The following is a 138,513-nucleotide window of genomic DNA, read 5'->3' as shown; positions in this document are numbered from 1 at the left end:
TTCATCGGTCTTACCCACCCACTCTGCCTCTGGTCCCTCGGTTCCTTCCCCTGGACACCAATCTTACAACCTGCTCACAATCCCTCAAATATGTGTGGCTGGTCCTGAGATCCTGACCTTGTCCACAAGACAGTCTGCATTGGTAGACGTCTGAAAACCAGAGGGTAATCAACCCTGGAATTCCTCCCTGTGTGGCGGTTCAGTCAACATGACTGAGGGTGTCCCCATGAGGGATTCTGGGGGCACCATCATGGACATGCCCAAACCCTGAATATTGGACATCCCTGGCCTGTGCTGGCCTCTCCGTTTCCTTGAATTTCCTCATTTTCACAGGAAAGCTATGAACCTGGGCACTGGCCTTTCTCTCAGGTTTGTGCCCTGGCCTCCCTCACTCAAGTCCCCATTGCTTCAATCTTACTGACCTCACATGCAATCCCAATGTGTGACCCATCCCTACGGACAATGTCCTACGTCCCGCCCTTCCTTGGAACTCCAATGTGCAGGCACAGAACACTTACACCTCTGGACAGCCGCATGTATACATGGACACGCCCCAGAGCGAACCTGAGAGGAAGACACACACAAACACTTCATGCTGTTTATCTCCCATTCTATATTTCTTCAAATGTATTGGACCCCCGCCCTGCGCCACGTGTCACCACCACCCTTGTCCTTATTTCATGGCCAGGAGAATCTTGTGGACCATCGGTGAGCATCGGAAGGGTTTCCACTGGGGTCGATGAAGTGCGACGCTCCTTCATACTCTTCTCAAGATCGTGCATATCCCTGGGGTATATGGGTACACACAGACAGACACACACACACACACACACACACACACACACACACACACACACACAGGACAGGTGAGAGTCTTATCTTGGCCCTGAGTAAGGTTGCGTGAATGTTTCCAAACGGAAAGTAGGATGGGAGGGTGTGATAAGCTGTGCCAAAGCTGACAAGGGGATCCAGAAGCCAGACAACATGTGGGATGGTGGTAGGAGGCCTGAGGGTGGGGTTCATGGTCCGGGAATGACAGTTGTCACCGTGCTATGTGATGAGCCAGCTTTGGTTGTCCCGCTTTGCTCATTCTTTTTGTCTAGCCCCCTTCCCACCTTCAGGCTCCCCAAAGGGGCAAAGCCTCTTTGACACGTTACTTCTTAAGACTCCCTGTCTCAGGCTGATGCCCTTTTGACCTGGGGTCACCTCCTGTGCCGCTGTGAGTCTCGGTGCCTCCATGCAGAAGAGAATTGTGCCCTGGACCCCACGGCACACATTTCCGTGCCCACACCCTTGGCTGCTCACCTCTTTCCCTCTCAGTTCTCTCTCCTGGGGCCTCCTTCATCTTGAAATACGGCAGGGGGTTGGGCCAAAGATCCTCTATGATTATCTGGTAGGGGAGACAGGCCAGGCCTCAGGTAGCTATCCCACGCAGTGGGGGAACCCATGAAAATCACCTCCCTTCCTTGTTACAGGGCCCCACCTCAGCAATCCTGCTAGAGCCGGCAAAGCTGTGGTCAGAGAACCAGTTGAAGAAGTTGAGGCTGCTGTTGTCATGCCTGCGTCTGTAGGCCTCCTGTCTGTACCTTGGGTACCACTGGATGGGACTGGAATGAGACGCCCTATACCCTGCAGGAAGACGAGTATGTGAGAAGGCGCCAGAGAACTTATCGCATTCAACCCTCCACCCACTGCCGCCCATGCAGTCAGTGGACACTTACCATCAAGGCCTAGGACATACTCCTTCGTAACGACTTCATTCTGGAAGTAGGAGTTCTTGCCAAAAAACAGCAGGATCTTCCGGCATTCCCTGGGAAACTTGTGTTCCTCCACCTGCCGTGGTACAGTGGGGCAGAAATGTGAAATCTTGTTCCAGGAGACCCGCCCTCCCCTGAGGAAGGAACACATCACTTCTCCCCACCACCTCCCCTCCCCACACAGCCAGCCACCCACACCACCTCCCACTCCCAGGCCGACCTTCAAATTGGTCATGTGGCGAAGCATGCTTTCATCGGGCTTACTAATCAGGGCTGACATCTGAGGGTGGTTCACAAACTGCCGCAGGTCAAAGAGCCTTCAGGTGCTGGGCGTGAGAGAGCTCGAACCAGAGAACCAGTGTGGACAGCATCCAGGCGTCCTCCCCCCGGGACTGGCGTCCTCCCCCAGGGTCTCAAGCCCTCCCCACAGGCTGCGTCCAGGCCCACGGGGTCTCAGGATCGCGCAGGGCTCTGCTAGACACGCACAGGAGGCTGTGCATGCCCAGACGCCCGCAACCACGCCTAGCTTTGTGTGCTCGTGAGGACACTGAGGACGCTTACTTCCACACAGCCAGACAGCACACATCCGGTCTCGCGCCGACCAGTGGGCATTCACATCGCCTTCCCCGCAGCAAGATGCTTAGCGGGACCCAGAAACGTGCCCCCACGCGGCTTTGTGTGGGAAGAAGCCCTCGGTCATTTCCCCGACCTGGCCTGGACCTCCACCGCCACTCCCCACTCTCCCAGCGCTGTTTCCGTGCCAGGTGCGACGTAAAGCACACATGCCTCCTCCACCCCGGCACTGCCCTCCTCCCACACTCATTGCAGAGCCAGGACCACCGGATGGGATCACGTTTGCACGTTCCCGGCCACTGGAGCGTGGCTTAGCTCCAGTCCCTGTCCTGGGTTCCTCTAAATGGCACCGCCCTTTCCTTCCTCTTGCGCAAGCCCAGCCCCCTCTGGACCCTCCACCAGCAGCAGGAAGGATACAGCCTTGGCCCAGAAACCACGGATGCCCTGGATAAGGGCACCTCTCTGCTGCAGATGTCGCTGCCGCCTCTGCCACATCCTGAGTTTGAGTCGAGCGTGCTCCCGGCTGGCTTGTTTATTCACCGGCTGTAGCTCTATCTGAAGGGCCGCCAGAGCCTCCAGAGCCTCCAGTGGGGAAGGGCAAGGACGGAGGCCTGCACTCTACCTGCGTCCTTCTTATCCTGCTTCACCTGCAGCTGCTGGGCGTTCTTCCACCCATCGGCCTTCCTGCTCACTCGGCTTCTGTTCCTCCTCCTCCCGCTCCTCAGCTTGTCCTCCTCGTGCCCTCCACCTCCTCCTCGCCCTGCTGCTGCTCCTCCAGCTTTGCTTCCTTCTCCTGCAGCTCTTCTTGTAAATCCTGTTGCCCCTGCTCTCCCTTTAATGGCTCGCACGCAACTTCCCTTCCTCCTCCCCATCCTCCTCCTAATCTCTCTGCTCCTGATCCTCCCCCTTCTCTTTCTGCTCCTTTTGTAAGGCCTCCACCGCCACCTGCCGCTGGTCCGGCGCCCTGGCCGCCGCCGCGCCTGCTTGTATACCCTGCTGCTCCTGCTCCTCCCCTTACTCCTAATCCTTCCGCCAACTCCTCCTCCTTCTGCTCTTCCTCCTTCTGCTTGGGCTTCTGCTGCTCCTCCTCCTCCTCCTCTTTTACTCCTCCTCCTCCTCCTCCCATTCCTCCTCCTCCTCCTCCCGCTCCTCCTCCTTCTGCTCTTCTTGGTCCTGCTGCTCCCCCTCGCCCTTCAGGTCCTCCTGTCCCTCGTGAACTTGGACCTTCTCCTGCTCCCCGGCTCCTGCTCCTCGTCCTCCTCATTCTTCCTCTGCTCATGCCCCTCTTCTGCAGGCGCGTCCTCTTCCGCGGCCGCCACCTCAACCTCCTCCTCCGCCAGGCCCCACAGCGCCTCCACCGCCACTATGTCATGCACCAGCGGCACCGATATCCTCGCTGGGGCCGCCCACCTGCCTCTCGGGTCGGGCCTGGCCTTCCTGCACAGGCTGTTCGGGGCATTGTGGCCTGCAAGCCTTCGGCCTGCGGCACCTCCGGCCCTGCCAGGAGACCCAGTGTCCCCACGGGCCCTCGTCTCTCGACCGCCGCGTTCCCGGTCGAAGGCGACCGCATGGGGCCTCCGGGCATCCCACAGTGTTTCGGAAACTACGAGTCCTTCGCAACATGCGGCCCCGGCCCGAGACACCAACTGTGGCTCCTACCGACCACGAAGCGGCAGGAGGTGAAAGCACGGCCCTCCCTCCCCAGACCCAGTGAGTGGAGCCCTGAGGGCAATGGCTGGCAACTCGCTCCCCCTTCCTCCCAGAGCCCAAAGGTCGAGGGGGCGCATGCGCATGCGCATGCGCATGGTGCTGTACCCAGGATGCCTCGGCGGTGGCTATCGCTATGCCGATGCTGCCTCGGAGGCCTTTGTGGTGAGAGGTGTGCGCCTGCGGCTTTGAGGCTGAGGGAGCTCCAAGCCACGCCCAGGCCGCTTCACTGCCTTCAGGACCAATGATAGGGACGGTGGCGTGCGTGGCTTCGGCGGTCCCGCCCCTCAGGTCACCGGGAAACTGGGGCGCGTCTGTTGCATAGGCAGTGAAGGCTCTGGGCCCCGTGCAGTGCAACTCCTCCGGGGGGCTTGCAGCCGGCCCTCTGTGCGCTCTGGGTGCCCTGTTTGGCTTCTGGCCATGCGAAAGCGACCTTTGCATTCCCCCCCCCCCGCCCCCCCCCCCCCCCCCCGGCGTCCCGTACGGCCTGGGCACGCGGCTATCTACACACACGGGTAAAGGGGGACCTCCCCGCTTTGCCCATTTACACCGCCACCTTTGTTCATTGTGCCCCTAGTCCGACAAATCCACTCAGCGGATCACCTTGGCTGTCCGGGAGACGCATGTCAGCTGTGCGCCTGCTGTCTGTGCACCCCGGTTTTCCATCTGCTCAGCCTCCTTTGCATACTCTCTACGTCCATCCTTGCTCCCAGAAGACACGTATGTCATGACAGCAGTCTAGCAGTGCACCGGCTAGGGAAGGTCGGTGACCAGAGGTGTGTGACGTGGAGAGGACGCCACACTAGGGGAGGCTGCGTATCATGCGCGCCGCTCTTGCCGTTTGTCCCCGTTGCCTGGAAAGTGACACACTGGCAAGCACACACCCCCCTCTCATGATGGGCTGCCCATTGCTCCCGTGTGTGGCAGTGCACAGGAAAGACCCGTGACCGTGGGCCCTGGGATTCCTGGAGCTTGTGTCTGTCCCACAGACAGCGGTCCCCTTCCTCCCACAATGCTTGGCCATCTTCTCACAGGGACCCTCCCCAGGCCTTCGTTGGCCGTATGTCTGTTCATCCTGGTCCCATTTCCTTTACCACTCACTTAGGCGGCAGGCTGCCATGAGCGTGGGCGCTGGCTCAAAACACTGTCCCCCTGTGCCACAGGCAGCGTGCTTTCAAGGGTCTCCGAGAGGTATCGGGGGGTTGGGGGATGCAGTGTTGGGACCCAAGTGAGGGACACGCCCCAGGGTCTACATGAAGCCACATGACCACTTTGGGAAAGCAATAAGCTGCAGACGGTGTGCAGTGAGGGCGATGATGTGGTCTCCCTCCCTGTCAGGGCAGTGGTGATGTGGACTCCCTGCCGGTCTATGTCAGACAGCATAAGCTACACACACACACACCACACAGAGCCACTGCAGGATTGGAGGCTCGAGATGCATTGCCTGGCCAGGCACCACACTCATGCATTGCCTTTTCCCTTTGGTGGAATGCAGTGTTCCCCTACCTCTTTATGGGACCAGGAGGCTGCCAGGCAGGCGGGGGATTCTAGGATTTCCAAATTCGTGTGCCGGGCCCTCTGGCCAACATGTTGCTTCCGTGACACAGAAGAGGTTCCTCCAGACTCGCTGGGCTATGTCAGGATACGAACGGGGTACAGAAATGCTCCAGGGTGGCTGTGATATATGAGGCAGCACACCACCGCTTCAGGTGACAGCAATGCATAGAAACGCAGGTGGATGGGGGGAGGCTGAACAGGTGGTAGGGGGCTGAGAGGGGGTGGCCAGTGTGACCGACAGAGAGGCAAACTCTTACCCAGAAAGGGAGAGGAACAGGTCCAGTGGTGAGCCCTCAAGCTGCCCTCAGCAGAGGACGTAGCGGGTGGGCAAGACAGGAAAGCAGGCCCAGACCCTGGTGCACCTGACCTATGCAACTCACTCCCTCCAGAGAAATGGGGCCTGTCAAACTCCCACGCATCGCCGGGAGACCCCGCGGCAGGAACGTGGGAACAAATCTGGGTCCCAGGTGCAGGGACCGTCTGGGACAAGCAGGCAATGCCTTTCAGTTTGAACAACACCTACCACAGTATTGGGGTCCAGGGGCCGGGCCCCAACTTCGCAAGGGACTCTAGACCAGCCAGGCCTGTCTCTGCAGGGTCATCCAGGAGGATGTTCACCGAGACACATACCCTGGCTGGGACCACAAGGCCTTGCGATGATCCCCTAGGCCGCTCCAGGAGCAGGGCCAGACTTACTCATGCTCTCTGCTGCCTCCCTCCACTAACGCCCACTTCCTTGCAGGGAACTTTGGTCCTCCTCCACTGCGCCATGGGTGGCCCAACCCCAACTTGCCCCTGGCCAAGGCAACACAGGACGAGCGGACCCAGGCAAAGTCCGGGCTTTCCTCCCGTCATGAAAGGTGATCAGCTAGCTCCGTGTCGATCCCAGGCGCGAAGGGATTGCACTCGCTGCACTTTGGCACTGGAGCCCCCCCTTACTCACCAAGTCAGGAAAGCCCCCAGTCTCTTTCCTTCGCTTGCCAACGGCCTACACACACTCACTCAGGCACAAAGATGCACGGCCACGCGGCACGTGGACACAGACACGTGCACGCTGCCAGCACAAACGCTAGGTCTCAGGCAAAAGTACTCACAGGCGCCAGCCACAATACATTCACAGACACACTCTAGTGGACCTGTGCACTCACTCATGCCCTCTGCCACATCCCACTCACGAGGCTAGCTCCTCCTCACGACTCACACTTGCTTTCCCCCCTCACGCAGCACGTGCATTTGTCCTGGGGCCCAACCTGGCTGAAAACTAGGGCAGATTCAGGACCTCCATTGGGTCACGGAAGCTTGCATTGAGATGCCAAGGAAAGAGAGCCACAACTGATACCAACCTTCCAGTACCAATGGCACCGGAACATGGCATGTGGAGAAACACCAGCTACGACTAGGTTCCCTGCCTCCTCGGCTCCTGCCCTTTCTTCAGACCCTCTCAACACTGGGCAGTCCCTTGGGTTTCAGTACCTCCCAGCTGGCTGCAACCTACAGGGCAAGGGCCAAGGGACTGACCTTTCTCAGTTCACATGTATACCCAGCTTGTGTGGGCTGCCTGGAGGCAGTCACGGCTTAGGAGGTCTGGATGTGCTCTGACCCCTGGTACTTGTGCGTTCCTTTGTGTGTTCCCCTGCAGCCCTGTGCCATCAGCAGCCTACTCCGTCCATATGGACACGCACAGCTCACGGAAACCCAGATGCACTGATACTGTGCAAGGACAGCACAGAGACAGAGAAAGAGAGATGGAGGTGCGGGAGGGAGGAAGCGTTCCCTCAAGAAAATGATCACAGGGACTCAGAGACAGACAGAGGCCAGAGGGACATGGAAGGAGGCCGAAGAAGGAGAGTAAGTCACCACTAGAGACAGCCACAGAGGGGGAGTGTGTGTGTGTGTGTGTGCCCGTGCCCGTGCGTGTGCGTGTGAGTGCGTATGAATGAGTGAAATTGTCTGGGACTGAGACAGGGGTGTTGCCACGATTCCTGGACTCTCGAACGCCCTCTTCCAGCAGAATGGAGGCCCGGTATTGTCAGGAATCTCAGCGTTTTCCGGAACAGGACTCCCTTGCTTTGGGGCCCTAGCCCATCCTCAGGCTAGGGCCATAGAGCAGAAGGAGTGGGAACTTGAGGCATGAGGCTCCAGACTAGGCCCAGCAGGTGGAGTGTCAAGGCCCAAGGTTTTTAAATGCCTGCTGCCTCCTTCTGGAGCCCACCAGCATTTGGGAAGCACGCCCACGGCCCCGTGGCCCTTCAGACACTGAAGTGGCTGTGGCTGCGGTGGAGGTGGGGGAGAGGCAGAGGCAGAGGCAGTGAACTTTTTGACCATGGGTCCTTGGGGTGAAGGCGCTCCAGGCCAGACCCAGACAGTTGGCTGCTGTTCAGGAACAATCAGCTGGAGGGCAGTGGGCGTGGCTCCAGCATTTGAGCCCCTGCCTCCCCTCCCAGGTCTGGAGCAGGTTCTCTGCCTCCCCCTCCAGGGTGACCTCCCTGTTTGGTACATGCCCTTTTCCGCTTTGTCACCGACCACAACTTTCCTGTGGGATGTCTCATATCGGAGAACTGGTGCTACAGATCTCACCTCTTTGGGGAGGAGCCCGGATGGCAGACAGCATGGAAGCTTCTTAAGTGTCTCGCGTGCATGAGATACAGCCAGACCAACACTAAACCATCCTACCCACCCAGGAAACTGACTGGAGGATTAGCACAGCAATCTGCATATCCTGAACCACCGAATTCAGCAGGTACGTGGCATGCAGAAGTGAACTTGGAGAGCGAGGAGGCATGGGAAGGGAGGTGCTTTTGTGCGCGGAGAGGCGAAGGAGACTGGGCAGGTGGAAATTTTACTAACTTTCTTTAATACTCTTCTACATTATTCTTTCCTTTTGTGTCTATATTCACAGATTCTATTTTACTCCCATCTTCTCCTTTTAGTCTACTTCAGTGTATTGATTTTTCAAATTCTCACAACATTTCCCTTTTTAATATTTTTTATTAGTATTTTCTAAATTTTTCTCCACTCCCACGTTTTTTTCTCTCCTGTGTCAAAACCACTTTCAACACCCAGGTGAAACATGCCTAGAATCTAGCATCATTCATTCCATTATTCACATGTGTGTTTTTAAGTTTTTACTTTTAACATTTTATAATTTGAATATTTCATTGAATTTTCTACCTCATGAGTTCCTTTTCTCCATTCAAAATGACAAAGGGAAGGAATTCACCCAGAAAGAAAGAGCCTGAAGAAACGAGAGCCAGGGATTCAACCAACACAGACACAAGCAAGATGTCTGAAGCAGCATTTAGAAGCACGATTATGAGAATACTAGCTGCAGTCCAATGTAGATTAGAGTCCCTTTGTGCAGAGAAAAAATGCAGTAAAAACTGGCCAGAATGAAATTAAAAATGATATAACTGAGCTGCAATGACGGATGGATGCAGCGGTGTCAAGGATGGATGAGACAGAACAGAGAATCAGCGATTCAGAGGACCAACTTATGGAGACTATGGAAGCAGCAAAATCGAGGGAGATTAAGGAAAAGAGCACGATTGAAGAATTGGAGAAATCAGTGACTCATGCAGAACGAAAAACAACATCAGAATCATAGGGGTCCCGAAGAGGAAGAGAGAGAAAAAGGGGTAGAAAGGTTATGTGAGCAAATCATAGTGGGAAGTTTTGCTAACCTGGGGAAAGACACACCATCAAAATCCAGGAAGCACCGAGGACCCCATCAGATTCAACAAAAACTGACCCTCAGCAAGGCATATCATATCCAAACTCACAAAGTACTCAGGCAAAGAGAATCATGAAGGCAGCAAGGGAAACAAGTCCCTAAACTACAAGAGAAGACAGATCAGGTTTGCAGCAGACCTATCCAGAGAAACTTGGCAGGCCTGAAAGGAGTGGTAGGATACGTTCAAAGTGCTGAATTAGAAACATCCACAGTGAAGAATTCTTTATCCAGCAAGGCCGTCATTCAAAATAGAAACAGAGGAAAAAGGTTCCCAGATACACAAAATTTAAAGGAGTTTGTGACCGCTAAATCACACCTGCATGCAATTTTAAGGGGGGACACTCAGAGGGAAATGGATATCTATCTATCTATCTATCTATCTATCTATCTATCTATCTATCTATCTTTATAATTATATTTATATATACAAATAGATATAGAATTATATATATAGATGTATATAGACATATACATATCGATATAGATATAGATATATAGATACAGTTAATACAATACATATACATAGACATACATATACATATACATATACATATACATATACATATACATATACATATACATATACATACACATACACATATACATATAGATGGAGATGGAGACGTAGATACAGATATAAAGATATATAGATATGTTTTCCTCCAACTCTTCAAACAAGATAATGGCCATAAAATCGTGTCTTTCAGTACTACTTTAAACGTCAGTGGACTGAATGCTCCAATCAAAAAACATAGGGGAACAGAATGGATGAGAAAACAAGTTCCATCGATATGCTGTTTACCAGAGACCCACTTTAGATGTGAAAACAACTTCAGAGTGAAAAGAAGGGGATGGAGAATCATCTGTCATGCTACCCGTCAACAAAACAAAGCCAAAGTAGCCATACTTCTATCAGACAATCTAGACTTTAATTTAAGACTGTGTCAAGTGATACACAAGGGCATGATGTCATAATTCAGGGGTCTATCCACCAAGAAGACCTAGCAAATGGATACATTTATGTGGTGTATTTGAGAGCAACCAAATATACAAACCAATTAAACGCAAACATAAGGAACCTCATTCTTAGTAATGCCATCATAGGAGGAGACTTCTATGCACTCACTCACTGCAATAGACAGATCATGTAAACGAAAAATCAACAAGCAAACAGGGGCTTTGAATGACACACTGGACAAGATGGGCTTCACAGATATGTTCAGAACATTTCATAATAAAGCAGCAGAATATACATTCTTCTCCGGTGCTCATGGAATATTCTCCTCTATAGATCATATGCTGGGGAAAACAGTCATCCCTAAGGAAGTTCAAAGAGATCGAGGTCACACCGTGCATATTTTCAGACCACAACACTAAGAGACTCGAAATCAACTACAAGAAACAATTTGGAAAGGTAACAAATACTGGGAGACTGAAGAACATCCTACTAAAGATTGAATGGGCTAAGCAAGGGTTGAAAGAGAATATAAAAAGTATACGGAAGTCAATGAAAATGTATATGGAAGTCAGTGATAACACCACAACCCAAAACCTCTGGGACGCACCAGGGTCGGTTATAAGAGGACCTATCTAGCAAGTCAGGTCTTCCTAAAGAAGAAAGAAAGATCTCAGAGACACAACCTCACCTTACGCCTTAAGAGGCTGTAAAAAGAACACCATACGAAACCCAAAACATTCAGGAGACAGAAAATAACAATGATTAACGGAAATTAATGCTATTGAAACCAAAAATCAAACAAAACAAAAACAAAAACAACCTCAAACAAACAAACAAAGAAACAAACCAAAATAGGAGAACAGATCAATGAGCCCAGAAGCTGCTTCTTTGAAGGAATTAACAAAATTGATAAGCCAGTCATCAGTTTGATGAAAAAGAAAAAGGAAAGGGCCCAAATAAAGAAACGCAAGAATGAAAGAGGAGACATCACAACCAACACAGCAGAAAGGCAAACAATAAGAAGAGAATATTAGGAGCAATTATTTGCCAATACAATGGGCAATCTGGAAGAAATGGACAAATTCCTAGAAATATATACACTACCAAAGCTGAGAGAGGAAGAAAAGGAAAATTTGAACAGACCCATCACCAGTAAAGAAATCAAATTAGTAATCAAAAACCTGCCGAAGGAAGAAGACTGCAGGGCCAGATGGCTTTCCAGGGGAGTGCCAGCAAACATTTAAGGAAGAGTTAACACTTATTCTCTTGAAGCTGTTCTCACAATAGAAATGGAAGGAAAACTTGCAAACTCTTTCTATGAAGCCAGCGTTACCTTGATTCCAAAACCGGAAAGAGACCCCACTGAAAAGGAGAACTATAGGCCAATTTCCCTGATGCACATGGATGCAAAACTCCTCAACAAGATATTAGACACTCGGATCCAACAATACATGAAAATGTCATTCACCACGACCCAGTGGGATTTGTACCTGGGACGCAGGGCTGGTTCAACATCTGCAAAACAATTAACGTGATTCCTCACATCAATAAAAGAAAGGACGAGAACCACAGGATCCTCTCAATCGATGCAGACAGAGTGATGGACAAAATACAGCATCCTTTCCTGGTAAAACCCCTCAAGAAAGTAGGGATAGAAGGAGCACACATCGAGATCATAAAGCCATGTATGAACGACCCAACGTGAATATCATCTCAAGGAGCAAAAGCTCTCAGCTCAAGTCACGAACGAGACAGGAATGTCCACCGCCTCCACTGTTATTCAACACAGTATTGGAAGTCTTAGCCTCGGGCCTCTTCATCCTTCTGCTCCCCCTCTGCAGCTACTGCTCTTCCAGCCCTGGCTCTACCTTTCCTCCTCCTCCTCTTCTTCCCTCTGCTCACGTCCTCCTCAATTTCCTCCCCAGCTACTACTGCTCTTCGACTCGTGCTCCTCCTCTTGCTCGTCCTGGACTTCCTCCTCCTCCACTTCTTCCCTCGCCTGCACCCGATCATTCACTCGTCTTCCTCCTCCTGTAACTCCTCCCAGTCCTCTTCCTCCATCTGATCCTCCTCGTCCTTCACCTCTTCCTCCTCCTCCAACTCTTCCTCCTTCTCCACGTCCTCTCCTGCTACTGCCCTTCCTGCCCTACCTCTGACCTTTCACCTCTTCTTCCCTCTGCTCTCGTCCTAGTCGACTCCGTCCTCCAGCTGCTCCTGCTCCTCTGGCCCGTAATCCTCCTCTTCCTGGTGCTGGACATCATCCTCTTCCATTTGTCCTTCTCCTGCACCCAGTCATTCACTGCTCCTTCTCCTCCTCCTCTTCTTCTAACCCCACCCAATCCTCTTCCTCCAACTCCTCCTGCTCCTCCTCTCCCTCCACCTCTTCCTCCTCGGGCTCTTCCTCCTTCTGCTCCTACACTTCTACTCATGCTCTGGAACCCTGGCTCTATCTTTTCTCCCCACCCTCTTCCCTCTGCTCTCGTCCTCCTCAACATCCTCCCCCAGCTGCTCCTGCTCCTTTGGCTCGCGCTCCTCCTCATCCTGGACATCCTCCTCCTCCACTTGTTCCCTCTCCTGCACCCAATCATTCACCCTTCTCTTCCAGCTCTAACTCCTCCCAATCCTCTTCCTCCAACTCCTCCTCATCCTCCTACTCCTCCTCGTCCTCTTCCTCCTCCAATGCTTCCTCTGGACATCCTTCTATTCTCCAGGCACATCTTTGTCCCTTAAGACTACCACAATCTCCTCTAAGGACGGGAGCAATAGATCTCGCACTGCCCCCAAGTCATCCGCAATGAGCACCGGACCCTGCGGATGGGCTCTCACAAGCCTTTGTGTCCCTGCAAAAGGAGCCTGGCAACCTCCCAGGCCTCCCGGGGAGACTCGGTAGTGGGAACCTGGGAGCAGCGACGGGATCCCCGGTGCAGCGACACCCAAGGGATGGTCATATCGTGCTCTGTCTTTTCAACAACACCTACAGCAGTATCGGACCTAGAGGCCGGGACCCAACGGGCCTCACACGCGACCCCTGACCAGCCAGCCTTGTGTCGGCAGCGCCATCCAGGAGGAAGCTCACCGACACATATGCCAGGCCTGGGACCCCAAGGCGCTTCGATCACCCCCTAGGCGGATAAGGTCAGGCCTAGGTTACTGCATGGGACCTGATGCATCCGTACAGTCGTCCCCAGTTCCTTGTAGGACAGGTCGGACATCCTCCACTGGGCCATGGGGTCTCCATGCTGTCAGCTGGCAGCAGCCAACACATGACCAGCGGTACTGGGACACCGTCAAGCCTTTCCTCTCATGCTGGACGGTGGCCGTGTGTTTACCGAAAGCCCTGTATGGGGGCAACGGGCTGCGGGGAAGGCAGGTAGGTGGGTGGCCAGGCACAGACGAGACCACCCGCTGTGCTCCCGCAGGGTCACTGGGACTTCACTTCCATCTGGCCCACACGCAAATTCTAGGGATGGGGCTTTGGGGGCAGTGCGGAAGCCTTGCAGCTTCAGCGTCAAGGAGCTGGGCACACACACCTGTGGGCACAGCCGGCAGCAGACTGGGACCAGTGTTCCTCCCTAGGCCCCTTTGACCGTCCACCACCTGAGAAGAATACTGGAGGGGCTGTACGGCTTTAGCCTCCCCAAAGCGCACACACAGTGGGCCATGTGCTGCCCACTGTGGTTTGGGGCAGGGCGGGGGGAGCCCGGTCAGAATCCTGACCACAATGTCCACAGCATCCTCTGTCGACATGCAACCGCTGAGACACTGAGAAAGGAACCCAGTTCCCCATTTACATGAGGCCAGGAGTCGACAAAGCCTGAGGCTAATCAGGGTCACCCGCACAGGGACTGAGAGGCGCATTCTGGCACCACTTACATGCAAGGGGAACACAGTTCTGGGACACACCTTGACATGTCCCCAGCCCAGCTGCAGCGACAGTGGTGATCTTGTGCTGCGGGGAGAGGTGTTGCTGGCAAGGAACTGTCCCCTCAGAGAGCAGCTGGCAGGCTGCTCACCTGCCCATCCACACATGGAACACCCACACCACCCTGCTATGGCACCCCTGGGGGACTCAAGTCACCTGAGGTCTAGGGTCCCAGCTCCTCCCTTTCCCTGGGCCTGGTGCACAGGAAGCAGAGAGGAGAGCCCCGAGGAAGAGCTGACTGGTGACAAAACATGGCTCGTCTGCCAAGAGCAGAGATTTTTGCTAGACGGCTCCCTCCAGGGAAATACCTACGCCCTCTGCACACCACGTAGCCTGACAGGTTGGGTTCCCTAGCTACCCTGTGCACAAAGCCTGGGCACACCATGTAGCCCCTACGTATTTGCTACTGTCGGCCCACCAGAGCCACTCACACACACACACACACACACACACACACACTCACTCCCACATAGACACACACTAACACACACACAAGCACACTTACTCACAAGTGGTCCACTGGCCACTGGACACAGGCTTTCCTCCCCTCGGCCCCCCTCTTGACCTTGCACCAATCTCCCTTTTGCATCCTGACTTGAGCCCCCTGGCACAGCAACGACTGCACCCATCCCAGCGATTACCATCAGGACTCAGGAGGGAAGGGACTGCACTCTTGTATTCTGGCACCTGACCGTCCCACATAAGCACCTCATTCACACAGACCGCTGTGTCTCTCCTTGTCTCTCCAGTGGCCTAACCACCCACTCCTGCACACACAGAGACACACGGCTACGCAATCGCACGAACATATGCACGCTCACACTGCCGGCACCACCACGGATCTCAGGCCCAGTTTGCCACAGACGCCCACACACACTCGCACGAACTCACGCTGGATCTCTGCCCTCGTGCGTACTCTCTCCATGAATTCCCACTCATAAGCCTCGCTGCTGCCCACAACCCACACCTGCCCCTCCCCCTCACACATCTCCCATCCTGAGCCACTGTCTGAGGACAGGGCTCGGGGTCAAAGGAGCCCCGGGTGTGGGAGGCAGCAGCAAGGTATACTGGCATCGACTATGAGAAGGCTGCCTGCTCCTGAGTTGTCCGGGGACATGTGGTCTTAGCTCTGATCCTGACTGGAGGCTTTGCTGACTGGATTCTATCTCACCAAGGACACAACACCCCTCTGGGAGCAAGGGTCCTGGATGAAACCCCCCGAGTCCTGGCCACACTGTACCACGACCCAATGGACCAATTTGGTCCCACTGTGCAATCCCCTTCCCTGCCTTTCGGCTCTGGCCTATACAATAAATCTCCAAATAACAGGTCTGTCTCTTCCTCCTCCTCCTTCCAGGCTCTTCCTGCCCAAGAAGGCAGGCCTCTGTGCACATGGCAACACCGGCCCCACCCCAGTACTGCACCTCTCCTGCACACACAGAATCACCCGGGCAGCGGCAGGACAGTCACACTCAGGTCCCTTCCTCATCGTCCCTCCTCAGGTCCCCATACACACACACACACACACACACACACACACACACACCAAAACCAGAAGGGTTTTTAGCTTCCTGTATGTGTCCACATAAACATCGTGGAAACTCTTCAAGGCTGCCACACGTTATCTCTTCCTCAATTCTCTCCGGGGCACGTAGAAGACAGGAGACTCATCCACCCATCTCTTCCAGCACTGGTGGCGTCCTCCATTGTTTCTGCATGGGCAAAGATAGAAGCTCTGCGCCATTCACGCCCACACAGATGCAGAGCCCCTGACGCATGTGGGCACACGCAGACACATTTGCGTACACGCACACACACGCACCCCCACGCAACAGACACCAAGAATGATACGGGATATTTGCAAATACATCCCAGATGGTGTCACTCTTGTGCCTCGCCCTTTTGCGATCCCCCTTGCTTTCTCACCCAGGGATTCATTTCCAGCCCCCAATGGCCTTGGACCAGTTCTAAGAATGGCTGTCGGGTTGTGGGAGGACATGGCGTGGTGGGGCACATGGAAGGAAGTGCGAGATTCTCACCACAGTGGCGCCTGGGGACACGGCAGCTCCTGACCCAAAGACTGGCAGGCAAATCCAGACTGAAGGAGCAGGGGGAAGCCCGGGACAGGGCGGACATCCACGGGGAGCATTTGTGGTGAAGCACTGCTCCTCCCGAGTTGCTCTCCAAAGCCCCAGCCCACAGCACAACTGCATTTGGTTTGCAGGCTTCGACCCTCTGTGTGTTTGCAGCTGAGTCTCTGCAGGTTCCCTGTCATCCTCCCACCCTCTCCCCATGCTACCTGTGTCCCTGTCTTGGCGGACCTTCCATTTCCAAGCCAATGTGTGGCCCACGTTCCCTTGCCCATACAACACGCAGGTCAACACACCGTATACTGGGGTTCTCACCGACACATGCGCATGTCAGGTCACTGTCTTCTGGTCCCTTCCTCCATCAGGAAGTACTGCAGGGGATTGGGCCACAGGTCCTCGATGATGATCTGGTAGGGGACACAGGCCGGTGCCATATTGGGCATAGACCACTCACCTCTCTGGCCCAGGGCCACCCACATCCCCACTGCTGACGAAGGCCTCAAGGGCCCCACCTCGGCAATCCTGTTTGTCCCTGGGCAGCTGTGCTCACACAGCCAGTTCAACAAGTTAAGCCTGGTGGGGTCATGCCTGCGACTGGGAGCTCCACGTTCATAATCCCAGAACCACTGGACTGGAGTGGAACGCGATGCCTTGTAGCCTGCAGGAAGAGAGGATTTGAGGAGCAAGCTGATGGCCTCCTCCCCACCCACCTGCCCCTCCCCCTCCCCCTCCCTCCTGCCCCTGATTCATGCTCCTCATCCCCCTGCCCCGCACCATCATGGGACCCACACCCTACCAGCAAAGCTCAGCTGATACTCCTTAATGATCACTGGGTTCCAGAAGTACGGGTTGTCCCCAAAGAAAAACATCACTCTGCAGCGGTACTTGGGATGGCTCACTTCTTCCACCTGCCGTGAGCAATGGGACAGGAGGGGGCAAGTGTCCTCCCTCGGGGTCCTGAGCTACTTGCCTGGCTGTGAGGGTGAGCACCTTTGCCCCACCCTCTCCTGCCCAAATCCCACACCCGACGGGACGGCCCCCAGCCACAGCCTCCCCGGTCTCACCTCCAAGTCGACCACGTAGCTGAGCACGTCTTTGTCCTGGGCACCGATCATGGCCGACAACTGGGGGTGATTCAGAATCTGTGCTGTGTCAAGGAGCTGTGCCTTCAGATGCTGTGGAAACAGACACAGCCCCCCTCCAACCCTCCCAGGCTAAGAGCAAGGGACTAGATCACGGCATGTGCAGAAAGACCAGGAAACACTAGTCCCCACACTCCTCAGCCTCTGCAGATGCATCAGACCCCATCGACACTGGGCAGTCCGTTGGCTTCCTGTACCTCCCACGCTGTCTGCACACAGCAGGGGGAGACTCCACTGCCTGCACGCCTCACAGTTCCTTCCTATATCTGACCTGTGTGGGCTGCCAGCAGCCCATCATAGCTTGTGATGTCGGCATGTGCTCTGACCCCTCCTCACGGCTGGGTTTCTTGGCATATTCCCGTGAAGACCTATGTTGTCACCAGCCTCCTGAGTCCAGATGGAATAACATGGCTTACAGGAACCCGACTGCACACTTACGCTGCAAGCAGAGGGTGTGGGAGGGAGAAAGAGATCGAGAAGCACGGCCGAGGAGGGCCGAGGAGGGAAAAGGATTAGACACAGTGACACAGCCAGTCCGGAGAGAAAGACATGGGTGGGACCGAGCCGGAGCCTGAGGACAGAGAGGGAAGCAGGGGTGGAGATACCAGGAGAGAATCCTCTGTGTGTGTGTGTGTGTGTGTGTGTGTGTGTGTGTGTGTGTGTGTGTGTCAGGGTCTGAGGAGGCAGCTTGTACCCCATTCGGAGTGGGTCTCAGTCGTCCTACTGTCTGGCAAAGGGGCGTGGCGTGGTTCCACTAAAGGTCATGAGTGTGTGTCTGAAATGCTCTCTTTTGAAGGAACTGCTAGGAAACGTGCACAGCCTGTGAATGTGAAGGTGGGTGTGCGGCCTGCGTAACTCTCCCATTTTGCAGCGAAATGTTTCCTTGCCTTATCTGCTCTGAGTGAAGGCTGCTTTGTGCTACCCTAGCTCTGGTAGCATGGGGACACATGGCTCGTGTCTGCAAGTAATATTTGAGACCAGCCTGCAGGCCAACGTTGGCGGAGACCTAGAGGAAACAGACCCAGTCACCAAGTCCCCCCATCCCCAACAACCGCCCCTGTCCAAGGCCTTACACTGGATCCCAGACCACACCAACCCAGGGCCAGGGACCATTCCCCAGCTCTCCTCTCTGGGGGCCATCGCCCTGAGGCACCCTGCTCTCAGTGCCCAGCCCTCCTGCACAACAGCCCCCGCCATCACCCACCAGCACAAGGAAGGATACCGCCTGGGCCCAGAAGCCAGGGATGTGCTTGATGATGGCCCTTCTGTGATCCAGGTAAGAAATCTGCCTCCGAAGAATCCTGCGCTTCAGCCGCCATAAGGCCCTGGAATCCTGGGCATTCCCAGCGCTGATCTCCAGCTGAAGACGCTCCAGTGCTGCCAGCGGGTCCTGGGCTGAGGCAGGACGCAGCGCTGGCTCTTGCTGCTGCAGCGGCTGTGAGAGCTGGGGCCCCTCCTCCGCCTCTGCATCTGCCTCGCGCTTCTCCTCTTGCTCCTGAAACTCCTCCTGCTGCTGTCTCTCAACTTCCACCTCCTCCTCCTCCTCGTGCATGTCCTCTGCTTCTGGCTTGGCTTCCTCAGAATTCTCCTCTCCAGCCACCTCATCCTTGGTCGCCTCGCCGTCCTCTTCCTCCTCCCCGATCACCACCTCAGCCGCCACCATTCCGTCATCCAATATCAGCACCAATTCCTCCGCTGGGCTTGCCACCTGTATCTCACACCCGGCCTGGGCTTCCTGCACAGGATGGGCGCTTGCCGCCCCTGAACCTGGGGACTGCGGCCAGCCCACGCCCTCCAGCGCCACTGCATTCCCGCGGGGTCGGGACTCTCCACCTTTCGCATCCGGGACGATCAGGGCCCAGGGTCGGCGGGAATCTCCGCTTTGTCCGGACCGCGACACGCTGGCCATGACGCTCGGCCCCGGCCCCAGTGTAGCTAGGGCAGCCTCAGGACAAGGACAAGGAAGTGGAAGCAGGTGGAGGGAGCCTGGGCCTCAAGGCTGTTAGCTCCCTGCTGCCTCTCGCTGCAGCCCGCCCAAGTTGGGCGCAGGCGCACAGCCTCTGGGATTTGAGGACTCCGCATTGGCTGTGGCTGCTGTGGAGGAGGGGCCGAGACAGAGGCAGTGAAGAGTGTGCGCATGCGGCCTGGGAGAGAAGTGGTTCCAGGGCAGGTCAGGCCCGCTAGCCAGGTTCACAGAGCAATCAGTTGCAAGACAGCAAGACAGGGTGCTGGTCGCCAGCAAGCGCGCGCCAGCGGCCGGTCCGGGCTCTGGAGCAAGTGCCCAGCCGCCAGCGTGACCCCCGTTTTGCTGCATGTCCTCTTCAGCGCTGTCACCTTCCAGGCCTGACTTGCGAGGTCCCGGGTATCACACAGTCTGTGGTCGCTTGTACACCCTTTCCCCAGAGGCCTCACTGCGGGCACCAGAGCATTCAGCACAGGAATGTCCACGCCGTGAGCCACTCCCTGCTCCGTCCTTGCCCCTTCTTCATGAAGCTGGGGCAAGGCCTGGAGAAGTCCTTGGTGTCACGCCTACTGGGGCCACATGGCCGTCCGCACGGTATCTCCTCCTTGGCCGTCAGGCTGAGGGCGGCGGTAAGGTGGGTGCCCACCCAGAACCAGTGACACCCACCCTAGACCCACCCCACCGCCATGTCCTTGCAAGAACACAGCTCAGTAGACCTCACTGCACTGCAATGCAGAGCAAAGAACAACCCCCAGAGCACCATCTGCCACTGGTGCCCTACTGATCTCCGTACAGAGCGCCAGGGAGATGGGGTAGTAGGATTTAGCAGCTTGCTCCGGTCCTGAAATCTAACCTTCCACTAAAAGGAGGACGGCTCCAACCACGCAGGGCACGTAGGGGCCCTTCACCGAGAATTGCAGACTTGTCTGTGTCTGTCTCTGAGAAAGCCCTGTGCCTGCTTTCACTAGTACACACGAAAGCAGACGAGTTCCCTTCCCATTTCCCAGGCACCAACAAGAATTCTGAAGAAGCATGCACCCAGACACAGAAGGTCCACTGAGAGAGACAGCGAAAAAGAGACACACAGAGAGACAGAGCTATAGAGGGAGAGAGAGAGACACGTGCAAGCAGAGCAGATGAAGGAAGGACGAGTGGAGGGGAAGACCGGCCTGGAGAGGGAGAGTCCGGGGAGATTGGCGGGAGAGACAGGGAGGAGGAGCAAGACAAGAAGAGACAGAGGGGCACCTATTACAAGGAAGACAGGCGGAGACAGGGGGAGGCATTAGTGATGGAGAGGAGGGAGACGAAGACAAAGAGAGCTGGAAGGAAAGTGGGAGGGAGGGACAGGAAGAAGACAAGGGAGGGGGAGGTAAGGAGAGGGTAGGAGGAAGGAGAGCAGGGGCAGCCGAGGCGGAGACAGGTGGGCTGACTCTGAAGACAGGGCAACTGCAGTGTGCACTTTCACCTGGTGAAATTCACCTGTGCAATTTGCACAGAGACGAATGCTGTACAGTGGTCAGCCCTCAGCACAAAAGGCACCGCTCCCACCTGGACCTTAAGGGCAGTCTGAAACGATCGCTGAACTAGAAGGAAGCTGCAATGAGGTCATTCGGGGTGAGGAAGAGGGCACCGCAGGGAAGAAAACAAGGACCCGTTCCCCACAGGGCTGCTGGAAGCCCTGCACTTACCAGCAGGAGACAGGAAACGGGACTGCCGGAAAGACACAGCAGAGGTTTAGGCACAGCACGTGCGGGAAGAAATCACGTCCCAAAGCTCGGCAAATTCAAGCAAAAGCAGAGGCTGCACATCCATGAATGTCAATGCTTTCCGAGTGGAACCAACGAAGTTCTCACAGATGCCCAGGAAATGTGCTCAACTCTGAGGCCCCCTCGCCTCTGGCAAGCTTCTCATCCAAAGCGACTCATCACAGAGAAAGGGTGGACCGTGAGCAAAAGAGCCAAGGTCTCCTTCGGATCCCCGGACGCAGACAGGTGATCCGCCCAGTAATTTCAAGCCAACGTATGGTGATAAAGGTTACCTTCCACCACAGTGATGGAGGAAACTCGCACCCGAGGGGAGGACAATGAGTGAGAACCGCATCCCAGGCTGTAAGCTAAGGACAGACCATCAAGCTGTATTGGAAGGTCACGAGACCGTGACTCAAATGTCTGTACAGACACAGAGCGTCTGCAGAGGCACGAGGGCTGGATAGTTGTAAGCAGGTAGCAGGATTTCTAAGTCTGGGCTGCCTGTATGATACGAAAGGCTAACACGTGCAAGCAGAGCTATGCCCATGTGATGCGGATCAGCCTCCTGAGGCGGTACTTTGTACCCTGTGGAGGACCTGGGAGACGCATGCAGGCGGGCTCCTTGTGCACCTCTGCCACCAGGCACACATGTGGGAAATGTAGGGCCAAAGGGTTTGCCGCCGGGCTTAGTGTGGCTCACCCTTCTGCGGGTGCATTGAGCATCAGTGCAGAAAGCACTGGGCTCACTGAAAGAAGCCAGCCCCTGACAGAAGCACAGTGGTGGTGAGCCCTGCCTGATGGCTTCCTGAGGAGACTAAAGGAGTTAAAGGCATGCAGTCCACCAGAGAGTAGAGTGGTGCTAATCAGGGGAGGGTGCGATGAGGAGGTGTCGGGGCTCGGGTGTGAAGATGCAGTCATGCCATGTGCATGAGTTCTGGAGATCTAACTTGCACAGGGCAGCCGTAAGCAATGCTTCACCGCCTCGTCAGATTTCTCAGAGGCAAGTGCTCTCACCACAAACAAAGAGGGGTCGCTGAGAAATGTCCCGGTGAAGGTGGCTGGACGGAGCGCTTGCACGTGAAGGATACGGGCACATCCGTCACTGCCCGTTGTGTCCCTCAGGCACGCACTAGTCCTGGTGGACTAAGCTGAGCTCAGAACCCAGCAGTCAAAGGTGTCAGCCTCGTTCCTGCAAACATGAATCAGACTCCCAGGTAGGACGTAATGGACAAATTAGGGACCAGAACACACAGGAGGCACACGGAAACGAGACACACACTGGCAGGGGGAAGTCTCTCCCAGCCAGGAACATGCCACGTGGCAAAAGAGTAAGTGGGAAAACGTTGCCGGTCCGCTTTTCACAATTTACGCCTGCATCTGCAATGTGCAGGCCAGTGACGTTTGAGCCCCTCGGGCGCAAAGGGTTTGAAAACAGAAGGACAGAAAATAGAGGTGTGACGGAATGCTCACAGCAAGCCAGCTGCATTTGGGGACATTGACTGGCTGGCAGTGAGTGCATGGCCAATCCTCTGACGAAGGTCCTACAGGCACGGAAGGATTTCTGGCTCCTGGAACATAGAACAGAACACGCAGAAGCCCCTCCACCTGACAGCAGGACAGCAACTGGATCTGTCAGTGGAAGAAAGGGGTTGAATGCAGAGGGAAGCACACTCAAGCGCAGAAGCATACACCAAAGACAAGACAGGCCACCAGAGCCACAGCTGACCCAACACACAGGTGTGCAGAGACGAAGGCGGTTACACGGGTACAGCTGTGCCCACTTAGGCCAGGCAAGGAGGCATCACCAGAGAGGTGTCGGCACAGGCAAAGCCAGGAAAAGACACAAACACGCCAGGGCTCACTCAGGGAGACAGAGGAGCACAGGCAATGCGAGACATTTCCTGTGAACAGAGAACAACGTGACGATCCCGACAGGCCAATGAGACACGTGTGGTTCAGAGACATGGAAGTCAGAAGGCTCCTGAATTGCTGAGGGTGTCCTCTCTCGAGGGACAGCACTCTGGAGCCCACACACGCTGATGTTGGGGTGGAAGAGGCCGCTGGGCAGCAGATACAGTTGTGCAGGGGGTTTAGCAGCTCCTGGACCCTAGGGCTCCCCGGGGAGAGCTGCGGATACGGGAGGACACCCGGGGATGCCGGGTGTGCAGCATGAGGGCTGTAATCCCTCGGACACAGAGCACCGAGGCCTCTGCCCACGGACCTCAAGTGTCCACACTCGAGGGTTTGGCTCTGGGTGCCATGAGTGCATTCCACACCCACACCTTGTCCGTACCTTGTGTTTGGGACAGGCCGGGCGGAAACGTCACCCTGGCCCCGAAGGAGGTATTGGCTGGAGATATTAACATGTGGGGGACCCTGTGTTCACCTGTCCCGTAAAGTGTTCCTGCTCGGCAAGACCTATCAAGTAACGGCCTGCTTGTGCAGGAAGATGCCCCAAAGGGCCCAGCCTCATGACCACTGAGGCCGTATTCCCACTGCACAATCACTGGCCATACTTTCTTTGGATGTTCACACCCAAAGACTCGGGTCAGCACTGGGAGCTTTTCCAGGGTACCCTGACATTTACCCATCAAGCAGCTGAGAAGACGTGCCTCTCCAGCCAGTGTGCAGACAGCAGCGAGAGAAAGGCCTGCCTTCCCTTCTAGAGAGTGCGACAGCCTCTGCCCTGGAAGAGGTAAGGCTTGGTCGCACAGATCCTCAACTCCACAGCGTGCTGACACCCCGCTGACCATGTTGTCTGCATATGATAGGGGCAAGAGGCCTCCATGCACTGGGACTGCCCACGCCTTCTCTGGAATAGAGCCACTGCAGAGAAGGCTCTTGTACTGCAGAGCTGTGCAGTGGGGATCCTGGGGGGCTTGGGCAGCTTGGGAGACAGGAATATTAGTGTCGGGAGGTCAGTGTCAGGCACGCTGTGCTGGGGGCCGTGTTACTTGGGGATACAGAAGAGCCTGCGATGGACAAGGCTGAACTCTGTCTACTGCACTGCTCGCACGGTGGAGCTTTTGCCCCATCCCTAGCACAGACATCTCTGGCAAGCAGCCATCTGCTGTGTAAGGAGTATCCCAGCACTCACGTCTTCGCAGGTGAGGCTCGTCCCAGTCCTTTCTAAGCTCCAGGCCTGCCGGGGACCTCTGCACAGAATGCTAAGGCCTCACAAGTCCATCGTTCCCTATGTGGCTGAGGCAGCCTTTGTCCTGGCACTCAGGCAAAGGAACACAGGCTGCCTGGGACGAGGCGACCTCCCTGAGCGCCTGCTGGTGTTTGCACTTGGGAGTCTTCTCACAAGTCTCACATGGCGTGTTGGACACACGGCTTAAGCCTGTGGACACAGAGGAAGAGCATCACCCGACTCATCACGGCTGATGATGAGAGGGCAGAGGGCACACGGGAGAGGTTGGCGTGTTCGTGCCCTTGAAGAGCCCCACCTCCCCGCGACCCTCCCCTCTGTTGGCTTGCAATCTGGGCCACCCATTCGTAACCAGAGGTCTTTTCAGAAACAGCAAAGTTCACACAAGGGCATCAGCACTAGGACTCCTTCAGGAGTCGTGTGTGTGTGTGTGTGTGTGTGTGTGTGTGTGTGTGTGTGTGTGTGTGTGAGAGAGAGAGAATAAGTGAAGCGGTGTTTGGGAGGCTCAGCTTCAGGAAGTGGAACCAGAAAAGTTGGCTGTGATTTTGGAGTTGCGTGAGACTGTAGTGGGCTGTTTTCTCTGCAGTGTGTATGTTGTCCCTGTCAACTCTGCCTGAAGCAGAACTTCATCGGTCTTACCCACCCACTCTGCCTCTGGTCCCTCGGTTCCTTCCCCTGGACACCAATCTTACAACCTGCTCACAATCCCTCAAATATGTGTGGCTGGTCCTGAGATCCTGACCTTGTCCACAAGACAGTCTGCATTGGTAGACGTCTGAAAACCAGAGGGTAATCAACCCTGGGAATTCCTCCCTGTGTGGCGGTTCAGTCAACATGACTGAGGGTGTCCCCATGCGGGATTCTGGGGGCACCATCATGGACATGCCCAAACCCTGAATATTGGACATCCCTGGCCTGTGCTGGCCTCTCCGTTTCCTTGAATTTCCTCATTTTCACAGGAAAGCTATGAACCTGGGCACTGGCCTTTCTCTCAGGTTTGTGCCCTGGCCTCCCTCACTCAAGTCCCCATTGCTTCAATCTTACTGACCTCACATGCAATCCCAATGTGTGACCCATCCCTACGGACAATGTCCTACGTCCCGCCCTTCCTTGGAACTCCAATGTGCAGGCACAGAACACTTACACCTCTGGACAGCCGCATGTATACATGGACACGCCCCAGAGCGAACCTGAGAGGAAGACACACACAAACACTTCATGCTGTTTATCTCCCATTCTATATTTCTTCAAATGTATTGGACCCCCGCCCTGCGCCACGTGTCACCACCACCCTTGTCCTTATTTCATGGCCAGGAGAATCTTGTGGACCATCGGTGAGCATCGGAAGGGTTTCCACTGGGGTCGATGAAGTGCGACGCTCCTTCATACTCTTCTCAAGATCGTGCATATCCCTGGGATATATGGGTACACACAGACAGACACACACACACACACACACACACACACACACACACACACACACACACACAGGACAGGTGAGAGTCTTATCTTGGCCCTGAGTAAGGTTGCTTGAATGTTTCCAAACGGAAAGTAGGATGGGAGGGTGTGATAAGCTGTGCCAAAGCTGACAAGGGGATCCAGAAGCCAGACAACATGTGGGATGGTGGTAGGAGGCCTGAGGGTGGGGTTCATGGTCCGGGAATGACAGTTGTCACCGTGCTATGTGATGAGCCAGCTTTGGTTGTCCCGCTTTGCTCATTCTTTTTGTCTAGCCCCCTTCCCACCTTCAGGCTCCCCAAAGGGGCAAAGCCTCTTTGACACGTTACTTCTTAAGACTCCCTGTCTCAGGCTGATGCCCTTTTGACCTGGGGTCACCTCCTGTGCCGCTGTGAGTCTCGGTGCCTCCATGCAGAAGAGAATTGTGCCCTGGACCCCACGGCACACATTTCCGTGCCCACACCCTTGGCTGCTCACCTCTTTCCCTCTCAGTTCTCTCTCCTGGGGCCTCCTTCATCTTGAAATACGGCAGGGGGTTGGGCCAAAGATCCTCTATGATTATCTGGTAGGGGAGACAGGCCAGGCCTCAGGTAGCTATCCCACGCAGTGGGGGAACCCATGAAAATCACCTCCCTTCCTTGTTACAGGGCCCCACCTCAGCAATCCTGCTAGAGCCGGCAAAGCTGTGGTCAGAGAACCAGTTGAAGAAGTTGAGGCTGCTGTTGTCATGCCTGCGTCTGTAGGCCTCCTGTCTGTACCTTGGGTACCACTGGATGGGACTGGAATGAGACGCCCTATACCCTGCAGGAAGACGAGTATGTGAGAAGGCGCCAGAGAACTTATCGCATTCAACCCTCCACCCACTGCCGCCCATGCAGTCAGTGGACACTTACCATCAAGGCCTAGGACATACTCCTTCGTAACGACTTCATTCTGGAAGTAGGAGTTCTTGCCAAAAAACAGCAGGATCTTCCGGCATTCCCTGGGAAACTTGTGTTCCTCCACCTGCCGTGGTACAGTGGGGCAGAAATGTGAAATCTTGTTCCAGGAGACCCGCCCTCCCCTGAGGAAGGAACACATCACTTCTCCCCACCACCTCCCCTCCCCACACAGCCAGCCACCCACACCACCTCCCACTCCCAGGCTGACCTTCAAATTGGTCATGTGGCGAAGCATGCTTTCATCGGGCTTACTAATCAGGGCTGACATCTGAGGGTGGTTCACAAACTGCCGCAGGTCAAAGAGCCTTCAGGTGCTGGGCGTGAGAGAGCTCGAACCAGAGAACCAGTGTGGACAGCCTCCAGGCGTCCTCCCCCAGGGTCTCAAGCCCTCCCCACAGGCTGCGTCCAGGCCCACGGGGTCTCCGGATCGCGCAGGGCTCTGCTAGACACGCACAGGAGGCTGTGCATGCCCAGACGCCCGCAACCACGCCTAGCTTTGTGTGCTCGTGAGGACACTGAGGACGCTTACTTCCACACAGCCAGACAGCACACATCCGGTCTCGCGCCGACCAGTGGGCATTCACATCGCCTTCCCCGCAGCAAGATGCTTAGCGGGACCCAGAAACGTGCCCCCACGCGGCTTTGTGTGGGAAGAAGCCCTCGGTCATTTCCCCGACCTGGCCTGGACCTCCACCGCCACTCCCCACTCTCCCAGCGCTGTTTCCGTGCCAGGTGCGACGTAAAGCACACATGCCTCCCCCACCCCGGCACTGCCCTCCTGCCACACTCATTGCAGAGCCAGGACCACCGGATGGGATCACGTTTGCACGTTCCCGGCCACTGGAGCGCGGCTTAGCTCCAGTCCCTGTCCTGGGTTCCTCTAAATGGCACCGCCCTTTCCTTCCTCTTGCGCAAGCCCAGCCCCCTCTGGACCCTCCACCAGCAGCAGGAAGGATACAGCCTTGGCCCAGAAACCACGGATGCCCTGGATAAGGGCACTTCTCTGCTGCAGATGACGCTGCCGCCTCTGCCATATGCTGGGTTTGAGTTGAGAGTCCTCCCGGCTGGCATGTGTATTCAAGGGCTGCACCTCCGTCTGAAGAGCCTCGAGCAAGGACAGGAAAGGATGTAGGCTTGCACTCATCTGCGTCTCTTCCTCCTGCTTCACGTGCAGCTCCTGTGCGTTCCCCAGGCACCAGCCACCTTGCTCCTTCCACTTTGGTTCCTCCTTCTCCTGCTCCTCAGCTCCTGCTCTTCGTGCCCCAGCTCCATCTCTTCCTTCTCCTCCTTTCCCAGCTTTGCCTCTTCCTCCTGCAGCTCTTCTTGTAAATCCTGTTGCCCCTGCTCCCCCGCTTCCTGCTCCGCAACTTCCCTTAACTCTTCCCCATCCTCCTCCTAATCTCTCTGCTCCTGATCCTCCCCCTTCTCTTTCTGCTCCTTTTGTAAGGCCTCCTGCTCCTCCTGCTGCTGGTCCTGCCCCTGCTCCTCCTCCCCCTGATCGTCGGCTTTTGACCTTCTTCCCCCTCCTTCTCCTCTTACTCCTAATCCTTCTGTTCCTGTTCCTCCTCCTACTTCTCCTCCTCCTACTTCTCTTATGATCCTGCTCCTCCTCGTCCTCCTCCTCCTCATGAAAATCATCTTCCACATCCTCATCCTCATCCTCATCGTCATCCTCCTCCCACTCCTCCTCCTCTTGAAAATCATCTTCCTCATCCTCATCCTCATCCTCGTCGTCGTCCTCCTCCCATTCCTCCTCCTCCTCCTCCTCCCATTCCTCCTCGTCCTCCTCCCGCTCCTCCTCCTCCCCCTCTTCTTGGTCCTTATCCTCCACCTCCTCTTCCTCCTCCTGTCCCTCCTCTACATAATTATCCTGCTCCCCCGCCTGTCCCTCGTCTTCCTCATGCTTCCTCTGGTCATCCTTCTCATCTGCAAGAACGTGTATTTCTGTGGCCGCCGCCTCAACTCCCTCCTCCACCAGGCCCAACAGCTCCGCCACCGATATTATGTTGTCCACCAGCAGCTTCAAATCCTCCCTTCGGCCGGACACCTCTGTCTCACGTCGGACCGGATATTCTTGTGCACTTCGGGGCATTCTGGCCCCGACACCATCGTCGTGTGGCGCCTCAGTCGCGTCCAGGAATACTGTATGCCCTCGAGCCCGGGTCTCTTGACTACCGCCTTCCATGACGAACGCGACCGCAGTTTACGGGGCACTGCCACATTTTCCAGACACTACATCCTTCGCCATGTGGAGCTGGCCCAGGACCGCAGGTGGGGCAGATTCAAACGAAGCGGCAGGAGGTGAAAGCACGGGCCTCCCTCACCAGACCCAGTCAGTGGAGCCCTGACGACAATGGCTGACAACGCCCTCCCGCCTTCTGCCGTGGACCAAGGGCCCAGGGGGCGCATGCGCACAGGCGCTGTACCCAGGAAGCCACGGCGGTGGCTGTCGCTGTGGTGATGCTGCCGCAGAGGCCTTTGTGGTGACAGAAGTGCGCATGCGGCTCTGAAGCTGAGGGCGTTGCAAACCACGCCCAGACTCCCAGCCAGGCTCCAGGACCAATCATGAGGACGGCAGTGGGCGTGGCGTCGGCGGCCCCACCTTTCAGGGCGGTGGGAATCTGCTGCGGGCGTGTAACGGCACACAGTGAGCCCCGGGCTTCGGTAGTGCGGCGCCTCCAGGGGCCTCCAACTTAGCCCTCTGCGTGCCCTGTTTGGCCTCTGTCAATGAAAAGGGGACTTTCACATTCCCCCCCCCCCCCCCCCCCCCCCCCCCCCCCCCCCCGGCGTCCCGTACGGCCTGGGCACGAGGCTATCTACACACACGGGAAAAGGGGGACCTCCACGCTTTGCCCATTTACACCGCCACCTTTGTTCATTGTGCCCCTAGTCCGACAAATCCACTCAGCGGATCACCTTGGCTGTCCGGGAGACGCATGTCAGCTGTGCGCCTGCTGTCTGTGCACCCCGGTTTTCCATCTGCTCAGCCTCCTTTGCATACTCTCTACGTCCATCCTTGCTCCCAGAAGACACGTATGTCATGACAGCAGTCTAGCAGTGCACCGGCTAGGGAAGGTCGGTGACCAGAGGTGTGTGACGTGGAGAGGACGCCACACTAGGGGAGGCTGCGTATCATGCGCGCCGCTCTTGCCGTTTGTCCCCGTTGCCTGGAAAGTGACACACTGGCAAGCACACACCCCCCTCTCATGATGGGCTGCCCATTGCTCCCGTGTGTGGCAGTGCACAGGAAAGACCCGTGACCGTGGGCCCTGGGATTCCTGGAGCTTGTGTCTGTCCCACAGACAGCGGTCCCCTTCCTCCCACAATGCTTGGCCATCTTCTCACAGGGACCCTCCCCAGGCCTTCGTTGGCCGTATGTCTGTTCATCCTGGTCCCATTTCCTTTACCACTCACTTAGGCGGCAGGCTGCCATGAGCGTGGGCGCTGGCTCAAAACACTGTCCCCCTGTGCCACAGGCAGCGTGCTTTCAAGGGTCTCCGAGAGGTATCGGGGGGTTGGGGGATGCAGTGTTGGGACCCAAGTGAGGGACACGCCCCAGGGTCTACATGAAGCCACATGACCACTTTGGGAAAGCAATAAGCTGCAGACGGTGTGCAGTGAGGGCGATGATGTGGTCTCCCTCCCTGTCAGGGCAGTGGTGATGTGGACTCCCTGCCGGTCTATGCCAGACAGCATAAGCTACACACACACACACCACACAGAGCCACTGCAGGATTGGAGGCTCGAGATGCATTGCCTGGCCAGGCACCACACTCATGCATTGCCTTTTCCCTTTGGTGGAATGCAGTGTTCCCCTACCTCTTTATGGGACCAGGAGGCTGCCAGGCAGGCGGGGGATTCTAGGATTTCCAAATTCGTGTGCCGGGCCCTCTGGCCAACATGTTGCTTCCGTGACACAGAAGAGGTTCCTCCAGACTCGCTGGGCTATGTCAGGATACGAACGGGGTACAGAAATGCTCCAGGGTGGCTGTGATATATGAGGCAGCACACCACCGCTTCAGGTGACAGCAATGCATAGAAACGCAGGTGGATGGGGGGAGGCTGAACAGGTGGTAGGGGGCTGAGAGGGGGTGGCCAGTGTGACCGACAGAGAGGCAAACTCTTACCCAGAAAGGGAGAGGAACAGGTCCAGTGGTGAGCCCTCAAGCTGCCCTCAGCAGAGGACGTAGCGGGTGGGCAAGACAGGAAAGCAGGCCCAGACCCTGGTGCACCTGACCTATGCAACTCACTCCCTCCAGAGAAATGGGGCCTGTCAAACTCCCACGCATCGCCGGGAGACCCCGCGGCAGGAACGTGGGAGCAAATCTGGGTCCCAGGTGCAGGGACCGTCTGGGACAAGCAGGCAATGCCTTTCAGTTTGAACAACACCTACCACAGTATTGGGGTCCAGGGGCCGGGCCCCAACTTCGCAAGGGACTCTAGACCAGCCAGGCCTGTCTCTGCAGGGTCATCCAGGAGGATGTTCACCGAGACACATACCCTGGCTGGGACCACAAGGCCTTGCGATGATCCCCTAGGCCGCTCCAGGAGCAGGGCCAGACTTACTCATGCTCTCTGCTGCCTCCCTCCACTAACGCCCACTTCCTTGCAGGGAACTTTGGTCCTCCTCCACTGCGCCATGGGTGGCCCAACCCCAACTTGCCCCTGGCCAAGGCAACACAGGACGAGCGGACCCAGGCAAAGTCCGGGCTTTCCTCCCGTCATGAAAGGTGATCAGCTAGCTCCGTGTCGATCCCAGGCGCGAAGGGATTGCACTCGCTGCACTTTGGCACTGGAGCCCCCCCTTACTCACCAAGTCAGGAAAGCCCCCAGTCTCTTTCCTTCGCTTGCCAATGGCCTACACACACTCACTCAGGCACAAAGATGCACGGCCACGCGGCACGTGGACACAGACACGTGCACGCTGCCAGCACAAACGCTAGGTCTCAGGCAAAAGTACTCACAGGCGCCAGCCACAATACATTCACAGACACACTCTAGTGGACCTGTGCACTCACTCATGCCCTCTGCCACATCCCACTCACGAGGCTAGCTCCTCCTCACGACTCACACTTGCTTTCCCCCCTCACGCAGCACGTGCATTTGTCCTGGGGCCCAACCTGGCTGAAAACTAGGGCAGATTCAGGACCTCCATTGGGTCACGGAAGCTTGCATTGAGATGCCAAGGAAAGAGAGCCACAACTGATACCAACCTTCCAGTACCAATGGCACCGGAACATGGCATGTGGAGAAACACCAGCTACGACTAGGTTCCCTGCCTCCTCGGCTCCTGCCCTTTCTTCAGACCCTCTCAACACTGGGCAGTCCCTTGGGTTTCAGTACCTCCCAGCTGGCTGCAACCTACAGGGCAAGGGCCAAGGGACTGACCTTTCTCAGTTCACATGTATACCCAGCTTGTGTGGGCTGCCTGGAGGCAGTCACGGCTTAGGAGGTCTGGATGTGCTCTGACCCCTGGTACTTGTGCGTTCCTTTGTGTGTTCCCCTGCAGCCCTGTGCCATCAGCAGCCTACTCCGTCCATATGGACACGCACAGCTCACGGAAACCCAGATGCACTGATACTGTGCAAGGACAGCACAGAGACAGAGAAAGAGAGATGGAGGTGCGGGAGGGAGGAAGCGTTCCCTCAAGAAAATGATCACAGGGACTCAGAGACAGACAGAGGCCAGAGGGACATGGAAGGAGGCCGAAGAAGGAGAGTAAGTCACCACTAGAGACAGCCACAGAGGGGGAGTGTGTGTGTGTGTGTGTGCCCGTGCCCGTGCGTGTGCGTGTGAGTGCGTATGAATGAGTGAAATTGTCTGGGACTGAGACAGGGGTGTTGCCACGATTCCTGGACTCTCGAACGCCCTCTTCCAGCAGAATGGAGGCCCGGTATTGTCAGGAATCTCAGCGTTTTCCGGAACAGGACTCCCTTGCTTTGGGGCCCTAGCCCATCCTCAGGCTAGGGCCATAGAGCAGAAGGAGTGGGAACTTGAGGCATGAGGCTCCAGACTAGGCCCAGCAGGTGGAGTGTCAAGGCCCAAGGTTTTTAAATGCCTGCTGCCTCCTTCTGGAGCCCACCAGCATTTGGGAAGCACGCCCACGGCCCCGTGGCCCTTCAGACACTGAAGTGGCTGTGGCTGCGGTGGAGGTGGGGGAGAGGCAGAGGCAGAGGCAGTGAACTTTTTGACCATGGGTCCTTGGGGTGAAGGCGCTCCAGGCCAGACCCAGACAGTTGGCTGCTGTTCAGGAACAATCAGCTGGAGGGCAGTGGGCGTGGCTCCAGCATTTGAGCCCCTGCCTCCCCTCCCAGGTCTGGAGCAGGTTCTCTGCCTCCCCCTCCAGGGTGACCTCCCTGTTTGGTACATGCCCTTTTCCGCTTTGTCACCGACCACAACTTTCCTGTGGGATGTCTCATATCGGAGAACTGGTGCTACAGATCTCACCTCTTTGGGGAGGAGCCCGGATGGCAGACAGCATGGAAGCTTCTTAAGTGTCTCGCGTGCATGAGATACAGCCAGACCAACACTAAACCATCCTACCCACCCAGGAAACTGACTGGAGGATTAGCACAGCAATCTGCATATCCTGAACCACCGAATTCAGCAGGTACGTGGCATGCAGAAGTGAACTTGGAGAGCGAGGAGGCATGGGAAGGGAGGTGCTTTTGTGCGCGGAGAGGCGAAGGAGACTGGGCAGGTGGAAATTTTACTAACTTTCTTTAATACTCTTCTACATTATTCTTTCCTTTTGTGTCTATATTCACAGATTCTATTTTACTCCCATCTTCTCCTTTTAGTCTACTTCAGTGTATTGATTTTTCAAATTCTCACAACATTTCCCTTTTTAATATTTTTTATTAGTATTTTCTAAATTTTTCTCCACTCCCACGTTTTTTTCTCTCCTGTGTCAAAACCACTTTCAACACCCAGGTGAAACATGCCTAGAATCTAGCATCATTCATTCCATTATTCACATGTGTGTTTTTAAGTTTTTACTTTTAACATTTTATAATTTGAATATTTCATTGAATTTTCTACCTCATGAGTTCCCTTTCTCCATTCAAAATGACAAAGGGAAGGAATTCACCCAGAAAGAAAGAGCCTGAAGAAACGAGAGCCAGGGATTCAACCAACACAGACACAAGCAAGATGTCTGAAGCAGCATTTAGAAGCACGATTATGAGAATACTAGCTGCAGTCCAATGTAGATTAGAGTCCCTTTGTGCAGAGAAAAAATGCAGTAAAAACTGGCCAGAATGAAATTAAAAATGATATAACTGAGCTGCAATGACGGATGGATGCAGCGGTGTCAAGGATGGATGAGACAGAACAGAGAATCAGCGATTCAGAGGACCAACTTATGGAGACTATGGAAGCAGCAAAATCGAGGGAGATTAAGGAAAAGAGCACGATTGAAGAATTGGAGAAATCAGTGACTCATGCAGAACGAAAAACAACATCAGAATCATAGGGGTCCCGAAGAGGAAGAGAGAGAAAAAGGGGTAGAAAGGTTATGTGAGCAAATCATAGTGGGAAGTTTTGCTAACCTGGGGAAAGACACACCATCAAAATCCAGGAAGCACCGAGGACCCCATCAGATTCAACAAAAACTGACCCTCAGCAAGGCATATCATATCCAAACTCACAAAGTACTCAGGCAAAGAGAATCATGAAGGCAGCAAGGGAAACAAGTCCCTAAACTACAAGAGAAGACAGATCAGGTTTGCAGCAGACCTATCCAGAGAAACTTGGCAGGCCTGAAAGGAGTGGTAGGATACGTTCAAAGTGCTGAATTAGAAACATCCACAGTGAAGAATTCTTTATCCAGCAAGGCCGTCATTCAAAATAGAAACAGAGGAAAAAGGTTCCCAGATACACAAAATTTAAAGGAGTTTGTGACCGCTAAATCACACCTGCATGCAATTTTAAGGGGGGACACTCAGAGGGAAATGGATATCTATCTATCTATCTATCTATCTATCTATCTATCTATCTATCTATCTATCTTTATAATTATATTTATATATACAAATAGATATAGAATTATATATATAGATGTATATAGACATATACATATCGATATAGATATAGATATATAGATACAGTTAATACAATACATATACATAGACATACATATACATATACATATACATATACATATACATACACATACACATATACATATAGATGGAGATGGAGACGTAGATACAGATATAAAGATATATAGATATGTTTTCCTCCAACTCTTCAAACAAGATAATGGCCATAAAATCGTGTCTTTCAGTACTACTTTAAACGTCAGTGGACTGAATGCTCCAATCAAAAAACATAGGGGAACAGAATGGATGAGAAAACAAGTTCCATCGATATGCTGTTTACCAGAGACCCACTTTAGATGTGAAAACAACTTCAGAGTGAAAAGAAGGGGATGGAGAATCATCTGTCATGCTACCCGTCAACAAAACAAAGCCAAAGTAGCCATACTTCTATCAGACAATCTAGAGTTTAATTTAAGACTGTGTCAAGTGATACACAAGGGCATGATGTCATAATTCAGGGGTCTATCCACCAAGAAGACCTAGCAAATGGATACATTTATGTGGTGTATTTGAGAGCAACCAAATATACAAACCAATTAAACGCAAACATAAGGAACCTCATTCTTAGTAATGCCATCATAGGAGGAGACTTCTATGCACTCACTCACTGCAATAGACAGATCATGTAAACGAAAAATCAACAAGCAAACAGGGGCTTTGAATGACACACTGGACAAGATGGGCTTCACAGATATGTTCAGAACATTTCATAATAAAGCAGCAGAATATACATTCTTCTCCGGTGCTCATGGAATATTCTCCTCTATAGATCATATGCTGGGGAAAACAGTCATCCCTAAGGAAGTTCAAAGAGATCGAGGTCACACCGTGCATATTTTCAGACCACAACACTAAGAGACTCGAAATCAACTACAAGAAACAATTTGGAAAGGTAACAAATACTGGGAGACTGAAGAACATCCTACTAAAGATTGAATGGGCTAAGCAAGGGTTGAAAGAGAATATAAAAAGTATACGGAAGTCAATGAAAATGTATATGGAAGTCAGTGATAACACCACAACCCAAAACCTCTGGGACGCACCAGGGTCGGTTATAAGAGGACCTATCTAGCAAGTCAGGTCTTCCTAAAGAAGAAAGAAAGATCTCAGAGACACAACCTCACCTTACGCCTTAAGAGGCTGTAAAAAGAACACCATACGAAACCCAAAACATTCAGGAGACAGAAAATAACAATGATTAACGGAAATTAATGCTATTGAAACCAAAAATCAAACAAAACAAAAACAAAAACAACCTCAAACAAACAAACAAAGAAACAAACCAAAATAGGAGAACAGATCAATGAGCCCAGAAGCTGCTTCTTTGAAGGAATTAACAAAATTGATAAGCCAGTCATCAGTTTGATGAAAAAGAAAAAGGAAAGGGCCCAAATAAAGAAACGCAAGAATGAAAGAGGAGACATCACAACCAACACAGCAGAAAGGCAAACAATAAGAAGAGAATATTAGGAGCAATTATTTGCCAATACAATGGGCAATCTGGAAGAAATGGACAAATTCCTAGAAATATATACACTACCAAAGCTGAGAGAGGAAGAAAAGGAAAATTTGAACAGACCCATCACCAGTAAAGAAATCAAATTAGTAATCAAAAACCTGCCGAAGGAAGAAGACTGCAGGGCCAGATGGCTTTCCAGGGGAGTGCCAGCAAACATTTAAGGAAGAGTTAACACTTATTCTCTTGAAGCTGTTCTCACAATAGAAATGGAAGGAAAACTTGCAAACTCTTTCTATGAAGCCAGCGTTACCTTGATTCCAAAACCGGAAAGAGACCCCACTGAAAAGGAGAACTATAGGCCAATTTCCCTGATGCACATGGATGCAAAACTCCTCAACAAGATATTAGACACTCGGATCCAACAATACATGAAAATGTCATTCACCACGACCCAGTGGGATTTGTACCTGGGACGCAGGGCTGGTTCAACATCTGCAAAACAATTAACGTGATTCCTCACATCAATAAAAGAAAGGACGAGAACCACAGGATCCTCTCAATCGATGCAGACAGAGTGATGGACAAAATACAGCATCCTTTCCTGGTAAAACCCCTCAAGAAAGTAGGGATAGAAGGAGCACACATCGAGATCATAAAGCCATGTATGAACGACCCAACGTGAATATCATCTCAAGGAGCAAAAGCTCTCAGCTCAAGTCACGAACGAGACAGGAATGTCCACCGCCTCCACTGTTATTCAACACAGTATTGGAAGTCTTAGCCTCGGGCCTCTTCATCCTTCTGCTCCCCCTCTGCAGCTACTGCTCTTCCAGCCCTGGCTCTACCTTTCCTCCTCCTCCTCTTCTTCCCTCTGCTCACGTCCTCCTCAATTTCCTCCCCAGCTACTACTGCTCTTCGACTCGTGCTCCTCCTCTTGCTCGTCCTGGACTTCCTCCTCCTCCACTTCTTCCCTCGCCTGCACCCGATCATTCACTCGTCTTCCTCCTCCTGTAACTCCTCCCAGTCCTCTTCCTCCATCTGATCCTCCTCGTCCTTCACCTCTTCCTCCTCCTCCAACTCTTCCTCCTTCTCCACGTCCTCTCCTGCTACTGCCCTTCCTGCCCTACCTCTGACCTTTCACCTCTTCTTCCCTCTGCTCTCGTCCTAGTCGACTCCGTCCTCCAGCTGCTCCTGCTCCTCTGGCCCGTAATCCTCCTCTTCCTGGTGCTGGACATCATCCTCTTCCATTTGTCCTTCTCCTGCACCCAGTCATTCACTGCTCCTTCTCCTCCTCCTCTTCTTCTAACCCCACCCAATCCTCTTCCTCCAACTCCTCCTGCTCCTCCTCTCCCTCCACCTCTTCCTCCTCGGGCTCTTCCTCCTTCTGCTCCTACACTTCTACTCATGCTCTGGAACCCTGGCTCTATCTTTTCTCCCCACCCTCTTCCCTCTGCTCTCGTCCTCCTCAACATCCTCCCCCAGCTGCTCCTGCTCCTTTGGCTCGCGCTCCTCCTCATCCTGGACATCCTCCTCCTCCACTTGTTCCCTCTCCTGCACCCAATCATTCACCCTTCTCTTCCAGCTCTAACTCCTCCCAATCCTCTTCCTCCAACTCCTCCTCATCCTCCTACTCCTCCTCGTCCTCTTCCTCCTCCAATGCTTCCTCTGGACATCCTTCTATTCTCCAGGCACATCTTTGTCCCTTAAGACTACCACAATCTCCTCTAAGGACGGGAGCAATAGATCTCGCACTGCCCCCAAGTCATCCGCAATGAGCACCGGACCCTGCGGATGGGCTCTCACAAGCCTTTGTGTCCCTGCAAAAGGAGCCTGGCAACCTCCCAGGCCTCCCGGGGAGACTCGGTAGTGGGAACCTGGGAGCAGCGACGGGATCCCCGGTGCAGCGACACCCAAGGGATGGTCATATCGTGCTCTGTCTTTTCAACAACACCTACAGCAGTATCGGACCTAGAGGCCGGGACCCAACGGGCCTCACACGCGACCCCTGACCAGCCAGCCTTGTGTCGGCAGCGCCATCCAGGAGGAAGCTCACCGACACATATGCCAGGCCTGGGACCCCAAGGCGCTTCGATCACCCCCTAGGCGGATAAGGTCAGGCCTAGGTTACTGCATGGGACCTGATGCATCCGTACAGTCGTCCCCAGTTCCTTGTAGGACAGGTCGGACATCCTCCACTGGGCCATGGGGTCGACTATGAGAAGGCTGCCTGCTCCTGAGTTGTCCGGGGACATGTGGTCTTAGCTCTGATCCTGACTGGAGGCTTTGCTGACTGGATTCTATCTCACCAAGGACACAACACCCCTCTGGGAGCAAGGGTCCTGGATGAAACCCCCCGAGTCCTGGCCACACTGTACCACGACCCAATGGACCAATTTGGTCCCACTGTGCAATCCCCTTCCCTGCCTTTCGGCTCTGGCCTATACAATAAACCTCCAAATAACAGGTCTGTCTCTTCCTCCTCCTCCTTCCAGGCTCTTCCTGCCCAAGAAGGCAGGCCTCTGTGCACATGGCAACACCGGCCCCACCCCAGTACTGCACCTCTCCTGCACACACAGAATCACCCGGGCAGCGGCAGGACAGTCACACTCAGGTCCCTTCCTCATCGTCCCTCCTCAGGTCCCCATACACACACACACACACACACACACACACACACACACACACACACACCAAAAACAGAAGGGTTTTTAGCTTCCTGTATGTGTCCACATAAACATCGTGGAAACTCTTCAAGGCTGCCACACGTTATCTCTTCCTCAATTCTCTCCGGGGCACGTAGAAGACAGGAGACTCATCCACCCATCTCTTCCAGCACTGGTGGCGTCCTCCATTGTTTCTGCATGGGCAAAGATAGAAGCTCTGCGCCATTCACGCCCACACAGATGCAGAGCCCCTGACGCATGTGGGCACACGCAGACACATTTGCGTACACGCACACACACGCACCCCCACGCAACAGACACCAAGAATGATACGGGATATTTGCAGATACATCCCAGATGGTGTCACTCTTGTGCCTCGCCCTTTTGCGATCCCCCTTGCTTTCTCACCCAGGGATTCATTTCCAGCCCCCAATGGCCTTGGACCAGTTCTAAGAATGGCTGTCGGGTTGCGGGAGGACATGGCGTGGTGGGGCACATGGAAGGAAGTGCGAGATTCTCACCACAGTGGCTCCTGGGGACACGGCAGCTCCTGACCCAAAGACTGGCAGGCAAATCCAGACTGAAGGAGCAGGGGGAAGCCCGGGACAGGGCGGACATCCACGGGGAGCATTTGTGGTGAAGCACTGCTCCTCCCGAGTTGCTCTCCAAAGCCCCAGCCCACAGCACAACTGCATTTGGTTTGCAGGCTTCGACCCTCTGTGTGTTTGCAGCTGAGTCTCTGCAGGTCCCCTGTCATCCTCCCACCCTCTCCCCATGCTACCTGTGTCCCTGTGTCGGCGGACCTTCCATTTCCAAGCCAATGTGTGGCCCACGTTCCCTTGCCCATACAACACGCAGGTCAACACACCGCATACTGGGGTTCTCACCGACACGTGAGCACGTCAGATCACTGTCTTCTGGTCCCTTCCTCCCTCAGGTAGTACTGCAGGGGATTGGGCCACAGGTCCTCGATGATGATCTGGAAGAGGACACAGGCCGGCGCCACATTGGGCATAGCCCACTCTCCTCTCTGGCCGGGGGCCACCCACATCCCCACTGCTGACGAAGGCCTCAGGGGCCCCACCTCGGCAATCCTGTTCGCCCCTGGGCAGCTGTGCTCACACAGCCAGTTGAACAAGTTAAGGCTGGTGGGGTCATGCCTGCGACTGGGAGCTCCACGTTCATAATCCCAGAACCACTGGACTGGAGTGGAACGCGATGTCCTGTAGCCTGCAGGAAGAGAGGATTTGAGGAGCAAGCTGACGGCCTCCTCCCCACCCACCTGCCCCTCCCCCTCCCCCTCCCTCCTGCCCCTGATTCATGCTCCTCATCCCCCTGCCCCGCACCATCATGGGACCCACACCCTACCAGCAAAGCTCAGCTGATACTCCTTAATGATCACTGGGTTCCGGAAGTACGGGTTGGCCCCAAAGAAAAACATCACTCTGCAGCGGTACTTGGGATGGCCCACTTCTTCCACCTGCCGTGAGCAATGGGACAGGAGGGGGCAAGTGTCCTCCCTCGGGGTCCTGAGCTACTTGCCTGGCTGTGAGGGTGAGCACCTTTGCCTCACCCTCTCCTGCCCAAATCCCACACCCGACGGGACGGCCCCCAGCCACAGCCTCCCCGGTCTCACCTCCAAGTCGACCACGTAGCTGAGCACGTCTTTGTCCTGGGCACCGATCATGGCCGACAACTGGGGGTGATTCAGAATCTGTGCTGTGTCAAGGAGCTGTGCCTTCAGATGCTGTGGAAACAGACACAGCCCCCCTCCAACCCTCCCAGGCTAAGAGCAAGGGACTAGATCACGGCATGTGCAGAAAGACCAGGAAACACTAGTCCCCACACTCCTCAGCCTCTGCAGATGCATCAGACCCCATCGACACTGGGCAGTCCGTTGGCTTCCTGTACCTCCCACGCTGTCTGCACACAGCAGGGGGAGACTCCACTGCCTGCACGCCTCACAGTTCCTTCCTATATCTGACCTGTGTGGGCTGCCAGCAGCCCATCATAGCTTGTGATGTCGGCATGTGCTCTGACCCCTCCTCACGGCTGGGTTTCTTGGCATATTCCCGTGAAGACCTATGTTGTCACCAGCCTCCTGAGTCCAGATGGAATAACATGGCTTACAGGAACCCGACTGCACATTTACGCCGCAAGCGGAGGGTGTGGGAGGGAGAAAGAGATCGAGAAGCACGGACGAGGAGGGCCGAGGAGGGAAAAGGATTAGACACAGTGACACAGCCAGTCCGGAGAGAAAGACATGGGTGGGACCGAGCCGGAGCCTGAGGACAGAGAGGGAAGCAGGGGTGGAGATACCAGGAGAGAATCCTCTGTGTGTGTGTGTGTGTGTGTGTGTGTGTGTGTGTGTGTGTGTGTGTGTGTCAGGGTCTGAGGAGGCAGCTTGTACCCCATTCGGAGTGGGTCTCAGTCGTCCTACTGTCTGGCAAAGGGGCGTGGCGTGGTTCCACTAAAGGTCATGAGTGTGTGTCTGAAATGCTCTCTTTTGAAGGAACTGCTAGGAAACGTGCACAGCCTGTGAATGTGAAGGTGGGTGTGCGGCCTGCGTAACTCTCCCATTTTGCAGCGAAATGTTTCCTTGCCTTATCTGCTCTGAGTGAAGGCTGCTTTGTGCTACCCTAGCTCTGGTAGCATGGGGACACATGGCTCGTGTCTGCAAGTAATATTTGAGACCAGCCTGCAGGCCAACGTTGGCGGAGACCTAGAGGAAACAGACCCAGTCACCAAGTCCCCCCATCCCCAACAACCGCCCCTGTCCAAGGCCTTACACTGGATCCCAGACCACACCAACCCAGGGCCAGGGACCATTCCCCAGCTCTCCTCTCTGGGGGCCATCGCCCTGAGGCACCCTGCTCTCAGTGCCCAGCCCTCCTGCACAACAGCCCCCGCCATCACCCACCAGCACAAGGCAGGATACCGCCTGGGCCCAGAATCCAGGGATGTGCTTGATGATGGCCCTTCTGTGATCCAGGTAAGAAATCTGCCTCCGAAGAATCCTGCGCTTCAGCCGCCATAAGGCCCTGGAATCCTGGGCATTCCCAGCGCTGATCTCCAGCTGAAGACGCTCCAGTGCTGCCAGCGGGTCCTGGGCTGAGGCAGGACGCAGCGCTGGCTCTTGCTGCTGCAGCGGCTGTGAGAGCTGGGGCCCCTCCTCCGCCTCTGCATCTGCCTCGCGCTTCTCCTCTTGCTCCTGAAACTCCTCCTGCTGCTGTCTCTCAACTTCCACCTCCTCCTCCTCCTCGTGCATGTCCTCTGCTTCTGGCTTGGCTTCCTCAGAATTCTCCTCTCCAGCCACCTCATCCTTGGTCGCCTCGCCGTCCTCTTCCTCCTCCCCGATCACCACCTCAGCCGCCACCATTCCGTCATCCAATATCAGCACCAATTCCTCCGCTGGGCTTGCCACCTGTATCTCACACCCGGCCTGGGTTTCCTGCACAGGATGGGCGCTTGCCGCCCCTGAACCTGGGGACTGCGGCCAGCCCACGCCCTCCAGCGCCCCTGCATTCCCGCGGGGCCGGGACTCTCCACCTTTCGCATCCGGGACGATCAGGGCCCAGGGTCGGCGGGAATCTCCGCTTTGTCCGGACCGCGACACGCTGGCCATGACGCTCGGCCCCGGCCCCAGTGTAGCTAGGGCAGCCTCAGGACAAGGACAGGAAACGGCAGCAGGTGGGGGGAGCCTTGGCCGCAAGACCATTAGCTCCCTGAAGCCTCCCGCCGCAGCCCGCCAAAGTTGAGCGCAGGCGCACAGGCTCTGGGATTTGAGGACTCCGCATTGGCTGTGGCTGCTGTGGAGGAGGGGCCGAGACAGAGGCAGTGAAGAGTGTGCGCATGCGGCCTGGGGGCGAAGTGGTTCCAGGGCAGGTCAGGCCAGCTGGCCAGGTTCGGGGAGCAATCGGTTGCAAGACAGCAAGACAGGGTGCTGGCCGCCAGCAAGCGCGCGCCAATGGCCGGTCCAGGCTCTGGAGCGAGTGCCAAGGTGCCAGCGTGGCCCCCGTTTGCCGCATGTCCTCTTCAGCGCTGTCACCTTCCAGGCTTCACTTGCGAGGTCCCCGGTATCGCGCAGTCTGTGGTCGCTTATACACCCTTTCCCCAGAGGCCTCACTACGGGCACCAGAGCATTCAGCACAGGATCGTCCACGCCGTGAGCCACTCCCTGCTCCGTCCCTTGCCCCTTCTTCATGAAGCTGGGGCAAAGCCTGGAGAAGTCCTTAGTGTCACGCCTACCGGGGCCACATGGCCGTCCGCACGGTATCTCCTCCTTGGCCGTCAGGCTGAGGGCGGCGGTAAGGTGGGTGCCCACCCAGAACCAGTGACACCCACCCTAGACCCACCCCACCGCCATGTCCTTGCAAGAACACAGCTCAGTAGACCTCACTGCACTGCAATGCACAGCAAAGAACAACCCCCAGAGCACCATCTGCCACTGGTGCCCTACTGATCTCCGTACAGAGCGCCAGGGAGATGGGGTAGTAGGATTTAGCAGCTTGCTCCGGTCCTGAAATCTAACCTTCCACTAAAAGGAGGACGGCTCCAACCACGCAGGGCACGTAGGGGCCCTTCACCGAGAATTGCAGACTTGTCTGTGTCTGTCTCTGAGAAAGCCCTGTGCCTGCTTTCACTAGTACACACGAAAGCAGACGAGTTCCCTTCCCATTTCCCAGGCACCAACAAGAATTCTGAAGAAGCATGCACCCAGACACAGAAGGTCCACTGAGAGAGACAGCGAAAAAGAGACACACAGAGAGACAGAGCTATAGAGGGAGAGAGAGAGACACGTGCAAGCAGAGCAGATGAAGGAAGGACGAGTGGAGGGGAAGACCGGCCTGGAGAGGGAGAGTCCGGGGAGATTGGCGGGAGAGACAGGGAGGAGGAGCAAGACAAGAAGAGACAGAGGGGCACCTATTACAAGGAAGACAGGCGGAGACAGGGGGAGGCATTAGTGATGGAGAGGAGGGAGACGAAGACAAAGAGAGCTGGAAGGAAAGTGGGAGGGAGGGACAGGAAGAAGACAAGGGAGGGGGAGGTAAGGAGAGGGTAGGAGGAAGGAGAGCAGGGGCAGCCGAGGCGGAGACAGGTGGGCTGACTCTGAAGACAGGGCAACTGCAGTGTGCACTTTCACCTGGTGAAATTCACCTGTGCAATTTGCACAGAGACGAATGCTGTACAGTGGTCAGCCCTCAGCACAAAAGGCACCGCTCCCACCTGGACCTTAAGGGCAGTCTGAAACGATCGCTGAACTAGAAGGAAGCTGCAATGAGGTCATTCGGGGTGAGGAAGAGGGCACCGCAGGGAAGAAAACAAGGACCCGTTCCCCACAGGGCTGCTGGAAGCCCTGCACTTACCAGCAGGAGACAGGAAACGGGACTGCCGGAAAGACACAGCAGAGGTTTAGGCACAGCACGTGCGGGAAGAAATCACGTCCCAAAGCTCGGCAAATTCAAGCAAAAGCAGAGGCTGCACATCCATGAATGTCAATGCTTTCCGAGTGGAGCCAACGAAGTTCTCACAGATGCCCAGGAAATGTGCTCAACTCTGAGGCCCCCTCGCCTCTGGCAAGCTTCTCATCCAAAGCGACTCATCACAGAGAAAGGGTGGACCGTGAGCAAAAGAGCCAAGGTCTCCTTCGGATCCCCGGACGCAGACAGGTGATCCGCCCAGTAATTTCAAGCCAACGTATGGTGATAAAGGTTACCTTCCACCACAGTGATGGAGGAAACTCGCACCCGAGGGGAGGACAATGAGTGAGAACCGCATCCCAGGCTGTAAGCTAAGGACAGACCATCAAGCTGTATTGGAAGGTCACGAGACCGTGACTCAAATGTCTGTACAGACACAGAGCGTCTGCAGAAGCACGAGGGCTGGATAGTTGTAAGCAGGTAGCAGGATTTCTAAGTCTGGGCTGCCTGTATGATACGAAAGGCTAACACGTGCAAGCAGAGCTATGCCCATGTGATGCGGATCAGCCTCCTGAGGCGGTACTTTGTACCCTGTGGAGGACCTGGGAGACGCATGCAGGCGGGCTCCTTGTGCACCTCTGCCACCAGGCACACGTGTGGGAAATGTAGGGCCAAAGGGTTTGCCGCCGGGCTTAGTGTGGCTCACCCTTCTGCGGGTGCATTGAGCATCAGTGCAGAAAGCACTGGGCTCACTGAAAGAAGCCAGCGCCTGACAGAAGCACAGTGGTGGTGAGCCCTGCCTGATGGATTCCTGAGGAGACTAAAGGAGTTAAAGGCATGCAGTCCACCAGAGAGTAGAGTGGTGCTAATCAGGGGAGGGTGCGATGAGGAGGTGTCGGGGCTCGGGTGTGAAGATGCAGTCATGCCATGTGCATGAGTTCTGGAGATCTAACTTGCACAGGGCAGCCGTAAGCAATGCTTCACCGCCTCGTCAGATTTCTCAGAGGCAAGTGCTCTCACCACAAACAAAGAGGGGTCGCTGAGAAATGTCCCGGTGAAGGTGGCTGGACGGAGCGCTTGCACGTGAAGGATACGGGCACATCCGTCACTGCCCGTTGTGTCCCTCAGGCACGCACTAGTCCTGGTGGACTAAGCTGAGCTCAGAACCCAGCAGTCAAAGGTGTCAGCCTCGTTCCTGCAAACATGGATCAGACTCCCAGGTAGGACGTAATGGACAAATTAGGGACCAGAACACACAGGAGGCACACGGAAACGAGACACACACTGGCAGGGGGAAGTCTCTCCCAGCCAGGAACATGCCACGTGGCAAAAGAGTAAGTGGGAAAACGTTGCCGGTCCGCTTTTCACAATTTACGCCTGCATCTGCAATGTGCAGGCCAGTGACGTTTGAGCCCCTCGGGCGCAAAGGGTTTGAAAACAGAAGGACAGAAAATAGAGGTGTGACGGAATGCTCACAGCAAGCCAGCTGCATTTGGGGACATTGACTGGCTGGCAGTGAGTGCATGGCCAATCCTCTGACGAAGGTCCTACAGGCACGGAAGGATTTCTGGCTCCTGGAACATAGAACAGAACACGCAGAAGCCCCTCCACCTGACAGCAGGACAGCAACTGGATCTGTCAGTGGAAGAAAGGGGTTGAATGCAGAGGGAAGCACACTCAAGCGCAGAAGCATACACCAAAGACAAGACAGGCCACCAGAGCCACAGCTGACCCAACACACAGGTGTGCAGAGACGAAGGCGGTTACACGGGTACAGCTGTGCCCACTTAGGCCAGGCAAGGAGGCATCACCAGAGAGGTGTCGGCACAGGCAAAGCCAGGAAAAGACACAAACACGCCAGGGCTCACTCAGGGAGACAGAGGAGCACAGGCAATGCGAGACATTTCCTGTGAACAGAGAACAACGTGACGATCCCGACAGGCCAATGAGACACGTGTGGTTCAGAGACATGGAAGTCAGAAGGCTCCTGAATTGCTGAGGGTGTCCTCTCTCGAGGGACAGCACTCTGGAGCCCACACACGCTGATGTTGGGGTGGAAGAGGCCGCTGGGCAGCAGATACAGTTGTGCAGGGGGTTTAGCAGCTCCTGGACCCTAGGGCTCCCCGGGGAGAGCTGCGGATACAGGAGGACACCCGGGGATGCCGGGTGTGCAGCATGAGGGCTGTAATCCCTCGGACACAGAGCACCGAGGCCTCTGCCCACGGACCTCAAGTGTCCACACTTGAGGGTTTGGCTCTGGGTGCCGTGAGTGTATTCCACACCCACACTTTGTCCGTACCTTGTCTTTGGGACAGGCCGGGCGGAAACGTCACCCTGGCCCCGAAGGAGGTATTGGCTGGAGATATTAACATGTGGGGGACCCTGTGTTCACCTGTCCCGTAAAGTGTTCCTGCTCGGCAAGACCTATCAAGTAACGGCCTGCTTGTGCAGAAAGATGCCCCAAAGGGCCCAGCCTCATGACCACTGAGGCCGTATTCCCACTGCACAATCACTGGCCATACTTTCTTTGGATGTTCACACCCAAAGACTCGGGTCAGCACTGGGAGCTTTTCCAGGGTACCCTGACATTTACCCATCAAGCAGCTGAGAAGACGTGCCTCTCCAGCCAGTGTGCAGACAGCAGCGAGAGAAAGGCCTGCCTTCCCTTCTAGAGAGTGCGACAGCCTCTGCCCTGGAAGAGGTAAGGCTTGGTCGCACAGATCCTCAACTCCACAGCGTGCTGACACCCCGCTGACCATGTTGTCTGCATATGATAGGGGCAAGAGGCCTCCATGCATTGGGACTGCCCACGCCTTCTCTGGAATAGACCCACTGCAGAGAAGGCTCTTGTACTGCAGAGCTGTGCAGTGGGGATCCTGGGGAGCTTGGGCAGCTTGGGAGACAGGAATATTAGTGTCGGGAGGTCAGTGTCAGGCACGCTGTGCTGGGGGCCGTGTTACATGGGGATACAGAAGAGCCTGCGATGGACAAGGCTGAACTCTGTCTACTGCACTGCTCGCACGGTGGAGCTTTTGCCCCATCCCTAGCACAGACATCTCTGGCAAGCAGCCATCTGCTGTGTAAGGAGTATCCCAGCACTCACGTCTTCGCAGGTGAGGCTCGTCCCAGTCCTTTCTAAGCTCCAGGCCTGCCGGGGACCTCTGCACAGAATGCTAAGGCCTCACAAGTCCATCGTTCCCTATGTGGCTGAGGCAGCCTTTGTCCTGGCACTCAGGCAAAGGAACACAGGCTGCCTGGGACGAGGCGACCTCCCTGAGCGCCTGCTGGTGTTTGCACTTGGGAGTCTTCTCACAAGTCTCACATGGCGTGTTGGACACACGGCTTAAGCCTGTGGACACAGAGGAAGAGCATCACCCGACTCATCACGGCTGATGATGAGAGGGCAGAGGGCACACGGGAGAGGTTGGCGTGTTCGTGCCCTTGAAGAGCCCCACCTCCCCGCGACCCTCCCCTCTGTTGGCTTGCAATCTGGGCCACCCATTCGTAACCAGAGGTCTTTTCAGAAACAGCAAAGTTCACACAAGGGCATCAGCACTAGGACTCCTTCAGGAGTCGTGTGTGTGTGTGTGTGTGTGTGTGTGTGTGTGTGTGTGTGTGTGTGTGTGTGTGTGTGAGAATAAGTGAAGCGGTGTTTGGGAGGCTCAGCTTCAGGAAGTGGAACCAGAAAAGTTGGCTGTGATTTTGGAGTTGCGTGAGACTGTAGTGGGCTGTTTTCTCTGCAGTGTGTATGTTGTCCCTGTCAACTCTGCCTGAAGCAGAACTTCATCGGTCTTACCCACCCACTCTGCCTCTGGTCCCTCGGTTCCTTCCCCTGGACACCAATCTTACAACCTGCTCACAATCCCTCAAATATGTGTGGCTGGTCCTGAGATCCTGACCTTGTCCACAAGACAGTCTGCATTGGTAGACGTCTGAAAACCAGAGGGTAATCAACCCTGGAATTCCTCCCTGTGTGGCGGTTCAGTCAACATGACTGAGGGTGTCCCCATGAGGGATTCTGGGGGCACCATCATGGACATGCCCAAACCCTGAATATTGGACATCCCTGGCCTGTGCTGGCCTCTCCGTTTCCTTGAATTTCCTCATTTTCACAGGAAAGCTATGAACCTGGGCACTGGCCTTTCTCTCAGGTTTGTGCCCTGGCCTCCCTCACTCAAGTCCCCATTGCTTCAATCTTACTGACCTCACATGCAATCCCAATGTGTGACCCATCCCTACGGACAATGTCCTACGTCCCGCCCTTCCTTGGAACTCCAATGTGCAGGCACAGAACACTTACACCTCTGGACAGCCGCATGTATACATGGACACGCCCCAGAGCGAACCTGAGAGGAAGACACACACAAACACTTCATGCTGTTTATCTCCCATTCTATATTTCTTCAAATGTATTGGACCCCCGCCCTGCGCCACGTGTCACCACCACCCTTGTCCTTATTTCATGGCCAGGAGAATCTTGTGGACCATCGGTGAGCATCGGAAGGGTTTCCACTGGGGTCGATGAAGTGCGACGCTCCTTCATACTCTTCTCAAGATCGTGCATATCCCTGGGGTATATGGGTACACACAGACAGACACACACACACACACACACACACACACACACACACACACACACAGGACAGGTGAGAGTCTTATCTTGGCCCTGAGTAAGGTTGCGTGAATGTTTCCAAACGGAAAGTAGGATGGGAGGGTGTGATAAGCTGTGCCAAAGCTGACAAGGGGATCCAGAAGCCAGACAACATGTGGGATGGTGGTAGGAGGCCTGAGGGTGGGGTTCATGGTCCGGGAATGACAGTTGTCACCGTGCTATGTGATGAGCCAGCTTTGGTTGTCCCGCTTTGCTCATTCTTTTTGTCTAGCCCCCTTCCCACCTTCAGGCTCCCCAAAGGGGCAAAGCCTCTTTGACACGTTACTTCTTAAGACTCCCTGTCTCAGGCTGATGCCCTTTTGACCTGGGGTCACCTCCTGTGCCGCTGTGAGTCTCGGTGCCTCCATGCAGAAGAGAATTGTGCCCTGGACCCCACGGCACACATTTCCGTGCCCACACCCTTGGCTGCTCACCTCTTTCCCTCTCAGTTCTCTCTCCTGGGGCCTCCTTCATCTTGAAATACGGCAGGGGGTTGGGCCAAAGATCCTCTATGATTATCTGGTAGGGGAGACAGGCCAGGCCTCAGGTAGCTATCCCACGCAGTGGGGGAACCCATGAAAATCACCTCCCTTCCTTGTTACAGGGCCCCACCTCAGCAATCCTGCTAGAGCCGGCAAAGCTGTGGTCAGAGAACCAGTTGAAGAAGTTGAGGCTGCTGTTGTCATGCCTGCGTCTGTAGGCCTCCTGTCTGTACCTTGGGTACCACTGGATGGGACTGGAATGAGACGCCCTATACCCTGCAGGAAGACGAGTATGTGAGAAGGCGCCAGAGAACTTATCGCATTCAACCCTCCACCCACTGCCGCCCATGCAGTCAGTGGACACTTACCATCAAGGCCTAGGACATACTCCTTCGTAACGACTTCATTCTGGAAGTAGGAGTTCTTGCCAAAAAACAGCAGGATCTTCCGGCATTCCCTGGGAAACTTGTGTTCCTCCACCTGCCGTGGTACAGTGGGGCAGAAATGTGAAATCTTGTTCCAGGAGACCCGCCCTCCCCTGAGGAAGGAACACATCACTTCTCCCCACCACCTCCCCTCCCCACACAGCCAGCCACCCACACCACCTCCCACTCCCAGGCCGACCTTCAAATTGGTCATGTGGCGAAGCATGCTTTCATCGGGCTTACTAATCAGGGCTGACATCTGAGGGTGGTTCACAAACTGCCGCAGGTCAAAGAGCCTTCAGGTGCTGGGCGTGAGAGAGCTCGAACCAGAGAACCAGTGTGGACAGCATCCAGGCGTCCTCCCCCCGGGACTGGCGTCCTCCCCCAGGGTCTCAAGCCCTCCCCACAGGCTGCGTCCAGGCCCACGGGGTCTCAGGATCGCGCAGGGCTCTGCTAGACACGCACAGGAGGCTGTGCATGCCCAGACGCCCGCAACCACGCCTAGCTTTGTGTGCTCGTGAGGACACTGAGGACGCTTACTTCCACACAGCCAGACAGCACACATCCGGTCTCGCGCCGACCAGTGGGCATTCACATCGCCTTCCCCGCAGCAAGATGCTTAGCGGGACCCAGAAACGTGCCCCCACGCGGCTTTGTGTGGGAAGAAGCCCTCGGTCATTTCCCCGACCTGGCCTGGACCTCCACCGCCACTCCCCACTCTCCCAGCGCTGTTTCCGTGCCAGGTGCGACGTAAAGCACACATGCCTCCTCCACCCCGGCACTGCCCTCCTCCCACACTCATTGCAGAGCCAGGACCACCGGATGGGATCACGTTTGCACGTTCCCGGCCACTGGAGCGTGGCTTAGCTCCAGTCCCTGTCCTGGGTTCCTCTAAATGGCACCGCCCTTTCCTTCCTCTTGCGCAAGCCCAGCCCCCTCTGGACCCTCCACCAGCAGCAGGAAGGATACAGCCTTGGCCCAGAAACCACGGATGCCCTGGATAAGGGCACCTCTCTGCTGCAGATGTCGCTGCCGCCTCTGCCACATCCTGAGTTTGAGTCGAGCGTGCTCCCGGCTGGCTTGTTTATTCACCGGCTGTAGCTCTATCTGAAGGGCCGCCAGAGCCTCCAGAGCCTCCAGTGGGGAAGGGCAAGGACGGAGGCCTGACTCTACCTGCTCCTTCTTATCCTGCTTCACCTGCAGCTGCTGGGCTTCTTCCACCCATCGGCCTTCCTGCTCACTCGGCTTCTGTTCCTCCTCCTCCCGCTCCTCCTTGTCCTCCTTGCCCTCCACCTCCTCCTCGCCCTGCTGCTGCTCCTCCAGCGCTTCCTTCTCCTGCTCCTCTTCCTCCTCGGTTTGCAATTCTGCTCTCCCTTTAATGGCTCGCACGCCTTCCCTTCCTCCTCCTCCTCCTCCTCCTGGTCCCCTTCCCCTGCCACTGCCGCCGCCAATGCCTCCACCGCCACCGCCGCGGCCGGCGCCCTGGCCGCCGCCGCGCCTGCTTGTATACCCTGCTGCTCCTGCTCCTCCCCTTTCATTTCCGCCAACTCCTCCTCCTTCTGCTCTTCCTCCTTCTGCTTGGGCTTCTGCTGCTCCTCCTCCTTCTCCTCCTCATGAAAATCATCTTCCACATCCTCATCCTCATCCTCATCGTCATCCTCCTCCCACTCCTCCTCCTCTTGAAAATCATCTTCCTCATCCTCATCCTCATCCTCGTCGTCGTCCTCCTCCCATTCCTCCTGCTGCCTCTCCCCCTCCTCCTCCTCCTCCTCCTCCTCCTTCTGCTCTTCTGGTCCTGCTGCTCCCCCTCGCCCTTCAGGTCCTCCTCCTCGTGAACTTGGACCTTCTCCTTCCCCGGCTCCTGCTCCTCGTCCTCCTCCCCCTTCTTCCTCTGCTCATGCCCCTCTTCCCCAGGCGCGTCCTCTTCCGCGGCCGCCACCTCAACCTCCTCCTCCGCCAGGCCCCACAGCGCCTCCACCGCCACTATGTCATGCACCAGCGGCACCGATATCTCGCTGGGGCCGCCCACCTGCCTCTCGGGTCGGGCCTGGCCTTCCTGCACAGGCTGTTCGCTTGTGGCCTGCAAGCCTTCGGCCTGCGGCACCTCCGGCCCTGCCGGAGACCCAGTGTCCCCACGGGCCCTCGTCTCTCGACCGCCCCGTTCCCGGTCGAAGGCGGCATGGGGCCTCCGGGCATCCCCAGTGTTTCGGAAACACGAGTCGCGCAACATGCGGCCCCGGCCCGAGACACCAACTGTGGCTCCTACCGACCACGAAGCGGGAGGTGAAAGCACGGCCCCCCTCCCCAGACCCAGTGAGTGGAGCCCTGAGGGCAATGGCTGGCAACTCGCTCCCCCTTCCTCCCAGAGCCCAAAGGTCGAGGGGGCGCATGCGCATGCGCATGCGCATGGTGCTGTACCCAGGATGCCTCGGCGGTGGCTATCGCTATGCCGATGCTGCCTCGGAGGCCTTTGTGGTGAGAGGTGTGCGCCTGCGGCTTTGAGGCTGAGGGAGCTCCAAGCCACGCCCAGGCCGCTTCACTGCCTTCAGGACCAATGATAGGGACGGTGGCGTGCGTGGCTTCGGCGGTCCCGCCCCTAGGTCACCCGGAAACTGGGGCGCGTCTGTTGCATAGGCAGGAAGGCTCTGGGCCCCGTGCAGTGCAACTCCTCCGGGGGGCTTGCAGCCGGCCCTCTGTGCGCTCTGGGTGCCCTGTTTGGCTTCTGGCCATGCGAAAGCGACCTTTGCATTCCACGCTGCGCTGGGCACGCGGCTATCTACACACACGGGTAAAGGGGGACCTCCCCGCTTTGCCCATTTACACCGCCACCTTTGTTCATTGTGCCCCTAGTCCGACAAATCCACTCAGCGGATCACCTTGGCTGTCCGGGAGACGCATGTCAGCTGTGCGCCTGCTGTCTGTGCACCCCGGTTTTCCATCTGCTCAGCCTCCTTTGCATACTCTCTACGTCCATCCTTGCTCCCAGAAGACACGTATGTCATGACAGCAGTCTAGCAGTGCACCGGCTAGGGAAGGTCGGTGACCAGAGGTGTGTGACGTGGAGAGGACGCCACACTAGGGGAGGCTGCGTATCATGCGCGCCGCTCTTGCCGTTTGTCCCCGTTGCCTGGAAAGTGACACACTGGCAAGCACACACCCCCCTCTCATGATGGGCTGCCCATTGCTCCCGTGTGTGGCAGTGCACAGGAAAGACCCGTGACCGTGGGCCCTGGGATTCCTGGAGCTTGTGTCTGTCCCACAGACAGCGGTCCCCTTCCTCCCACAATGCTTGGCCATCTTCTCACAGGGACCCTCCCCAGGCCTTCGTTGGCCGTATGTCTGTTCATCCTGGTCCCATTTCCTTTACCACTCACTTAGGCGGCAGGCTGCCATGAGCGTGGGCGCTGGCTCAAAACACTGTCCCCCTGTGCCACAGGCAGCGTGCTTTCAAGGGTCTCCGAGAGGTATCGGGGGGTTGGGGGATGCAGTGTTGGGACCCAAGTGAGGGACACGCCCCAGGGTCTACATGAAGCCACATGACCACTTTGGGAAAGCAATAAGCTGCAGACGGTGTGCAGTGAGGGCGATGATGTGGTCTCCCTCCCTGTCAGGGCAGTGGTGATGTGGACTCCCTGCCGGTCTATGTCAGACAGCATAAGCTACACACACACACACCACACAGAGCCACTGCAGGATTGGAGGCTCGAGATGCATTGCCTGGCCAGGCACCACACTCATGCATTGCCTTTTCCCTTTGGTGGAATGCAGTGTTCCCCTACCTCTTTATGGGACCAGGAGGCTGCCAGGCAGGCGGGGGATTCTAGGATTTCCAAATTCGTGTGCCGGGCCCTCTGGCCAACATGTTGCTTCCGTGACACAGAAGAGGTTCCTCCAGACTCGCTGGGCTATGTCAGGATACGAACGGGGTACAGAAATGCTCCAGGGTGGCTGTGATATATGAGGCAGCACACCACCGCTTCAGGTGACAGCAATGCATAGAAACGCAGGTGGATGGGGGGAGGCTGAACAGGTGGTAGGGGGCTGAGAGGGGGTGGCCAGTGTGACCGACAGAGAGGCAAACTCTTACCCAGAAAGGGAGAGGAACAGGTCCAGTGGTGAGCCCTCAAGCTGCCCTCAGCAGAGGACGTAGCGGGTGGGCAAGACAGGAAAGCAGGCCCAGACCCTGGTGCACCTGACCTATGCAACTCACTCCCTCCAGAGAAATGGGGCCTGTCAAACTCCCACGCATCGCCGGGAGACCCCGCGGCAGGAACGTGGGAACAAATCTGGGTCCCAGGTGCAGGGACCGTCTGGGACAAGCAGGCAATGCCTTTCAGTTTGAACAACACCTACCACAGTATTGGGGTCCAGGGGCCGGGCCCCAACTTCGCAAGGGACTCTAGACCAGCCAGGCCTGTCTCTGCAGGGTCATCCAGGAGGATGTTCACCGAGACACATACCCTGGCTGGGACCACAAGGCCTTGCGATGATCCCCTAGGCCGCTCCAGGAGCAGGGCCAGACTTACTCATGCTCTCTGCTGCCTCCCTCCACTAACGCCCACTTCCTTGCAGGGAACTTTGGTCCTCCTCCACTGCGCCATGGGTGGCCCAACCCCAACTTGCCCCTGGCCAAGGCAACACAGGACGAGCGGACCCAGGCAAAGTCCGGGCTTTCCTCCCGTCATGAAAGGTGATCAGCTAGCTCCGTGTCGATCCCAGGCGCGAAGGGATTGCACTCGCTGCACTTTGGCACTGGAGCCCCCCCTTACTCACCAAGTCAGGAAAGCCCCCAGTCTCTTTCCTTCGCTTGCCAACGGCCTACACACACTCACTCAGGCACAAAGATGCACGGCCACGCGGCACGTGGACACAGACACGTGCACGCTGCCAGCACAAACGCTAGGTCTCAGGCAAAAGTACTCACAGGCGCCAGCCACAATACATTCACAGACACACTCTAGTGGACCTGTGCACTCACTCATGCCCTCTGCCACATCCCACTCACGAGGCTAGCTCCTCCTCACGACTCACACTTGCTTTCCCCCCTCACACAGCACGTGCATTTGTCCTGGGGCCCAACCTGGCTGAAAACTAGGGCAGATTCAGGACCTCCATTGGGTCACGGAAGCTTGCATTGAGATGCCAAGGAAAGAGAGCCACAACTGATACCAACCTTCCAGTACCAATGGCACCGGAACATGGCATGTGGAGAAACACCAGCTACGACTAGGTTCCCTGCCTCCTCGGCTCCTGCCCTTTCTTCAGACCCTCTCAACACCGGGCAGTCCCTTGGGTTTCAGTACCTCCCAGCTGGCTGCAACCTACAGGGCAAGGGCCAAGGGACTGACCTTTCTCAGTTCACATGTATACCCAGCTTGTGTGGGCTGCCTGGAGGCAGTCACGGCTTAGGAGGTCTGGATGTGCTCTGACCCCTGGTACTTGTGCGTTCCTTTGTGTGTTCCCCTGCAGCCCTGTGCCATCAGCAGCCTACTCCGTCCATATGGACACGCACAGCTCACGGAAACCCAGATGCACTGATACTGTGCAAGGACAGCACAGAGACAGAGAAAGAGAGATGGAGGTGCGGGAGGGAGGAAGCGTTCCCTCAAGAAAATGATCACAGGGACTCAGAGACAGACAGAGGCCAGAGGGACATGGAAGGAGGCCAAAGAAGGAGAGTAAGTCACCACTAGAGACAGCCACAGAGGGGGAGTGTGTGTGTGTGTGTGTGCCCGTGCCCGTGCGTGTGCGTGTGAGTGCGTATGAATGAGTGAAATTGTCTGGGACTGAGACAGGGGTGTTGCCACGATTCCTGGACTCTCGAACGCCCTCTTCCAGCAGAATGGAGGCCCGGTATTGTCAGGAATCTCAGCGTTTTCCGGAACAGGACTCCCTTGCTTTGGGGCCCTAGCCCATCCTCAGGCTAGGGCCATAGAGCAGAAGGAGTGGGAACTTGAGGCATGAGGCTCCAGACTAGGCCCAGCAGGTGGAGTGTCAAGGCCCAAGGTTTTTAAATGCCTGCTGCCTCCTTCTGGAGCCCACCAGCATTTGGGAAGCACGCCCACGGCCCCGTGGCCCTTCGGACACTGAAGTGGCTGTGGCTGTGGCTGTGGCTGTGGCTGCGGTGGAGGTGGGGGAGAGGCAGAGGCAGAGGCAGTGAACTTTTTGACCATGGGTCCTTGGGGTGAAGGCGCTCCAGGCCAGACCCAGACAGTTGGCTGCTGTTCAGGAACAATCAGCTGGAGGGCAGTGGGCGTGGCTCCAGCATTTGAGCCCCTGCCTCCCCTCCCAGGTCTGGAGCAGGTTCTCTGCCTCCCCCTCCAGGGTGACCTCCCTGTTTGGTACATGCCCTTTTCCGCTTTGTCACCGACCACAACTTTCCTGTGGGATGTCTCATATCGGAGAACTGGTGCTACAGATCTCACCTCTTTGGGGAGGAGCCCGGATGGCAGACAGCATGGAAGCTTCTTAAGTGTCTCGCGTGCATGAGATACAGCCAGACCAACACTAAACCATCCTACCCACCCAGGAAACTGACTGGAGGATTAGCACAGCAATCTGCATATCCTGAACCACCGAATTCAGCAGGTACGTGGCATGCAGAAGTGAACTTGGAGAGCGAGGAGGCATGGGAAGGGAGGTGCTTTTGTGCGCGGAGAGGCGAAGGAGACTGGGCAGGTGGAAATTTTACTAACTTTCTTTAATACTCTTCTACATTATTCTTTCCTTTTGTGTCTATATTCACAGATTCTATTTTACTCCCATCTTCTCCTTTTAGTCTACTTCAGTGTATTGATTTTTCAAATTCTCACAACATTTCCCTTTTTAATATTTTTTATTAGTATTTTCTAAATTTTTCTCCACTCCCACGTTTTTTTCTCTCCTGTGTCAAAACCACTTTCAACACCCAGGTGAAACATGCCTAGAATCTAGCATCATTCATTCCATTATTCACATGTGTGTTTTTAAGTTTTTACTTTTAACATTTTATAATTTGAATATTTCATTGAATTTTCTACCTCATGAGTTCCTTTTCTCCATTCAAAATGACAAAGGGAAGGAATTCACCCAGAAAGAAAGAGCCTGAAGAAACGAGAGCCAGGGATTCAACCAACACAGACACAAGCAAGATGTCTGAAGCAGCATTTAGAAGCACGATTATGAGAATACTAGCTGCAGTCCAATGTAGATTAGAGTCCCTTTGTGCAGAGAAAAAATGCAGTAAAAACTGGCCAGAATGAAATTAAAAATGATATAACTGAGCTGCAATGACGGATGGATGCAGCGGTGTCAAGGATGGATGAGACAGAACAGAGAATCAGCGATTCAGAGGACCAACTTATGGAGACTATGGAAGCAGCAAAATCGAGGGAGATTAAGGAAAAGAGCACGATTGAAGAATTGGAGAAATCAGTGACTCATGCAGAACGAAAAACAACATCAGAATCATAGGGGTCCCGAAGAGGAAGAGAGAGAAAAAGGGGTAGAAAGGTTATGTGAGCAAATCATAGTGGGAAATTTTGCTAACCTGGGGAAAGACACACCATCAAAATCCAGGAAGCACCGAGGACCCCATCAGATTCAACAAAAACTGACCCTCAGCAAGGCATATCATATCCAAACTCACAAAGTACTCAGGCAAAGAGAATCATGAAGGCAGCAAGGGAAACAAGTCCCTAAACTACAAGAGAAGACAGATCAGGTTTGCAGCAGACCTATCCAGAGAAACTTGGCAGGCCTGAAAGGAGTGGTAGGATACGTTCAAAGTGCTGAATTAGAAACATCCACAGTGAAGAATTCTTTATCCAGCAAGGCCGTCATTCAAAATAGAAACAGAGGAAAAAGGTTCCCAGATACACAAAATTTAAAGGAGTTTGTGACCGCTAAATCACACCTGCATGCAATTTTAAGGGGGGACACTCAGAGGGAAATGGATATCTATCTATCTATCTATCTATCTATCTATCTATCTATCTATCTATCTTTATAATTATATTTATATATACAAATAGATATAGAATTATATATATAGATGTATATAGACATATACATATCGATATAGATATAGATATATAGATACAGTTAATACAATACATATACATAGACATACATATACATATACATATACATATACATATACATATACATATACATATACATACACATACACATATACATATAGATGGAGATGGAGACGTAGATACAGATATAAAGATATATAGATATGTTTTCCTCCAACTCTTCAAACAAGATAATGGCCATAAAATCGTGTCTTTCAGTACTACTTTAAACGTCAGTGGACTGAATGCTCCAATCAAAAAACATAGGGGAACAGAATGGATGAGAAAACAAGTTCCATCGATATGCTGTTTACCAGAGACCCACTTTAGATGTGAAAACAACTTCAGAGTGAAAAGAAGGGGATGGAGAATCATCTGTCATGCTACCCGTCAACAAAACAAAGCCAAAGTAGCCATACTTCTATCAGACAATCTAGACTTTAATTTAAGACTGTGTCAAGTGATACACAAGGGCATGATGTCATAATTCAGGGGTCTATCCACCAAGAAGACCTAGCAAATGGATACATTTATGTGGCATATTTGAGAGCAACCAAATATACAAACCAATTAAACGCAAACATAAGGAACCTCATTCTTAGTAATGCCATCATAGGAGGAGACTTCTATGCACTCACTCACTGCAATAGACAGATCATGTAAACGAAAAATCAACAAGCAAACGGGGGCTTTGAATGACACACTGGACAAGATGGGCTTCACAGATATGTTCAGAACATTTCATAATAAAGCAGCAGAATATACATTCTTCTCCGGTGCTCATGGAATATTCTCCTCTATAGATCATATGCTGGGGAAAACAGTCATCCCTAAGGAAGTTCAAAGAGATCGAGGTCACACCGTGCATATTTTCAGACCACAACACTAAGAGACTCGAAATCAACTACAAGAAACAATTTGGAAAGGTAACAAATACTGGGAGACTGAAGAACATCCTACTAAAGATTGAATGGGCTAAGCAAGGGTTGAAAGAGAATATAAAAAGTATACGGAAGTCAATGAAAATGTATATGGAAGTCAGTGATAACACCACAACCCAAAACCTCTGGGACGCACCAGGGTCGGTTATAAGAGGACCTATCTAGCAAGTCAGGTCTTCCTAAAGAAGAAAGAAAGATCTCAGAGACACAACCTCACCTTACGCCTTAAGAGGCTGTAAAAAGAACACCATACGAAACCCAAAACATTCAGGAGACAGAAAATAACAATGATTAACGGAAATTAATGCTATTGAAACCAAAAATCAAACAAAACAAAAACAAAAACAACCTCAAACAAACAAACAAAGAAACAAACCAAAATAGGAGAACAGATCAATGAGCCCAGAAGCTGCTTCTTTGAAGGAATTAACAAAATTGATAAGCCAGTCATCAGTTTGATGAAAAAGAAAAAGGAAAGGGCCCAAATAAAGAAACGCAAGAATGAAAGAGGAGACATCACAACCAACACAGCAGAAAGGCAAACAATAAGAAGAGAATATTAGGAGCAATTATTTGCCAATACAATGGGCAATCTGGAAGAAATGGACAAATTCCTAGAAATATATACACTACCAAAGCTGAGAGAGGAAGAAAAGGAAAATTTGAACAGACCCATCACCAGTAAAGAAATCAAATTAGTAATCAAAAACCTGCCGAAGGAAGAAGACTGCAGGGCCAGATGGCTTTCCAGGGGAGTGCCAGCAAACATTTAAGGAAGAGTTAACACTTATTCTCTTGAAGCTGTTCTCACAATAGAAATGGAAGGAAAACTTGCAAACTCTTTCTATGAAGCCAGCGTTACCTTGATTCCAAAACCGGAAAGAGACCCCACTGAAAAGGAGAACTATAGGCCAATTTCCCTGATGCACATGGATGCAAAACTCCTCAACAAGATATTAGACACTCGGATCCAACAATACATGAAAATGTCATTCACCACGACCCAGTGGGATTTGTACCTGGGACGCAGGGCTGGTTCAACATCTGCAAAACAATTAACGTGATTCCTCACATCAATAAAAGAAAGGACGAGAACCACAGGATCCTCTCAATCGATGCAGACAGAGTGATGGACAAAATACAGCATCCTTTCCTGGTAAAACCCCTCAAGAAAGTAGGGATAGAAGGAGCACACATCGAGATCATAAAGCCATGTATGAACGACCCAACGTGAATATCATCTCAAGGAGCAAAAGCTCTCAGCTCAAGTCACGAACGAGACAGGAATGTCCACCGCCTCCACTGTTATTCAACACAGTATTGGAAGTCTTAGCCTCGGGCCTCTTCATCCTTCTGCTCCCCCTCTGCAGCTACTGCTCTTCCAGCCCTGGCTCTACCTTTCCTCCTCCTCCTCTTCTTCCCTCTGCTCACGTCCTCCTCAATTTCCTCCCCAGCTACTACTGCTCTTCGACTCGTGCTCCTCCTCTTGCTCGTCCTGGACTTCCTCCTCCTCCACTTCTTCCCTCGCCTGCACCCGATCATTCACTCGTCTTCCTCCTCCTGTAACTCCTCCCAGTCCTCTTCCTCCATCTGATCCTCCTCGTCCTTCACCTCTTCCTCCTCCTCCAACTCTTCCTCCTAGGACTCTTCCTCCTTCTCCAGGTCCTCTCCTGCTACTGCCCTTCCTGCCCTACCTCTGACCTTTCACCTCTTCTTCCCTCTGCTCTCGTCTTAGTCGACTCCGTCCTCCAGCTGCTCCTGCTCCTCTGGCCCGTAATCCTCCTCTTCCTGGTGCTGGACATCATCCTCTTCCATTTGTCCTTCTCCTGCACCCAGTCATTCACTGCTCCTTCTCCTCCACCTCTTCTTCTAACCCCACCCAATCCTCTTCCTCCAACTCCTCCTGCTCCTCCTCTCCCTCCACCTCTTCCTCCTTCTCCTCCTACACTTCTACTCATGCTCTGGAACCCTGGCTCTATCTTTTCTCCCCACCCTCTTCCCTCTGCTCTCGTCCTCCTCAACATCCTCCCCCAGCTGCTCCTGCTCCTTTGGCTCGCGCTCCTCCTCATCCTGGACATCCTCCTCCTCCACTTGTTCCCTCTCCTGCACCCAATCATTCACCCTTCTCTTCCAGCTCTAACTCCTCCCAATCCTCTTCCTCCAACTCCTCCTCATCCTCCTACTCCTCCTCGTCCTCTTCCTCCTCCAATGCTTCCTCTGGACATCCTTCTATTCTCCAGGCACATCTTTGTCCCTTAAGACTACCACAATCTCCTCTAAGGACGGGAGCAATAGATCTCGCACTGCCCCCAAGTCATCCGCAATGAGCACCGGACCCTGCGGATGGGCTCTCACAAGCCTTTGTGTCCCTGCAAAAGGAGCCTGGCAACCTCCCAGGCCTCCCGGGGAGACTCGGTAGTGGGAACCTGGGAGCAGCGACGGGATCCCCGGTGCAGCGACACCCAAGGGATGGTCATATCGTGCTCTGTCTTTTCAACAACACCTACAGCAGTATCGGACCTAGAGGCCGGGACCCAACGGGCCTCACACGCGACCCCTGACCAGCCAGCCTTGTGTCGGCAGCGCCATCCAGGAGGAAGCTCACCGACACATATGCCAGGCCTGGGACCCCAAGGCGCTTCGATCACCCCCTAGGCGGATAAGGTCAGGCCTAGGTTACTGCATGGGACCTGATGCATCCGTACAGTCGTCCCCAGTTCCTTGTAGGACAGGTCGGACATCCTCCACTGGGCCATGGGGTCTCCATGCTGTCAGCTGGCAGCAGCCAACACATGACCAGCGGTACTGGGACACCGTCAAGCCTTTCCTCTCATGCTGGACGGTGGCCGTGTGTTTACCGAAAGCCCTGTATGGGGGCAACGGGCTGCGGGGAAGGCAGGTAGGTGGGTGGCCAGGCACAGACGAGACCACCCGCTGTGCTCCCGCAGGGTCACTGGGACTTCACTTCCATCTGGCCCACACGCAAATTCTAGGGATGGGGCTTTGGGGGCAGTGCGGAAGCCTTGCAGCTTCAGCGTCAAGGAGCTGGGCACACACACCTGTGGGCACAGCCGGCAGCAGACTGGGACCAGTGTTCCTCCCTAGGCCCCTTTGACCGTCCACCACCTGAGAAGAATACTGGAGGGGCTGTACGGCTTTAGCCTCCCCAAAGCGCACACACAGTGGGCCATGTGCTGCCCACTGTGGTTTGGGGCAGGGCGGGGGGAGCCCGGTCAGAATCCTGACCACAATGTCCACAGCATCCTCTGTCGACATGCAACCGCTGAGACACTGAGAAAGGAACCCAGTTCCCCATTTACATGAGGCCAGGAGTCGACAAAGCCTGAGGCTAATCAGGGTCACCCGCACAGGGACTGAGAGGCGCATTCTGGCACCACTTACATGCAAGGGGAACACAGTTCTGGGACACACCTTGACATGTCCCCAGCCCAGCTGCAGCGACAGTGGTGATCTTGTGCTGCGGGGAGAGGTGTTGCTGGCAAGGAACTGTCCCCTCAGAGAGCAGCTGGCAGGCTGCTCACCTGCCCATCCACACATGGAACACCCACACCACCCTGCTATGGCACCCCTGGGGGACTCAAGTCACCTGAGGTCTAGGGTCCCAGCTCCTCCCTTTCCCTGGGCCTGGTGCACAGGAAGCAGAGAGGAGAGCCCCGAGGAAGAGCTGACTGGTGACAAAACATGGCTCGTCTGCCAAGTGCAGAGATTCTTGCTGGACGGCTCCCTCCAGGGAAATACCTACGCCCTCTGCACACCACGTAGCCTGACAGGTTGGGTTCCCTAGCTACCCTGTGCACAAAGCCTGGGCACACCATGTAGCCCCTACGTATTTGCTACTGTCGGCCCACCAGAGCCACTCACACACACACACACACACACACACACACACACACACACACTCACTCCCACATAGACACACACTAACACACACACAAGCACACTTACTCACAAGTGGTCCACTGGCCACTGGACACAGGCTTTCCTCCCCTCGGCCCCCCTCTTGACCTTGCACCAATCTCCCTTTTGCATCCTGACTTGAGCCCCCTGGCACAGCAACGACTGCACCCATCCCAGCGATTACCATCAGGACTCAGGAGGGAAGGGACTGCACTCTTGTATTCTGGCACCTGACCGTCCCACATAAGCACCTCATTCACACAGACCGCTGTGTCTCTCCTTGTCTCTCCAGTGGCCTAACCACCCACTCCTGCACACACAGAGACACACGGCTACGCAATCGCACGAACATATGCACGCTCACACTGCCGGCACCACCACGGATCTCAGGCCCACTTTGCCACAGACGCCCACACACAAACTCGCACGAACTCACGCTGGATCTCTGCCCTCGTGCGTACTCTCTCCATGAATTCCCACTCATAAGCCTCGCTGCTGCCCACAACCCACACCTGCCCCTCCCCCTCACACATCTCCCATCCTGAGCCACTGTCTGAGGACAGGGCTCGGGGTCAAAGGAGCCCCGGGTGTGGGAGGCAGCAGCAAGGTATACTGGCATCGACTATGAGAAGGCTGCCTGCTCCTGAGTTGTCCGGGGACATGTGGTCTTAGCTCTGATCCTGACTGGAGGCTTTGCTGACTGGATTCTATCTCACCAAGGACACAACACCCCTCTGGGAGCAAGGGTCCTGGATGAAACCCCCCGAGTCCTGGCCACACTGTACCACGACCCAATGGACCAATTTGGTCCCACTGTGCAATCCCCTTCCCTGCCTTTCGGCTCTGGCCTATACAATAAACCTCCAAATAACAGGTCTGTCTCTTCCTCCTCCTCCTTCCAGGCTCTTCCTGCCCAAGAAGGCAGGCCTCTGTGCACATGGCAACACCGGCCCCACCCCAGTACTGCACCTCTCCTGCACACACAGAATCACCCGGGCAGCGGCAGGACAGTCACACTCAGGTCCCTTCCTCATCGTCCCTCCTCAGGTCCCCATACACACACACACACACACACACACACACACACACACACACACACACCAAAAACAGAAGGGTTTTTAGCTTCCTGTATGTGTCCACATAAACATCGTGGAAACTCTTCAAGGCTGCCACACGTTATCTCTTCCTCAATTCTCTCCGGGGCACGTAGAAGACAGGAGACTCATCCACCCATCTCTTCCAGCACTGGTGGCGTCCTCCATTGTTTCTGCATGGGCAAAGATAGAAGCTCTGCGCCATTCACGCCCACACAGATGCAGAGCCCCTGACGCATGTGGGCACACGCAGACACATTTGCGTACACGCACACACACGCACCCCCACGCAACAGACACCAAGAATGATACGGGATATTTGCAGATACATCCCAGATGGTGTCACTCTTGTGCCTCGCCCTTTTGCGATCCCCCTTGCTTTCTCACCCAGGGATTCATTTCCAGCCCCCAATGGCCTTGGACCAGTTCTAAGAATGGCTGTCGGGTTGCGGGAGGACATGGCGTGGTGGGGCACATGGAAGGAAGTGCGAGATTCTCACCACAGTGGCTCCTGGGGACACGGCAGCTCCTGACCCAAAGACTGGCAGGCAAATCCAGACTGAAGGAGCAGGGGGAAGCCCGGGACAGGGCGGACATCCACGGGGAGCATTTGTGGTGAAGCACTGCTCCTCCCGAGTTGCTCTCCAAAGCCCCAGCCCACAGCACAACTGCATTTGGTTTGCAGGCTTCGACCCTCTGTGTGTTTGCAGCTGAGTCTCTGCAGGTCCCCTGTCATCCTCCCACCCTCTCCCCATGCTACCTGTGTCCCTGTGTCGGCGGACCTTCCATTTCCAAGCCAATGTGTGGCCCACGTTCCCTTGCCCATACAACACGCAGGTCAACACACCGCACACTGGGGTTCTCACCGACACGTGAGCACGTCAGATCACTGTCTTCTGGTCCCTTCCTCCCTCAGGTAGTACTGCAGGGGATTGGGCCACAGGTCCTCGATGATGATCTGGAAGAGGACACAGGCCGGCGCCACATTGGGCATAGCCCACTCTCCTCTCTGGCCGGGGGCCACCCACATCCCCACTGCTGACGAAGGCCTCAGGGGCCCCACCTCGGCAATCCTGTTCGCCCCTGGGCAGCTGTGCTCACACAGCCAGTTGAACAAGTTAAGGCTGGTGGGGTCATGCCTGCGACTGGGAGCTCCACGTTCATAATCCCAGAACCACTGGACTGGAGTGGAACGCGATGTCCTGTAGCCTGCAGGAAGAGAGGATTTGAGGAGCAAGCTGACGGCCTCCTCCCCACCCACCTGCCCCTCCCCCTCCCCCTCCCTCCTGCCCCTGATTCATGCTCCTCATCCCCCTGCCCCGCACCATCATGGGACCCACACCCTACCAGCAAAGCTCAGCTGATACTCCTTAATGATCACTGGGTTCCGGAAGTACGGGTTGGCCCCAAAGAAAAACATCACTCTGCAGCGGTACTTGGGATGGCCCACTTCTTCCACCTGCCGTGAGCAATGGGACAGGAGGGGGCAAGTGTCCTCCCTCGGGGTCCTGAGCTACTTGCCTGGCTGTGAGGGTGAGCACCTTTGCCTCACCCTCTCCTGCCCAAATCCCACACCCGACGGGACGGCCCCCAGCCACAGCCTCCCCGGTCTCACCTCCAAGTCGACCACGTAGCTGAGCACGTCTTTGTCCTGGGCACCGATCATGGCCGACAACTGGGGGTGATTCAGAATCTGTGCTGTGTCAAGGAGCTGTGCCTTCAGATGCTGTGGAAACAGACACAGCCCCCCTCCAACCCTCCCAGGCTAAGAGCAAGGGACTAGATCACGGCATGTGCAGAAAGACCAGGAAACACTAGTCCCCACACTCCTCAGCCTCTGCAGATGCATCAGACCCCATCGACACTGGGCAGTCCGTTGGCTTCCTGTACCTCCCACGCTGTCTGCACACAGCAGGGGGAGACTCCACTGCCTGCACGCCTCACAGTTCCTTCCTATATCTGACCTGTGTGGGCTGCCAGCAGCCCATCATAGCTTGTGATGTCGGCATGTGCTCTGACCCCTCCTCACGGCTGGGTTTCTTGGCATATTCCCGTGAAGACCTATGTTGTCACCAGCCTCCTGAGTCCAGATGGAATAACATGGCTTACAGGAACCCGACTGCACATTTACGCCGCAAGCGGAGGGTGTGGGAGGGAGAAAGAGATCGAGAAGCACGGACGAGGAGGGCCGAGGAGGGAAAAGGATTAGACACAGTGACACAGCCAGTCCGGAGAGAAAGACATGGGTGGGACCGAGCCGGAGCCTGAGGACAGAGAGGGAAGCAGGGGTGGAGATACCAGGAGAGAATCCTCTGTGTGTGTGTGTGTGTGTGTGTGTGTGTGTGTGTGTGTGTGTGTGTGTCAGGGTCTGAGGAGGCAGCTTGTACCCCATTCGGAGTGGGTCTCAGTCGTCCTACTGTCTGGCAAAGGGGCGTGGCGTGGTTCCACTAAAGGTCATGAGTGTGTGTCTGAAATGCTCTCTTTTGAAGGAACTGCTAGGAAACGTGCACAGCCTGTGAATGTGAAGGTGGGTGTGCGGCCTGCGTAACTCTCCCATTTTGCAGCGAAATGTTTCCTTGCCTTATCTGCTCTGAGTGAAGGCTGCTTTGTGCTACCCTAGCTCTGGTAGCATGGGGACACATGGCTCGTGTCTGCAAGTAATATTTGAGACCAGCCTGCAGGCCAACGTTGGCGGAGACCTAGAGGAAACAGACCCAGTCACCAAGTCCCCCCATCCCCAACAACCGCCCCTGTCCAAGGCCTTACACTGGATCCCAGACCACACCAACCCAGGGCCAGGGACCATTCCCCAGCTCTCCTCTCTGGGGGCCATCGCCCTGAGGCACCCTGCTCTCAGTGCCCAGCCCTCCTGCACAACAGCCCCCGCCATCACCCACCAGCACAAGGCAGGATACCGCCTGGGCCCAGAATCCAGGGATGTGCTTGATGATGGCCCTTCTGTGATCCAGGTAAGAAATCTGCCTCCGAAGAATCCTGCGCTTCAGCCGCCATAAGGCCCTGGAATCCTGGGCATTCCCAGCGCTGATCTCCAGCTGAAGACGCTCCAGTGCTGCCAGCGGGTCCTGGGCTGAGGCAGGACGCAGCGCTGGCTCTTGCTGCTGCAGCGGCTGTGAGAGCTGGGGCCCCTCCTCCGCCTCTGCATCTGCCTCGCGCTTCTCCTCTTGCTCCTGAAACTCCTCCTGCTGCTGTCTCTCAACTTCCACCTCCTCCTCCTCCTCGTGCATGTCCTCTGCTTCTGGCTTGGCTTCCTCAGAATTCTCCTCTCCAGCCACCTCATCCTTGGTCGCCTCGCCGTCCTCTTCCTCCTCCCCGATCACCACCTCAGCCGCCACCATTCCGTCATCCAATATCAGCACCAATTCCTCCGCTGGGCTTGCCACCTGTATCTCACACCCGGCCTGGGTTTCCTGCACAGGATGGGCGCTTGCCGCCCCTGAACCTGGGGACTGCGGCCAGCCCACGCCCTCCAGCGCCCCTGCATTCCCGCGGGGCCGGGACTCTCCACCTTTCGCATCCGGGACGATCAGGGCCCAGGGTCGGCGGGAATCTCCGCTTTGTCCGGACCGCGACACGCTGGCCATGACGCTCGGCCCCGGCCCCAGTGTAGCTAGGGCAGCCTCAGGACAAGGACAGGAAACGGCAGCAGGTGGGGGGAGCCTTGGCCGCAAGACCATTAGCTCCCTGAAGCCTCCCGCCGCAGCCCGCCAAAGTTGAGCGCAGGCGCACAGGCTCTGGGATTTGAGGACTCCGCATTGGCTGTGGCTGCTGTGGAGGAGGGGCCGAGACAGAGGCAGTGAAGAGTGTGCGCATGCGGCCTGGGGGCGAAGTGGTTCCAGGGCAGGTCAGGCCAGCTGGCCAGGTTCGGGGAGCAATCGGTTGCAAGACAGCAAGACAGGGTGCTGGCCGCCAGCAAGCGCGCGCCAATGGCCGGTCCAGGCTCTGGAGCGAGTGCCAAGGTGCCAGCGTGGCCCCCGTTTGCCGCATGTCCTCTTCAGCGCTGTCACCTTCCAGGCTTCACTTGCGAGGTCCCCGGTATCGCGCAGTCTGTGGTCGCTTATACACCCTTTCCCCAGAGGCCTCACTACGGGCACCAGAGCATTCAGCACAGGATCGTCCACGCCGTGAGCCACTCCCTGCTCCGTCCCTTGCCCCTTCTTCATGAAGCTGGGGCAAAGCCTGGAGAAGTCCTTAGTGTCACGCCTACCGGGGCCACATGGCCGTCCGCACGGTATCTCCTCCTTGGCCGTCAGGCTGAGGGCGGCGGTAAGGTGGGTGCCCACCCAGAACCAGTGACACCCACCCTAGACCCACCCCACCGCCATGTCCTTGCAAGAACACAGCTCAGTAGACCTCACTGCACTGCAATGCACAGCAAAGAACAACCCCCAGAGCACCATCTGCCACTGGTGCCCTACTGATCTCCGTACAGAGCGCCAGGGAGATGGGGTAGTAGGATTTAGCAGCTTGCTCCGGTCCTGAAATCTAACCTTCCACTAAAAGGAGGACGGCTCCAACCACGCAGGGCACGTAGGGGCCCTTCACCGAGAATTGCAGACTTGTCTGTGTCTGTCTCTGAGAAAGCCCTGTGCCTGCTTTCACTAGTACACACGAAAGCAGACGAGTTCCCTTCCCATTTCCCAGGCACCAACAAGAATTCTGAAGAAGCATGCACCCAGACACAGAAGGTCCACTGAGAGAGACAGCGAAAAAGAGACACACAGAGAGACAGAGCTATAGAGGGAGAGAGAGAGACACGTGCAAGCAGAGCAGATGAAGGAAGGACGAGTGGAGGGGAAGACCGGCCTGGAGAGGGAGAGTCCGGGGAGATTGGCGGGAGAGACAGGGAGGAGGAGCAAGACAAGAAGAGACAGAGGGGCACCTATTACAAGGAAGACAGGCGGAGACAGGGGGAGGCATTAGTGATGGAGAGGAGGGAGACGAAGACAAAGAGAGCTGGAAGGAAAGTGGGAGGGAGGGACAGGAAGAAGACAAGGGAGGGGGAGGTAAGGAGAGGGTAGGAGGAAGGAGAGCAGGGGCAGCCGAGGCGGAGACAGGTGGGCTGACTCTGAAGACAGGGCAACTGCAGTGTGCACTTTCACCTGGTGAAATTCACCTGTGCAATTTGCACAGAGACGAATGCTGTACAGTGGTCAGCCCTCAGCACAAAAGGCACCGCTCCCACCTGGACCTTAAGGGCAGTCTGAAACGATCGCTGAACTAGAAGGAAGCTGCAATGAGGTCATTCGGGGTGAGGAAGAGGGCACCGCAGGGAAGAAAACAAGGACCCGTTCCCCACAGGGCTGCTGGAAGCCCTGCACTTACCAGCAGGAGACAGGAAACGGGACTGCCGGAAAGACACAGCAGAGGTTTAGGCACAGCACGTGCGGGAAGAAATCACGTCCCAAAGCTCGGCAAATTCAAGCAAAAGCAGAGGCTGCACATCCATGAATGTCAATGCTTTCCGAGTGGAGCCAACGAAGTTCTCACAGATGCCCAGGAAATGTGCTCAACTCTGAGGCCCCCTCGCCTCTGGCAAGCTTCTCATCCAAAGCGACTCATCACAGAGAAAGGGTGGACCGTGAGCAAAAGAGCCAAGGTCTCCTTCGGATCCCCGGACGCAGACAGGTGATCCGCCCAGTAATTTCAAGCCAACGTATGGTGATAAAGGTTACCTTCCACCACAGTGATGGAGGAAACTCGCACCCGAGGGGAGGACAATGAGTGAGAACCGCATCCCAGGCTGTAAGCTAAGGACAGACCATCAAGCTGTATTGGAAGGTCACGAGACCGTGACTCAAATGTCTGTACAGACACAGAGCGTCTGCAGAAGCACGAGGGCTGGATAGTTGTAAGCAGGTAGCAGGATTTCTAAGTCTGGGCTGCCTGTATGATACGAAAGGCTAACACGTGCAAGCAGAGCTATGCCCATGTGATGCGGATCAGCCTCCTGAGGCGGTACTTTGTACCCTGTGGAGGACCTGGGAGACGCATGCAGGCGGGCTCCTTGTGCACCTCTGCCACCAGGCACACGTGTGGGAAATGTAGGGCCAAAGGGTTTGCCGCCGGGCTTAGTGTGGCTCACCCTTCTGCGGGTGCATTGAGCATCAGTGCAGAAAGCACTGGGCTCACTGAAAGAAGCCAGCGCCTGACAGAAGCACAGTGGTGGTGAGCCCTGCCTGATGGATTCCTGAGGAGACTAAAGGAGTTAAAGGCATGCAGTCCACCAGAGAGTAGAGTGGTGCTAATCAGGGGAGGGTGCGATGAGGAGGTGTCGGGGCTCGGGTGTGAAGATGCAGTCATGCCATGTGCATGAGTTCTGGAGATCTAACTTGCACAGGGCAGCCGTAAGCAATGCTTCACCGCCTCGTCAGATTTCTCAGAGGCAAGTGCTCTCACCACAAACAAAGAGGGGTCGCTGAGAAATGTCCCGGTGAAGGTGGCTGGACGGAGCGCTTGCACGTGAAGGATACGGGCACATCCGTCACTGCCCGTTGTGTCCCTCAGGCACGCACTAGTCCTGGTGGACTAAGCTGAGCTCAGAACCCAGCAGTCAAAGGTGTCAGCCTCGTTCCTGCAAACATGGATCAGACTCCCAGGTAGGACGTAATGGACAAATTAGGGACCAGAACACACAGGAGGCACACGGAAACGAGACACACACTGGCAGGGGGAAGTCTCTCCCAGCCAGGAACATGCCACGTGGCAAAAGAGTAAGTGGGAAAACGTTGCCGGTCCGCTTTTCACAATTTACGCCTGCATCTGCAATGTGCAGGCCAGTGACGTTTGAGCCCCTCGGGCGCAAAGGGTTTGAAAACAGAAGGACAGAAAATAGAGGTGTGACGGAATGCTCACAGCAAGCCAGCTGCATTTGGGGACATTGACTGGCTGGCAGTGAGTGCATGGCCAATCCTCTGACGAAGGTCCTACAGGCACGGAAGGATTTCTGGCTCCTGGAACATAGAACAGAACACGCAGAAGCCCCTCCACCTGACAGCAGGACAGCAACTGGATCTGTCAGTGGAAGAAAGGGGTTGAATGCAGAGGGAAGCACACTCAAGCGCAGAAGCATACACCAAAGACAAGACAGGCCACCAGAGCCACAGCTGACCCAACACACAGGTGTGCAGAGACGAAGGCGGTTACACGGGTACAGCTGTGCCCACTTAGGCCAGGCAAGGAGGCATCACCAGAGAGGTGTCGGCACAGGCAAAGCCAGGAAAAGACACAAACACGCCAGGGCTCACTCAGGGAGACAGAGGAGCACAGGCAATGCGAGACATTTCCTGTGAACAGAGAACAACGTGACGATCCCGACAGGCCAATGAGACACGTGTGGTTCAGAGACATGGAAGTCAGAAGGCTCCTGAATTGCTGAGGGTGTCCTCTCTCGAGGGACAGCACTCTGGAGCCCACACACGCTGATGTTGGGGTGGAAGAGGCCGCTGGGCAGCAGATACAGTTGTGCAGGGGGTTTAGCAGCTCCTGGACCCTAGGGCTCCCCGGGGAGAGCTGCGGATACAGGAGGACACCCGGGGATGCCGGGTGTGCAGCATGAGGGCTGTAATCCCTCGGACACAGAGCACCGAGGCCTCTGCCCACGGACCTCAAGTGTCCACACTTGAGGGTTTGGCTCTGGGTGCCGTGAGTGTATTCCACACCCACACTTTGTCCGTACCTTGTCTTTGGGACAGGCCGGGCGGAAACGTCACCCTGGCCCCGAAGGAGGTATTGGCTGGAGATATTAACATGTGGGGGACCCTGTGTTCACCTGTCCCGTAAAGTGTTCCTGCTCGGCAAGACCTATCAAGTAACGGCCTGCTTGTGCAGAAAGATGCCCCAAAGGGCCCAGCCTCATGACCACTGAGGCCGTATTCCCACTGCACAATCACTGGCCATACTTTCTTTGGATGTTCACACCCAAAGACTCGGGTCAGCACTGGGAGCTTTTCCAGGGTACCCTGACATTTACCCATCAAGCAGCTGAGAAGACGTGCCTCTCCAGCCAGTGTGCAGACAGCAGCGAGAGAAAGGCCTGCCTTCCCTTCTAGAGAGTGCGACAGCCTCTGCCCTGGAAGAGGTAAGGCTTGGTCGCACAGATCCTCAACTCCACAGCGTGCTGACACCCCGCTGACCATGTTGTCTGCATATGATAGGGGCAAGAGGCCTCCATGCATTGGGACTGCCCACGCCTTCTCTGGAATAGACCCACTGCAGAGAAGGCTCTTGTACTGCAGAGCTGTGCAGTGGGGATCCTGGGGAGCTTGGGCAGCTTGGGAGACAGGAATATTAGTGTCGGGAGGTCAGTGTCAGGCACGCTGTGCTGGGGGCCGTGTTACATGGGGATACAGAAGAGCCTGCGATGGACAAGGCTGAACTCTGTCTACTGCACTGCTCGCACGGTGGAGCTTTTGCCCCATCCCTAGCACAGACATCTCTGGCAAGCAGCCATCTGCTGTGTAAGGAGTATCCCAGCACTCACGTCTTCGCAGGTGAGGCTCGTCCCAGTCCTTTCTAAGCTCCAGGCCTGCCGGGGACCTCTGCACAGAATGCTAAGGCCTCACAAGTCCATCGTTCCCTATGTGGCTGAGGCAGCCTTTGTCCTGGCACTCAGGCAAAGGAACACAGGCTGCCTGGGACGAGGCGACCTCCCTGAGCGCCTGCTGGTGTTTGCACTTGGGAGTCTTCTCACAAGTCTCACATGGCGTGTTGGACACACGGCTTAAGCCTGTGGACACAGAGGAAGAGCATCACCCGACTCATCACGGCTGATGATGAGAGGGCAGAGGGCACACGGGAGAGGTTGGCGTGTTCGTGCCCTTGAAGAGCCCCACCTCCCCGCGACCCTCCCCTCTGTTGGCTTGCAATCTGGGCCACCCATTCGTAACCAGAGGTCTTTTCAGAAACAGCAAAGTTCACACAAGGGCATCAGCACTAGGACTCCTTCAGGAGTCGTGTGTGTGTGTGTGTGTGTGTGTGTGTGTGTGTGTGTGTGTGTGTGGTGTGTGTGAGAATAAGTGAAGCGGTGTTTGGGAGGCTCAGCTTCAGGAAGTGGAACCAGAAAAGTTGGCTGTGATTTTGGAGTTGCGTGAGACTGTAGTGGGCTGTTTTCTCTGCAGTGTGTATGTTGTCCCTGTCAACTCTGCCTGAAGCAGAACTTCATCGGTCTTACCCACCCACTCTGCCTCTGGTCCCTCGGTTCCTTCCCCTGGACACCAATCTTACAACCTGCTCACAATCCCTCAAATATGTGTGGCTGGTCCTGAGATCCTGACCTTGTCCACAAGACAGTCTGCATTGGTAGACGTCTGAAAACCAGAGGGTAATCAACCCTGGAATTCCTCCCTGTGTGGCGGTTCAGTCAACATGACTGAGGGTGTCCCCATGAGGGATTCTGGGGGCACCATCATGGACATGCCCAAACCCTGAATATTGGACATCCCTGGCCTGTGCTGGCCTCTCCGTTTCCTTGAATTTCCTCATTTTCACAGGAAAGCTATGAACCTGGGCACTGGCCTTTCTCTCAGGTTTGTGCCCTGGCCTCCCTCACTCAAGTCCCCATTGCTTCAATCTTACTGACCTCACATGCAATCCCAATGTGTGACCCATCCCTACGGACAATGTCCTACGTCCCGCCCTTCCTTGGAACTCCAATGTGCAGGCACAGAACACTTACACCTCTGGACAGCCGCATGTATACATGGACACGCCCCAGAGCGAACCTGAGAGGAAGACACACACAAACACTTCATGCTGTTTATCTCCCATTCTATATTTCTTCAAATGTATTGGACCCCCGCCCTGCGCCACGTGTCACCACCACCCTTGTCCTTATTTCATGGCCAGGAGAATCTTGTGGACCATCGGTGAGCATCGGAAGGGTTTCCACTGGGGTCGATGAAGTGCGACGCTCCTTCATACTCTTCTCAAGATCGTGCATATCCCTGGGGTATATGGGTACACACAGACAGACACACACACACACACACACACACACACACACACACACACACACAGGACAGGTGAGAGTCTTATCTTGGCCCTGAGTAAGGTTGCGTGAATGTTTCCAAACGGAAAGTAGGATGGGAGGGTGTGATAAGCTGTGCCAAAGCTGACAAGGGGATCCAGAAGCCAGACAACATGTGGGATGGTGGTAGGAGGCCTGAGGGTGGGGTTCATGGTCCGGGAATGACAGTTGTCACCGTGCTATGTGATGAGCCAGCTTTGGTTGTCCCGCTTTGCTCATTCTTTTTGTCTAGCCCCCTTCCCACCTTCAGGCTCCCCAAAGGGGCAAAGCCTCTTTGACACGTTACTTCTTAAGACTCCCTGTCTCAGGCTGATGCCCTTTTGACCTGGGGTCACCTCCTGTGCCGCTGTGAGTCTCGGTGCCTCCATGCAGAAGAGAATTGTGCCCTGGACCCCACGGCACACATTTCCGTGCCCACACCCTTGGCTGCTCACCTCTTTCCCTCTCAGTTCTCTCTCCTGGGGCCTCCTTCATCTTGAAATACGGCAGGGGGTTGGGCCAAAGATCCTCTATGATTATCTGGTAGGGGAGACAGGCCAGGCCTCAGGTAGCTATCCCACGCAGTGGGGGAACCCATGAAAATCACCTCCCTTCCTTGTTACAGGGCCCCACCTCAGCAATCCTGCTAGAGCCGGCAAAGCTGTGGTCAGAGAACCAGTTGAAGAAGTTGAGGCTGCTGTTGTCATGCCTGCGTCTGTAGGCCTCCTGTCTGTACCTTGGGTACCACTGGATGGGACTGGAATGAGACGCCCTATACCCTGCAGGAAGACGAGTATGTGAGAAGGCGCCAGAGAACTTATCGCATTCAACCCTCCACCCACTGCCGCCCATGCAGTCAGTGGACACTTACCATCAAGGCCTAGGACATACTCCTTCGTAACGACTTCATTCTGGAAGTAGGAGTTCTTGCCAAAAAACAGCAGGATCTTCCGGCATTCCCTGGGAAACTTGTGTTCCTCCACCTGCCGTGGTACAGTGGGGCAGAAATGTGAAATCTTGTTCCAGGAGACCCGCCCTCCCCTGAGGAAGGAACACATCACTTCTCCCCACCACCTCCCCTCCCCACACAGCCAGCCACCCACACCACCTCCCACTCCCAGGCCGACCTTCAAATTGGTCATGTGGCGAAGCATGCTTTCATCGGGCTTACTAATCAGGGCTGACATCTGAGGGTGGTTCACAAACTGCCGCAGGTCAAAGAGCCTTCAGGTGCTGGGCGTGAGAGAGCTCGAACCAGAGAACCAGTGTGGACAGCATCCAGGCGTCCTCCCCCCGGGACTGGCGTCCTCCCCCAGGGTCTCAAGCCCTCCCCACAGGCTGCGTCCAGGCCCACGGGGTCTCAGGATCGCGCAGGGCTCTGCTAGACACGCACAGGAGGCTGTGCATGCCCAGACGCCCGCAACCACGCCTAGCTTTGTGTGCTCGTGAGGACACTGAGGACGCTTACTTCCACACAGCCAGACAGCACACATCCGGTCTCGCGCCGACCAGTGGGCATTCACATCGCCTTCCCCGCAGCAAGATGCTTAGCGGGACCCAGAAACGTGCCCCCACGCGGCTTTGTGTGGGAAGAAGCCCTCGGTCATTTCCCCGACCTGGCCTGGACCTCCACCGCCACTCCCCACTCTCCCAGCGCTGTTTCCGTGCCAGGTGCGACGTAAAGCACACATGCCTCCTCCACCCCGGCACTGCCCTCCTCCCACACTCATTGCAGAGCCAGGACCACCGGATGGGATCACGTTTGCACGTTCCCGGCCACTGGAGCGTGGCTTAGCTCCAGTCCCTGTCCTGGGTTCCTCTAAATGGCACCGCCCTTTCCTTCCTCTTGCGCAAGCCCAGCCCCCTCTGGACCCTCCACCAGCAGCAGGAAGGATACAGCCTTGGCCCAGAAACCACGGATGCCCTGGATAAGGGCACCTCTCTGCTGCAGATGTCGCTGCCGCCTCTGCCACATCCTGAGTTTGAGTCGAGCGTGCTCCCGGCTGGCTTGTTTATTCACCGGCTGTAGCTCTATCTGAAGGGCCGCCAGAGCCTCCAGAGCCTCCAGTGGGGAAGGGCAAGGACGGAGGCCTGACTCTACCTGCTCCTTCTTATCCTGCTTCACCTGCAGCTGCTGGGCTTCTTCCACCCATCGGCCTTCCTGCTCACTCGGCTTCTGTTCCTCCTCCTCCCGCTCCTCCTTGTCCTCCTTGCCCTCCACCTCCTCCTCGCCCTGCTGCTGCTCCTCCAGCGCTTCCTTCTCCTGCTCCTCTTCCTCCTCGGTTTGCAATTCTGCTCTCCCTTTAATGGCTCGCACGCCTTCCCTTCCTCCTCCTCCTCCTCCTCCTGGTCCCCTTCCCCTGCCACTGCCGCCGCCAATGCCTCCACCGCCACCGCCGCGGCCGGCGCCCTGGCCGCCGCCGCGCCTGCTTGTATACCCTGCTGCTCCTGCTCCTCCCCTTTCATTTCCGCCAACTCCTCCTCCTTCTGCTCTTCCTCCTTCTGCTTGGGCTTCTGCTGCTCCTCCTCCTTCTAATCTTTTACTCCTGCTGCCTCTCCCCCTCCTCCTCCTCCTCCTCCTCCTCCTTCTGCTCTTCTGGTCCTGCTGCTCCCCCTCGCCCTTCAGGTCCTCCTCCTCGTGAACTTGGACCTTCTCCTTCCCCGGCTCCTGCTCCTCGTCCTCCTCCCCCTTCTTCCTCTGCTCATGCCCCTCTTCCCCAGGCGCGTCCTCTTCCGCGGCCGCCACCTCAACCTCCTCCTCCGCCAGGCCCCACAGCGCCTCCACCGCCACTATGTCATGCACCAGCGGCACCGATATCTCGCTGGGGCCGCCCACCTGCCTCTCGGGTCGGGCCTGGCCTTCCTGCACAGGCTGTTCGCTTGTGGCCTGCAAGCCTTCGGCCTGCGGCACCTCCGGCCCTGCCGGAGACCCAGTGTCCCCACGGGCCCTCGTCTCTCGACCGCCCCGTTCCCGGTCGAAGGCGGCATGGGGCCTCCGGGCATCCCCAGTGTTTCGGAAACACGAGTCGCGCAACATGCGGCCCCGGCCCGAGACACCAACTGTGGCTCCTACCGACCACGAAGCGGGAGGTGAAAGCACGGCCCCCCTCCCCAGACCCAGTGAGTGGAGCCCTGAGGGCAATGGCTGGCAACTCGCTCCCCCTTCCTCCCAGAGCCCAAAGGTCGAGGGGGCGCATGCGCATGCGCATGCGCATGGTGCTGTACCCAGGATGCCTCGGCGGTGGCTATCGCTATGCCGATGCTGCCTCGGAGGCCTTTGTGGTGAGAGGTGTGCGCCTGCGGCTTTGAGGCTGAGGGAGCTCCAAGCCACGCCCAGGCCGCTTCACTGCCTTCAGGACCAATGATAGGGACGGTGGCGTGCGTGGCTTCGGCGGTCCCGCCCCTAGGTCACCCGGAAACTGGGGCGCGTCTGTTGCATAGGCAGGAAGGCTCTGGGCCCCGTGCAGTGCAACTCCTCCGGGGGGCTTGCAGCCGGCCCTCTGTGCGCTCTGGGTGCCCTGTTTGGCTTCTGGCCATGCGAAAGCGACCTTTGCATTCCACGCTGCGCTGGGCACGCGGCTATCTACACACACGGGTAAAGGGGGACCTCCCCGCTTTGCCCATTTACACCGCCACCTTTGTTCATTGTGCCCCTAGTCCGACAAATCCACTCAGCGGATCACCTTGGCTGTCCGGGAGACGCATGTCAGCTGTGCGCCTGCTGTCTGTGCACCCCGGTTTTCCATCTGCTCAGCCTCCTTTGCATACTCTCTACGTCCATCCTTGCTCCCAGAAGACACGTATGTCATGACAGCAGTCTAGCAGTGCACCGGCTAGGGAAGGTCGGTGACCAGAGGTGTGTGACGTGGAGAGGACGCCACACTAGGGGAGGCTGCGTATCATGCGCGCCGCTCTTGCCGTTTGTCCCCGTTGCCTGGAAAGTGACACACTGGCAAGCACACACCCCCCTCTCATGATGGGCTGCCCATTGCTCCCGTGTGTGGCAGTGCACAGGAAAGACCCGTGACCGTGGGCCCTGGGATTCCTGGAGCTTGTGTCTGTCCCACAGACAGCGGTCCCCTTCCTCCCACAATGCTTGGCCATCTTCTCACAGGGACCCTCCCCAGGCCTTCGTTGGCCGTATGTCTGTTCATCCTGGTCCCATTTCCTTTACCACTCACTTAGGCGGCAGGCTGCCATGAGCGTGGGCGCTGGCTCAAAACACTGTCCCCCTGTGCCACAGGCAGCGTGCTTTCAAGGGTCTCCGAGAGGTATCGGGGGGTTGGGGGATGCAGTGTTGGGACCCAAGTGAGGGACACGCCCCAGGGTCTACATGAAGCCACATGACCACTTTGGGAAAGCAATAAGCTGCAGACGGTGTGCAGTGAGGGCGATGATGTGGTCTCCCTCCCTGTCAGGGCAGTGGTGATGTGGACTCCCTGCCGGTCTATGTCAGACAGCATAAGCTACACACACACACACCACACAGAGCCACTGCAGGATTGGAGGCTCGAGATGCATTGCCTGGCCAGGCACCACACTCATGCATTGCCTTTTCCCTTTGGTGGAATGCAGTGTTCCCCTACCTCTTTATGGGACCAGGAGGCTGCCAGGCAGGCGGGGGATTCTAGGATTTCCAAATTCGTGTGCCGGGCCCTCTGGCCAACATGTTGCTTCCGTGACACAGAAGAGGTTCCTCCAGACTCGCTGGGCTATGTCAGGATACGAACGGGGTACAGAAATGCTCCAGGGTGGCTGTGATATATGAGGCAGCACACCACCGCTTCAGGTGACAGCAATGCATAGAAACGCAGGTGGATGGGGGGAGGCTGAACAGGTGGTAGGGGGCTGAGAGGGGGTGGCCAGTGTGACCGACAGAGAGGCAAACTCTTACCCAGAAAGGGAGAGGAACAGGTCCAGTGGTGAGCCCTCAAGCTGCCCTCAGCAGAGGACGTAGCGGGTGGGCAAGACAGGAAAGCAGGCCCAGACCCTGGTGCACCTGACCTATGCAACTCACTCCCTCCAGAGAAATGGGGCCTGTCAAACTCCCACGCATCGCCGGGAGACCCCGCGGCAGGAACGTGGGAACAAATCTGGGTCCCAGGTGCAGGGACCGTCTGGGACAAGCAGGCAATGCCTTTCAGTTTGAACAACACCTACCACAGTATTGGGGTCCAGGGGCCGGGCCCCAACTTCGCAAGGGACTCTAGACCAGCCAGGCCTGTCTCTGCAGGGTCATCCAGGAGGATGTTCACCGAGACACATACCCTGGCTGGGACCACAAGGCCTTGCGATGATCCCCTAGGCCGCTCCAGGAGCAGGGCCAGACTTACTCATGCTCTCTGCTGCCTCCCTCCACTAACGCCCACTTCCTTGCAGGGAACTTTGGTCCTCCTCCACTGCGCCATGGGTGGCCCAACCCCAACTTGCCCCTGGCCAAGGCAACACAGGACGAGCGGACCCAGGCAAAGTCCGGGCTTTCCTCCCGTCATGAAAGGTGATCAGCTAGCTCCGTGTCGATCCCAGGCGCGAAGGGATTGCACTCGCTGCACTTTGGCACTGGAGCCCCCCCTTACTCACCAAGTCAGGAAAGCCCCCAGTCTCTTTCCTTCGCTTGCCAACGGCCTACACACACTCACTCAGGCACAAAGATGCACGGCCACGCGGCACGTGGACACAGACACGTGCACGCTGCCAGCACAAACGCTAGGTCTCAGGCAAAAGTACTCACAGGCGCCAGCCACAATACATTCACAGACACACTCTAGTGGACCTGTGCACTCACTCATGCCCTCTGCCACATCCCACTCACGAGGCTAGCTCCTCCTCACGACTCACACTTGCTTTCCCCCCTCACACAGCACGTGCATTTGTCCTGGGGCCCAACCTGGCTGAAAACTAGGGCAGATTCAGGACCTCCATTGGGTCACGGAAGCTTGCATTGAGATGCCAAGGAAAGAGAGCCACAACTGATACCAACCTTCCAGTACCAATGGCACCGGAACATGGCATGTGGAGAAACACCAGCTACGACTAGGTTCCCTGCCTCCTCGGCTCCTGCCCTTTCTTCAGACCCTCTCAACACCGGGCAGTCCCTTGGGTTTCAGTACCTCCCAGCTGGCTGCAACCTACAGGGCAAGGGCCAAGGGACTGACCTTTCTCAGTTCACATGTATACCCAGCTTGTGTGGGCTGCCTGGAGGCAGTCACGGCTTAGGAGGTCTGGATGTGCTCTGACCCCTGGTACTTGTGCGTTCCTTTGTGTGTTCCCCTGCAGCCCTGTGCCATCAGCAGCCTACTCCGTCCATATGGACACGCACAGCTCACGGAAACCCAGATGCACTGATACTGTGCAAGGACAGCACAGAGACAGAGAAAGAGAGATGGAGGTGCGGGAGGGAGGAAGCGTTCCCTCAAGAAAATGATCACAGGGACTCAGAGACAGACAGAGGCCAGAGGGACATGGAAGGAGGCCAAAGAAGGAGAGTAAGTCACCACTAGAGACAGCCACAGAGGGGGAGTGTGTGTGTGTGTGTGTGCCCGTGCCCGTGCGTGTGCGTGTGAGTGCGTATGAATGAGTGAAATTGTCTGGGACTGAGACAGGGGTGTTGCCACGATTCCTGGACTCTCGAACGCCCTCTTCCAGCAGAATGGAGGCCCGGTATTGTCAGGAATCTCAGCGTTTTCCGGAACAGGACTCCCTTGCTTTGGGGCCCTAGCCCATCCTCAGGCTAGGGCCATAGAGCAGAAGGAGTGGGAACTTGAGGCATGAGGCTCCAGACTAGGCCCAGCAGGTGGAGTGTCAAGGCCCAAGGTTTTTAAATGCCTGCTGCCTCCTTCTGGAGCCCACCAGCATTTGGGAAGCACGCCCACGGCCCCGTGGCCCTTCGGACACTGAAGTGGCTGTGGCTGTGGCTGTGGCTGTGGCTGCGGTGGAGGTGGGGGAGAGGCAGAGGCAGAGGCAGTGAACTTTTTGACCATGGGTCCTTGGGGTGAAGGCGCTCCAGGCCAGACCCAGACAGTTGGCTGCTGTTCAGGAACAATCAGCTGGAGGGCAGTGGGCGTGGCTCCAGCATTTGAGCCCCTGCCTCCCCTCCCAGGTCTGGAGCAGGTTCTCTGCCTCCCCCTCCAGGGTGACCTCCCTGTTTGGTACATGCCCTTTTCCGCTTTGTCACCGACCACAACTTTCCTGTGGGATGTCTCATATCGGAGAACTGGTGCTACAGATCTCACCTCTTTGGGGAGGAGCCCGGATGGCAGACAGCATGGAAGCTTCTTAAGTGTCTCGCGTGCATGAGATACAGCCAGACCAACACTAAACCATCCTACCCACCCAGGAAACTGACTGGAGGATTAGCACAGCAATCTGCATATCCTGAACCACCGAATTCAGCAGGTACGTGGCATGCAGAAGTGAACTTGGAGAGCGAGGAGGCATGGGAAGGGAGGTGCTTTTGTGCGCGGAGAGGCGAAGGAGACTGGGCAGGTGGAAATTTTACTAACTTTCTTTAATACTCTTCTACATTATTCTTTCCTTTTGTGTCTATATTCACAGATTCTATTTTACTCCCATCTTCTCCTTTTAGTCTACTTCAGTGTATTGATTTTTCAAATTCTCACAACATTTCCCTTTTTAATATTTTTTATTAGTATTTTCTAAATTTTTCTCCACTCCCACGTTTTTTTCTCTCCTGTGTCAAAACCACTTTCAACACCCAGGTGAAACATGCCTAGAATCTAGCATCATTCATTCCATTATTCACATGTGTGTTTTTAAGTTTTTACTTTTAACATTTTATAATTTGAATATTTCATTGAATTTTCTACCTCATGAGTTCCTTTTCTCCATTCAAAATGACAAAGGGAAGGAATTCACCCAGAAAGAAAGAGCCTGAAGAAACGAGAGCCAGGGATTCAACCAACACAGACACAAGCAAGATGTCTGAAGCAGCATTTAGAAGCACGATTATGAGAATACTAGCTGCAGTCCAATGTAGATTAGAGTCCCTTTGTGCAGAGAAAAAATGCAGTAAAAACTGGCCAGAATGAAATTAAAAATGATATAACTGAGCTGCAATGACGGATGGATGCAGCGGTGTCAAGGATGGATGAGACAGAACAGAGAATCAGCGATTCAGAGGACCAACTTATGGAGACTATGGAAGCAGCAAAATCGAGGGAGATTAAGGAAAAGAGCACGATTGAAGAATTGGAGAAATCAGTGACTCATGCAGAACGAAAAACAACATCAGAATCATAGGGGTCCCGAAGAGGAAGAGAGAGAAAAAGGGGTAGAAAGGTTATGTGAGCAAATCATAGTGGGAAGTTTTGCTAACCTGGGGAAAGACACACCATCAAAATCCAGGAAGCACCGAGGACCCCATCAGATTCAACAAAAACTGACCCTCAGCAAGGCATATCATATCCAAACTCACAAAGTACTCAGGCAAAGAGAATCATGAAGGCAGCAAGGGAAACAAGTCCCTAAACTACAAGAGAAGACAGATCAGGTTTGCAGCAGACCTATCCAGAGAAACTTGGCAGGCCTGAAAGGAGTGGTAGGATACGTTCAAAGTGCTGAATTAGAAACATCCACAGTGAAGAATTCTTTATCCAGCAAGGCCGTCATTCAAAATAGAAACAGAGGAAAAAGGTTCCCAGATACACAAAATTTAAAGGAGTTTGTGACCGCTAAATCACACCTGCATGCAATTTTAAGGGGGGACACTCAGAGGGAAATGGATATCTATCTATCTATCTATCTATCTATCTATCTATCTATCTATCTATCTTTATAATTATATTTATATATACAAATAGATATAGAATTATATATATAGATGTATATAGACATATACATATCGATATAGATATAGATATATAGATACAGTTAATACAATACATATACATAGACATACATATACATATACATATACATATACATATACATATACATATACATACACATACACATATACATATAGATGGAGATGGAGACGTAGATACAGATATAAAGATATATAGATATGTTTTCCTCCAACTCTTCAAACAAGATAATGGCCATAAAATCGTGTCTTTCAGTACTACTTTAAACGTCAGTGGACTGAATGCTCCAATCAAAAAACATAGGGGAACAGAATGGATGAGAAAACAAGTTCCATCGATATGCTGTTTACCAGAGACCCACTTTAGATGTGAAAACAACTTCAGAGTGAAAAGAAGGGGATGGAGAATCATCTGTCATGCTACCCGTCAACAAAACAAAGCCAAAGTAGCCATACTTCTATCAGACAATCTAGACTTTAATTTAAGACTGTGTCAAGTGATACACAAGGGCATGATGTCATAATTCAGGGGTCTATCCACCAAGAAGACCTAGCAAATGGATACATTTATGTGGCATATTTGAGAGCAACCAAATATACAAACCAATTAAACGCAAACATAAGGAACCTCATTCTTAGTAATGCCATCATAGGAGGAGACTTCTATGCACTCACTCACTGCAATAGACAGATCATGTAAACGAAAAATCAACAAGCAAACGGGGGCTTTGAATGACACACTGGACAAGATGGGCTTCACAGATATGTTCAGAACATTTCATAATAAAGCAGCAGAATATACATTCTTCTCCGGTGCTCATGGAATATTCTCCTCTATAGATCATATGCTGGGGAAAACAGTCATCCCTAAGGAAGTTCAAAGAGATCGAGGTCACACCGTGCATATTTTCAGACCACAACACTAAGAGACTCGAAATCAACTACAAGAAACAATTTGGAAAGGTAACAAATACTGGGAGACTGAAGAACATCCTACTAAAGATTGAATGGGCTAAGCAAGGGTTGAAAGAGAATATAAAAAGTATACGGAAGTCAATGAAAATGTATATGGAAGTCAGTGATAACACCACAACCCAAAACCTCTGGGACGCACCAGGGTCGGTTATAAGAGGACCTATCTAGCAAGTCAGGTCTTCCTAAAGAAGAAAGAAAGATCTCAGAGACACAACCTCACCTTACGCCTTAAGAGGCTGTAAAAAGAACACCATACGAAACCCAAAACATTCAGGAGACAGAAAATAACAATGATTAACGGAAATTAATGCTATTGAAACCAAAAATCAAACAAAACAAAAACAAAAACAACCTCAAACAAACAAACAAAGAAACAAACCAAAATAGGAGAACAGATCAATGAGCCCAGAAGCTGCTTCTTTGAAGGAATTAACAAAATTGATAAGCCAGTCATCAGTTTGATGAAAAAGAAAAAGGAAAGGGCCCAAATAAAGAAACGCAAGAATGAAAGAGGAGACATCACAACCAACACAGCAGAAAGGCAAACAATAAGAAGAGAATATTAGGAGCAATTATTTGCCAATACAATGGGCAATCTGGAAGAAATGGACAAATTCCTAGAAATATATACACTACCAAAGCTGAGAGAGGAAGAAAAGGAAAATTTGAACAGACCCATCACCAGTAAAGAAATCAAATTAGTAATCAAAAACCTGCCGAAGGAAGAAGACTGCAGGGCCAGATGGCTTTCCAGGGGAGTGCCAGCAAACATTTAAGGAAGAGTTAACACTTATTCTCTTGAAGCTGTTCTCACAATAGAAATGGAAGGAAAACTTGCAAACTCTTTCTATGAAGCCAGCGTTACCTTGATTCCAAAACCGGAAAGAGACCCCACTGAAAAGGAGAACTATAGGCCAATTTCCCTGATGCACATGGATGCAAAACTCCTCAACAAGATATTAGACACTCGGATCCAACAATACATGAAAATGTCATTCACCACGACCCAGTGGGATTTGTACCTGGGACGCAGGGCTGGTTCAACATCTGCAAAACAATTAACGTGATTCCTCACATCAATAAAAGAAAGGACGAGAACCACAGGATCCTCTCAATCGATGCAGACAGAGTGATGGACAAAATACAGCATCCTTTCCTGGTAAAACCCCTCAAGAAAGTAGGGATAGAAGGAGCACACATCGAGATCATAAAGCCATGTATGAACGACCCAACGTGAATATCATCTCAAGGAGCAAAAGCTCTCAGCTCAAGTCACGAACGAGACAGGAATGTCCACCGCCTCCACTGTTATTCAACACAGTATTGGAAGTCTTAGCCTCGGGCCTCTTCATCCTTCTGCTCCCCCTCTGCAGCTACTGCTCTTCCAGCCCTGGCTCTACCTTTCCTCCTCCTCCTCTTCTTCCCTCTGCTCACGTCCTCCTCAATTTCCTCCCCAGCTACTACTGCTCTTCGACTCGTGCTCCTCCTCTTGCTCGTCCTGGACTTCCTCCTCCTCCACTTCTTCCCTCGCCTGCACCCGATCATTCACTCGTCTTCCTCCTCCTGTAACTCCTCCCAGTCCTCTTCCTCCATCTGATCCTCCTCGTCCTTCACCTCTTCCTCCTCCTCCAACTCTTCCTCCTAGGACTCTTCCTCCTTCTCCAGGTCCTCTCCTGCTACTGCCCTTCCTGCCCTACCTCTGACCTTTCACCTCTTCTTCCCTCTGCTCTCGTCCTAGTCGACTCCGTCCTCCAGCTGCTCCTGCTCCTCTGGCCCGTAATCCTCCTCTTCCTGGTGCTGGACATCATCCTCTTCCATTTGTCCTTCTCCTGCACCCAGTCATTCACTGCTCCTTCTCCTCCACCTCTTCTTCTAACCCCACCCAATCCTCTTCCTCCAACTCCTCCTGCTCCTCCTCTCCCTCCACCTCTTCCTCCTGGGCTCTTCCTCCTTCTCCTCCTACACTTCTACTCATGCTCTGGAACCCTGGCTCTATCTTTTCTCCCCACCCTCTTCCCTCTGCTCTCGTCCTCCTCAACATCCTCCCCCAGCTGCTCCTGCTCCTTTGGCTCGCGCTCCTCCTCATCCTGGACATCCTCCTCCTCCACTTGTTCCCTCTCCTGCACCCAATCATTCACCCTTCTCTTCCAGCTCTAACTCCTCCCAATCCTCTTCCTCCAACTCCTCCTCATCCTCCTACTCCTCCTCGTCCTCTTCCTCCTCCAATGCTTCCTCTGGACATCCTTCTATTCTCCAGGCACATCTTTGTCCCTTAAGACTACCACAATCTCCTCTAAGGACGGGAGCAATAGATCTCGCACTGCCCCCAAGTCATCCGCAATGAGCACCGGACCCTGCGGATGGGCTCTCACAAGCCTTTGTGTCCCTGCAAAAGGAGCCTGGCAACCTCCCAGGCCTCCCGGGGAGACTCGGTAGTGGGAACCTGGGAGCAGCGACGGGATCCCCGGTGCAGCGACACCCAAGGGATGGTCATATCGTGCTCTGTCTTTTCAACAACACCTACAGCAGTATCGGACCTAGAGGCCGGGACCCAACGGGCCTCACACGCGACCCCTGACCAGCCAGCCTTGTGTCGGCAGCGCCATCCAGGAGGAAGCTCACCGACACATATGCCAGGCCTGGGACCCCAAGGCGCTTCGATCACCCCCTAGGCGGATAAGGTCAGGCCTAGGTTACTGCATGGGACCTGATGCATCCGTACAGTCGTCCCCAGTTCCTTGTAGGACAGGTCGGACATCCTCCACTGGGCCATGGGGTCTCCATGCTGTCAGCTGGCAGCAGCCAACACATGACCAGCGGTACTGGGACACCGTCAAGCCTTTCCTCTCATGCTGGACGGTGGCCGTGTGTTTACCGAAAGCCCTGTATGGGGGCAACGGGCTGCGGGGAAGGCAGGTAGGTGGGTGGCCAGGCACAGACGAGACCACCCGCTGTGCTCCCGCAGGGTCACTGGGACTTCACTTCCATCTGGCCCACACGCAAATTCTAGGGATGGGGCTTTGGGGGCAGTGCGGAAGCCTTGCAGCTTCAGCGTCAAGGAGCTGGGCACACACACCTGTGGGCACAGCCGGCAGCAGACTGGGACCAGTGTTCCTCCCTAGGCCCCTTTGACCGTCCACCACCTGAGAAGAATACTGGAGGGGCTGTACGGCTTTAGCCTCCCCAAAGCGCACACACAGTGGGCCATGTGCTGCCCACTGTGGTTTGGGGCAGGGCGGGGGGAGCCCGGTCAGAATCCTGACCACAATGTCCACAGCATCCTCTGTCGACATGCAACCGCTGAGACACTGAGAAAGGAACCCAGTTCCCCATTTACATGAGGCCAGGAGTCGACAAAGCCTGAGGCTAATCAGGGTCACCCGCACAGGGACTGAGAGGCGCATTCTGGCACCACTTACATGCAAGGGGAACACAGTTCTGGGACACACCTTGACATGTCCCCAGCCCAGCTGCAGCGACAGTGGTGATCTTGTGCTGCGGGGAGAGGTGTTGCTGGCAAGGAACTGTCCCCTCAGAGAGCAGCTGGCAGGCTGCTCACCTGCCCATCCACACATGGAACACCCACACCACCCTGCTATGGCACCCCTGGGGGACTCAAGTCACCTGAGGTCTAGGGTCCCAGCTCCTCCCTTTCCCTGGGCCTGGTGCACAGGAAGCAGAGAGGAGAGCCCCGAGGAAGAGCTGACTGGTGACAAAACATGGCTCGTCTGCCAAGAGCAGAGATTCTTGCTGGACGGCTCCCTCCAGGGAAATACCTACGCCCTCTGCACACCACGTAGCCTGACAGGTTGGGTTCCCTAGCTACCCTGTGCACAAAGCCTGGGCACACCATGTAGCCCCTACGTATTTGCTACTGTCGGCCCACCAGAGCCACTCACACACACACACACACACACACACACACACACTCACTCCCACATAGACACACACTAACACACACACAAGCACACTTACTCACAAGTGGTCCACTGGCCACTGGACACAGGCTTTCCTCCCCTCGGCCCCCCTCTTGACCTTGCACCAATCTCCCTTTTGCATCCTGACTTGAGCCCCCTGGCACAGCAACGACTGCACCCATCCCAGCGATTACCATCAGGACTCAGGAGGGAAGGGACTGCACTCTTGTATTCTGGCACCTGACCGTCCCACATAAGCACCTCATTCACACAGACCGCTGTGTCTCTCCTTGTCTCTCCAGTGGCCTAACCACCCACTCCTGCACACACAGAGACACACGGCTACGCAATCGCACGAACATATGCACGCTCACACTGCCGGCACCACCACGGATCTCAGGCCCACTTTGCCACAGACGCCCACACACACTCGCACGAACTCACGCTGGATCTCTGCCCTCGTGCGTACTCTCTCCATGAATTCCCACTCATAAGCCTCGCTGCTGCCCACAACCCACACCTGCCCCTCCCCCTCACACATCTCCCATCCTGAGCCACTGTCTGAGGACAGGGCTCGGGGTCAAAGGAGCCCCGGGTGTGGGAGGCAGCAGCAAGGTATACTGGCATCGACTATGAGAAGGCTGCCTGCTCCTGAGTTGTCCGGGGACATGTGGTCTTAGCTCTGATCCTGACTGGAGGCTTTGCTGACTGGATTCTATCTCACCAAGGACACAACACCCCTCTGGGAGCAAGGGTCCTGGATGAAACCCCCCGAGTCCTGGCCACACTGTACCACGACCCAATGGACCAATTTGGTCCCACTGTGCAATCCCCTTCCCTGCCTTTCGGCTCTGGCCTATACAATAAATCTCCAAATAACAGGTCTGTCTCTTCCTCCTCCTCCTTCCAGGCTCTTCCTGCCCAAGAAGGCAGGCCTCTGTGCACATGGCAACACCGGCCCCACCCCAGTACTGCACCTCTCCTGCACACACAGAATCACCCGGGCAGCGGCAGGACAGTCACACTCAGGTCCCTTCCTCATCGTCCCTCCTCAGGTCCCCATACACACACACACACACACACACACACACACACACACACACACCAAAACCAGAAGGGTTTTTAGCTTCCTGTATGTGTCCACATAAACATCGTGGAAACTCTTCAAGGCTGCCACACGTTATCTCTTCCTCAATTCTCTCCGGGGCACGTAGAAGACAGGAGACTCATCCACCCATCTCTTCCAGCACTGGTGGCGTCCTCCATTGTTTCTGCATGGGCAAAGATAGAAGCTCTGCGCCATTCACGCCCACACAGATGCAGAGCCCCTGACGCATGTGGGCACACGCAGACACATTTGCGTACACGCACACACACGCACCCCCACGCAACAGACACCAAGAATGATACGGGATATTTGCAGATACATCCCAGATGGTGTCACTCTTGTGCCTCGCCCTTTTGCGATCCCCCTTGCTTTCTCACCCAGGGATTCATTTCCAGCCCCCAATGGCCTTGGACCAGTTCTAAGAATGGCTGTCGGGTTGCGGGAGGACATGGCGTGGTGGGGCACATGGAAGGAAGTGCGAGATTCTCACCACAGTGGCTCCTGGGGACACGGCAGCTCCTGACCCAAAGACTGGCAGGCAAATCCAGACTGAAGGAGCAGGGGGAAGCCCGGGACAGGGCGGACATCCACGGGGAGCATTTGTGGTGAAGCACTGCTCCTCCCGAGTTGCTCTCCAAAGCCCCAGCCCACAGCACAACTGCATTTGGTTTGCAGGCTTCGACCCTCTGTGTGTTTGCAGCTGAGTCTCTGCAGGTTCCCTGTCATCCTCCCACCCTCTCCCCATGCTACCTGTGTCCCTGTGTCGGCGGACCTTCCATTTCCAAGCCAATGTGTGGCCCACGTTCCCTTGCCCATACAACACGCAGGTCAACACACCGTATACTGGGGTTCTCACCGACACGTGAGCACGTCAGATCACTGTCTTCTGGTCCCTTCCTCCCTCAGGTAGTACTGCAGGGGATTGGGCCACAGGTCCTCGATGATGATCTGGAAGAGGACACAGGCCGGCGCCACATTGGGCATAGCCCACTCTCCTCTCTGGCCCAGGGCCACCCACATCCCCACTGCTGACGAAGGCCTCAAGGGCCCCACCTCGGCAATCCTGTTTGTCCCTGGGCAGCTGTGCTCACACAGCCAGTTGAACAAGTTAAGGCTGGTGGGGTCATGCCTGCGACTGGGAGCTCCACGTTCATAATCCCAGAACCACTGGACTGGAGTGGAACGCGATGTCCTGTAGCCTGCAGGAAGAGAGGATTTGAGGAGCAAGCTGACGGCCTCCTCCCCACCCACCTGCCCCTCCCCCTCCCCCTCCCTCCTGCCCCTGATTCATGCTCCTCATCCCCCTGCCCCGCACCATCATGGGACCCACACCCTACCAGCAAAGCTCAGCTGATACTCCTTAATGATCACTGGGTTCCAGAAGTACGGGTTGGCCCCAAAGAAAAACATCACTCTGCAGCGGTACTTGGGATGGCCCACTTCTTCCACCTGCCGTGAGCAATGGGACAGGAGGGGGCAAGTGTCCTCCCTCGGGGTCCTGAGCTACTTGCCTGGCTGTGAGGGTGAGCACCTTTGCCTCACCCTCTCCTGCCCAAATCCCACACCCGACGGGACGGCCCCCAGCCACAGCCTCCCCGGTCTCACCTCCAAGTCGACCACGTAGCTGAGCACGTCTTTGTCCTGGGCACCGATCATGGCCGACAACTGGGGGTGATTCAGAATCTGTGCTGTGTCAAGGAGCTGTGCCTTCAGATGCTGTGGAAACAGACACAGCCCCCCTCCAACCCTCCCAGGCTAAGAGCAAGGGACTAGATCACGGCATGTGCAGAAAGACCAGGAAACACTAGTCCCCACACTCCTCAGCCTCTGCAGATGCATCAGACCCCATCGACACTGGGCAGTCCGTTGGCTTCCTGTACCTCCCACGCTGTCTGCACACAGCAGGGGGAGACTCCACTGCCTGCACGCCTCACAGTTCCTTCCTATATCTGACCTGTGTGGGCTGCCAGCAGCCCATCATAGCTTGTGATGTCGGCATGTGCTCTGACCCCTCCTCACGGCTGGGTTTCTTGGCATATTCCCGTGAAGACCTATGTTGTCACCAGCCTCCTGAGTCCAGATGGAATAACATGGCTTACAGGAACCCGACTGCACATTTACGCCGCAAGCGGAGGGTGTGGGAGGGAGAAAGAGATCGAGAAGCACGGACGAGGAGGGCCGAGGAGGGAAAAGGATTAGACACAGTGACACAGCCAGTCCGGAGAGAAAGACATGGGTGGGACCGAGCCGGAGCCTGAGGACAGAGAGGGAAGCAGGGGTGGAGATACCAGGAGAGAATCCTCTGTGTGTGTGTGTGTGTGTGTGTGTGTGTGTGTGTGTGTGTGTGTGTGTCAGGGTCTGAGGAGGCAGCTTGTACCCCATTCGGAGTGGGTCTCAGTCGTCCTACTGTCTGGCAAAGGGGCGTGGCGTGGTTCCACTAAAGGTCATGAGTGTGTGTCTGAAATGCTCTCTTTTGAAGGAACTGCTAGGAAACGTGCACAGCCTGTGAATGTGAAGGTGGGTGTGCGGCCTGCGTAACTCTCCCATTTTGCAGCGAAATGTTTCCTTGCCTTATCTGCTCTGAGTGAAGGCTGCTTTGTGCTACCCTAGCTCTGGTAGCATGGGGACACATGGCTCGTGTCTGCAAGTAATATTTGAGACCAGCCTGCAGGCCAACGTTGGCGGAGACCTAGAGGAAACAGACCCAGTCACCAAGTCCCCCCATCCCCAACAACCGCCCCTGTCCAAGGCCTTACACTGGATCCCAGACCACACCAACCCAGGGCCAGGGACCATTCCCCAGCTCTCCTCTCTGGGGGCCATCGCCCTGAGGCACCCTGCTCTCAGTGCCCAGCCCTCCTGCACAACAGCCCCCGCCATCACCCACCAGCACAAGGCAGGATACCGCCTGGGCCCAGAATCCAGGGATGTGCTTGATGATGGCCCTTCTGTGATCCAGGTAAGAAATCTGCCTCCGAAGAATCCTGCGCTTCAGCCGCCATAAGGCCCTGGAATCCTGGGCATTCCCAGCGCTGATCTCCAGCTGAAGACGCTCCAGTGCTGCCAGCGGGTCCTGGGCTGAGGCAGGACGCAGCGCTGGCTCTTGCTGCTGCAGCGGCTGTGAGAGCTGGGGCCCCTCCTCCGCCTCTGCATCTGCCTCGCGCTTCTCCTCTTGCTCCTGAAACTCCTCCTGCTGCTGTCTCTCAACTTCCACCTCCTCCTCCTCCTCGTGCATGTCCTCTGCTTCTGGCTTGGCTTCCTCAGAATTCTCCTCTCCAGCCACCTCATCCTTGGTCGCCTCGCCGTCCTCTTCCTCCTCCCCGATCACCACCTCAGCCGCCACCATTCCGTCATCCAATATCAGCACCAATTCCTCCGCTGGGCTTGCCACCTGTATCTCACACCCGGCCTGGGTTTCCTGCACAGGATGGGCGCTTGCCGCCCCTGAACCTGGGGACTGCGGCCAGCCCACGCCCTCCAGCGCCCCTGCATTCCCGCGGGGCCGGGACTCTCCACCTTTCGCATCCGGGACGATCAGGGCCCAGGGTCGGCGGGAATCTCCGCTTTGTCCGGACCGCGACACGCTGGCCATGACGCTCGGCCCCGGCCCCAGTGTAGCTAGGGCAGCCTCAGGACAAGGACAAGGAAGTGGAAGCAGGTGGGGGGAGCCTGGGCCGCAAGACCATTAGCTCCCTGAAGCCTCTCGCCGCAGCCCGCCAAAGTTGAGCGCAGGCGCACAGGCTCTGGGATTTGAGGACTCCGCATTGGCTGTGGCTGCTGTGGAGGAGGGGCCGAGACAGAGGCAGTGAAGAGTGTGCGCATGCGGCCTGGGGGCGAAGTGGTTCCAGGGCAGGTCAGGCCAGCTAGCCAGGTTCACAGAGCAATCAGTTGCAAGACAGCAAGACAGGGTGCTGGCCGCCAGCAAGCGCGCGCCAGCGGCCGGTCCAGGCTCTGGAGCAAGTGCCCAGGTGCCAGCGTGGCCCCCGTTTTGCCGCATGTCCTCTTCAGCGCTGTCACCTTCCAGGCTTCACTTGCGAGGTCCCGGGTATCGCGCAGTCTGTGGTCGCTTATACACCCTTTCCCCAGAGGCCTCACTGCGGGCACCAGAGCATTCAGCACAGGAATGTCCACGCCGTGAGCCACTCCCTGCTCCGTCCTTGCCCCTTCTTCATGAAGCTGGGGCAAGGCCTGGAGAAGTCCTTAGTGTCACGCCTACTGGGGCCACATGGCCGTCCGCACGGTATCTCCTCCTTGGCCGTCAGGCTGAGGGCGGCGGTAAGGTGGGTGCCCACCCAGAACCAGTGACACCCACCCTAGACCCACCCCACCGCCATGTCCTTGCAAGAACACAGCTCAGTAGACCTCACTGCACTGCAATGCAGAGCAAAGAACAACCCCCAGAGCACCATCTGCCACTGGTGCCCTACTGATCTCCGTACAGAGCGCCAGGGAGATGGGGTAGTAGGATTTAGCAGCTTGCTCCGGTCCTGAAATCTAACCTTCCACTAAAAGGAGGACGGCTCCAACCACGCAGGGCACGTAGGGGCCCTTCACCGAGAATTGCAGACTTGTCTGTGTCTGTCTCTGAGAAAGCCCTGTGCCTGCTTTCACTAGTACACACGAAAGCAGACGAGTTCCCTTCCCATTTCCCAGGCACCAACAAGAATTCTGAAGAAGCATGCACCCAGACACAGAAGGTCCACTGAGAGAGACAGCGAAAAAGAGACACACAGAGAGACAGAGCTATAGAGGGAGAGAGAGAGACACGTGCAAGCAGAGCAGATGAAGGAAGGACGAGTGGAGGGGAAGACCGGCCTGGAGAGGGAGAGTCCGGGGAGATTGGCGGGAGAGACAGGGAGGAGGAGCAAGACAAGAAGAGACAGAGGGGCACCTATTACAAGGAAGACAGGCGGAGACAGGGGGAGGCATTAGTGATGGAGAGGAGGGAGACGAAGACAAAGAGAGCTGGAAGGAAAGTGGGAGGGAGGGACAGGAAGAAGACAAGGGAGGGGGAGGTAAGGAGAGGGTAGGAGGAAGGAGAGCAGGGGCAGCCGAGGCGGAGACAGGTGGGCTGACTCTGAAGACAGGGCAACTGCAGTGTGCACTTTCACCTGGTGAAATTCACCTGTGCAATTTGCACAGAGACGAATGCTGTACAGTGGTCAGCCCTCAGCACAAAAGGCACCGCTCCCACCTGGACCTTAAGGGCAGTCTGAAACGATCGCTGAACTAGAAGGAAGCTGCAATGAGGTCATTCGGGGTGAGGAAGAGGGCACCGCAGGGAAGAAAACAAGGACCCGTTCCCCACAGGGCTGCTGGAAGCCCTGCACTTACCAGCAGGAGACAGGAAACGGGACTGCCGGAAAGACACAGCAGAGGTTTAGGCACAGCACGTGCGGGAAGAAATCACGTCCCAAAGCTCGGCAAATTCAAGCAAAAGCAGAGGCTGCACATCCATGAATGTCAATGCTTTCCGAGTGGAACCAACGAAGTTCTCACAGATGCCCAGGAAATGTGCTCAACTCTGAGGCCCCCTCGCCTCTGGCAAGCTTCTCATCCAAAGCGACTCATCACAGAGAAAGGGTGGACCGTGAGCAAAAGAGCCAAGGTCTCCTTCGGATCCCCGGACGCAGACAGGTGATCCGCCCAGTAATTTCAAGCCAACGTATGGTGATAAAGGTTACCTTCCACCACAGTGATGGAGGAAACTCGCACCCGAGGGGAGGACAATGAGTGAGAACCGCATCCCAGGCTGTAAGCTAAGGACAGACCATCAAGCTGTATTGGAAGGTCACGAGACCGTGACTCAAATGTCTGTACAGACACAGAGCGTCTGCAGAGGCACGAGGGCTGGATAGTTGTAAGCAGGTAGCAGGATTTCTAAGTCTGGGCTGCCTGTATGATACGAAAGGCTAACACGTGCAAGCAGAGCTATGCCCATGTGATGCGGATCAGCCTCCTGAGGCGGTACTTTGTACCCTGTGGAGGACCTGGGAGACGCATGCAGGCGGGCTCCTTGTGCACCTCTGCCACCAGGCACACATGTGGGAAATGTAGGGCCAAAGGGTTTGCCGCCGGGCTTAGTGTGGCTCACCCTTCTGCGGGTGCATTGAGCATCAGTGCAGAAAGCACTGGGCTCACTGAAAGAAGCCAGCCCCTGACAGAAGCACAGTGGTGGTGAGCCCTGCCTGATGGCTTCCTGAGGAGACTAAAGGAGTTAAAGGCATGCAGTCCACCAGAGAGTAGAGTGGTGCTAATCAGGGGAGGGTGCGATGAGGAGGTGTCGGGGCTCGGGTGTGAAGATGCAGTCATGCCATGTGCATGAGTTCTGGAGATCTAACTTGCACAGGGCAGCCGTAAGCAATGCTTCACCGCCTCGTCAGATTTCTCAGAGGCAAGTGCTCTCACCACAAACAAAGAGGGGTCGCTGAGAAATGTCCCGGTGAAGGTGGCTGGACGGAGCGCTTGCACGTGAAGGATACGGGCACATCCGTCACTGCCCGTTGTGTCCCTCAGGCACGCACTAGTCCTGGTGGACTAAGCTGAGCTCAGAACCCAGCAGTCAAAGGTGTCAGCCTCGTTCCTGCAAACATGGATCAGACTCCCAGGTAGGACGTAATGGACAAATTAGGGACCAGAACACACAGGAGGCACACGGAAACGAGACACACACTGGCAGGGGGAAGTCTCTCCCAGCCAGGAACATGCCACGTGGCAAAAGAGTAAGTGGGAAAACGTTGCCGGTCCGCTTTTCACAATTTACGCCTGCATCTGCAATGTGCAGGCCAGTGACGTTTGAGCCCCTCGGGCGCAAAGGGTTTGAAAACAGAAGGACAGAAAATAGAGGTGTGACGGAATGCTCACAGCAAGCCAGCTGCATTTGGGGACATTGACTGGCTGGCAGTGAGTGCATGGCCAATCCTCTGACGAAGGTCCTACAGGCACGGAAGGATTTCTGGCTCCTGGAACATAGAACAGAACACGCAGAAGCCCCTCCACCTGACAGCAGGACAGCAACTGGATCTGTCAGTGGAAGAAAGGGGTTGAATGCAGAGGGAAGCACACTCAAGCGCAGAAGCATACACCAAAGACAAGACAGGCCACCAGAGCCACAGCTGACCCAACACACAGGTGTGCAGAGACGAAGGCGGTTACACGGGTACAGCTGTGCCCACTTAGGCCAGGCAAGGAGGCATCACCAGAGAGGTGTCGGCACAGGCAAAGCCAGGAAAAGACACAAACACGCCAGGGCTCACTCAGGGAGACAGAGGAGCACAGGCAATGCGAGACATTTCCTGTGAACAGAGAACAACGTGACGATCCCGACAGGCCAATGAGACACGTGTGGTTCAGAGACATGGAAGTCAGAAGGCTCCTGAATTGCTGAGGGTGTCCTCTCTCGAGGGACAGCACTCTGGAGCCCACACACGCTGATGTTGGGGTGGAAGAGGCCGCTGGGCAGCAGATACAGTTGTGCAGGGGGTTTAGCAGCTCCTGGACCCTAGGGCTCCCCGGGGAGAGCTGCGGATACGGGAGGACACCCGGGGATGCCGGGTGTGCAGCATGAGGGCTGTAATCCCTCGGACACAGAGCACCGAGGCCTCTGCCCACGGACCTCAAGTGTCCACACTCGAGGGTTTGGCTCTGGGTGCCATGAGTGCATTCCACACCCACACCTTGTCCGTACCTTGTGTTTGGGACAGGCCGGGCGGAAACGTCACCCTGGCCCCGAAGGAGGTATTGGCTGGAGATATTAACATGTGGGGGACCCTGTGTTCACCTGTCCCGTAAAGTGTTCCTGCTCGGCAAGACCTATCAAGTAACGGCCTGCTTGTGCAGGAAGATGCCCCAAAGGGCCCAGCCTCATGACCACTGAGGCCGTATTCCCACTGCACAATCACTGGCCATACTTTCTTTGGATGTTCACACCCAAAGACTCGGGTCAGCACTGGGAGCTTTTCCAGGGTACCCTGACATTTACCCATCAAGCAGCTGAGAAGACGTGCCTCTCCAGCCAGTGTGCAGACAGCAGCGAGAGAAAGGCCTGCCTTCCCTTCTAGAGAGTGCGACAGCCTCTGCCCTGGAAGAGGTAAGGCTTGGTCGCACAGATCCTCAACTCCACAGCGTGCTGACACCCCGCTGACCATGTTGTCTGCATATGATAGGGGCAAGAGGCCTCCATGCACTGGGACTGCCCACGCCTTCTCTGGAATAGAGCCACTGCAGAGAAGGCTCTTGTACTGCAGAGCTGTGCAGTGGGGATCCTGGGGGGCTTGGGCAGCTTGGGAGACAGGAATATTAGTGTCGGGAGGTCAGTGTCAGGCACGCTGTGCTGGGGGCCGTGTTACTTGGGGATACAGAAGAGCCTGCGATGGACAAGGCTGAACTCTGTCTACTGCACTGCTCGCACGGTGGAGCTTTTGCCCCATCCCTAGCACAGACATCTCTGGCAAGCAGCCATCTGCTGTGTAAGGAGTATCCCAGCACTCACGTCTTCGCAGGTGAGGCTCGTCCCAGTCCTTTCTAAGCTCCAGGCCTGCCGGGGACCTCTGCACAGAATGCTAAGGCCTCACAAGTCCATCGTTCCCTATGTGGCTGAGGCAGCCTTTGTCCTGGCACTCAGGCAAAGGAACACAGGCTGCCTGGGACGAGGCGACCTCCCTGAGCGCCTGCTGGTGTTTGCACTTGGGAGTCTTCTCACAAGTCTCACATGGCGTGTTGGACACACGGCTTAAGCCTGTGGACACAGAGGAAGAGCATCACCCGACTCATCACGGCTGATGATGAGAGGGCAGAGGGCACACGGGAGAGGTTGGCGTGTTCGTGCCCTTGAAGAGCCCCACCTCCCCGCGACCCTCCCCTCTGTTGGCTTGCAATCTGGGCCACCCATTCGTAACCAGAGGTCTTTTCAGAAACAGCAAAGTTCACACAAGGGCATCAGCACTAGGACTCCTTCAGGAGTCTTGTGTGTGTGTGTGTGTGTGTGTGTGTGTGTGTGTGTGTGTGTGTGTGTGTGAGAGAGAGAGAGAATAAGTGAAGCGGTGTTTGGGAGGCTCAGCTTCAGGAAGTGGAACCAGAAAAGTTGGCTGTGATTTTGGAGTTGCGTGAGACTGTAGTGGGCTGTTTTCTCTGCAGTGTGTATGTTGTCCCTGTCAACTCTGCCTGAAGCAGAACTTCATCGGTCTTACCCACCCACTCTGCCTCTGGTCCCTCGGTTCCTTCCCCTGGACACCAATCTTACAACCTGCTCACAATCCCTCAAATATGTGTGGCTGGTCCTGAGATCCTGACCTTGTCCACAAGACAGTCTGCATTGGTAGACGTCTGAAAACCAGAGGGTAATCAACCCTGGGAATTCCTCCCTGTGTGGCGGTTCAGTCAACATGACTGAGGGTGTCCCCATGCGGGATTCTGGGGGCACCATCATGGACATGCCCAAACCCTGAATATTGGACATCCCTGGCCTGTGCTGGCCTCTCCGTTTCCTTGAATTTCCTCATTTTCACAGGAAAGCTATGAACCTGGGCACTGGCCTTTCTCTCAGGTTTGTGCCCTGGCCTCCCTCACTCAAGTCCCCATTGCTTCAATCTTACTGACCTCACATGCAATCCCAATGTGTGACCCATCCCTACGGACAATGTCCTACGTCCCGCCCTTCCTTGGAACTCCAATGTGCAGGCACAGAACACTTACACCTCTGGACAGCCGCATGTATACATGGACACGCCCCAGAGCGAACCTGAGAGGAAGACACACACAAACACTTCATGCTGTTTATCTCCCATTCTATATTTCTTCAAATGTATTGGACCCCCGCCCTGCGCCACGTGTCACCACCACCCTTGTCCTTATTTCATGGCCAGGAGAATCTTGTGGACCATCGGTGAGCATCGGAAGGGTTTCCACTGGGGTCGATGAAGTGCGACGCTCCTTCATACTCTTCTCAAGATCGTGCATATCCCTGGGATATATGGGTACACACAGACAACACACACACACACACACACACACACACACACACACACACACACACAGGACAGGTGAGAGTCTTATCTTGGCCCTGAGTAAGGTTGCTTGAATGTTTCCAAACGGAAAGTAGGATGGGAGGGTGTGATAAGCTGTGCCAAAGCTGACAAGGGGATCCAGAAGCCAGACAACATGTGGGATGGTGGTAGGAGGCCTGAGGGTGGGGTTCATGGTCCGGGAATGACAGTTGTCACCGTGCTATGTGATGAGCCAGCTTTGGTTGTCCCGCTTTGCTCATTCTTTTTGTCTAGCCCCCTTCCCACCTTCAGGCTCCCCAAAGGGGCAAAGCCTCTTTGACACGTTACTTCTTAAGACTCCCTGTCTCAGGCTGATGCCCTTTTGACCTGGGGTCACCTCCTGTGCCGCTGTGAGTCTCGGTGCCTCCATGCAGAAGAGAATTGTGCCCTGGACCCCACGGCACACATTTCCGTGCCCACACCCTTGGCTGCTCACCTCTTTCCCTCTCAGTTCTCTCTCCTGGGGCCTCCTTCATCTTGAAATACGGCAGGGGGTTGGGCCAAAGATCCTCTATGATTATCTGGTAGGGGAGACAGGCCAGGCCTCAGGTAGCTATCCCACGCAGTGGGGGAACCCATGAAAATCACCTCCCTTCCTTGTTACAGGGCCCCACCTCAGCAATCCTGCTAGAGCCGGCAAAGCTGTGGTCAGAGAACCAGTTGAAGAAGTTGAGGCTGCTGTTGTCATGCCTGCGTCTGTAGGCCTCCTGTCTGTACCTTGGGTACCACTGGATGGGACTGGAATGAGACGCCCTATACCCTGCAGGAAGACGAGTATGTGAGAAGGCGCCAGAGAACTTATCGCATTCAACCCTCCACCCACTGCCGCCCATGCAGTCAGTGGACACTTACCATCAAGGCCTAGGACATACTCCTTCGTAACGACTTCATTCTGGAAGTAGGAGTTCTTGCCAAAAAACAGCAGGATCTTCCGGCATTCCCTGGGAAACTTGTGTTCCTCCACCTGCCGTGGTACAGTGGGGCAGAAATGTGAAATCTTGTTCCAGGAGACCCGCCCTCCCCTGAGGAAGGAACACATCACTTCTCCCCACCACCTCCCCTCCCCACACAGCCAGCCACCCACACCACCTCCCACTCCCAGGCCGACCTTCAAATTGGTCATGTGGCGAAGCATGCTTTCATCGGGCTTACTAATCAGGGCTGACATCTGAGGGTGGTTCACAAACTGCCGCAGGTCAAAGAGCCTTCAGGTGCTGGGCGTGAGAGAGCTCGAACCAGAGAACCAGTGTGGACAGCCTCCAGGCGTCCTCCCCCAGGGTCTCAAGCCCTCCCCACAGGCTGCGTCCAGGCCCACGGGGTCTCCGGATCGCGCAGGGCTCTGCTAGACACGCACAGGAGGCTGTGCATGCCCAGACGCCCGCAACCACGCCTAGCTTTGTGTGCTCGTGAGGACACTGAGGACGCTTACTTCCACACAGCCAGACAGCACACATCCGGTCTCGCGCCGACCAGTGGGCATTCACATCGCCTTCCCCGCAGCAAGATGCTTAGCGGGACCCAGAAACGTGCCCCCACGCGGCTTTGTGTGGGAAGAAGCCCTCGGTCATTTCCCCGACCTGGCCTGGACCTCCACCGCCACTCCCCACTCTCCCAGCGCTGTTTCCGTGCCAGGTGCGACGTAAAGCACACATGCCTCCCCCACCCCGGCACTGCCCTCCTGCCACACTCATTGCAGAGCCAGGACCACCGGATGGGATCACGTTTGCACGTTCCCGGCCACTGGAGCGCGGCTTAGCTCCAGTCCCTGTCCTGGGTTCCTCTAAATGGCACCGCCCTTTCCTTCCTCTTGCGCAAGCCCAGCCCCCTCTGGACCCTCCACCAGCAGCAGGAAGGATACAGCCTTGGCCCAGAAACCACGGATGCCCTGGATAAGGGCACTTCTCTGCTGCAGATGACGCTGCCGCCTCTGCCATATGCTGGGTTTGAGTTGAGAGTCCTCCCGGCTGGCATGTGTATTCAAGGGCTGCACCTCCGTCTGAAGAGCCTCGAGCAAGGACAGGAAAGGATGTAGGCTTGCACTCATCTGCGTCTCTTCCTCCTGCTTCACGTGCAGCTCCTGTGCGTTCCCCAGGCACCAGCCACCTTGCTCCTTCCACTTTGGTTCCTCCTTCTCCTGCTCCTCAGCTCCTGCTCTTCGTGCCCCAGCTCCATCTCTTCCTTCTCCTCCTTTCCCAGCTTTGCCTCTTCCTCCTGCAGCTCTTCTTGTAAATCCTGTTGCCCCTGCTCCCCCGCTTCCTGCTCCGCAACTTCCCTTAACTCTTCCCCATCCTCCTCCTAATCTCTCTGCTCCTGATCCTCCCCCTTCTCTTTCTGCTCCTTTTGTAAGGCCTCCTGCTCCTCCTGCTGCTGGTCCTGCCCCTGCTCCTCCTCCCCCTGATCGTCGGCTTTTGACCTTCTTCCCCCTCCTTCTCCTCTTACTCCTAATCCTTCTGTTCCTGTTCCTCCTCCTACTTCTCCTCCTCCTACTTCTCTTATGATCCTGCTCCTCCTCGTCCTCCTCCTCCTCATGAAAATCATCTTCCACATCCTCATCCTCATCCTCATCGTCATCCTCCTCCCACTCCTCCTCCTCTTGAAAATCATCTTCCTCATCCTCATCCTCATCCTCGTCGTCGTCCTCCTCCCATTCCTCCTCCTCCTCCTCCTCCTCCCATTCCTCCTCGTCCTCCTCCCGCTCCTCCTCCTCCCCCTCTTCTTGGTCCTTATCCTCCACCTCCTCTTCCTCCTCCTGTCCCTCCTCTACATAATTATCCTGCTCCCCCGCCTGTCCCTCGTCTTCCTCATGCTTCCTCTGGTCATCCTTCTCATCTGCAAGAACGTGTATTTCTGTGGCCGCCGCCTCAACTCCCTCCTCCACCAGGCCCAACAGCTCCGCCACCGATATTATGTTGTCCACCAGCAGCTTCAAATCCTCCCTTCGGCCGGACACCTCTGTCTCACGTCGGACCGGATATTCTTGTGCACTTCGGGGCATTCTGGCCCCGACACCATCGTCGTGTGGCGCCTCAGTCGCGTCCAGGAATACTGTATGCCCTCGAGCCCGGGTCTCTTGACTACCGCCTTCCATGACGAACGCGACCGCAGTTTACGGGGCACTGCCACATTTTCCAGACACTACATCCTTCGCCATGTGGAGCTGGCCCAGGACCGCAGGTGGGGCAGATTCAAACGAAGCGGCAGGAGGTGAAAGCACGGGCCTCCCTCACCAGACCCAGTCAGTGGAGCCCTGACGACAATGGCTGACAACGCCCTCCCGCCTTCTGCCGTGGACCAAGGGCCCAGGGGGCGCATGCGCACAGGCGCTGTACCCAGGAAGCCACGGCGGTGGCTGTCGCTGTGGTGATGCTGCCGCAGAGGCCTTTGTGGTGACAGAAGTGCGCATGCGGCTCTGAAGCTGAGGGCGTTGCAAACCACGCCCAGACTCCCAGCCAGGCTCCAGGACCAATCATGAGGACGGCAGTGGGCGTGGCGTCGGCGGCCCCACCTTTCAGGGCGGTGGGAATCTGCTGCGGGCGTGTAACGGCACACAGTGAGCCCCGGGCTTCGGTAGTGCGGCGCCTCCAGGGGCCTCCAACTTAGCCCTCTGCGTGCCCTGTTTGGCCTCTGTCAATGAAAAGGGGACTTTCACATTCCCCCCCCCCCCCCCCCCCCGGCGTCCCGTACGGCCTGGGCACGAGGCTATCTACACACACGGGAAAAGGGGGACCTCCACGCTTTTCACGTTTACACCCCCACCTTTGGTCATCGTGCCCATAGTCTGGCAAATCCACTGAGCGGGTCAGCGTAGCTGTCCGTGAAACGCATTTCAGCTGTGCGCCCGCTGTCTGCACCCTGGTTTGCATCTGGTCTGCCTCCTTTGCATACGCCCTACGTCCATCCCTACTCCAAGAAGACATGTATGTCATGACAGCAGGCTAGCAGTGCACCCGCTAGGGAACACTGTTCCCGCTAGGGAAAACTCTTGTCACTCGGTGACAAGAGGTGTGTGACATGGAGAGGACACCACCCTAGGGGAGGCTGCCTGTCATGCGCGATCCCAGGAGCAAAGGGATGGCACTCTCTGAACTTTGGCACTTGAACCACCCCGGTACGCACCAAATCAGGAAAGCCCCCAGTCTCTTTCCTTTGCTCCCCAACGGCCTACGCACACTCACTCAGGCACAAAGATGCACGGCCACGCGGCACGTGGACACAGACACGCACACGCTGCCAGCGCAAACGCCGGGTCTCACGCAAAAGTACTCAAAGGCGCCAGCCACGATACACTCACAGACACTCTAGTGGACCTCTGCACTCACACGTGCCCTCTGTCACATCCCGCTCGCGAGGCTAGCTCCTTCCCACGACTCACACTTGCTTTCCCCCCTCACACAACACATGCATTTGTGCTGGGGCCCAAAGCTGGCTGAAAACTAGGGCAGATTCAGTATCTCCATTGGGTCAAGGAAGCTTGCACTGAGATGCCAAGGAAAGACAGCCACAACTGATACCAACCTTCCAGTACCGACAAAACTGGAATGTGGCAGGTGGAGAAACACCAGCCACGACTAGGTTCCCAGCCTATCGACCCCTGCGCTCACCTCAGCCCCTCTCAACCCTGGGGAGTGTCTTGGGTTTCAGTACCTCCCAGCTGGCTGCAACCTACAGGGCAAGGGCCAAGGGACTGACCTTTCACGGTTCACATGTATACCCAGCTTGTGTGGGCTGCCTGGAGGCAGTCACGGCTTGGGAGGTCTGGATGTGCTCTCACCCCTGTTACTTGTGTGTTTCTTTGCGTGTTCCCCTGAAGCCCTGTGCCGTCAGCAGCCTACTATGTCCATATGGACATGCACGGCACACGGGAGCCCAGATGAACTCATACGGTACAAGGACTGGACAGAGAAAGAGAAAGAGAGACGGAGGTGGGGTGGGAGGAAGCGTTCTGAAAAGAAAACTATCACAGAGACAAAGAGACAGACAGAGACCAGAGGGATACCGAAGGAGGCAGAGGAAGGAGAGTAAGTCACAACTGGAGATAGCCACAGGGAGGAAGTGTGTTTGTACGTGTGTGTGTGTGTGTGTGTGTGTGTGTGTGTGTGTGTGTGTGTTCATTTATGAATGAGCGTCAGTATCTGGGACTGAGAGAAGGGGTGTTGCTGTGATTCCTGGACCCTTGAACGCCCTCTTCCAGCAGAATGGAGGCCTGGTATTGTCAGGAATGTCAGTGCTTTGCGGACCATGACTCATGCGGTTTGGGGCCCTAGCCCAATCTCAGGCTAGGGACACAGAGCACAAGGAAAGGGAACTTGAGGCATGAGGCTCCAGACTAGGCCCTCAGGTGGAGTGTCCAGGCCCAAGGCTTTTACATGCCTGCTGCCTCCTTCCGGAGCCCACTAGCATTTGGGAAGCATGCCCACGGCCCTGTGGCCCTTCGGACACTGCAGTGGCCCTGGCTGACGTGCAGGTGGGGCAGAGGCAGAGGCAGAGGCAGTGAACTTTGTGGCCATGTGTCCTTGGGGTGAAGGAGCTCTGCCTAGGTGAGCAGTGGGCTGCTGTTCAGGAGCAATCAGCAGGAGGGCAGTGGGCGTGGCTCCGGCAATTGAGCCCCTGCCTCCCCTCCCAGGTCCGGAGCCACTTCTCTGCCTCCCCCTCCAGGGTGGCCTCCCTTTTTGCTACATGTCCTTTTCAGGTTTGTCACCGACCAGGTCTGTCCTGTGGGATAGCTGATGTTGGAGAACGGGTACTACAGATCTCACCCCTTTGGGGAGGAGCCAAGATGATGGCAGACAGCATGGAAGCTTCTTAAGTGTCTCGCGTGCATGAAATACAGCCAGACCAACACTAAACCATCCTACCCACCCAGGAAACTGACTGGAGGATTAGCACAGCAATCTGCATATCCTGAACCACCGAATTCAGCAGGTACGTGGCATGCAGAAGTGAACTTGGAGAGCGAGGAGGCATGGGAAGGGAGGTGCTTTTGTGCGCGGAGAGGCGAAGGAGACTGGGCAGGTGGAAGCGGGGGCAGAGCATACAGGGAACCCACCCATCCCCAAAGCAGGTGGAGAGAATGTGGAAAATTGGACGTGGCCGCACGGACTAAACTGAAATGGGAGAAAGGAGAAATAGGAGGGTTTAAATTCCATTCAGACTGTAAACAGGGTGCGCAAAGTCTGCAAATCCGCAGTTCTATGCCTGGCAGTGCTGTGGTGGGAAGGGCTAATTCTCAGGAACAGGGTCGTGTAGGAGGTTCTCAGGCCACTCAGAAAAAGGTGGTTCCACTGCTGGAAAGACATTTGGTAGGGACTGTTGAAGCCACCTGGTCCATGCACACCCCATTTGCTGGTGCTGGAACAAGGTCGTTAAGTGTCGTGAAGTCTGGTGCCAGATGTGTGTTGTGGTTTTCCGTAATCCCTGAAATGCTGCGGTTACACTGACTTGCAAACTTTTTGTGGGGCGGGCTGGCATTGGTCCATAGTGTCGGAGCACTGGCAGCAGCAGGGCCCAGCAAGCGTTCCTAGGTGCAGCCTACGTTCAGCCATTGCTCATTCGGCCATTGCTCGGTGAGACCCTTCTGCAGAGGGACGGGACGGGTCAAAGCCGCAGTCCTTCAGAAGTAAGGGGCCCGGAAAACCAGCGCATCTGAGACGCAACTCAGGAGAGAGGTACTCCCTGGGGCCTGGTCACGGAGAATGCAAAAGCGCGCAGTGGACAGAAGCTGAAGACAGAGGACGGGTGTGTGATTGCTGATCCAGGAGAACAGACTGGGTAGCTGGATGGCGCCATTTTCACCGCTCTTGGGCATGTGCATATGCACCAAGGAGAGTGGCAACAATCCACCCCAGTGGGCTGGCAGCGCCATCTAGTGGACAACAGAGCGGTTACACGGAGCCCCGCCTAGCTGGGCCACCTTCGCTCTCAGCAGCACAAGTCTCACACCCGGCTTAGTTTATGGACTATAAAGCGGTACATAGACTGACTTCTAGGAGAAAGAGAAATAACTTCAGTCCTACTTCAATCTGTTAGCAGGTCCATCGATTCAATTTCCTCTCTTTCTTTCATTCCTTTTTTCCTTTTCTCTTTTACGCTGTTTTTTGAATACAGCAAGAGAGAAAACTCATTTTTATTTTCAATTCTCATTAAATATGTTTTCTTTAATTTATATTACTGTTTTGTACTTTTGCGTACTTTTTTTCAAATTCTATTTTACTCCCAATATTGTATTTTAGTGTACACCTTTTCAATGTTTCAAACGTTTTCCATTTTTCTTTGTTTTCTTTTTTCTCTTTTTCGTTTCTTTTCTTGTTCTTGATTGCAGAAGGTGAAAATTTTCATTTTCACTTTCACTTTCCTTTAAAATAATTTTTTCACTTTTTGCTATATGTTTTGCTTTATGTAATTTTTTCCAAATTCTATTTACTTCCATAATGTATTTTAGTGTACTACAGTGTATTCCCTTTTTCAGATTTTCAAACTATTTCCTTTTTTTCCTTAGTTTAAATCTTTTTTCTCTAATTCGTTTCTTTTCTTTTTCTTGAATACAGAAAGACAAAAGATACATATTTTTTTAATTTTTACTAATTTTCTTTAACTTTTTCTACTTTATTCTGTATTTTTTGTGTATATTTTGTGTATATTTTTGTGTATATTTCACAAAATCTGTTTTACTCCCATCATCTCATTTTAGTCTACTTCAGTGTATTTTTTTTTCAAATTCTCAAACGATTTCTCATCTTAAAATTTTTATTATTTTTTTCTTATTTTTCCTCCCCCTGTTTTTTTTCTCAACTGTATCAAACCATTTTCAACACCCAGACAAAACATGCCTAGACTCTAGCATCATTTTTCTACTTTTTCTATTCACGTGCTTAATTTTTTAATATTAATATTTAATTTGAATTTTTTTCATTTAAGTTTTTCTACCTCATGAATTCCTCTTCTCCCCTCAAAATGACAAAAGGAAGGAATTCAGCTGAAAAGAAAGGGCATGAAGAAACGACAGCCAGAGATTTAACCGACACAGATGCAAGCAAGGTGTCTGACGCAGAATTTAGAATCACGATTGTAAGAATACTAGCTGGAGTCCAAAGGAGTTTAGAGTCCCTTTGTGCAGAGAAAAAATGAAGTAAAAACTGGCCAGAATGAAATGAAAAATGATATAACTGAGCTGCAGTGACGGCTGGATGCCGCGGTGTCAAGGATGGATGAGACAGAACAGAGAATCAGCAATATAGAGGCCAAACTTATGGAGAATATGGAAGCAGGAAAATCGAGGGAGCTTAAGGAAAAGAGCACGATTGAAGAATTAGAGAAATCAGTGACTCATGCCAAAGGAACCAGATCTGAATCCTAGGGGTACCAGAAGAGGAAGGGAGACAAATAGGGGTAGAAGGGTTATGTGAGCAAATCGTAGCAGAAAACTTTGGTAACCTGGGGAAAGACACGGACATCAAAAACCAGGAATCACAGAGGACCCCCCATGGGATTCAACAAAAACAACCCTCAGCAAGGTGTATCACAGTCAAATTCACAAAATACTCAGGCAAGAAGAGAATCATGAAGGCAGCAAGGGAAACAAGTCCCTAAACTACAAGGGAAGACAGACCACGTTTGCAGGAAACCTATGCACAGATACTTGGCAGGCATCAAAGGAGTGGTAGGACATACTGAAAGTGCTGAATAGGAGAAATACGCAGCCAAGAATTCTTTATCTAGCAAGGCTGTCATTCAAAATAGAAGGAGAGAGAAAAAGTCCCCAGACAAACAAAAATTAAAGGAGTTTGTGGCCACTAAAACAGTCCTGCATGCAATTTTAAGGGGGACACTCTGAGGGGAGACATGATGAATATGAATATATATTCAATATATTCATAATCATATAACCACCAGAAACTCCGACTCTACAAACAACATAACGGCAGTAAACTCATATCTTTCAGTTCTCGCTCTAAATGTCAATGGACTCAATGCTCCAATCAAAAGACATAGGTTAACAGAATGGATAAGAGAACAAGATCCATCAATATGCTGTTTACAAGAGACCCAGTTTACATGTAAAGACACCTTCAGAGTGAAAATAAGGGGATGGAGATCCATCCGACATACTAACGGTCAACAAAAGAAAGCCAGTGTAGCCATACTTCTGTCAGACAATCTAGACATTAAAATAAAGACTGCATCAAGAGATGCAGAAGAGGCTTATATCATAATCAAGGGGTCTACCCTCCAAGAAGACCTCGCAATTGTAAACATTTATGTGCCAAATGTGAGAGCACCCAAATATATAAATCAATTAATCTCAAACATTTTAACTCATCGGTAGTGATACCATAATAGGAGGAGACTTCAACACCCCATTCACAGTAATGGACAGGTAGATCATCTAATGAAAAAATCAACAAGGAAACGATGTCTTTGAATGACACATTGGACCAGATGTGCTTAACAGATATATTCAGAATATTTCAACCCAAAGCAGCAGAATATACTTTCTTCTCCAGTGCACATGGAACGTTCTCCAGAATAGATCATATACTGGGACACAAATCAGCCCTAAGTACGTACAAAAAGGTCGAGATCATACCGTGCATATTTTCAGACCACAACACTACGAAACTCGAAATCCACCACAAGAAACAATTCTGAAAGGGAACAAATACTTGGAGAATGAAGAACATCCTCATAAAGAATGAGTGGGCTAACCAACGGTTTAAAGAGGAAATTGAAACGTATACGGAAGTCAGTGAAAATGATAGCACCACAACTCAAAACCTCTGGGATGCAGCAAAGCCGGTCAGAAGAGGAAACTATCTAGCAAGCCAGGCTTTCCTAAAGAAGGAAGAAAGATGTCAGAGACACAGCAATCGTTAGATATTCTTGACAGTTAGACCCTTTAATTATGATATGCTTCCCAACTTCACCTCTTCTTATAGTCTTTGGTTTAAAGTCTAGTTTGTCCAATATAAGTATGTCTACCCTAGATTTCTTTTGAGGTGCATTAACTTGATAGATTGTTCTCTATCTCATCACTTTCAACCTGCATGTGGCTTTACATATAAAATGAGTCTCTGGTAACCGGAATATGGATAGTTCTTATTGTTTAATCCATTCTGTTACTTTGGTTCTTTTGTTTGGAGGATTTAGTGCATTTATAGTCAGATTATCAGTAGATATGACTTTACTGCCATTGTAATTACCTGTAAACTTGTCATTTCTGGAGGTTTTCTCTGTTCCTTTCTAGACTTTGTTGTTTGTGTTCTTTGCTTCCTCACTCAAAGAGTTTCCTTTAATATTTCCTGCAGGTCTGGTTTAGCGGTCACACCTTCATTTAGTTTTTATTAGGGGGACTCCTTATCTCTTATCAGTGCTTCCATTATGAATAGAGTATTTTTGGTTGAATAGTTTTCCCATTTAGCAGTTGAATATATCCTGCAGCTCATGTATGGCCTACTAACTTTCTGTGGACAGATTTGCTGTGAATTTGATTTGTCTTCCTTTGTAGGTTTAGGTGTTTTTTTTGTTTGTTTTCTTGTTTGTTTGTTTCTTTGTTTGTTTCTTGGTTTTTTTGTGTTTTTTTTTTCTTCCTACTTTCAGGATTCCTTCCTTTTCTCTATAGTTTATAAATCTGACTCCGATATATCTTGGTGATGGCTCGCTTTGGTTTAATTTAATGGGAGATCTGTGAGCTTCTTGCCTTTCAATGTCTATGACTTTCCCCAGATCAGGGGTGTGTTGGGCTATAATTTGCTGAAATAAGTGTTCTGCACTTTTTTCTCTCTGCTCAACTTCTCAGACTCCAATGAAATAAATTATATTACTTTAATGAGTCACTGAGTTCCTTAAGTCTACATTTGTGATTCAATTATTTCCTTCCCTCTTCTTTTAAGATTCATTATTTTCCATACTTTTTATCTTTTATATCACTGATTCCTTCCCCTGCTTCATCCATCCCCATTGTCATGGCATCCATTCATGCTTGCATCTCAGTTATAGCTTTTAAAATTTCAGCCTGCCTCGACTTTAGTTCTTGTACATCTGCAGCAAGGATTCTCTGGTGTGTTTTATGCTTTTGTAGGATAGCAAGTATCATTATGATTGTTTGTTTTATTTTTAAAAATCTTGGATGATGATGGATGATGATGACGAGGAGGAGGAGGAGGAGGAGGAGGAGGAGGAGGAGGAGGAGGGTGACGACGATAACAATGATTTGAGAGAGAGCATGAACAATTGGGTGAAGGGGCAGAGATAGAGGGAATGAATCTTTAGCAGCCTCAATACTTAGTGTGGAGTTCAACATAGGGCTTGATTCTATGACCCTAGGATCATTATCTGATCCAAAATCAAGGGTCAGACATTCAACTAACTGAGCTACCCAGGCACCCTGATTGTTGTTTCCAATTCTGGTGAAGACATCTTATACCTGCATTGATTAAATCCCTGGACATTACTTCTTCTTTCTGTTCTTTCTTTCAGGCTTCTTGCAGGATTCCGCTTCTTAATCAGTACACTTGTTTTGAGTGAGGGTTTTGTGCTGGTGTTCTGGGGGACGGTGGTTATGTTGAGCTTAATCTCATGCCTTAGTAGAGATGCACCTGTGAGGTGCACAGGGGTGAGTCCTGGTGTAGGTGGCTTTAGTAGCCACTTATTGGCACTGTTTAGCTCACCGAGGTCAGTCACTGATGATCGGTGGGGCAGGAAATGGCATCTCCCTGGTTCGTCATCCCTGGAATGGAGAGTTTGTCCTTGCCATTTTCTGGGAAGCTATCTCGGTAAAGCAAACAATCACCACTCCTGTGTACCTGACTTTCATAAGATCCTTTCCCTCACTCTGTGCCTGAGTCCTTCTGCCTGCCAGGCAGCATAGTATCCCCATGCTTTATCTCAGGGACACGCTGGATGCCTAAACTCCAAATAGTAGGGACTCCCGCATCAAAGAACACTGCTTAATCTCACCACCCTTTTCCCATTTTCCAGTTCATCCCAGGAAAGTGATTGATGGCCACACAGTTTGGAATTCGTGGCAAATTGCAGCAGAAGGCCAACAACAAAGCTTGATGGCCTCAGCCACTGTCTCTGCTTCTACATCTGGGAACAGTGTGGCATGTTGGAGCCATGAGTTTTTCTCATGAGGGAGGCCTTGCTGCCATGCCCCAATGCACTGAAAGAAGGGGAACCTTTTCTACCTGTGCGACAAAGGGGACCGTGAAGCCACGCTGTCTGCACCTGGGTCACTGCCTTCCTTCCCCACAGTGAAAAAGTCAGGCAGGCATAACCCTGGTGATGGCAGACTTGTAAACTTTCAGATTTTGTGCTTTGCTGCGTAAAGGAACTTGTGGAAATCTTTATAAGCAGGGCTCCATCCACAGCATCGACAGTTCTTCTCTGCTCCAAATCAGCTCTACACAGCTCCTATCTTCCATGAGGTGGACATTTTTCGACTTGTTGACTTGCAGTTTTGTTCTCTTAGCTCCCAGGTTGATTTCCTGGGTGTTCGTAATGATTTGATATTTATCTAGCTCTGCTTGAAGGACCATATGAACTTAGGGTCCCCCTGACCCTCTGCCAACTTAACTCATCCTAGAGAGTTCACATGAATGAAATCATGACTATGCAGTCTTTTCCTGGATTTCCTACATAATCATGCTGTCTTGGAAAACTTACACTTTTGTTTTCACCTTTCCAGTCCCTATGCCTTTAATTTCTTTTCATCCTCTTCCTAGTTGTCTAGTGGTTATCCTTAACATTGAGCATATATACTCATTTGTATTAAATATCAAGTTACTCAATGACTGAAAATAAACGAGCAATTAAAAAAGCATTAGTCCTAATTATTCCTCTCTTGCCTAACGTGCCATATGTGACCTCCATGGCATTGGTATGTTAAAATTATAATCAGTACTGGTTAGATATTCCCATCTGTTCACCAATTTCTTTGTTTATGATTGCTTTTGATTCAACTCCTTCATTCTGGACGCAATTACTGTCTTCCCAAAGGGCTCCTTTTCTATGTTCTTTATCTGAAAATGTCTTTGTTCTGTCCTTATTGTCAAGTGGTGGGTTAGTAGACACAGAGTTACCAATTGACCATTATAGTCTATCAGCACCTTGAAGAGAAAATTTTACTGTTTTTGATCTTTGTTGAGAAGTATGGCATTTGTTGGTCTAATTGTAGATGTTTTATCATTTAATTTCTGTTTTCTCTTCTAGTGCCGTTTAAGGATTTCTCCATGGGTCTGAAGTTGCTGCATTTTCACTAGGGTAGGTGTGAATCTACTCAAGACTCAGTGTACTTTCTCATTCTGAGGTCGCGCTTATTTCATCAACCCTGGAAAAATTTCAACGTCACTTCAAATGTCAAGATTTTCACAGTCTGTATTCCACTGAAATGCCTGGAGACACACACAGAGCCTTCTCATTCTATTTTCAAGGCCTTGTAAGTGCTTCCATGTTTTAAATTATCTTTATCTTCCAGGCTCTGTTTCAGGAAACTTCTTCATATTTACCCCCTATCTAGCTAGCTACCTAACACTACTATACAGTTTTATACTTCAAAAATCATATTTCTTGATATTGCCAAATGTTCCATGGTGGAGGGAACAAAATCACTCCCGGTAGACCCTTGAGTTTAAGGTAATGAAAGGCCCAGGATGTTATCATATACTGATCCAATACAATTTTATTCAATATTTTCCTCAAAATCCTCCCAACATGCCATAGCATTCATTACCCAGGGCCTTTGGCAACCTGAAAACCCGAGGTTCTCAATGGGGAGGAATTTTACCCCAAGGATATTGGGAAATGTCTGGAGATTTATTATCTCAACACAAGGGGAGAGGAAGCAACCCTTGCACCAAGTGGGTAGAGGCAACAGATGGGTATACACCTCTTACAAGGTACAACATAGTCTCCCACCCCCAACAAATCTCACCCAAAATGTCGTTGGCGCTGATTTTGAGAAATCCCGTTCTATCCTAACCAATTATAATCCCTTAAAGATCTCTAAGCTCTTGACATGAATAGTTTTCTGTGTGTATACGTGAGCTTATTTAAAATCTAAGTTTCAACGTAGAGTTTGTTGTATGCATTGTTGCTTGCACCCGAGTGTTTGCAGCATTCAAATATTTTTTATTCCTAACTTTATTTTTTGACAGTGTATGCACACAACGTTCTTGCCTACACATTTCAGAACCTGAAAGGCTTCAAAGAAAGGAAGTTGTTTGCAGAAAAATGTAGAAGAAGAGAATAAAACGTCAGACACACCCTGAAAACAAATAGGTTTTATTTTAGATGATCACAACAATATTATATGTATGTAGGACATTTCTTCAAGAAATTTATTGGCAGCCATTGCAAACAGTAGGACCTTCATTCACACCTTTTATTGGGGGATATTTGCGTACAGTCATGGGTTTCACTTTACTCCTCTGTTTCGTGGAAAATGTTCCACAGAAGAACATGGCAGCACTTATTAGTGAGAGGGTGGCAGTTGTGATTCCTAGTGGGAATACATAGGAGAAGCGTTTCCTTATCAGCATTTCTTTTCCAATGGGAAAACTAAGTGGGAAATCAAGGGTGGTTTGGCCATAAAAATCCACAGCAAAATTCCAGCTCACTGTAATTGCAGTACAACTACAACTACAGATGAGAAAGAAGGCAGAGATGTTGTAACACAATCGAAGGAAATCTGGGTATGGGACATGGATCCAGTGGACCACAAGTGCCACTGAACCAAAAATCAGGGCTACGCAATTCAAAGAATTTGCCAACAATATCAGGCCCTGCCCATACCAGATTTCATCTGAAATCACCCAGCTTCCATTGATCCTGTCATACATAGGCAACTCAACAATTGCACCAGAGATGTTAAATTTTTGAAAGTAGAAATATTCCCAAAGTCCAATGTACACAATGGAAACAATGTTGCTGTTAAACTCCCACACGTGCCAGGATCTGCTATTGGCTAGACTGATGCCAAAAGCCCAGGCCAGATAACTGAAAAACAGGCCCATCAGTTTGAGGAACAGGTGCTTCAATTCCAGTTGACTGATGAAAGGGTAGAGGCATCATGAAATCAAAGCAGGAACACACCAAAGAGAAAAAAGAATCAGAATGAATGAGTCACAGTTCCGAAAGTGCTCAGTATTTATGTCTTGTCCTTCTGGTCTATGCGTCATATTTAATAGTCTCATATATGTATTCGCTTTCAATTAGTGTTCTAAATGTTTATGTAAGGATAAAATGACCCCGGTGATGGTATAAATTTACATGCCATTCTGGGAACACAGTGTGACATATCTCTCAACCACCAAACTGTTCAATATCTCTTGTCTAGCAACTCCAATTCCAGGACTTTTGCCAAGTTATTGCTAAGAGTTTGCAAAAATATACATAGAGAGATGTTTTTTTAAGCACCATTTATCAGGGAGAAAAATTGGAATTAAGTAAATGTCTACTAATAGAGGAATCACTAACTAAATTATAGTACATCAAGGATTATAGTGAAATATTACATGACCATTACTAAGAAGGAGTGAATCCATGTAAATGACCTGAAGAAACCTCCATGGGAAAGCAAAATGAAAAATAATCCATATGGTATGACAATCTGCGTCAAAAGAAAACACACAACTTTCTTTATATATCTGCAAGTATAGATATGTGCATATGTTTTTGAAAGTTTAGAAGGATGCACACAAAAAGAGGAACCCTGATCAACTGACAGAAGTAGAGAATTTCCTTCTTATTTTCATATTTTCTATAATCTTTATGGTGCATAGTTTTAAATGGAAAACAGAATAAACATAACCTTGATGATCTGTAACATGTTGCACACAACAAATCATGCTAAGGGTGCCTGAGTGGCAGAGTCAGTTGTCGGACTTGTGATCCCAGCTTAGGTCTTGATCTCAGGGTCATGAGATGAAGCCCCACATGGCTCCTCCACTGGGCACAGAGCCTACTTAAAAAAATTCATGCCTATTTACTTTTTTTTAATCCATCCCTTGCTTAAAACTCTCCTTTTAGACGTTGGCTTCTTTTAAGGGTACAACTTAAAAATAGCTTGGTGTGTTTTGCATGAAGCAAATATCTCTTACAAAGCAAAATCTAGATTGTGGCCCAACCTGTTTGCATCTGTTTCAGTTTTAATCCTTGGAGTTCGTGGCAAGGATAATCAGAAAATGATACTCCTAGGGCTTCTCCCTCTGCTGATTAGCAGAAAGAATGAGACAGAGAGGAATGCTCAGAGTGGAATGGTGAGTGGGGAACATAACCACCCACGTAGAAGAGTTTTAGGACCCTCCAAACTACATCTCCTTGCTATGAAGCCTGATATCCCCAACACTGTATCCTCTCTGTTCCATAATCTTCTGGGGAATGCACTTCCTCATTGCATGAAAGCAGCAGGTTTAGTAAAATTAGAAAGGGGAGTTTGGAGCTGACGGCCAGTTTGATGACCTCACTCTCCAGGAATGATATTTCCTTGCCCATAGAGGTCTGAGCGAATGGTCCATAAGACCAAGGAGTTTTGACAGCATGAAGAATCAGGACGAAGAATGTTACAAATGCAGAAAAGTATGCCAGTTCAAGGAAGTTTGGGTGCATCTGTGTGTGGAACCAGTGGAATGAGAACATGTTTTTCCTGATGATCAAATTTTAAACACTCCCTGTATCTTATGTTAACATATTACCCATATGCCATGTAGAAGGACTCCAGTGTGCAGAAGCTTAAAGAATGGTAAATATTCTTCGTAGCAGCAGGAAATTTTAACCTGGAAGGGGAAAATGTCAAGCCAACCTTCAAAGATCCACAAGGAGAGACGAACAACCTATAGTAAAAAAAAAGCTACAATTAATGTAGAGTTTGGGGCTCCGAAGAAAGCCCAACATACCCTGCCTCTTACCAAATGTTTATTATACATAGCTTGCATTTTGTAAAGGTCATTGCCTATTCCAGATAATTCACATTAACACATTTCAATTCTCATAGCAGCCCAATGATAGATATAGAGTTATGACCCCCATTTTTGAAACGAGGGGCTTGAGCTCCGAGAGGTTGAGTAACTTACTCTAGGTCACACAGACATAAATGGCAAAGCCAGACTCTAGAGCTCTTGGTGTTGACAGAGTTATTCATGGCTCTCCTGATACCAGATGGCATTTATTCACATCCAAAGAGAATAAAAAATACAGGTGCCTAGACAGCTCAATCCCTTAAGCGTCTGACTCTGGATTCATCTCAGGTCATACATGATCTCACAGTTTGTGAGTTCAAGCCCCACGTGGAGCTCTGTGCTGGCAGTGCAGAGACTGCTTGTGATTCCCTCTCTCTCCCTGTCTCTGCCTCTCCTCTGTTTTTTCTGTCTCAAAACAAATAAGTAAACTTAAAAAACATAGACAATTTCTATGTCAATTATAATAGTGGCCCATATTTTATGTCCCATAAAAAATGAAGCTGAATCTTGAAGGACAGCAACATATCGGAAAATAAATTACAAGCTTAGTCAACAATGTGCATTGCTGGTGGGAATGTTAAATAGCACAGCCACTGGGGAAAACAGTACAGAGATTCCTCAAAAATTGAAACTTAGGATTGCCATGTGGTGCAGCCCTTCCACTTCTGGATATGAATAACCAAAAGAAGAGAAAGCAGGAACTCAAATAGATATTTGCCCACTCATGTCCGTAGCAACATTATTCACAAGAGCTTGCGTGGAAACAACACAGATTCCCGTCAGTGGATGAACGGATAAGCTAATGTGGTCTATCCATATCCGGAATGATATTGTATTCAGGCTTCTACAAGAAGGACATTCTGACACCTGCTACAACACGGGTGAACCTCAAGGGCATTATAACGAGGGAAGTAAGTCAGACAAAAAGAACAAATACTCTATGGTTCTACTTCTATGAGTAACCTAATCAAACTCATAAAGACAGAAAGTTCAATAGTGGATGGCAAGGGGACTTAGTGTTCAATGGGTACCGAGTTTGTTTTGGAACATGAAAAAATTCTGGAGATGGATGGTTGTGAGGGTTGCACAACAACGTGAATGTCGCCAATGCTGCAGAACGCTTCAAAATGGTTAAATGAAAAATTCTTTGTGATAGATATTTTATTACCATAAAAAGTGACACAAAAAGCAGGTATTTTATAAAAAAACAAAGCAAAGTTGTGTTCAATCTATCGAAGAAATGACACCCCGTGGTTTGGCAACACCGTCCCTGCATTTCTAAGTTACAAGCAGTTAACGTTTACAAGTTTGCTTTCCCACAAACACACAGCCATATCACTGTGGCATGGAAAGACAGGTATGATGTCGGGGATGCCATTACCCCATATTGTGAGTTTTCATTCATAATCAAAGTGATACTGAAATAAACTCAGTTTTAAAAGCCGACGGCATAGACACTAGTAGGCCGTGGTAAAAATGTGAAGATGCTGGGTTATGTCAGAACAACAGGGGCCTGGACTTAACTTTATTTGTTGGACCATCCAGTGAATGACATGTAAGCTCTTCACAGATGAGATGAAATGATTAAACTAAAATGACCCCCAAGATGTCTCAAGGCTCTCCTTGACCAGGGAAAAAGATAAAGCACGTTAGTTTCCCTACTGTGGCAAAAAAAAAAAAAAGCCTTTCTAAGGACACACAGAGTAGTAGTAGCTGCCAAACTGTAAGGGAAATAAGTCAAATTATTCTTGGGGTGCCTGGGTTGCTCAGCTGTCAGAGCCTGTGACTCTTGATCTAGGGTTGTGAGTTCCAGCCCCACATTGGGCCTACAGGTGATTTACCAAACAAACAAATGTCCTTCTTTTTCCATGACTACAAGTGCGGATCTGTGAATTACGAGTGCCAGGTACATTCCAAGAGATGCTATAGAGCACCAGAGCAGTGAAACACCACTTGGAGAGGTGTTTCTAGAAGAGAAATTTATTTTTGGAGGACCTACATCAAAATAATCACTGTACTTCATGAGAGTCTTAAGTCGGAAAACTATAAGAAGGTTCATATTGAATTGGAAGAAAGATGTGTCATGACAGGAGCCAAAGTTAGGGCCAACAGGAATGCACCTTCCTTAAGCTTCCGTGGACAGGGATGCATGGATAGATATTGACGTAGGTCTCATATGTGGCCTCTTTCTGTTTTGTTTCAGTTGGAAAGATCGGTTCTATTCTCCCCCCTTTTGTTGCCAGCTATGCTTATAGTTGTAAACTTATATAATTTTAATCTAAGGCTATGATCAAAATTATCAAAACTCACACAGTAAGCATGATATTAAAGTGAACCAGAGCCAGAACTGTGCAGAGAAGAGACACAAGGGTAGAGAGATTTATAGCAAATAGGGAGAGTACAGAGAAACTTACACTATCATTTTTTTTTCTTTTTGTTTCATACTTTACTTGCAGTGTAATTTACAAAGAGTAAAAAATACTCCCCTTAAATGTACAGCTCAGGGAAGATTTACCTATTTCCCACAGTAACTTCCATTTAAAGGAAAAGAATATTCCAGTCCCCCAAACCTCTTTCTTGACTCTTGCTAGTCAATAGTCAAGTCAATAGTAGGCCTGCCCCCCCCCCACCACCCATGTGTAAACAACTAATCTAGTTTCCTCTACCATAAATGTGTTTGCATATTATTTTTAAATTTTTAATGTATATTTATTTTCGAGAGAGAGACACACAGAGCGTGAGCAGGGGAGTGTCAGAGAGAGAGGGAGACACAGAATCCAAAGCAGGTTCCAGGCTCTGAGTCGTCAGCGCAGACCCCAGTGTGGGCCTCCAAACCACCAACCATGATATCATGAGCTGAGCTGAAGTTGAACGCTTAACGGACTGAGCCACCCAAGTGCCCCTGTTTGCGTATTCTTAAACTTCACATATATGGAAACCCACGGAATGTAACGTATCTTCGCTGTCAGCTTTCTTTTGTTTGGCATACCGTTTGTGAGATTCACCTGTGCTGTCGAATGCATCATCACTTTGTTCATTTTTATTGTTGCATAGTATTCCGTTGTTTGGCCACACCCAATTTGTGTACCCATTCTTCTGTAGATGAATATCTGGGTTGTCTCCAGTTTGGGGCTATTAGGGGGATGAGTTTATTAATATTTTAAAAATAAAGCATATATTTCCTTTATAAGTCAACTCATTTGCTCAAGCAGCAGTTAGGAAATCTGTGTTTTGTAGAATTAGATTTTTTTTTTGAGAGGGAGAGAGAGAGGGAGAGAGAGGGAGCTAGTGTGAGCTGTGGACGTGTAGAGAGTGAGTGGTAGAGGGTCCAAAGCAGGGTCTGTGCTGACAGCAACAGGCCTGATGCAGGACTCAAACTCACGAACCTTGAGATCCGATCCTGAACTGAGACAAAGTCAGATGCTCAACCAACTGAATCAGCTAGCTAGCTGCCCCTGCCTGTAGAGTTAGTTTTCTAAAGAAATGTGGCAAGTCAGGAATCTAGACGGACTTTTAACACTTCACAGACAACCCACACACTATTTGCTGCTCCCCTGTTTGGGGGGAGGCTTTTAGAAGAGGAGAAAGCCAGGAAAGACAGGTGGATGGAAACTTGTATTCTCCACAAGACTTGTGTCATTCTTGCAGAGAAAAAGCATATATCCTAGCGAAATATGCAGAGGGCATTGAGTTGGGGTGTGGAGTCTCTGATAGCACACTGAGTCATGTGAATAATAGCTTTTGGAGCATAAAAATAACTACCCCGCAGATAATTCTATTATTGTGTCGACTACTATGTTGGAGGACCGTCAAAAGACCTCAGATTTCATCCCAGCTCATCCTCTGACCAGTGACAAGCCACTTAGAATCTCTATATTTTGATCCCTCATGTGGAGGATGGGAGCCACCTGCCCCACATCCTTTCTGTGCCACAGGAATTCTGTGCTTCCCGGTGCTTAGGCAATCAAGCACATTCTCCAGGGCTACCAGACAGAGAAAGGTAAAAGTAATTCATGAACCATGAAACATCAAGTCACTGGGCATTATGATAACTGTCACCTCCTGGTGTTTCCTCGGAACCTGAGCTGGGACTACTGGAGAGGATGAGGAGTTGCCAGCATTAGCCTGTGCTACCTTCCCTGCCTTGGTCAGGGAGTGCTGTCACTCCTATGTGGCTCCCTATTTCCCAGTCTCAACAACAAATATTCTGGCACTTTCGATTTCGTCTCCAGCCCAAATGCCATATGGAATCCCTCTTGCTCCTGATTACCTTGGAAGGATATCCATGAGGGAGAAAGAATGTAACAAATGCCCCCAGCCCTCATAGCATCCTCTGGTACCTAAGTCAGTGCTAGATACATTCCCATGTCTAATACACAGGATATATTCTTTTTGCTTATTCCTGTAAAAAATAATCGTTCCAAGAGGTAATTTGGGAGGTCTTGAAACTCATTTTTCTCCTTTTCTTCTTTTACCCATCTCCCCCAAGGCAAACCCAGCCATGGCGATCCCCTTGCTTTATGTATCTAAAGTCCTTATGATCCACTGGGTTGTTCTCTCTTGAGACTGCAGGCAAAAGAGCTTCAAACACCCACCAAACACCCACCAAAGGCAATTCAGCCACTCCCCTGTGACCAACAGGTGGCAGGTGTGTCACTCTGTTGGTGGTCACCGTCTCCTGTGAGAGAAGTGGGTTGAGGCAGCCTTTTCTCATAAGCATGTCTTCTACAACCTTATGTTTTCCAGGTAACCTGCGGCATGGATCCTCTTAATTTACACAACTCCGCTTTAGAAGCCCCTATCTGTGAAGTTGGCCTTAATTAGACTTATTACGGTGGAAGGTTTCGTTGGGGGAAACGTGATGTTTACCCGGAAGCCGCTGTACAAGCCATTACAGTTTCCTGGAGAATATGTGGGACTCAGGCCTAGGCCACCCTGAAAGTCTGAATGGGCCTCAGACTTGCCATCATGTCTTTTCAAAGACGTGGGAAGGGAGCCAGGAACTCTTTAACTAAAGGAAAAGGATGGGATTTTCTCCCATTGCCCACTACTTGAGAGCTAAGGGTGTCATGTAAGTAACGGTCAGCAGAAAAATATTAGAATGCTATTAGAATTTTACAAAATCTCAGGGGTGACTGCGTGGCTCAGTTGGTTAAGCATAAGTAAGTCTTTTGCTCAGGTCATGACCTTGTGGTTTGTGAGCTTGAGCCCCATGCCAGGCTCTGTGACATCTCAGGGCCTGGAGCCTACTTCAGATTCTGTGTCTTTCTCTCTCTCTCTCTGCCCCTCCTCAGCTTGAACTCTGTTTCTCTCTCTCTCTCTCTCTCTCTCTCTCTCTCTGTCTCTCTCTCTCTGTCTCTCTCTCTCTGTCTCTCTCTCTCTCTCTGTCTCTCTCTCTCTCTCTCCGTCTCTGCTAAACATTAAAAAAATGTTTTTGTTTTTTTTCCAAAATCTGCATCAAGAGGAAGAATTTGTTGCCCAGAAACCATAATACAAAGCCTAAAGGCAAAGTGCCTGTTTAACATTCTACCAGAGCACTCAGCCCGCTTGGGTCTACAGGCAGTGTTTTTGGAAAATATATTTAAACAGCTGATAGACTTATGTTGCCACGGGGAAAAAAGTTCAAACACTATGCCGTCAAAGACTTAAATATTCTTTGGAAAGAAGGACATTCCATGTTAGCCCTCTGATTTCTCTTCTGTGAATTTTGCGTGGGCCATAGACTGTCGCTTTAGACTAAAGTGAGTATGTCACCTTCATTTTAATGTTTAACCTATTAAAACCTTGTTTTTTCAGTCATTCATTTAGTTTAATTGAGGTCATTTAAACATCTGAAGAGTGTGAATCCTATTAGCAACCAAGCAGCACAAGTAGAAGGTAGAAGTCTTATATACTCGGTATCATCAAGGCTCTTGGTTAAATGTTTTGGTGGCACTTTGCATGTGAAAGATACCCAATGAATTTTTGGTGAAAGAATTCATCAGTGGGTGAAGGACTGTCTTAAGCATGATTCTGGAATGCAATCCAATAGAAGGGATTAGAAGTTACCCTGGGAGCCGAAGCTGACTAGGCCACCTATAGAGTTTGGGAGAAGAAGTCCACAAAGGTCATACCTATTGGGGAGGGTTCTGGAAGAATATATTTAAATTTGTATAAACAAGACCTATACTCCTAATACAACTTAAAAATAATTACATTAACAGTTGTATTGATATCACCAAAAGAGAAGAGATATTTCCCGCCCCCCAAACCACACACACACAAATAAAAGTGCTGACTAGAAAAAGCAAATATGAACTGAATGTCTAAGAATGAGTGAGACTTAGCATATGTCCCTACTCCAAGTCCTACTCCAAGATATCTACTAAGAGAAATAAAAGTACATTTGTTCATAAATCCAAATGCAAGTGTGTATAGCACCTTTCTCCATAATTGCCTCATTCTGGAAACAACTCAGTGGGGGAGAAAGACTATCTTAAACAATCCTCAAGAAACAAAGTAGATGGATGTCTGGTGGCTCACTCAGTTGAGCACCCAACTCTTGATCCTGGATCAAGATCCCAGCATCCTGGAATCAAGCTATGCATCAGAGCTCTGCACTGGGTGTGAAGCCTGCTTGAGATTCTCTCTCTCTCTGTCCCTCTCCTTCGTTCATGCTCTCTCTCACTAAAGTAAAAAGTAAGTAAATATGGGTTCTGTGTGACTCAGTAGTTTAAAAATCCAGCCATTGTTTTCAACTCATGGCTCATGAGTACAAGCCCCACATCAGGTTCCACACTGATAGTGCAGAGCCTGCTTGCGATTTTTTCTCTCCTCTTCTCTCTGCCCTCCACTGCTCGTGCTCTCTTAAAATAAATACGATTTTCAAACAAAGTCTTGAGAGAGGAAACCGGAGAGAGGAAAAGACATACCACGTTCTTGAATAAGGAGACTCATGTTATAAATATGTAAGTTATCCTTCAGTTGACTTACAAACTTAGCAGGATCTTAATTTTAAAAAATCATGTTTTTTTTTCCAGTCTGGAGTAACACAAGTTGAGTATAAAATTCATATGTGAAGATAAGAGGGAAAGGGGTACCTGGGTGGCTCAGGCAGTTAATCGACTGATTTTGGCTCGTATCATGATCTCATAGTTCCTGGGTTTGAGCCCCGCATCAGGCTCTGTGCTGACATCTTGGAACGTGGAGCCTGCTTCGGATTGTGAGTCTCCCTCTCTCTCTGCCTCTCCCCCACTCATGATGTGTCTCTGTCTCTCAAAAATGTATAAACATTAAAAATTAAAGATACATGGGAATAATTAAGAAATCCTAAGAATGGGGAGAGAATAAGCATACTACTTGCAATAGCATTTTATTTAATTAGGGCTTTAAAATTTTAAAAAAAGTATATTATTGGCACGTCATACACTGATGCCCTAAAGGATTCCAATAGAATGTCCATACATGGACCCAATATCTATGGAATTTATGAAATTAGTTTATGAAAATAAGACAGCATCCAAATCAGTGTAGAAAAGATACTTGTTTTTGTTTGTTTGTTTGTTTGTTTGTTTGTATTTTGTCTTCTTTATTAGGTGACATGGCACCAAAGGAGAGTCATTTTTTAAAAAAAAATTTTTTAACGTTTATTTATTTTTGAGACAGAGAGAGACAGAGCATGAATGGGGGAGGGTCAGAGAGAGGGAGACACAGAATCTGAAACAGGCTCCAGGCTCTGAGCTGTCAAAACAGAGCCCGACGCGGAGCTCGAACTCATGGACCGCAAGATCATGACCTGAGCCGAAGTCGGCCGCTTAACCGACTGAGCCACCCAGGCGCCTCAGGAGAGTCATTTTAAAAAGGTAAAACTGGCCTAATATCTTGCACTACACATCAGGTTAAACTCCAAATGAATACAATAAAAATGAAATGTTAACATAAAAAATGAAGAAAAACTTAAAAAATGCCTTTAGAGCATGGGAATAGAGAAATATATATCATGACTCAAATACCACAAGCAATAAAAGATTGATAAATTTGACAATATAAGCTTTACCAAAAGCATTCATATGACAAAATGCAATAAGCAAAGCTCCCAAGTAAAAGCCAAGTTAAGAAGAATATTTGTAAGTGAAGGCTCAAAAGGCAAAGGGCAAATACACTTACTATATTAATTTCTCCTAAACATCAAGAATATCAACACCTCAGGATAAGAACGGGTTAGGAATATGAGCAGGTTAGTGGTAGGCATTTTGTGACATGGACTCCAATGATCCCCTCCTTTCCCATATTCATGTCCTCACCTTCTCCCCTGCAGTGTGAGCGGGAGCTAGCACTTGCTTCTAATGAATAGGAAATGACAACAGTGATAACATGTGATTCTATGATTAGGTTACACAAACATAGCCACAAACAAACAATCAAACAAAAAAACAAACAACAATCATGACTTCCATCCTACTGGCATTCTCTCTTCCTCTCTCCATTACCTGCTCTGACAAAGGCAGCTGCCATGTTTTGAGAAGCTCTACTGAGAGGGCCATCTGGGAAGGAACTGAAGACCGTAGCCCATAGCTAATGAGGAGGTGATGAAATGAAATGTACTTACATTACAACAATGTAAGTAAGCTATAAGGTGGATTCCCCACTGAGCCTTCAAATGAGTGCAAGGCCTGGCTGGCATTTGGTGAGAGACCATGAAGGAGAGGATCTAGCTAAGCTGTTGTCAAACTACTGATCTACAGAAGTTGTAAGATCATAAGTAAAATAAATCAAATTAAAACATGCTTTAAGCCACTAAGTTGTAGGCTAATGTGTTACACAGATACAGATAAAAGACATATCACCAAAGAAATGAAAAAAACGCCTTAAAACATTTGGAAAAATATTCACTCTTACTAACAAGAAAAATATACATTGGAAATAATATAGAGATACCATTTCTCACCTATGACACCAAAGATAAATTCAAAAAACTTGTGGTGTTTTTTTTTGTTGTTGTTGTTGACAAAGCTGTGAAGAATAAGGCATTCTCACAGATTTCTCATGGGAATGTGAATTGTATCACCCCTTGGAGAACTGCAATCATCCTAGGAACCTAACTTAAACACACGCTGGCAAAACTACAAAAGTATGTATGCACAAAGTTATAATACAGATATGCATATATGCAGAGTCACCTAGCTGGCTGAATAAACTAGGGTAAAGCCACACAATGGAATACCATGCAGCCATAAAACAGTGAGAAAGATCTCTATATCCAAGACAAAGTGATCCTGCAGGAAGTTATTGATTAGATAGATAGATAGATAGATAGATAGATAGATAGATAGATAGATATAGATGATGTAGATTTAGATAGATAGGTATACACACACACACACACATATATATATATACACATACACACACACATATATATGATATATGTATATGAATATGGTTGCCTTTTGAAAAACATGGAATAAATACAAACACACAACCCCTGTATTTGCAAAAGAAAATTTTGGATAATAAACAAAAAATGCTTAAGTTACCTAAGATGGCAGAGAATAGGATATGCATAGGAACAGAAGTTTATTCAGACAATCTTTTAAAGTAAATTTGACTTTGAAAATATGCAAATATTTCACAAATGCAAAAATAAAACTGTGTCAAAACCACAAACATAAAAATGCAAAACAGGATGAAGGTACCAGCGTGGCTCAGTCGGTTAAGTGTCTGACTTTGGCTCAGATCATGATGTCACAGTTTCTGACTTTGAGCCCCACGTTGGGCTCTGTGCTGACAGCTCGGAGCCTGGAACCTGCTTTGGATTCTGTGTCTCCCTCTCTCTCTGCCCCTCCCCTGCCCACACTCTGTGTGTCTCTCAAGAAAAAAATAGAAAGGTTAAAACAATTTGAAAAGAAATGTAAAAAAAATTAAAAAGAAAATAAGATGAAATGAATAAATCTAATTACTTATCCACCATATATAACTATACAACCATCATTAATCGTTAATGATATTAATGATTCATGATCAAAATATTGTATAATGTATTTTGATGATATGTATCTTTATCTTATACAATAAATTTTAGAGACAAAGAGCTCTTTTTAAATTTTTTTATGTTGATTTATTTTTGAGACAGAAACAGAGCATGAGTTGGGGTAGGGGCCGAGTGAGAGGGAGACACAGAATCTGAAGCAGGCTCTGAGCTGTCAGCATAGAACTCAACGAAGGGCTTGAACTCACAAACTGTGAGATCATGACCTGAGCTGAAGTCGGACACTCAACTGACTGAGCAACCCAGGCATCCCTGAGGCAAAGAGCTCTTAAAAAAAAAACTTTTTTCTTAAAAAAACAAGCTTTGTTCAGTAGTCTTGTGGCTAAAAATGATTATTGGTAATATCGTCAAAATTTTATATATCACAGAATAAAGCAAATAAGTACATTAATATCACTGGGTTTTTTATCTGGGAGAAAGGCAATATAAAATTGTAGTTAGAAAAAATTCTATGAGATTGAGTTAAATATATATTTCATATATATGTGATGATTTTTTTCATAAAAATTCATGTATCCTAGTTCTTCCCACTAAAATACCTACATATAAAGACAAGCAAAGAATGAGCGCTACCAGTGCCTAAACTGTGGTGTCTAAATACCATTCCCATGTCTAAGGATCAGGAATGGCATGCGGGTTCAAGATCTTGGGCCTCAGATGTATGTGATTCGCCTGGGACATCTTGTTGTGGCACAAAAAGGCCTCAAAGACTAAATGGGACTGCATAATGGGGTTTCTTTTTGGGTGATAAAAATGCTCTGTAATCAGGTAAGTGTAATGGCTGTACAGGTATATGGATATACCAAAAAGCACACACTTGTAGTTGTTAAAGAGTAAATTTTATGGTATGTGAAATAACAGAGAAATTGTTATTAAAATATTATTAAAATAAGGTATTTTGAATAACAGAAATAGAATGGAAACTACCATCACTACAACTGTGCAGGCCACAAGAATCATGATTCTTCATAGGAAGTCTCTCTCTTTTTTTTTTTTTTAATTTTTTTTTTCAACGTTTTTTATTTATTTTTGGGACAGAGAGAGACAGAGCATGAACGGGGGAGGGGCAGAGAGAGAGGGAGACACAGAATCGGAAACAGGCTCCAGGCTCCGAGCCATCAGCCCAGAGCCTGACGCGGGGCTCGAACTCACGGACCGTGAGATCGTGACCTGGCTGAAGTCGGACGCTTAACCGACTGCGCCACCCAGGCGCCCCCATAGGAAGTCTCTCTTAATTGATAGGGATGGTCAGAGAATTAATCAGCTAGTAAACAGTTTCATTAAATACTGCAACTCTGCATTCCAGAGGAGGAATATGGATAATACCCATGTGTGCTGAGCATACTGACACAATGTGGGTTTTCAATGTGCAGAACCTTGCTGGTATATAATGGAAATCTCAGAGAATTGGAAAGTTACAAAAATTTTACTATGACATAGAATGTAGCATAGCTGAAGAACATGAAAAAAAAATACTGAATACAAAAACATATTTTTCAAGCAAAACAAGTATGGTATAAGTAGCCAAGAATCCAATGTTTTTGCAGAAGTATCTTAGCATCATCCAAACAGGCATCAGCCATGAAAGAACTACAGGCTCTGGGAAAAGACTTAAGAGTTTTGTTTTGTTTGTTGTTGTTGTTGTTGTTGTTGTTGTTGTTGTTGTTTGCAAACATACTGAAAAACACGCTGAAAGAACTGAGATGAAAACAATATCATGTCCATGAACTTCAGCAGTCTTCTTCAACATGATGGCAAGCTCTCAGAAGTGGCAAAAAGCTGAAGAAACAAGCATTCCCATATATTACAGTCACACATATTATTAACAGGTTAATGTCTCAAAATTCTCGAGACTGTAAAGATAGCTGCATGATCATACTGTGTTGAGAATTTCTTTTGCTCCTGAGATAGTGTTTCTGCAGAATTCTTCCTCTTGAAATAGTAACATGTTTTCTAGTCATGTCTCTTGAAAAGAAAAGGAAAATTATTTCAGTAATGATTTGACTTTATTAAAAATGCTTTTCTTCTGGCATCTGACTGGCTCAGTGTAGAGCATGCAAGTCTTGAGGGCAGGGTCATGAGTCTGAACACCACATTCGGTGCAGAGATTACTTTAAAAAAAAACAAACCCTTTTTCCCTTAAATGTTAAACATGGAAACTGTCACTGAAAACTGGTTAATAAAATGATTTTAAGCAGGGTGTACCTGTACTTATTAATACTGCAGGTAGGTTTTTAGCTGGTAAAATTAATTTGTTTAAAAAATTAGTTTTATGAGAAAGGGGGGTTTCTAGTATGTCCATAGAGCAATCTATGGTTGACAACTGTCACGTATTTTGCAAATAGGATCCTTGGGGCACCTGGGTGGCTCAGTCAGTTAAGTGACAGACTCGATCTCAGCTCAGGTCTTGCGCCCAGGCCTTGATCTTAGGGTCATTGAGTTCAAGCCCCCATTGGGCTCCACACCGGGCATGGAGCTTGGTTAAAAATAAAGGAAAAAAAGCAAAAAAAAAAAAGGAAAAGAAGAGAAGAGAAGAGAAGAGAAGAGAAGGGAAGGGAAGGGAAGGGAAGGGAAGGGAAGGGAAGGGAAGGGAAGGGAAGGGAAGGGAAGGGAAGGGAAGGGAAGGGAAGGGAAGGGAAGGGAAGGGAAGGGAAGGGAAGGGAAGGGAAGGGAAGAGAAGAGAAGAGAAGAGAAGAGAAGGGAAGAGAAGAGAAGAGAAGAGAAGAGAAAAAGAAAATAAGATCCATGAAGATTTCAAAAGAGAACTGTGAACCAGTGCAAAATTTTGTGTGTATAGTAGTATTTGTCTTACAGAGAATGTCCACAAACTTAAGAACCATGGGCATTAAATGTAATTGGATACAAAGTAAATAATATTCTTTTATTTTAACTTCTAACATTTGATGAATATAGTTGTTAACTGTATTACTGATATGTGCTTCTCTTCACTATTTTTTTTGTTCAGGAAACTAAGGTTTATATAATGAATTTTATTAAGAAAGTAGAGTTGTTTGACGGAATCAGTAGGTTACGATTGTCTTGAATAAAAGTTTTTTGAAACAAAATCTTAAATTAGGGGCACCTGGGTGGCTCAGTCAGTTGAGCATACAACTTCACCTCAGGCCATGATCTCTCAGTTTGTGAGTTTGAGCCCCACATCTGGCTCTGTGCTGACAGCTAAGAGCCTAGAGTCTGCTTCGGATTCTGTCTCCCTCTCTCTCTGCCCCTCCCCTGCTCATGCCCTGTCTCTCTCTCAAAAATAAATTTAAAAAAATTTAAAAATCTTCAAATAATACTGATGGATACATGTGAAAGGACATATGTCCCTGTGACTCTACTGCCAACAATGCAATAGTTTGATCACAAAAGTAATAATCAATGCAACTGAGTGAAACACTTTGAATATATAGACACCACCAGTTACATTAAAGACATTTATGAGACAATAAAGGGAATCTGAACACTAACAGCATACTTCATTACAATAGGAATTACTAACATTTATTGGTATTTATTTATTGGTATTTAGAGATGTGTATTGAAGTATTTAAGAATAAAAATAATACACTGCCAGGGATTAATTACAAAGTAATCCAAGGAGGGATTGGTAAGTGTCAGGGAGGATACAGATGAAATACTTTTGGAAACATAGTGACAGTCTTGAAATGGAAGTAATCACCTGTCCATTTCTGAATGCACTGAAAAATTTATATAATAAAAACATGGAAACAATCTCACAAGTTCATATTCAAGATTTGAGTTGATACTCAAAAACAAGAAATGCTGCATGCCCAACACAGGGCCCAACATGGGGTTGGAACTCATGACCCTGAGATTAAGAGCTGAGATCAACAGCCAGAGGCTCAACTGACTAAGCCACATAGGCACCCCAATAGCTGTTAAAGTTTTTAAGGCATATGATTGTGCAAGGAAATGTCCATTTTTCAGAGCGTAATATTGAAACATACAGGAATGAAGACACATATCTGGGGTTTGCTTTGGCATACGATGGAAAAAACAGATTAAAGGGGAGAAGAAAGGACATATAAAGCTAATGTGACAAAATCCTGATAATTGTTGAGTCTGATAATGGGTATGGTGGATTCCTTATATTACTCACTCTGCTTCTGCACATTCGGGAAAATTTACATGATAGTACAATGTTATCATCATCATGACATAGGAAATAGACATGGTTGTTTTTAGCAGAAGTTTAAGAGGGAAATGTGAGAATCACAGAAAATCTTATATCCATACACTAGGTTCATAGTATTGATTATTTATTCAACAAATAAAATTCAGATCCAATAAGACCAACTGGCAGGCGGGGGAGATTTTTTTTAATAGGTTTTTTTTCAATATGAAATTTATTGTCAAGTTGGTTTCCAGGGAAGATTTTTTAAATGAAATTTCTGTAATTCAAACAATGAACTCATGCATCAATGAACCAAAGGCACAGAGGATTATCGAGGGAAACAGGTGGCTACTTTCTGCCCAAAACTTTGGCATGGTCTTGAATCCTTGGAGCTATTTGTAGAGCATCTTCCTAATACTTCCCATAAACTCTTTGTAATCTTGCATTTGCAAAGCACTTGCAACTAGGAATTTTACATTTCTGTAATTTCAGGATGCCCTTGGTTAACCTGGGGGAATTTGTAAGATAGGAAAAGCAACACATTCAACAACATCATGAAGGCAGCCAGGCATGCCACCACAATGGCACTGCCAGTCTCCTGAGTATTGGGTTTGAAGGGTATAGAGAGAGACAACGGGAAGGCAATACCTCTTCATTCATTATGGAGCGGTAATTCCAGATCACAGCAATTGAAATACAGATACCAGAATCTATGTTCAGAATTCCTGAGGCAACAAATGAATTGATGGTGGCATTCTCCTTAAGAATTACCATGAATACATTCCTAAGTGAAAAGATGATGGAGGTTCTCCCCAAAAGACCTAGGAGGCTGGTGACCACCAGGAGAATTTGAGAAACACGAATATCAAAAGGGAGGTAAGTATCATGGTAGGTGTAATGGTGATACCCTATGGTTCTGTGGTAGCTGTTCACATGGTGGTAAATACAGTCTTTCCACATTCCCACACAGACCACGCCAGAGGGAAAGAGAGAGGTGTTGTCCATGTACCACACTCACCACTCCACAAGGCCCATGTAATTGGCAGTAAGGATCCATCCTATGGCGGCTATAGCAAAACATGCTACTTGGTGGTTGGCCCTATTGATGAGCAAGACCATGGAGGCTGCCTACTGGGGTGAAGGGGGACTGCAAACAAATACAGAGTGTCATGAGGGTGGGCTCCAAGGCTTGGAAGAGGGCCTTCCCCACCCCCACTGTGTGGTAAGCTGTGCTATAGTTTGAGACCAGTGCCATTTGACATTCATGCCCTGCTGGTAGGAACACAGACTGAGCAAACTTTGGGAAGGGCCATTTGGATTAAAATGGACAGACTATCACACGGGCAGTTCCATTTCTGGGCGCTTGCCCAAAGAAATAATTAAGATTGGCCACCGATATTTAGTCGTACACTATTAATCACTATCTGTAATATTGAAGAATGGGAAACAAGTTCAAGTCTAACCCTGGGGCTTGGCTAAACACTTCATGCTGCATCCATGAAACGGAGCTATGCGCCAACATGAAACATATTAACAGGGATCAAACAAGGCGTACCCTTTTGTGTTGTCTCTGTTCGTCTTGTATAGTATTTTCAGGTTTCATCTGTGCGGTAGCATGTGTGAGGAGTTTCTTTCTTTTGATTACTGAGTCCTATTGAATTGGACGTACGTTTGTTCTCCCATCAGTTTTTGGACATTTGGGTTCTCTCCAAGTTTGGGCCATTATGGGGCTGCTATAAACATTTCTTCCTAACACTTTGTATGGGCCTACATTCCCATTTCTCTTGTGTAGGTCCCTTGGAGTGGGACTAGTGGGGTATATGATAGGTGGATGTCGAACTTTTCAGAAAGTGCTTGACCATTTCCCCAAGTGGCTACACCATTCTGCCTGCCCACCAGCAATGCACGAAGGCTCCACTTTCTCGACCTCTTTTCCAACATTTCACAGGTTTAGTCTTCTAGATTATATTGATTCCTGTTTCCAGTAAAACATGACGGAAGGAAGATGTTGACCATGGATCGAGCCCAAACGGGAACTTACGAAAGAGTACAGAGAACGTCACCGTGCATATAAACACAACTGGAAGTCTCTATATGCTAAGTTAGTAAGAGACATTTTTCACTGGATTAGCGTTGTTCAGGCTATCTGTATTGTGAAGAATCACATCTGTACAGAAAAGCACACAAAATCGAAGTGTACTGCTCAGTGAATTGGCACGGGGCAAATAACCCCGTCGGCACCACCTGGTGGAGGATAGATAACGGAATCACTTCCTTACTTGTCTTTACAGGGCTTTCCTTCAGCATGGGCCCCCAAAAGTGTTGCTTCAATTCTGCCTGTTTTTCAAAACAGGGATCCTGCAGTAGGCGTTCCTCTGTGCCTGGCTTCTTTCACTCAACACTGTATTTGTGGCCTTGGATTGTGACTTGTTAAATGAGGTCTGGCTGTTCAAGCTTTTTAGGTACTTCTGGCATGAGCATGATTTTTTTTTTTTTAATAAAAACTATACAAAAGGCTTCATTAATCTTGTAAAGCAATGGAGGATTAATTAATTCTGGTACATAAGTACTCTGTAATAACTCGTATTTGCACCTCACTGTCCTCCCTGGAAGGAACCCCACACAAGCTCGGGGATATTAGAGTATCTTCTGTGGGACTGTCCAGAAACTCAGCTTTTGCCAGAACCCTCAGCCATTGCAAACATCCCCAAGACCACAACAGCACCCGCAGGCAGAAGTTGACAGAGGGCTTACTGCTTGGAAGGTCTGTAGGTTCAGAGCCACACAGGGCCTCCAGAAAAGCCACCCCTGCCCACCCCAACCCCTCAGAGTCCAATTTGCAAATCAAATTGAAGACCTATACCTTATGTGTGCACTGGGTCTGAGACCAGAAGAAATTCCCTCATAATTCACATTCCTTTTCTATTCTATTGTATTTTTTGAGAGAGTAGGGTAGGGGCGGAGAGACAGAGGGAGAGAGACGGAGAATCCCAAGCAGGTTCCTCACTGTCAGCGCAGAATTCCACGTGGGGCTCGAACCCATGAACTGTGAGATCATGACCTGAGCCAAAGTTGCACGCTTAACCGACTGAGCCACCCAGGCACCTCAATAATTCACATTCCTAGACTACTATTTCATTTCTAAATGCAAACTCTGATAGTATAAATGGAGGCATAAAGCAAGATCAAATGTAAGCTAAAAATGCCATAATCATATGTACTTAATGACAGTATTGAGTATCCAGTCATTTTTAGAAATTAAAGAATCTTGAGGCACCAGGGTGGCTCAGTCGGTTAAGCGTCTGACTCTTGAGCTCAGGTCCCGATCTCACGGCTTGTGAGTTCAAGCCCCACGTCAGGCTCCGTGCTGACAGCTCGGAGCCTGGAGCCTGCTTCACATTCTGTGTCTCCCTCTCTCTCTGCCCCTTCCCCGCCTGCACTCTGTCTCCCTCTCTCTCTCTCAAAAATAAATATTAAAAAAAATAAAAAAAAAATAAGAAACTGTACGCAGCGCTGATGGCCTGTAGAATCAGAACTTCCTAACTGAAACCCTAGAGTCTCTGAAACCTATGCCGTGTGGTCGAGAGGAACGTGACAACATTCTTGCTCTCAGGTCAATGTTATCAAGCTCCATGACCTAATGGGAAAAGTGGAGAAATTGACACGTTTGTCTTTGGCTCCAGAGGAGAGCCACGTCCAGCCATTTTTCTGGAGGTACCAGCCACAGGGACTTGATACCCCTTCACCATCAGGCAGCTGGCATCCTCTCTCCTAACGGGCCACGCCCAACCCACAATGTGATGAGACCAAGGGGACTCTGAAGGATGCCGTTGCGATAGTCTGGATCTCATCCCATCAAAGCCCCTGGCTCGCTTACTTACCGTTTACAAACCTACACATGCACTTACCTGACATTCTAAAGCCCTTCGAGAAAATGGTGTTAGAATGAGGCCATTGTGACACGGGAGCTGAGTGGAAAGTATAGCCATTTTGTCTACCATTCGCTAAAAGGAAGGCCCGCCCAAGAGAAGCATAAAAGCAATGCTGTCCTCGTTAGCAATCACTCCCCTCTCCCCTCCCCCGGCCCCTGGTCCTCCATGTTTACAGATACGCCTCTTCTGGATATCTCCTATAAACAGAGTCCTACGATATGTGGCCTTTAGGTCTGGCTGCTTCCACTCAGCATAATGTGCTAGGGGTTCATCCACAGATGTATCGGGACTCCATTCCTTTTCATGGCCTGGTAGTATTCCACTGTATAGACATACCAGTTTGTTTAGCAGGTGATGGACAGTTGGGTTCTTCTCCCTTCTGGGCTACTATGAATGATGCTACTGTGAACATTAACATGTGAGTCTCTGCGTGGATGTGTCTTCATTTGTCTTTGGCAGGAGGGGAATTGCTGGGTCACAAGGTAACTCTATGTCTAACACGTCGAGGGACCACCACATTGTTTTCTTAAGTGGCGGCACCATTTGATAATCCCACCAGCAGTGTAGAAGGGCTCGAATTTCTCCACCTTCTCGTAACCTTTGTTACTGCGTGTCTGTTTGGGTTTTGATTATTGTGTATATGGAAGCACGATGTATGCTCAGTGCAAAGGAACCTTGGCGACAAGGGGCACTTTGAAAGTGAGCCTAATTGTAGTTTTCTGGCCTCGTGAAGTTTAAGACACGACTATTCTTACCAGTCTCTGGCTCGTAACCCAAATAGGATTTCCATCCCTTGCATTTAACAGAGCTTCATGAACTCTGAAATGCTTTCCCCAAGATGGGAAACCTTCTGGTGGAGTGTTCAAGCAGGTATTAGCTTCCCGTGTGCAACGTACACCTTATACTTGCCTGAATTCTGATATGTCTTTGGTTCAGATTAGAAAGTCTCCCTTTTTTAAATTTTTTATTTGAGAGAGAGAGGGCACAATTCGGCAAGGGGCAGAGAGAGAGAGAGAGAGAATCCCAGGAGGGGTAGAGAGAGAGAGAGAGAGAGAAAGAGACAGAGAGAGAGAGAGAAAAGAGAGAGAGAGAGAGAGAGAGAGAGAGAGAGAGAGAGAGAGGAAGCAGGGCTTGTTACCTGAAGCAGGGCTTGTGCTTACCTGGTGTGGGACTCCAACTCATGAACCGTGGGATCATGACCTGAGCTGGAGTCAGATGCTTCATGACTGAGCCACCCAGCCACCCAGAAAGTCTTCATTTCCAAGGGTAGAACGGATGGCATATGGCTGCCTTTCCCCAGAGATAGGCAAGTTATTTATTTTCACCAGCCAAGGAGACTAAATTTGAGGGCTACACATGTTGGCTAATTGGAGAATATAAAAGAGAAAAGAGGAAGTAGATTGTGCGGACCCATGTAGAGAAGCGGCCTCAGGAGAGGTGGGCCTGTGGATGTGTGAGACAGGCTTGAAATGGGGCGACAAAACGCCAATAAAATAAATAACAATAACCTCAAAAATCCCCGTGAGGTTGTCTCACGATGCCATTACAACCGTGTCACAATACAGAGGCTGCAGAATGAAGAGAGCCCTGAAGAGTTCTAAGTGGGATTACGTGGCCCGAGGGAAAGGGTCTGCCCCTTCCACCTTCCTTAGTCTTCACCACTGAGTGACACTGATGTGGTGCCACTCGAATCCGTGTCAGAAGAGTCCAGGACCGGGCATCAAAATGTGAAAGCAACGAACAGCCAATTAATCACAGACAGTGAGCGAAACAAACACTCGTGTGGCCAAGGAGTCAAAACACAATACAAGAGGGACTGAGAAAATACAACACAGACTCGGAAAATGAAACGTGGAATTACCCCGTGATCTGGCAATCCCACCTCTTGCTCTCTACCCAACGGAAGAGACCGCAGATACCTGCACCCCCACGTTCATGTAGCGCCCTTCATGCTAAACCCAAATGTCTGTCCATGGACACATGGATAGAAAACATGTGGTCTTGACACACCATGGGACATTTATCAGCCTTGAAGAGGAGGGAAGTTCTGACACTTGTTCCAACATGGATGAACCGTGAAGACCTTACGCTGAAACAAGCCAGTCCCCAAGAGACAAATACTGTGATTCCACTTCTATGCAGTCCCCAGAGTGGGCACCTTCACAGAGACAGAGAGTAGGACAGCGGTTGCCAGGGGCTGGGGAAGAAAGGAATGGGGCAGTTAGTGTTTAACAGGGACAAGGCTTCAGTTTGGGAAGCCGAAGACGTCCTGGAGATGGGACAGTGGTGTTGACCTAACATTTTAAACGTCCATTGGACTGTACACTTAACGCATGGTAAGATGATCAAGATTATGTCCTATTGCACCACAGTAAGACACACACAACAAAGAAGGCCGAACCTCCACTGTCCAGTGACGCAGTCTCTGACGCAACGGAAGTCTGGGGAGGACGACGGCTAGCTACTGGGTCAGACGCGCAGAGCACAGGCTGTTCCTCTATCCAGCACAGCGTCCTCACTTGTCCATGGCCGGCCCCTCGGCAGGGCAGACAGGAGCACTCAGCCACCGAGCGGGCAGACAGGAGCACTCAGCCACCGAGCGGGCAGACAGGAGCACTCAGCCACCGAGCGTGACTGGAGCTCAGTCTGAAGGCCCTCTCCTCTCCTCAGCCTTCAACTGTGAGCACATTCTGTCACCCATTGTCTGCGCCTTCCAAGTTCTCGGTTGCTAGGTCCCGGACTCCAAGGCAACATCCGTCTTGTAACTCATCACCGCACCTCTTTGGTTTCTTTTCTGAATCATGTATTCTCTTTGCATATCATCTTTTGGTTTTGTTTTGTTTTAGTTTTAGTTTTCTTTTTTGGCGGGGGAGGGCGGGTAATGTTTACTAATGGACCATCAAAGTCCACTTTTAAGATGTATCCGATTCAGACCTGTCTCCTACTCATTTGCTCTCTTGTCCCCCAGAAATGGTATCTAACCCACACCATCAGGAAGTAATGACAATTTTTTTTTAAAGCTATGGCAACACCAGGGCACCTGGGTGTCTCTGTTGGTTGAGTGTCTGACTTCGGCTCAGGACATGATCTCGCCATTCACGAGTTCAAGCCCTGCATCGGGCTCTGTGCCGACAGCTCAGAGCCTGGAGCCTGCGTCTGATTCTGTGTCTCCCTCTCTCTCTGCCCCTTCCCTGCTTGTGCTGTGTCTCTCTCTCAAAAATAAATAAGCATTAAAACAAAAATTTCAATTAAAAAAAAAGCTATGGCAACATATATGTGGAGGTGTTAGCAGAAGTGGTACCCACAAGGGCAAGATTCAGTTGTGAAAGACCATGGACATTTGACATATTAGGAAAGATACCCTTAATTCATGGGAAAGGACCTCCTCCTAGTTGAGGCTTGGATTACAGGCTTGTTGACACATAGTCCACGTGGGTAAAATAGCATGGAGTATGTACAATAATTCCTCATTTGTGAGAAATTGACCGAAGATTGGGAATAGCTTCAAATGGGGCTTCTGTAGACAGGAGGCTACCAAAAAATCACATAATGTCAGCTAGCCAGCACTCAGGGTACTAGATTTTATATACAAGCCAAAATTCCACCAGAATCGCTTAGTGTTTCTGTAAGGAATTTATCCCAAGCAAACAAGGAGAGATATGTAGACGTAAGTGAAACACACACCCAATGACCTTTATAACCAAGGTTACAACTGGGAACAAATAGGAAAAAATCCCATTCTGAGAATACGGTTAATGAACTATTGAGTACCTTTATAGTGGGCTATCACACAGCAATTAAACGCGATGTTAACAAATAACTAGAGGAAAATTCCCAACATTGCTAAGTAAAAAGATTATTTTATTATTAACAATTTTTTTGATGTTTGTATTTACTTTTGAGAGACAGAAAGCACGGGCTGGGGAGGGGCAGAGAGGCAGGGAGACAGCAGCCGAAGCGGGCTGTGCACTGACAGCAGAGAGCCCGATGCGGGGCCTGAACCCAGGAGCTGTGAGATCAAGACCTGAGCCAAAGTCGGATGCGTAACCGACTGAGCCACTTGAGGTCACCCGATGTGGGACTTGAACGTTTGAGCTGGGAGATCATGACCTGAGCTGAAGTGAGCCACCCAGGCACCCTAAGTAAAGACTTCAACAACATGATTAGTAGACTCCTGTTTCTCGGGAGAAAAAAAGAAGGACAGGAGAGAGAGAAGAAGGGAAGACCGGTGAATATATTACATCTCATGGCAACAGGTCTCTGACAGTGGTAGCATCTTCACCTGCACTGGATGGGAAAGAACGTTGTGGGCGTGGAATGGGATAGAGCGTGCTATGGGCCTAGTAGACTTTCATGTCTCCTGGGAAAGTCCTAGAGCTGTCACCAGGGGTGGCTGGCATGCCAGAGAGATGTCAATAGGGAAGGTGGGGCCATAGGGATGGCAGGAATGGATGTGGGGACAGTAGGCATGTGCCCGGAGACCTACAATCGAACGCCGGCTGGTGGGGAGAAACGTCCTACTGGTGGGGAGAAAACGCCAAATACGTGCTTGGCACAGAATATTAAACATATATTGTTAGCTACGGATGTGCACGCGTACGTGTGTATGTGGGTTTTTTGTGGTTGTTGTGTATTTTCCATCTTACCCAAAGCTTATTTGGATA

General features: G+C 52.0%; 10 protein-coding genes and 2 long non-coding RNA genes across 13 annotated transcripts; 2 read left to right on the top strand and 10 right to left on the bottom strand.

The window, feature by feature from the left end:
• Positions 1-593: 593 nt before the first annotated feature.
• Positions 594-3,900, bottom strand: LOC122212863 (testis-specific Y-encoded protein 4-like). The gene is made up of 8 exons (XM_042926841.1): positions 3,741-3,900; positions 3,565-3,693; positions 2,748-2,941; positions 1,978-2,055; positions 1,722-1,833; positions 1,484-1,629; positions 1,306-1,390; positions 594-786 (listed from the first exon to the last, which is right to left on the bottom strand). Exons 1-8 carry the CDS (start codon positions 3,898-3,900, stop codon positions 758-760), a joined length of 933 nt encoding a protein of 310 aa, XP_042782775.1. The 3' UTR covers positions 594-757.
• Positions 3,901-15,762: 11,862 nt separating this feature from the next.
• Positions 15,763-19,483, bottom strand: LOC122212849 (testis-specific Y-encoded protein 1-like). The gene is made up of 6 exons (XM_042926827.1): positions 18,659-19,483; positions 17,359-17,436; positions 17,091-17,202; positions 16,807-16,952; positions 16,610-16,701; positions 15,763-15,916 (listed from the first exon to the last, which is right to left on the bottom strand). The coding sequence occupies exons 1-5, from the start codon at positions 19,343-19,345 to the stop codon at positions 16,630-16,632; spliced, it is 1,095 nt and encodes a 364-aa protein (XP_042782761.1). The 5' UTR covers positions 19,346-19,483; the 3' UTR covers positions 15,763-15,916; positions 16,610-16,629.
• A 6,034-nt stretch (positions 19,484-25,517) lies between these two features.
• On the bottom strand, positions 25,518-28,882 carry LOC122212862 (testis-specific Y-encoded protein 1-like). The gene is made up of 8 exons (XM_042926840.1): positions 28,529-28,882; positions 28,285-28,318; positions 27,656-28,152; positions 26,906-26,983; positions 26,650-26,761; positions 26,412-26,557; positions 26,234-26,318; positions 25,518-25,710 (listed from the first exon to the last, which is right to left on the bottom strand). The coding sequence occupies exons 1-8, from the start codon at positions 28,880-28,882 to the stop codon at positions 25,682-25,684; spliced, it is 1,335 nt and encodes a 444-aa protein (XP_042782774.1). The 3' UTR covers positions 25,518-25,681.
• A 10,079-nt stretch (positions 28,883-38,961) lies between these two features.
• On the bottom strand, positions 38,962-43,316 carry LOC122212848 (testis-specific Y-encoded protein 1-like). The gene is made up of 6 exons (XM_042926826.1): positions 41,860-43,316; positions 40,558-40,635; positions 40,290-40,401; positions 40,006-40,151; positions 39,809-39,900; positions 38,962-39,115 (listed from the first exon to the last, which is right to left on the bottom strand). The coding sequence occupies exons 1-5, from the start codon at positions 42,637-42,639 to the stop codon at positions 39,829-39,831; spliced, it is 1,188 nt and encodes a 395-aa protein (XP_042782760.1). The 5' UTR covers positions 42,640-43,316; the 3' UTR covers positions 38,962-39,115; positions 39,809-39,828.
• A 5,400-nt stretch (positions 43,317-48,716) lies between these two features.
• Positions 48,717-52,129, bottom strand: LOC122212861 (testis-specific Y-encoded protein 3-like). The gene is made up of 7 exons (XM_042926839.1): positions 51,699-52,129; positions 50,869-51,397; positions 50,099-50,176; positions 49,843-49,954; positions 49,605-49,750; positions 49,427-49,511; positions 48,717-48,909 (listed from the first exon to the last, which is right to left on the bottom strand). The coding sequence occupies exons 1-7, from the start codon at positions 52,127-52,129 to the stop codon at positions 48,881-48,883; spliced, it is 1,410 nt and encodes a 469-aa protein (XP_042782773.1). The 3' UTR covers positions 48,717-48,880.
• A 3,851-nt stretch (positions 52,130-55,980) lies between these two features.
• On the top strand, positions 55,981-58,638 carry LOC122212851. The gene is made up of 2 exons (XR_006199342.1): positions 55,981-56,487; positions 58,179-58,638. It is a non-coding gene; the product is annotated as an uncharacterized LOC122212851 (long non-coding RNA).
• A 5,293-nt stretch (positions 58,639-63,931) lies between these two features.
• Positions 63,932-68,284, bottom strand: LOC122212847 (testis-specific Y-encoded protein 1-like). Its single transcript, XM_042926825.1, has 6 exons — positions 66,828-68,284; positions 65,528-65,605; positions 65,260-65,371; positions 64,976-65,121; positions 64,779-64,870; positions 63,932-64,085 (listed from the first exon to the last, which is right to left on the bottom strand). The coding sequence occupies exons 1-5, from the start codon at positions 67,605-67,607 to the stop codon at positions 64,799-64,801; spliced, it is 1,188 nt and encodes a 395-aa protein (XP_042782759.1). The 5' UTR covers positions 67,608-68,284; the 3' UTR covers positions 63,932-64,085; positions 64,779-64,798.
• Positions 68,285-73,681: 5,397 nt separating this feature from the next.
• On the bottom strand, positions 73,682-76,973 carry LOC122212860 (testis-specific Y-encoded protein 3-like). Its single transcript, XM_042926838.1, has 7 exons — positions 76,543-76,973; positions 75,834-76,362; positions 75,064-75,141; positions 74,808-74,919; positions 74,570-74,715; positions 74,392-74,476; positions 73,682-73,874 (listed from the first exon to the last, which is right to left on the bottom strand). The coding sequence occupies exons 1-7, from the start codon at positions 76,971-76,973 to the stop codon at positions 73,846-73,848; spliced, it is 1,410 nt and encodes a 469-aa protein (XP_042782772.1). The 3' UTR covers positions 73,682-73,845.
• Positions 76,974-80,824: 3,851 nt separating this feature from the next.
• Positions 80,825-83,476, top strand: LOC122212850. Its single transcript, XR_006199341.1, has 2 exons — positions 80,825-81,331; positions 83,017-83,476. It is a non-coding gene; the product is annotated as an uncharacterized LOC122212850 (long non-coding RNA).
• A 5,293-nt stretch (positions 83,477-88,769) lies between these two features.
• LOC122212855 (testis-specific Y-encoded protein 1-like) lies at positions 88,770-92,406 on the bottom strand. Its single transcript, XM_042926830.1, has 6 exons — positions 91,666-92,406; positions 90,366-90,443; positions 90,098-90,209; positions 89,814-89,959; positions 89,617-89,708; positions 88,770-88,923 (listed from the first exon to the last, which is right to left on the bottom strand). The coding sequence occupies exons 1-5, from the start codon at positions 92,350-92,352 to the stop codon at positions 89,637-89,639; spliced, it is 1,095 nt and encodes a 364-aa protein (XP_042782764.1). The 5' UTR covers positions 92,353-92,406; the 3' UTR covers positions 88,770-88,923; positions 89,617-89,636.
• Positions 92,407-98,528: 6,122 nt separating this feature from the next.
• Positions 98,529-101,891, bottom strand: LOC122212859 (testis-specific Y-encoded protein 1-like). The gene is made up of 8 exons (XM_042926837.1): positions 101,538-101,891; positions 101,291-101,324; positions 100,662-101,158; positions 99,912-99,989; positions 99,656-99,767; positions 99,418-99,563; positions 99,240-99,324; positions 98,529-98,721 (listed from the first exon to the last, which is right to left on the bottom strand). Exons 1-8 carry the CDS (start codon positions 101,889-101,891, stop codon positions 98,693-98,695), a joined length of 1,335 nt encoding a protein of 444 aa, XP_042782771.1. The 3' UTR covers positions 98,529-98,692.
• An 11,245-nt stretch (positions 101,892-113,136) lies between these two features.
• Positions 113,137-136,619, bottom strand: LOC122212857. Of its 2 annotated transcripts, none has more exons than XM_042926832.1 (3): positions 136,251-136,619; positions 115,492-115,629; positions 113,137-113,845 (listed from the first exon to the last, which is right to left on the bottom strand). In XM_042926832.1, exons 2-3 carry the CDS (start codon positions 115,500-115,502, stop codon positions 113,137-113,139), a joined length of 720 nt encoding a protein of 239 aa, XP_042782766.1. In that variant the 5' UTR covers positions 115,503-115,629; positions 136,251-136,619. The 2 variants fall into 2 exon arrangements, with proteins under 2 accessions (XP_042782766.1, XP_042782769.1); XM_042926835.1 differs by having other exon boundaries at positions 115,492-115,572.
• Between the last annotated feature and the right edge of the window lie 1,894 nt (positions 136,620-138,513).

The sequence above is a fragment of the Panthera leo genome (genome assembly GCF_018350215.1).
Source record: "Panthera leo isolate Ple1 chromosome Y unlocalized genomic scaffold, P.leo_Ple1_pat1.1 chrY_random_Un_scaffold_81, whole genome shotgun sequence".
In the NCBI taxonomy this organism is placed as follows: domain Eukaryota; kingdom Metazoa; phylum Chordata; class Mammalia; order Carnivora; family Felidae; genus Panthera; species Panthera leo.
The sequence above is the reverse complement of the archived record's forward strand: the minus strand, read 5'-3'. Positions and strand labels throughout refer to the sequence as shown.

Excerpts from the sequence above, each read along its gene's own strand:
- LOC122212855 (XM_042926830.1), bottom strand. The coding sequence starts at position 92,352 with ATGGCCAGCGTGTCGCGGTCCGGACAAAGCGGAGATTCCCGCCGACCC. Across the intron at positions 90,210-90,365 it reads GCTACGTGGTCGACTTGGAG|GTGGAAGAAGTGGGCCATCC; the intron begins GTGAGACCGGGG and ends TGCTCACGGCAG. Across the intron at positions 89,709-89,813 it reads GGACAAACAGGATTGCCGAG|ATCATCATCGAGGACCTGTG; the intron begins GTGGGGCCCTTG and ends GTCCTCTTCCAG.
- LOC122212848 (XM_042926826.1), bottom strand. The coding sequence starts at position 42,639 with ATGGTCTTGCGGCCAAGGCTCCCCCCACCTGCTGCCGTTTCCTGTCCT. Across the intron at positions 40,636-41,859 it reads CTGGATTCTGGGCCCAGGCG|ATTCTGAATCACCCCCAGTT; the intron begins GTATCCTGCCTT and ends GACACAGCACAG. Across the intron at positions 40,402-40,557 it reads GCTACGTGGTCGACTTGGAG|GTGGAAGAAGTGGGCCATCC; the intron begins GTGAGACCGGGG and ends TGCTCACGGCAG.
- LOC122212860 (XM_042926838.1), bottom strand. The coding sequence starts at position 76,973 with ATGTTGCGCGACTCGTGTTTCCGAAACACTGGGGATGCCCGGAGGCCC. Across the intron at positions 74,716-74,807 it reads GTATGTCCTAGGCCTTGATG|GGTATAGGGCGTCTCATTCC; the intron begins GTAAGTGTCCAC and ends GTCTTCCTGCAG. Across the intron at positions 73,875-74,391 it reads GAGAACTGAGAGGGAAAGAG|GGATATGCACGATCTTGAGA; the intron begins GTGAGCAGCCAA and ends CATATACCCCAG.
- LOC122212863 (XM_042926841.1), bottom strand. The coding sequence starts at position 3,900 with ATGCGGTCGCCTTCGACCGGGAACGCGGCGGTCGAGAGACGAGGGCCC. Across the intron at positions 3,694-3,740 it reads AGGCCCGACCCGAGAGGCAG|TGGCGGTGGAGGCGCTGTGG; the intron begins GTGGGCGGCCCC and ends TGCATGACATAG. Across the intron at positions 1,391-1,483 it reads GCTCTAGCAGGATTGCTGAG|ATAATCATAGAGGATCTTTG; the intron begins GTGGGGCCCTGT and ends CTCCCCTACCAG.
- LOC122212847 (XM_042926825.1), bottom strand. The coding sequence starts at position 67,607 with ATGGTCTTGCGGCCAAGGCTCCCCCCACCTGCTGCCGTTTCCTGTCCT. Across the intron at positions 65,372-65,527 it reads GCTACGTGGTCGACTTGGAG|GTGGAAGAAGTGGGCCATCC; the intron begins GTGAGACCGGGG and ends TGCTCACGGCAG. Across the intron at positions 64,871-64,975 it reads GGGCGAACAGGATTGCCGAG|ATCATCATCGAGGACCTGTG; the intron begins GTGGGGCCCCTG and ends GTCCTCTTCCAG.
- LOC122212861 (XM_042926839.1), bottom strand. The coding sequence starts at position 52,129 with ATGTTGCGCGACTCGTGTTTCCGAAACACTGGGGATGCCCGGAGGCCC. Across the intron at positions 50,177-50,868 it reads GTGGTTTCTGGGCCAAGGCT|TTTGTGAACCACCCTCAGAT; the intron begins GTATCCTTCCTG and ends GACCTGCGGCAG. Across the intron at positions 49,955-50,098 it reads GCCACATGACCAATTTGAAG|GTGGAGGAACACAAGTTTCC; the intron begins GTCGGCCTGGGA and ends GTACCACGGCAG.
- LOC122212862 (XM_042926840.1), bottom strand. The coding sequence starts at position 28,882 with ATGGAAGGCGGTAGTCAAGAGACCCGGGCTCGAGGGCATACAGTATTC. Across the intron at positions 28,319-28,528 it reads GACAGGAGGAGGAAGAGGAG|GAGGAGGACGAGGAGGAGCA; the intron begins GTGGAGGATAAG and ends TTTCATGAGGAG. Across the intron at positions 26,319-26,411 it reads GCTCTAGCAGGATTGCTGAG|ATAATCATAGAGGATCTTTG; the intron begins GTGGGGCCCTGT and ends CTCCCCTACCAG.
- LOC122212849 (XM_042926827.1), bottom strand. The coding sequence starts at position 19,345 with ATGGCCAGCGTGTCGCGGTCCGGACAAAGCGGAGATTCCCGCCGACCC. Across the intron at positions 17,437-18,658 it reads CTGGCTTCTGGGCCCAGGCG|ATTCTGAATCACCCCCAGTT; the intron begins GTATCCTTCCTT and ends GACACAGCACAG. Across the intron at positions 17,203-17,358 it reads GCTACGTGGTCGACTTGGAG|GTGGAAGAAGTGAGCCATCC; the intron begins GTGAGACCGGGG and ends TGCTCACGGCAG.
- LOC122212859 (XM_042926837.1), bottom strand. The coding sequence starts at position 101,891 with ATGGAAGGCGGTAGTCAAGAGACCCGGGCTCGAGGGCATACAGTATTC. Across the intron at positions 99,768-99,911 it reads GCCACATGACCAATTTGAAG|GTGGAGGAACACAAGTTTCC; the intron begins GTCGGCCTGGGA and ends GTACCACGGCAG. Across the intron at positions 99,564-99,655 it reads GTATGTCCTAGGCCTTGATG|GGTATAGGGCGTCTCATTCC; the intron begins GTAAGTGTCCAC and ends GTCTTCCTGCAG.